Source organism: Poromitra crassiceps (assembly GCF_964638095.1).
Source record: "Poromitra crassiceps genome assembly, chromosome: 29".
Classification (NCBI taxonomy): domain Eukaryota; kingdom Metazoa; phylum Chordata; class Actinopteri; order Beryciformes; family Melamphaidae; genus Poromitra; species Poromitra crassiceps.
Window position 1 is genome coordinate 4,267,199 of NC_139641.1, and position 139,183 is coordinate 4,406,381.

Genomic DNA, 139,183 nt, shown 5'->3' on the forward strand with positions numbered 1-139,183 from the left:
GCAGATCCAGAGGAGAGGGGGAGAGGAGAGGAGAGGAGGAGAGAGGGGGAGAAGAGGGGGGGAGAGGAGGAGAGGGGGAGAGAAGAGGAGGGGAGGAGAGAGGGGGGGAGGAGAGGAGGGGAGAGGAGAGGGGGGGAGGAGAGGAGGGGAGAGAGGAGAGAGGGGAGAGAGGAGGGGAGAACCAGAGGAGAGGGGGAGAGAAGGGGAGAGGGGGAGAAGAGGAGGGGAGAGGGGGAGAAGAGGAGGGGAGAGGGGGAGAGGAGAGGAGAAGAGGAGAGGGAGAGGGGAGGAGAGGAGAGGGAGAGGAGGGAAGAGGAGGGAAGAGGGGGAGAGGAGAGGGGAGAGGGGGAGAAGAGGAGAGGGAGAGGGGAGGAGAGGGGAGAGGGGAGAAGAGGAGAGGGGAGAAGAGGAGAGGGGGAGAGGAGAGGAGAGAGGAGAGGGGAGAAGAGGAGAGGGGAGAGGGGGAGAAGAGGAGAGGGAGAGGGGAGAGGAGAGGAGAGAGGAGAGGGGAGAAGAGGAGAGGGAGAGGGGAGGAGAGGGGAGAGGGGAGAAGAGGAGAGGGGAGAGGGGGAGAAGAGGAGAGGGAGAGGGAGGAGAGGGGAGAGGGGAGAAGAGGAGAGGGGAGAAGAGGAGAGGGGAGAAGAGGAGAGGGGGAGAGAAGAGGAGAGGGGAGAAGAGGAGAGGGGGAGAGGAGAGGAGGGGAGAAGAGGAGAGGGGGAGAGAAGAGGAGAGGGGAGAAGAGGAGAGGGGGAGAGGAGAGGAGGGGAGAAGAGGAGAGGGGGAGAGAAGAGGAGAGGGGAGAAGAGGAGAGGGGGAGAGGAGAGGAGGGGAGAGGACAGGGTTGGTATTGCAAAGGGATCTGACGGATAGTGCAGTAACAGTCAGCAGCTATGATAGCAGAGCCACTGGGGGGAGGAAGTCCATATATGGTCCATCCGGTCATGGGGCACAGCGATTGGCTGGCTCAGATTCAAATCTGAGTCAGCCAATCACGTTGTCCGGCGCTGTTTGGGACCGTGTATAAAAGGCCACCGCTGACCGGGGTGGGTGGGGGGAACCAGAGGAGAGGGGAGGAGAGAGGAGGGCAGAACCAGAGGAGAGGAGAGGAGGAGAGAGGGGGAGAAGAGGGGGAGAGGGGGAGAGGGGAGAGGAGGGCAGAACCAGAGGAGAGGGGGAGAGGAGAGGAGAGGAGGAGAGAGGGGGAGAAGAGGGGGGGAGAGGAGGAGAGGGGGAGAGAAGAGGAGGGGAGAGAGGGGGGGAGGAGAGGAGGGGAGAACCAGAGGAGAGGGGGAGAGAAGGGGAGAGGGGGAGAAGAGGAGGGGAGAGGGGGAGAAGAGGAGGGGAGAGGGGGAGAGGAGAGAGGGGGAGAAGAGGAGGGGAGAGGGGGAGAGGAGAGGAGAAGAGGAGAGGGAGAGGGGAGGAGAGCGGAGAGGGGGGGAGAAGAGGAGGGAAGAGGGGGAGAGGAGAGGAGAGAGGGGGAGAAGAGGAGGGGAGAGGGGGAGAGAAGAGGAGAGGGGAGGAGAGGAGAGGGGAGAGGGGGGGAGAAGAGGAGGGCAGAACCAGAGGAGAGGAGAGGAGGAGAGAGGGGGAGAAGAGGGGGAGAGGGGGAGAGAAGAGGAGAGGGGAGAGGGGGGGAGAAGAGGAGGGAAGTGGGGGAGAGGAGAGGAGAGAGGGGGAGAAGAGGAGGGGAGAAGAGGAGAGGGGGAGAGAAGAGGAGAGAGGAGAAGAGGAGAGGGGGAGAGGAGAGGGGGGGAGGGGACAGGGTTGGTATTGCAAAGGGATCTGACGGATAGTGCAGTAACAGTCAGCAGCTATGATAGCAGAGCCACTGGGGGGAGGAAGTCGGGGGGAGGAAGTCCATATATGGTCCATCCGGTCATGGGGCACAGCGATTGGCTGGCTCAGATTCAAATCTGAGTCAGCCAATCACGTTGTCCGGCGCTGTTTGGGACCGTGTATAAAAGGCCACCGCTGACCGGGGTGGGTGGGGGGAACCAGAGGAGAGGGGAGGAGAGGGGGAGAGGGGAGAGGAGGGCAGAACCAGAGGAGAGGGGGAGCGGAGAGGAGAGGAGTAACACACAACTTGAGCCGTTTTCCCACATGCGTACCGGAAAATTACCTGTAAGTCAATATCGGACATTTCCCTTCACACCTCTCCTCTGGCATGTGGGAATCTATCAGCGAAATTGCCTGTATGTGGGGGGGGGGGGCGGCACTGCAGAGCGGGTGGGGAGTGACGTGTCGGCAAAACTCCGAATGGTGAAATAAGTTTGCTTGTTTATCCGTTCACCTGCGTTGCGTTGAAGCACTTTTTACAGACTGGCTTCATTTGATGTGTCCGGGCTTGCCTTGGCTGTCGGCAACGTTGCTTAGTCCCTGTCGGGCTGTGACTGAAGGAGGAGGACGGACTGTGGCCAGAGAGCGAGCAGAGAGGAGAGGGGAAAATCAGCACACACACACATGAAGCTGACATAGGCTACTGCTCTTATTATCACAAGATCATTTCGCCAGTTTGCTTTAATGTGCGCTAATGATTAGATTATGCCCGCTGGAACATTAAGCAACGTGTGTACACCTCGCCCATGAGAGTGTCGCGCAGAATATGAAGATAGACTAAACCGGGGACAGATCATGACAGTGTTATGTACCTCTGCGCTGCTGCGTGAGACTAGAGCCGTCTGGAAGCGAGAGAGACCAGGAGGGAATTTATTTTGGGAAGATGCTCTGAACAATTTTGACGACGTGGAATGGAAGCGTCATTTTCGCATGTCCCGGTATTACGTGCTGAGTCTGGTCCGACCCGCACGCAAGATCACCCGGTGGCGAAAACCACTGGAAGCGCGTTTGCGACTGGCAATAGTCCTTTGGTGGTACGCAACACCAGGGGAATATCGAACAATCAGCTGTGTATTTGGTGTTGGACTGTCTACTGTGTGCAACCTGGTCCACGAAGTCACAGCCCACTGATAGCGGAAAATGACTGGACCCCTTTCTCACCTGTCTGTCTATCGCGGCATACCGCTCTTCTGACTAGCTCAAAACTGGTGAAATGGCCGCGACGACGGGGTCGCGCTTATACCGGCACGGCGCCTTTCCCACATGCAGCCATTTGACCACGTTCCGGTCATTTTGCGGTACAAAGCGCATGTGGGAAAAGGGCTACAGACAGGTGATAGCAAACAAAACAAGACCGGTGATGGCAAAATGCCAGGAGCAAAACAAAAGTCAGGATGCCAAAATCACAAGGCAAAACAAAAAGCGGGAGCAGGCAAAGGCTTTAGACCCAAATAATAATCTGTTAACAAACTTTTTTCAGTCAGCTCTGAAAGCTGCAGCGTTGATATGAGTAAAGCGCGTGCGGGGGAGGGTGGGGGGGGGGCATAGTGGCTGGACCCTTCCAGGGGCACTGCCATCTCTCTGGGCGGCCCTGGTAGTGGAAGCGATCATCTTGCTCTATAATGACCAGAATGGGTGTTGTTCAAACTGAACATTTATTTCTTCAACATGCTGCAGCAGAAAGGGAGATAAACAGCGGACACTATTTTCATAGTTAAGCTATGAAGTAGCCTACTTCCCCCTGCAGCATCGTGACATTGAATGAAAGTATAGGCTATAATGGCTCGTTTGAGATGACTTCTGGCTCGCCTGGGAAGCAGGCGAGAGCAGCCGAGTGCAGTCAGCCAATTAGAGGCAGAGAGGGGCGGGTCATGCCTTCGCCTAGCCTTCACCATCACGGGAAAAAAAAGATTGCTTCCCGGAGCTAGCCTGAGAGGCTAATAAAAGCTACATGTTACAGAGTAAGCTGACTATCAGTACGTTATTGCTCGCATAGGCCTATCTTTACATTTAAACGTTTACATAGCAAAAATAAAAAATAGAAATAGAAGTATCTATGTCAGTGTTTTCCCCTGAATAGCTGAGAAAGTGGACACTGTCAATAGTTAGCACTGTGAAGCGGATACAATTCAGGTGGCGGTAATGCAACATTTAAGGATGCCAACCGCCATAAAACACAGAAGAAGAAGCTGAGAAAAAGGAAGTGCTGTGGGGTTGCAGCTGGTGAAAACCGTCTATAGGCTCATTTCACAGCAACCTGTTGAGGTGGTAAAGCAGGAAATAACGCAGGTGTAATCATTAGCATTAATGAGGGCACCTGGCACTGGAACACCTAAACCAGAGCCGTATAATAGAAGAGCTCCGACATCTCCATTCACTCCAATGGACAGGTTTTTTTCCAGGAAGTAGAAAATGGAACTCTTGAGTAAAAAAAAGCAGCACTGTCGAGTTGCAGCAAAATAGACAGTTTGTGTTGTACTTTGAAAGGGTTTTTCATCCCTTGAATCAAGTTGTACATTATCAGCTTTATTTTAGCATGCAAAAGTAGCGCGAGACCCATTCCTGGCTGTTCATTGGCTAGTAATGAGTCTCGCATTTTGGTCCTCCGCTGACGCCACTCTCTTACTAGAGGACACTAACCTAAACGGAATGGAAGCATAATTACAGCTGCTTTACTTCCTGCTTTTGACACCTCAAAAGGGTTGCTGTGAAATGGGTTCATTAAGCACAGAGCAGCTGGCAACGGGAGCTTGTTGAATCCAAAAACGTGTGGTGCACATTGCATTTGGGTCGGATCACTCGGATCACTTTCACACACCACAAGCGAACCATACTAGAGTTTGTTTGGAACCGCTTTTGGGGCTCACTAGAGTTCCATTTCTGCTTTTACACCTGCCCTAGTCTCGCTTCCTGGCTGCATGGAAACAGGCTGCTGGTATCAGCTCTGCCATTGGTGGCGTCCATTTCAGTCGGCAGCGGAAGAAAATCCCTTTCCGCTCCCTGCAAGCTCTGACATCGGCTGCGACACGCTCTGACTGACCAGCTGCGACATAAGGATTTCCGCTGACAAATCTGTCTATCTCAAATGCCTCTGTCGCCGTGAAACAATATCAACAATGCTAGCTCATTGTTACACACCGAAAACGATTGGATCCCCCGTTGAGGGCTGCACAATTAATCGTATTTTCATCGTCATCGCAATATGAACATGCGCAATAAACACATCGCAAAGACTGCCTGAAACGCAATGAATCACAAAAGTGGTTTTATTTACATGCATCATGCATTCCCACTCAGCATCTGATCATTTTGTCTTGTGTTGTAAATCCAGCGTACACCTTTCCCTTGCAACAGTGCGCTCCGCCCCTCCGCCAAAGCCCAAACACGCTGTGTGTAGTTTCAGCTAGAGTCAGTGTGTATTTCATTTCTTTATTCAGTGGGCATAGGCTATGTTTGGGGTCTATGTTAGCATTATTAAAGCAGAAAGACATAGGAACTGTATTAGGAACTGTATAGCTAATATGCATACTTTAATATTTGTTTATTTATCGCAAGTCGTATCGCCATCGCTATATTGAACAATGTTATCGCACATCGCAGATTTTCCTCATAACGTGCAGGCCTACCCCCGTTGTAGGGAGAGCGTCTGGTAAGCGAGACTAGGTTAAACCAAACAGAGCGTTTTCTTGTGTTAGTCTGGGGCTGAACACCCATCATGGCATGCTCTTAACCCAGGGTGAAGATAGCCCTGGGCTAAGAGTGTGAAAAGTTATCTGGTATGACAATGGCACGCCAAACTCTGTTTAAATATCTAGCTATTTAATCACCCGAAGTAAATGTACAAACACTTGAGTAATACTGAGTCAAGACCTTGTAAATCGTGGAGAAACACAGTTCAATTCGGCATGAATATAATCCACCAAGCAGCACCTTTTTTTTTTTTACTTGATTTTTTTCAAGTCAACTGTTTGAATGTCATTCCCACAGTTGAAACGCACACTGTGGTGGCAGGTAACCAGGTCAATTAGCCATATCTAACAAAACTAGAAGTTTACATTGTATTATTCAGAGTAGTAACTAAATAAGAACGCAAGTTATATTTGCAAACTGTTTATTGCGAGACAGAAGCAATAATCACAGACACGTCGTCAACACGGCTAGACAGGAAGCGTAACCATATAAACAGTCCGTGGTGCAACTGATTGGTGTATTTTTGCATGTGTGCGTAGATTCAGTCATTCTACATTAACGTCATCATGGCTAACGTTAAGCAAGCCAAACAACAACAACAGTTGCTAATTTAGCATTAGACGGTTGGCAGATAATAAAAAAGATTATGCTCACCTCTCCACTCTCCAAGCTAACGTTAGCTCAGGCGGTTGCTTTTCACAGCCATGTAGCTCTGTTTAGCCAGGTGAGCTAACGTAGCTAACGCTAGTTAACTCTATGGATGAGCAACTTTCTAGCGGCTCAACAGCGTCCTAAGCCAAAGACTGGGCTGACTTTCCGCTCCAGAGCCCTTCAACTTAAATGAGCTGATCAGTGTCACTTCACTGCCATGCCTTCTAGTCTGATGTTTGATTCGTTTTCATGTTTGTCACCAGCGTTGTCAGCGTTGTCACCCCAGATTGTTTTTTCTTCTTCTCCTTCTTTAGATTTCCGGCAGGCTAGGCACGGGTTGGTGCCTTGCTGCCCCACACTGTTCAAACTACGTCACTGCACATTGACCTATATTCTGATACAGATCTGTAGCATTTCTTTGGGAGTTTAATGATTACATTAGGACTCTTAAACGTATAGATAGTAATAAAAGTAATACAACTGTCAAATTATATTGTGAACTATTTAAAGAGGAATAATTTGTTTTTGTTTTCACTCTTGTCATTGCTACTTGATTCTCGACTGTAATTTGTACCATCATACTTGTCAATTTTGGTTTATTTTCTGTTATGAGCACATGTCTGTTCTAATATTCAATGTTCACTTATCTGTTTGAATAAAAACATAATAATAAAACAAAATAAACAGATCTGTAGCTACTAGGAAGCGAACTACTTCCCTAACACTATTTATTTGTGCCATCCCATCACCCAACAGTGTTTTAAGGGAAAAGCTTTTAACTCCCAGTTTGCCCAGCTCAATAAATAATTCCCTCCTTTCCTCTGCATAGTGTGAACATTGCAACAGTACATGCTGCACAGTTTCCAATACTCCACAATGCTCACACTTGCCATCTTTATGTTTCCAAATAATCATCAGCCCACAATGCCCTAATCTAAGCCTGGTCAATTTAATGTCATCTGATGTAGGCATGCTCACCCTCTTCTTCTTCTTCTTCATCTTCTGTTTGCTTTTATGGTGGTTGGCATCCAGAATGTTGCATTACCGCCATCTACTGAACTCAACCTGAACTGTTCTTCTTCTTTTTCTACTAGTGTTTTATGGCGGTTGGCAAACAACTTATGGTGCATTACCGCCACCTTCTGAAATGGAGTGTGGATCAGAATGGACTTCTAAAACGCTACACTAAAAATGAAAATATATCCCCATACCCCACATTCCCTGAATTCAACTGCAATATTTATTTTAACTCCAGCTTGATACGATTGCTCTCCAATCTGTTGTTGAGGATCTGTCTTAATGAACCAACGTGAGTCTGTGCTACTTCTAAAACTTTAATTGATCTTATTCTTGTGTCCGATATACATTCTATATCTCAAAGTGGTATAATTAATTGTGGAATTAGCGATCATTTAATGATCTTTTGTTCAAGAAAGGTATGTAGGAAGCTCTTTTATGATCATAACTCAGTTAATTCTAGATCTCTTAAAAACTCCTCTATTGACATTTTAAAGGAAGAGCTTAAAGTGTAACTTACCCCCAAAACACTTTTTTTCAGCTTTTAACCAATGGAATAAGGTAATTAAACAATACAGGAGAACCAGTGATCCAGATCTTTATACAAAGCCCTTAGAAATAAAGCGCAAAGACTAGAAACGGCAAAAAAGGTTTCTTTAAGACAAAAATTTAGGAACATAAAAATGATTAAGAAAAACTATGGGCCACCCTCAAATTATTAGGGACGAAGGAAAGGCCCAGAAATAAACAAGGTATAATAGGTCTGAATGTCAATGTCTCTCTAAGCTTTGATAAGGCGACAGTCGCTGATAGTTTTAATCAGTTTTTCACAACTATTGCAAATGACCTATAGTGCAAAAGCTTGCTGCTAGCATGGAGGACTTTGACAAACATTCAATGAAAGTAGTACTAGAGTATTACTAGTCTAATGGCCCATTTCCACCGCAGGTAGTAGCACAATCCCGCTCCGCTCGACTCAATAAATGGTCTCATTCCACCGGTAAAAACCGTCCCAGCCCGGGTTGTATTGGGGTTGAGTCGTGCTACTTTTCGTCCCTGCCTCGTCGGGGTTCTAGGGCTGCGAACCGGTACCATATGGTGACGTGAAAACATTGTTGACGACTGATTGGTCAGGCAGAATCGTGTTTACTCTGTCTATCTACTGACTGTCAATGCAATGCTGCATACCAGTTTAGTGGGCTTACCTTCTCTTCTGTTGTGTTATTTCCATCAGTCTTTTGTGTTGCTGCCTTCGCCTCTGGTGAAATAAAATCGTGGCGGTGGTTTCAATTGTTTTGAGAGAGAAAAAAGTCAGCTGGTCAGGAAGCCCTTGTAGTCGAGTGCAGCGCTCCGCTAGGCCGCAGGCGGGTCTTTGGTGAAGCCGCGGTCTTGCCTGGTGAGAGGCCACCGGGGTACAGGCTTCACTCTGTTGCGCCTCTCCCGTCCCCGCGCAGCGCATGCATGTGAGTTTGACTAACAACAAAGTGATATCCATTCTCCTGGCCGATTGTCACATTCGCCCATGTACACTGTAGGTCATTTAGAGGCACCAGTATTTCATAAACAGTTTAAAAGTTATGTGGATGGATTTAATTGTAACGTTATGTTATAGCCTACTTCGGCTATATAGGCGGAGGACAGATATGGGGGGTGGGCGGGGGCAGATGATCGGCGGTCGAAGCAGAACATCCATCGGGCCGAAACGAGTAGAGCCGACTGGTGACGAGTTGTGCAGGGCAGTAAAATGTGGTGGAAATTAGCCATAAAAGGATTCCAGAGGAGCAGTTCTCCGTCTCCCAAGTGACAGTCCCAACAGTCACCAAAATGCTCAATGATTTGGACCCTTGTAAAGTAACTGGATTTAGTTACCATCCCAGCCAAATTCCTGAGAGATACTGCAGAGGTCATCGCTCCTTATGACACTCACATCATCCTTTCAATTTCCCAATCAAAAGTCCCACAGGAATATAAAAAAGCAATGTTTACTGCCTTGTACAAAAAAGGCAGTACAATAGAACAAAGCAACTACTAATTAATTTAACCTTTATTTAACCAGGAAGTCACATTGAGGTTGAAACCTCTTTTACAAGTGAGACCTAAGTGAGACCTATTTGTCTATTTTAAGTGTTTTAAGTACAATTTTAGACAGAGGCGTTCATGAGCAGATTTTTTATTATGTCAACCAGTATTTTATATGATTTTCAATCAGGTTTTAGACAGTCTTACTCAACTGATACTTGTCAGATACGGTAGCTACTCTCTCAACCAATCAGTATCCAGTAGACCCTAGTTCAGGGATACTCAACTTGCTTTGCCCGGGGGCCACTTTCGCGAAATGATAGGAGGCCAGGGGCCAGCTAATAAACAAACAATATACATTTTTCTGTAGCGGATTGTAGGTTTTTGGGGTGTCAGCCGGAGTTTAGTCTGACAATGTTGTGCACACCGGATAGTTAGGTTAAGTTAGTTAAGTACATACATAAGTGCCTGGGTAGCAAGCAGACGGCAGTATTTGACAATTAACCAGCTACATTATAGATTATTGAAAGATATTCCATGTTCCAGACTGAAATCTTATAACAGAAATGGAATATTGGCCAGAGTGACATGAACATTTGGACACTTATTCAGTGGGTATCTTGCATGTTGCGTTCAGGTGCACTGTAAAAAAAGAAAAAAGAAAAAAAATGCAATTCCATCGCGGGCCACACAGGGGGCGCGTATCACTGCTGTATAGTATATAGTATAGTAGTATAGTATAGCAGGGGTGGGCAACGGCCCCCGACCTCACTCAGTGTGGCCCCCTGGGTCAATTTCCCTTTTACATAGCGGACGTTTTTGGTTAGGTTAGGTTAGATCACCTAAATCTGTTTTTATTTTACTGTACATCACAGAACATGGCGCTAATGGCGTTAGCATTGTCCATTCACATACTGTTTAACGTTAGCATTTGAGCTAACGCTATTGTAACAAACTATATCCAGGATGCACATTGCACATGCAACATTACTACATCTGATTAATATGACATATTTGGGTGATGTACCCCATCAAATTGCTGTAGCGGGCTGTTTTAAAGCGAGAGCAAAGTTTCTGCATGGTGTCATCTGAATTAAATAATTACTCAATTTGAATATGAAAAAATATAAATGTTGGTATAATAAACTTTGATTACCAGTCCTTTTCATCAAATTAGTAGCTATAATTGGGAGTGATGGTGTTACAGTAGGCTACTGGTGGAAGTGGTCACATTGTAGGTCTCTGGTAGCAAGGACATTTTTTGTGGCCCTCTCTATCATCAAAGTTGTCCATCCCTGTAGTATAGTATAGTAGTGTATAGTACTGTAGGTTGGATCACTACACTATGTTGTATCTATTGGCAATGGAAAGTAACATCATTTTATTGATATGCAAATGACACAGATTATTACTTCAATGTGGAAACCAGGAAGAATAAGTGTCTTCTTGGTACCAGCTAAGTCTCAACATGTCAATCCATCCAGCCAAACTAGTAAGTAACAGAGTTGGACAAGTGGATTAAACTGAATCATTTTGTAGAAATGCTGAATATGAGTGTGAGTATGAATGAATGAATAACTCATATAGTCTTATAAACTTGTCACGCCATGGCCTGAAAGTTGAGACCTGTTGTTCGAGGAAAACTTTCACTCCTGAGGAGCCAATTAGAAGAGAGGTGTCAGTCAGAAGGCTCCCCTGCTCCCTTATTAAGACATATCAATAATTAATGTCATCACTGGAGACATGAGCCTCCAGGTAATCATCAATGCGCTGGGTAAATATTGACATCATTATTATCAGTTGTAATCCTTTCATGATCATCACTGACCACCGTCCACTCCTCACAAAAAGTAAATGTCACAAACGACCCCAGAGGACGAGGCGGTCGTTGGGCTTTGGAGTTGGATCCATATCAGTGGACAATAATACACAAGGAAGCAGGGCCGCTGGAAGTCACTCTAAGCAGGAGGTGCTGGGAGGAAGGGACTCTCAAAATTTGACGTTTTTTTTTTTACATTTTTTTGCCATATTTAGAGGAATATCTCATTTTAAATTAACATTAGGATACTGTTGTGATGTAATTATTCAGTATTTTCTCCTTTTCTCACTCATTCAGAGCAAAGAGGGAGATATATAGCATGATGATAATGCTCTATATCTCCCTATTTGCTCTGAATACACCAGTTAACATGACACAGACTTAACATGATAGAAATATTATCAGCAAACTTAATGACTAGACTAATTATTCTGATCTGAATGGCATATATCAAGAAACATTGACTCCTCTCTTTGCTGTATAGTGGGAGGTGCATTTTTGAGTAGGCTATTAACTCATTGAGTGCCAATGACGACAGTTGTCATCAATTCGAATACTAATGTAGAGTGCCAAAGACGACGATTGTCGTCAATTGCCTTTTTTGACGGTGGGACGTGGATCAAAGCCTTATGTATGTCCTGTACAAATATAGCTATTGAAGCTGTATAACCTATTTTACGGACTCATCAGGTGGCGACAGTGCTCTCCAGATTAGAGAAATGTCCGAAATATAGCCTGAAAAAGCCCCCTGATCAAAGAGAAAGCGCTCATGCTGCAGCCCAGAGCCATGTAGATTGCTCTGGCTGCAACTGACGGTGCCTGGCAACAGCAGTCAATCCGCGCACACAACTGAGCTCCTCTGCCTCTGTCTGTCTGTCTGCATAGTTTCTTCACACGATTAGCCGCCAGAAAGGCAGCACCCGACGCCGAAGTGCCAACCCTTATCCCTGCAGTCCGGCTTGGCATTTCCTTGTCGCGCTGCCTGGGAGGCGGCGCACAAAAAGCACTCCGAAAATAGACGCTGGGTGCGTGAGGCTGTGTGTTACTAGTGTGGGGAGGAGTTTGCAGCTGAGGGAGGGAGAGGGGGGTGGGGCACCCAGGGCAGCACACAACTACACCACGTCACTACATCAGAAAATATTAGCTAGAGTCAGTGAATGTGCTTGAAATGCTGCATTTCACAAAAGGCTGAATATCTCAGCTTCTAGATAGAAATGCCTGTATTTGCTGTTTTTGACCTATCTTCTCCGGCTGATAACTAAAGAACGGAAAATGGTATCAATAAACTTTTTTTTGCTGATGATACAATAGAGTCTCCTTGTTCTTTTTGCGTGTTCGGTGTTTACATAGTATATCACACAATATTCTGTGGGCCTCGAGAAATCACTGAAAACGCTCTGAAACTCTGGCACTGGGAGCGTCCGTTCTCCAAAAGTGGCTGGCACTCAATGAGTTAAAATAGCATGTCAAGTTCACATTTCTTTATTGCCAGATTAAACAATTCATATTGGTTGTTGGTTGGTTCAACACGCGCTTCTTCTTCTTCTCTAGCCTACAAGCAGTGGTGTATAAAGTACTAGAAAACCATACTTAAGTAAAAGTAAAGATATCTTCCCAGAAAAAGACTTTGGTAAAAGTCAAAGTCACTCATTAGAATATTACTTGAGCAAAAGTCTTAAAGTACTTGATATTTTCTGTACTTAAGTATCAAAAGTAATTTTCTGATATTAAATGTACTTAAGTATTGAAAGTAAAAAGTACAATCCCATTTAAAATTGAAACCATGTACTTAGGTGCCCTATCATCAGAAAATGCTTCTTCTCCGGATGGGTACTTATTCAGGATTCTGAGTGCAGCGGGCAGGAAAGCAATTACTAGAAGGTGGCTAAGACCGGACAGACCCACAGTAGATGAATGGATTGATATAATTTACGAAATATATAAAATGGAGAGAATTACTTTTTCAATTAGACTGCAACAGGACAAGTTCATGAAAAGATGGGAAAGCTGGATAATGTACATCATAAATATTAGACCATCATTTGTGTAAACTGTTTGTTTTTTCTGTCTGTATGCTGGATTGTTTTATTTCATCCCCCCGTAAGAAAAGGGGTTAGAGTAGTATGAAGGCACACCCCATTGCTCGGTTTCGAGCACTATAAAAATGTGGATTATTGATGTAAGTTATTGACATAGGATAGAACATTTGGGAGTAATGGTCAGTAACAGTATAAAAATGTAAGACAACATCATTATGTGAATTGACATCGGAATGATTGGGTAGGATGTTTGTACATGGTGGAGCATGATGAAAAGATGGATACAATGAGGAAAATGTGTGAAATGTATAATGGACCTGATAATTCTATAATAAAAAGAGAATTTCAAAAAAAAAAGAAAGTAAAAAGTACAAGTAAATGCTGCAAAAAAAATCAAGCAAAAGACATCCCTGGGCTTAAGTGGAAGTCTATTTCTTCTTCTTGACTTTTATAGCCACTGGCAAACAACGTTATGTTGCATTACAGCCACCAAATGGAATGGCGTGTGGATCGTGATTAACGTAACTTGCAAACTAGGAGCACTGATTTGCCAAACCTGATCGCTTGCAGGCTACGCAATTTCTTTTGATTTTACTTTGTAACTAAGATGCTTGGGGGAAATGTAGTGGAGTAAAAGTATCCATTTTATTTGAGAAATGTAGTGGAGTAAAAGTGAAAGTTGACAGAAATATAAATACTCAAGTAAAGTACAGATACTCAGAAAAAATACTTAAGTACAGTACTTAAGTATTTATACTTAGTTACATTACACCACTGCCTACAAGCATGTAACTTCCTTGATTGTTATTGTTGATCATTCTATTTAAATAGGCTACATTTTCATTTCCCGAAACATTCTTAAACAAGAAAGGAACATAGTGCACTGCAAAATATTTTTTATTCCATTTGTAATGGGGGGACATCCAGGGGGTGCTGCAGCACCTGCAGCACCCCTACTTCCCGCGGCCCTGCAAGGAAGGAAAGAAACACGCAAACGCAGTCGCTATGTCACGGATCCCTCTCTCAAAACAGGAGGACACAACACCTCCCCCACGGGACGACCATGGTGCTCTGGTCGAACTGGAAACTCCTTCTCCAGCACTGCAGGACATGCCAGCCTGCTTCTGTGGCCATGCAGCACAACAGCTCAGAATCAGAACCAGAAACACTTTATTGCCAAATGCATCACAAGGACACACAGGAATTCCTTCTGGTGTAGCAGCACAACTCAACAGGTTAAACAAGGGCAAATTGGGCCCTGGACCACGTGCGGCAACCGCGGGGGCAGGCATCCCACGGATGGAGTGACCTGAAATCGTGGCAATTGTTATTCCATGTAATTTGTGTTACTTCTTGTATAGTGTCATGACGTAGCTAGCGGATTTGAAACTACCTAACCTAATAGTCTAGTAGAAATTTCTTGGACCCAGAAATGTTGTTTCCTATGAACTTTTATGATTGAAATGTCATCTATAGGCTTAGTGGATGAAATTCAACTTGGTTGCTAAAAGTTGCATGTTGGGCAATTAGATTAATTAGCATAATGAGCTAATTAATCGTCCACACTGCAACTTGCTGTTCATTGGTTGAGATGCCTTTCAACCCACCTTGTCCTTTCTCTTGTTTAATGTAGGTCTGCTCCCCAAACTGGTCAGCAGGTACAGCAGTTCCACCGTTAGAGTGGTGGCAGGCGTGAGCCCCAGCTAACAGGTCCTGCTTGGCCTCATGTGGAAGATTCTGCATAAGCCTGAGGTACCAGGTTATGTATCGTGCATAATTATCGTAACCCTAACCCTAAATAGCACAATGAAAAATAAAAAATAAATAATATCTAGCATGTCGCTTTTAAATGGAGATTACGCGGAAAGGTTCCATGACTTAGTTTTGGAAATAAATGAATTTCTGGACATCCAAACATAGACTCTTAAATAACCTTTAAATGGACTAAAATAAAAAAATATAGCTATTTCCTGGTTTCGGACTAATTATTACACAATGTATGCAAATTATACTAATAAAGAAAGGTTGCATGATTTAGTTATGGCAACAGATTGATTTCTGGACATCAAAACATAGACATAGACTGTAAGAGAATCTTTCTAAGTTGACTGAAAGTGAAAAAACCTAGCCATTTCCAGGTTTTGACCACATTTTTACATAATCTATGCAGATTATGCTAATGAGGAAAGGTTGTATTAGCACACCATGGTAACAGATGGATGTCTGGACATCACAAACATGGACCTAGACTCTTAGATCACCTTTATAAGTTAACTACAAGCAGAATTATAGACATATCCTGTTTTTGGTGATTAATTAGCTCATTATGCTAATTACGCAAATTGCCCAACATGCAACTTTTAGCAACCAAGTTGAATTTCATCCACTAGGCCTATAGATGACATTTCAATCATAAAAGTTCATAGGAAACAACATTTCTGGGTTCACTATTAGGCCATATAGGGGTTTCTACTAGAGTATAAAAAGCAAGGTGGGGAGAAGTACATTCTTCTGGAATGGAACAAGATCCCTTATGAAGTTAAGGCTGCAAGTTCTCTGAGTGGTTTTAAAAACCTTCTGAAGAAATTCCTGCTGAGTAAGCTAGAGTAGTGGGCGGAGTCTTTTGTTTAATGTCTCTGAACTTTTATTGCTGGTTTCTACCATTTTCCTTTATTCTTGATTGATCTGTAATGTTAATTTGTATGTAAAGTGTACTGTATGTCCTGTTTAAGACCAGGGACCATGTTAATAAGTGTTCACACTTTCACATGTACATGAAAGATTGGCAGCGATTCGGCCGTTCTGACCGAAGGGGGGAGCTCATTCCACCATTGTGGCGCCAGGAACGAGAAGAGTCACGATCGGGACGAGCGACTTTTGAGCCCACCTTGCGGTGGAGGAGCGAGGCCATCTGGACGGGTGGAGGACCGGAGGGAGCGATGCGAAGTTTGGAACCTGACCATATTGCGGATACGGAGGGGCTGTCAGCTGCTTTCCTCGCTATCGGAGTACATCACATCTTTCTACTAGATCAGCTGATAATATTCATATAAAGCTTTCGTGAAGTGGATATACTCTATAGTATATATTATAGTAGTATAGTATAGCAGGGGTGGGCAGCGGCCCCCGACCTCACTCAGTGTGGCCCCTGGGTCAATTTCCCTTTTACATAGCGGACGTTTTTGGTTAGATTAGGTTAGACCACCTAAATCTGTTTTTATTTTACTGTACATCACAGAACATGGCGCTAATGGCGTTAGCATTGTCCATTTACATACTGTTTAATGTTAGCATTTGAGCTAACGCTATTGTAACAAACTATATACAGGATGCACATTGCACATGCAACATTACTATATCTGATTAATATGACATATTTGGGTGATGTACCCCATCAGCGGGCTGTTTTAAAGCTAGATAGATAGATAGATAGATAGATAGATAGATAAATACTTTATTAATCCCGAGGGAAATTCAGTTGTACAGCAGCTTCCAGTTGCACATACAAATAACAAAGTACATATGAAGGATCAAAATCATGTTAAAATACTAAAAACGAAGAGATAAAAAAGATAAACAAGATAAAAAAGTTAGTAGAGCCAGTCCTAAACTAAGAGCTAAGACATGGAAATAAGAGAGAAGACAAGTGCCTGTGCCTGTGCAGTGTGCAAACATATGCATAGAGAAAGTGCCTGCAGTACATACACAAATAAATACTAAAGTCTCAAGTCTAAAGTCACAAGTCTCAGTGGCCCAGGTTGCTGGGTCCACGCCCCCTGCAGGTTGCTGGGGTCACGCCTCCACGCCCCCTGCACAATGGGGAGGCATTGTACAGCCTGATGGCCCGTGGAACAAAAGTGTTCTTGGTGCGCTCTTTCTTGCAGCCAAGAGAGATCAGTCTGTGGCTAAAGGTGCTTCTCTGGCTGTCCAGAGTGCTGTAGAGAGGGTGAGAGGGGTTGTCCATAATGGCGAGCAGCTTGGCCAAAGACCTTCTCTCCACTAGAGCTGTGAGAGAGTCCAGCTCCATACCGACCACGGAGCCAGCCTTCCTAACCAGCTTGTCCAGCCGCCTTGCATCCCTCTGTTTAATGCTGCCTCCCCAGCACACCACAGCATAGAAAAAGACGCTGGCCACCACGGACTGGTAAAACATCTGCAGCATTTTACTGCAGACATTGAAGGACCTCAGCCTCCGTAAGAAGTAGAGCCGGCTCTGGCCCTTCTTATAAAGTGCGTCAGTGTTCAGTGACCAGCTAGAGCAAAGTTTCTGCATGGTGTCATCTGAATTAAATAATTACTCAATTTGAATATGAAAAAATATAAATGTTGGTATAATAAACTTTGATTACCAGTCCTTTTCATCAAATTAGTAGCTATAATTGGGAGTGATGGTGTTACAGTAGGCTACTGGTGGAAGTGGTCACAATGTAGGTCTCTGGTAGCAAGGACATTTTTTGTGGCCCTCTCTATCATCAAAGTTGTCCATCCCTGTATATAGTATAGTAGTGTATAGTACTGTAGGTTGGATCACTACACTATGTTGTATCTATTGGCAATGGAAAGTAACATCATTTTATTGATATGCAAATGACACAGATTATTACTTCAATGTGGAAACCAGGAAGAATAAGTGTCTTCTTGGTACCAGCTAAGTCTCAACATGTCAATCCATCCAGCCAAACTAGTAAGTAACAGAGTTGGACAAGTGGATTAAACTGAATCATTTTGTAGAAATGCTGAATATGAGTGTGAGTATGAATGAATGAATAACTCATATACTCTTATAAACTTGTCACGCCATGGCCTGAAAGTTGAGACCTGTTGTTCGAGGAAAACTTTCACTCCTGAGGAGCCAATTAGAAGAGAGGTGTCAGTCAGAAGGCTCCCCTGCTCCCTTATTAAGACATATCAATAATTAATGTCATCACTGGAGACATGAGCCTCCAGGTAATCACCAATGCGCTGCGTAAATATTGACATCATTATCATCAGTTGTAATCCTTTCACGATCATCACTGACCACCGTCCACTCCTCAGAAAAAGTAAATGTCACAAACGACCCCAGAGGACGAGGCGGTCGTTGGGCTTTGGAGTAAAAAAAAAAAAAAAAAAAAAACTCTCGTAACGGACAAGCCCCGTCTTTTATTGTCACACGAACACCACAACACATGCATGCGGCCACAACACACTCATGCTGACGGTGGCCGGTGAAAAGTGTCCTCTGCATTTAACCCACCCAGGCATGTCCTTTCCTCCGGGGGGCAGGCCAGGAGCAGTGGTCGCTTTCTCGTACAGCGCCCGGGGACCAACTTCGGATGTTGTCGTCACTGGTCGGATGACGATGACGATCTGATCTTCTGCATGTTTTTAGTGGGGGGGTTATATATGGAGGAACCCCCTGGGGGAGCACGGGGAGAACATGCAAACTCCACACAGAGAGAAAGGCCCTTACGACGAGATACCCCACCTGGGCAGTAGGCACTGAAGATATGGGGGGGAACACAACCACAGCGCCCACAGTGTCCCAGGCGAGAATCGAACTCAGGACCTTCTGACTGTGAGGCGACAGCTCTACCACTGAGCCACCGTGCCCCCGCCTGTGGAGTTGGATCCATATCAGTGGGCAATAATACACAAGGAAGGAAAGAAACATGCAAACGCAGTCGCTATGTCACGGATCCCTCTCTCACAACAGGAGGACACAACATCTCCCCCACGGGACGACCATGGTGCTCTGGTCGAACTGGAAACTCCTTCTCCAGCACTGCAGGACATGCCAGCCTGCTTCTGTGGCCATGCAGCACAACAGCTCAGAATCAGAACCAGAAACACTTTATTGCCAAATGCCTCACAAGGACACACAGGAATTCCTTCTGGTGTAGCAGCACAACTCAACAGGTTAAACAAGGGCAAATTGGGCCCTGGACCACGTGCTGCAACCGCGGGGGCAGGCATCCCACGGACAGAGTGACGTGAAATCGTTGTTATTCCATGTAATTTGTGTTACTTCTTGTATAGTGTCATGACGAAAGCAAAGATACAAGAGGGTGAGATAAAGGATACATCGCCCCAATAGAGACACTGCGGAGCGCGTCATCATTCAGAAACCACGCCCAAAACGGGGGGAAACAGAAACCCCCCCTCCAATCCCTGCGTTCTCCTATGTCGCGTGCATGGTTGCGTGCAGCGTTGGGCAGTAGCTTGCTACAAGTAGCGAAGCTACATAGCTTAATTACATTTCTCAGTAGCTTGGTGGTAGCTTCACTACTTTTGAACCAAGTAGCTTTTTCAGTAGCTAAGCTATTTATAGACCCAAGTAGCAATTCCGAATGCACGGTAAGTTATAAATCAGAAAAACGAATACACTGTCACCTAGGTGACGTCACTTTCTCTACCGGCAAAGCTGAAGACCGTCGACATGCCACGAGCTATGTAATAGTTTTTATACGAAACCCTAAGTTTCAGTTTGATGACAAACTGCGCCTTTCTTTACATGCAAAGTTATTGTAACGGCACAGGCGAGGCTGGTTTTGAACCCCAGGTCTCCAAGGCCAAGGACCAAGGACCAATGTGCTTGCTTTATCCACCCAGACCCAGGATTATGTTTTTAAATTGACAAAATTAACGTTGGCACCCCGTGGCACAATTCAAACGGGATAAAAAAGTAACGTTATTCTCCGTTCACTGCCATCCATATATTTTTTTAGCGCTGGTACAGGGAGAAAGCAGGAAGTGACGTTTCACTTTGGCTCTCTATTCTACATACTCTGCTACATTAGGTGGCGGTATGCACCTTAAAAGTTGGATTGCAATCCATCATAAAACACGCAGAAGGAGAAGAAGAGGAGAAGGCATTCATCGCCATGGTGTTAAACTGTGCTGCTAGTATGACTGGGAAGACGGAGAGGACTGAAATGGTGGTTGATGCTGCAAAGAGATTTCTGGATGTGGTTGATGTATCTGGAGCAGAGATAGATAAAATACCGAGAGATGCATTTGTGCAAACTCAGGCATCTGCCTCTGAGTGATATGGACAGTAATTATGAATCGGAGCACTTTAGGTGGATATGGTGTTACTTTTTTGTTTTGTTTATTTTAGTTCAATTCAGAACAGTTCAGGTTGTTTAATCAGTTGTGAGAGACCAAACAATTGACAGAAGTTTAAATACGCTGTACATTTGTCCGGTTTTAACACATCCGTATTCAGATCTCCCATTAAAATACATTCACCATTTTTATCTGTATAACAATTAAAATGTGAAGTGTTTCCTAATAATATTACCTAAAGGAAGCATATAAGATGAATGAACTTTTGAACACATGGGCTCCTATCGTCCCAATGGCCTTAAATTAGCGCTTAGCACCACGCCTATAATAGTGGGCGTGGACCAGCGCAGTGCCTATTTTCGTGCTACACGCGGCCTCAAGCATTATAACCACGCCTTTTAAGCGTATAATTATTCACATCGTGCTCATTGGAGAAGTGCAGTAAACGAATCACAATGTCCCTTTCATGTTCCATTCCACGGAGCGATCCAATCCGGTCAGAAAAGCCCGACCAAAGGGCTCTGAGCTCCCCCCCCTCCCTCTTTCATCCCCGTCTGTCTCCATATATATTATTCCATATTATTATGCTTCTCAAACCAATCTCACTGCAGTTTAAATACAGCAAGCATGTAAATACGCTACACTATAGCAAGATCAAAGTGAAAAGAATGTTCTAAACGCATCGGCTAGAAAAATATAGCCTATCCCTGGATGTCGTGATGAGATTAGATTGGTGAAAGTTTGGGCAGAATGATATAGTTTTCTCTCGCTACCTTTTCTTCTCCCCCACTGCACAGGTAGGATGATGCAACAGCCTCTGAATGACAGGGGCTCAAAACTACGGTATAACAACTTTTTTTTCCATCGGTCATTGTGCCTGTCTGACGTGCGAGAGAGAGGCAGTGAGAGAGAGAGAGAGAGTGAGATGGCAGAGGAGAGCTGCGCGTAATTACGCACAAATCCCCGGCGCAAATAAGGCCTGGTTTTGAAAAGCGCTAAACGCTAAATTAACGCCAGGGGGGAAGATATCGTTAGGCCGGTATTTAAGGCCGAAACGCCCATTCTGGCCTATTTACGCCTCTTCGGCGTAAAGCGCATTTCGGGGCCTAAAAACATGATGCTATCTTCCCGAGGCAGGCGCAAAGCGTGTTTTTTTTGCGTTTTAACGCCAGTTTAGCGCCTAAGTGGGAAGATAGAGCCCATGGAGTATACATGGTTAATGTGCATAGACTGAAATCCATCTGATAAATAGGACTTAAACCAGCTTAATGCGGTTCCTTTAATGCCAATTGTATGTTCTAGTCAGATTTGTAATAGGATATGATGGTCAATGGTATCAAAGGCAGCACTAAGGTCTAGCAAAACAAGTGGAGAGAGAAGTCCTTTGTCTGATGCAATCTCTGTAAAGCACTTTGGTACAAACTTGTTTTGTTTTTTAAAGTGCTATATAAATAAACCTGAAATAAAGTTGAAGTAAACTTGAACTATAATGTTTGTTTACTTGTTACTGATTGGCCCAAAGGGTACATGCATCATTCATAGGGGATGGCTTGTTTACTGAGGTGAGACTCAGCTCGGTTATAAGAGTCAGCCGTTTCCTCCGCGCAAAAACCTCAAGCAAAACCTGGCATCAACCTTCAACCATGAAGCAGCACAGGTGACTTCAGCAAAAACAAAAGGTAAATATTTTTGCACAGATGCAGGGGAGGGATTTTGATTTGTTTTTTTTTATTATGAACATTCTTGGTGGTTTTTACATTACAAGTTATTTGGTTATGATAATAATAACATAGTCGTCGTACTATTTCAGTTTGTTTAATTGGCCTTAAAAGAGACAAGCATTATAATTATTCTCTGTTATATTTGCTTGATTAAAGGTTTTATACACACACACACACGCACACACGCACACGCACACACACACACACACACACACACACACACACACACACACACACACACACACACACACACACACACACACACACACACACACACACACACAATCCTTGTTAGATATAAAGAGGCTAATCTCTTGTGTATCCAAGCATCAATACAACATCATAGGGCTCAGTGGTTAGCGCTGCTGCCTCACAGCAAGAAGGTCCTGGTTTTGAACCCCAGTCTGTCCCAGGTCCTTTTTGTGTGGAGTTTGCATGTTCTCCCCGTGTTCATGTGGGTTTCCTCCAGGTGCTTCTTTCAGGGAATATACAGTTAAGGGTAGGGATAATCCGTGGTTTTCTCATGAGTTATCTAATCTAATACGCGAAAGAAACATACTCTGGGCCAAGGCAAGGAAGACAAATTCTGAGGCTCTTTGGGCCAGTTTGAGATACTTAAGAAATAAATGTACTACCTTAGTAAAAAAGGCCAAATGAAGTTTTTATCTTGCTCTCACAACGGAAAACTTAAATAATCCACGGAAATTCTGGCAGACTATTAAATCTCTAACGCCTAATAACTCATGTGGTCTTCCTCCTTGCATTGTCTCTGGTTTATCCACTGTGTGTGAGAAAGCCGAGATGCTCAATTGTTTTAACAAACACTTTATCATTTCTTCTGGGTTTTTTTGATCATACAAACACGTCTATTGTAACACAGGTTTCACCTGATTCTGAACCCCGTCTTATACGGAATTTAATTTTCAGCCCTTTTCTATTGATGAAGTGCAGGAACTTCAGGAAGCCCTTAAGAAATTAAATCCTAAAAAAACGGCGGGCCTGATAAAATGGATCCCTATGATTTAAAACTGTCTGCTGATTTTATTGCTGAACCTCTTACCCATATTTTTAATTTGACCTTGACTTGCAGAAAAATCCCCAAGATCTGGAAAATGGCACATGTTGTTCCCCTGTTAAAAGGTGGTGAACCCTCAAACCTCAACAAGACCAATATCTAACCCAGTGCTGACCAATTTGGGGCCCGCGGGCCAAACTTGGCCCGCTCTGTTTGTTTTGGCCCGCCACGGATTTGGGGGGGGGAGGGAAATTCCCCCGATTTTTTATCCAGAATGCAACTCGGGCAAGTTATCAGATATCTGCACTGATTGCAAAGGGTGGACGAGCTTTTTCATGTGGTGACTTTGTGAAACAGTGTCTGAATGTGGCTGCGGATATACTGTGTTCACTCGAGTCCTGAGATTGCATCCCTGCAAATTGTCATGGCAAATTGTTTACAAAAGATGGACTATAAAGCTGATTTTCAAAGTACCTTGAGGATTTTTGAAGTTGTGAATTAAGTCAAATTTCTCTCTTGATTACAAAGGTGGAAAATACAACTGTTTTTAACTGGGTGTTTACTGATTAAATGTTTAAGCTCCCCACAAATGCAGATGTTTTTCTAAATATATATAACCAATTGCAAATTATTACAATTACCAAACAGATAAAAAGTAGATTATTATATTGAAATGTTATTTTAGATTTAGAATGTTCATTTTCTATAAAACACAATACATTTTAATGTAATTCCACAACGTTTATTTTTGGCCCTCTGCCCTCCACCCAGATTGAGTTTTGGCCCTTCATGGGAAAGAGTTTGGGCACCCCTGATCTAACCTTTCAGCTCTAGCCAAGACACTGAACACTGGTAAGTAACCAGTTGAAGGCTTTTTTGTTGACAAATAGTATGTTATCCTGTAATCAGTCTGGGTTTAGAAAATGCCACAGTAGGCTACAGTTACAGCTGCTACGAAGGTAGTAAATTATATAATTGGGGCCTTAGATAGAAGAGAACACTGTGCTTCACTTTTTATTGATTTTTCCAAAGCTTTTGTGGACCATAATGTTTTGGAGCAAAGGTTATGTAATATTGGACTGTCTGATTCTGCTGTTGGCTGGTTCTGCAATTATCTCTCTGATAGGACTCAGAATGTGTTCAGGCTGATGGTTTGTATTTTATCTGTCCACAAGGAGGTGCCGCAAGGCTCTGTTTTACTGTAAGTCCTTTTATTGTTTACTATGTATATTAATAACCTTAAGATGTTTCTATTGCTAACTTTCATTTTTACGCCGACGGCACCGTCATTTACTGTTGTGCTGCCACTCTATCTAAGGCGCTGGAACTTCTACAAACTGCTTTCAATGTAATAGAAACTCAACTCCAGCAACTAAAACTAGTTCTGAACCCAGAAAAAAACAAAATTGATGATTTTTAGCAAATCAAATACAAAAACACCCGGTCCTCCTTCCTCTTTTCAGACCTCGCAAGGTGTCCAAATTCAGAAAGTTTCGACTTTTAAATATCTTTGGATTTTTACGTGATGATAGATTGTCTTTTAAACCGCATGTCGATAGTCTGTCCAATAAACTAAAAGTGAGGTTGGGTTTTTACTTTAGAAACAAATCATGTTTCTCTTTTTTGGCAAGAAAGAGACTCGGCGCTGCTACTTTTTTACCGGTTCTTGATTATGGTGATGTATTATATATGAATGCCTGTTGCACCTCATTACACATGCTGGACACTGCCTACCACAGTGTTTTAAGATTCATTACTGGCTATAGATCATTAACTCATCACTGCCTTCTGTTCTGTATACAAAGGTAAGCTGGCCATCCCTGTCCGCCCGCAGGCTGCTTCATTGGCTGCTTCATGTCTTCATTTACAAAGCAATCACTGGTAAGCTCCCCCTCTACATGTATCTCTCCTCACATATCTCACTCACAACAACCACATCTTACAGCCTATTCTCTGAAATTACAGGTTTTAATCACCATATCTGAGTGTAAAGCTCAAATCACGGACATTTTAAAGAACGAGATGGGTCAATGTAAATGTTTTATTGTATCTTTTTTTTTTTTTTTTTCCCCCAATTTTTTTATCCCATTTTATCCCCCATTAGTGCTCATTTGATTTCTCAATCCTGGTTGCTACTCCATCCTCTGCCGATCTGGGGAGAGCCGAGACTGGCTCCATGCTTCCTCCGAGACATGGGCAGTCAGTCAGCCGCTTCTTTTCACCTGACAGGGGAAGCTTCACCGGTAGGACATAGCACGTGGGAGGTTCACGCTATTCCAACCAGTTCCGTTCCCTCTGAACAGGCGCCCTTAACGACCAGAGGAGGCACCACACTAGCAACCAGGATATTGCATGTTTTTGTGAAGGGGGTTCCTATATGAAGGAAACCCCCGGGAGGCACGGGGAGAACATGCAAACTCCACACAGAAAGGCCCTTTTGCCGACACCACCCGGGCGGTGGGCACTCGAGGACATGCGGACGGGCACGCATTCCTTCAGCGTTCACCTCGTCCCCAGGTGGGAATCGAACCCACGACCTTCGAGCTGTGAGGCGATAGTGCTTACCACTGCACCACCGTACCTCAGTGGCGCCGGAACGAGTTTGCAATTAGGGGGACATTTTTATTTTTTTTGTCAAAAATCTTTTTTTTCATTTTTTTTTTTTTTTTTTCAATTTTTTTTTTTTTTCAATGTTTTTTTGCCGGCTCCCGTCAGGGCGCCGGCAAGAAAAATGTATGTTTTTTTTAACGTCTGGATGATTTTTAGCCATATTTAGAGGAATATCTAATTTTAAATTAACATTAGGATTATACTGTAGTGATGTAATTATTCAGTATTTTCTCCTTTTCTCACTCACTTGGTGACCTGCTCTCCCTTTAGGTCATTTTACAATTACACTACAACAGACAGCAACACAGGCAGAAACACTAAAATAAAATAACAATAACCGTATACGATTATAGCAGCAGCCAATGACAGTGAGTGCAAACAGAGTCCAGGTCTGTCTGTCTCTCAGGTGTAATAATCCCACAATGATCACGGCTTTAACAAGTGTCACAGGCTGTGTAAACAGTGTAAAGTGGGCTCTCTGTAATTTGATCCCTGGGTCTGTCTGTCTCAGGTGTAATAATCCCACAACGATCATGGCTTTAACAAGCATCACAGGCTGTGTAAACAGTGTAAAGTGGGCTCTAAGCGTCAGGGGCAGTTGCCCCCTCAGATTAAAAAAAAAAAAAAAAAAAAATTTTTTTTTTTTTTAGGGGGACCAAATTTTAAGGGGGACAAAATGTCCCCATGTCCCCCTTGTTCCGGCGCCAGTGCCGTACCTCCTGTTTTATTGCATCTTAATCTATCTGACCTTCTCTTCTCAGCGACCTCACCTCCCCCATCTTTCTTACTTTACCTTTTATCCGACTCTCCTATCCCTCATCTCTTTTAATCTTGTCTCTTTAATCTATCTTGTACCACGTTGCCTTTAATGTTCCTGTCTGTATTTGTGCTTTGCTTATCTGTTGTTTTGTTGTTGTTGTTGTTGGTGCTGTTGTTGTTTTAGATGCTGCCCACTCATATTCTGGTTTATTTCAAGAAAAACATTTCGGCTAGTGGAAATTCTAATTGGCTGGTAACATTAAAATCTAGCAGCCATATTGGCAGGTGGTCAAAAAAGTTAATTTCAAGCCCTGCAGGGAGAGCAGGTGGTGACATAGGAGTGAGTGAGAAAAGGATCAAATATTGGTGGTTAAGACTGAATAATGACATCACAACTGTTCATTTAAAATGAGTTATTCCTCTAAACCTGGCTTCAAATGCCCCAAATCTTTTGCGCTGGCGCCGTTCGGCCCTCAGCAAAATCTGGTAGGGAGGACATTTTTTTGTGGCCCTCTCTATCATCAAAGTTGCCCATCCATGGGTTACGGCATGACAATATTTGTTTGGCCCCCAGCAACAATCTGGGTTTCTCATGTAGCCCCCCATGAAAAATAGTTACCCACCCCTGGGTTAGGGTGTCCGACCCCCCGAAGGGGGTCTCCGACCGGTCGGGGATGCCCAAAGGGACCCCGACCCCCTGACCCCACCACCTCAGACCCCCTAACCCTAATCCAGACCCTAACCCTAAACCGAACCAAAAACCCACCCCAAAAAAACTTTACCATCTAACAATTTTAGAGCCAAAATTGTTCAACTGTAACATTTTTGGCTGTGGACAAATCTTTCTATTTCACAATTTTTCTGGAGACTGGGTTGCCAATACAGGGACTGTATGGCTCACAGCAGTTACCCCAGCACCCCATGAGCAATTGAGCAGAAATCTTTGTGTTGCCTTGGTTCTGTTCTGCTACTTGAATTTTTCTTTAATTTCTTAACCTAATTAAGATAACCAACCAGATAAGATAACCAATCAGATAAGCATGTTTTGATGACAGTATCTATAGTTTGAGCATTGCCTTAATCGGATTAAAACTGATTATTAGTCTGCATGTAATGATACTCATTGTTGTCTATTTGCTGAATATCCAACATGTTCTCACGGGCGCACGCGGCTGGGTTGAGGGTTGAGGCACCCTGAGGCACTGGGGTTGGGTTCAGGCAAAGGTCAGTGATGCCTTGGGGTTGAGGTTAGGCCCTGGTAGTCACTTGGTTGGGGTTAGGTGCAGGTGCAGCCATGTGCGTCCTAAGCCAACACGCCCGGGTACCATGGATGCAAACACATCCGTGCACGTCCAAACATGACGCACACGGGTACGGTGCACATCAACATTAGACGCACATGGGTATGGTGCACGTCCAAACATGACCAACCAATGTTAATTCCTCGCGCACCTTTCTCAAAACAATTTTCTTTTTATTGCGGTCCATTGATATGTCTGGTAGCCAGCACAGCCAACCCATGAGCCACCCCGACCTCCAGGCCTGCACTACCCAGGCTAAGAGCCCACCTCCCGGCCCCACACACCCAGCAGAGCCACCCCGACCTCCAGGCAGCGTTAGATAACGATGAAGCCGTGTGTCTTGTCTATGACGATAGATCTATACTGTGAAGAGCCTGTCCAGCCAATGACGGCTTGAGACTGGCTGCCACAGCTGTCAATCATCCATTTTTATCCCTTTTTATATGTCAAATAACTACTTAAAAACAAACTGATCAGAAAAATGACCACTTGCACAGGCATTAGCATGATAATGACTATCTAAAATGATACAAACCACCTTTGGAAAAAAATTATCTGACGTATACTGTGATTATTTCGGTTGTGATTTTCCCATCCACTAACATGGGGAGGCGGGCCTTGTGACCTAATACTGGATTCAACCACCAGAGCGGCGATCTAACATGCAACGGCTTCACTGAACGGGACCAGTAGCCTGTACTACGAAGCTAGTTTAATGCCTTATCCGAGTAAGTTTGAGTTTAAACCTGGTTTAGCCGTACTACAAAGCAAGTTAACTTTCAATCACCATGGCAACTGACGCTGCAAAGCTGGTCGCGACCAGGTTAGCTTCAGAGGATAAGATCAAAATCCATGACAGACCCATATAATCGGCTCTCTGGAGTCACTCACCGTTCATATAAGATCGCCATATGAAAAATAGATTGCAGTCAACTGAGAATATAACAAGAAAAACATTTGTGGCTCTGTAGGCTACATAATTAAATTAAGCCTACTTACCACTTTATGTCTTAACAGCTCAACTATGCGTGGAGAAATATGATCACTATTAATCACCGCAGCGCATATCATAGGCTAAACGGAGCCTCAAATGGAGTGAGGGTGATATTCTCCTACATGCCAGAAAAGCCTATACATATAATATAGATGGGATAAATATGGGATAGCCCCAATACTAAATATGCAGGCTTCTTGCATGTTTCAGCTGGAACTGTGTCCTGTAGGCTGTATGCCAATATATGAGCAAAAATAGGCTAGTTTTTATCAATGAAAAGTATGCCCGCATCGTCTCAATTCAGTCCAGCAGTTTTCTCTTTTATATTAGGATATCATTATTATAGCCTATATATGAATTATTCGATCAGTGCAACCACACACACATAATGAGTGATAGAGATCATTATTCATTGAGCATGCTTTCTAAATCTATGGTCTAAATAGGCTTACAGATTGTGGAAATTTATAGACTGAGATTACACATTTAATGTACATTTACACTCGCACAAAGCTGTAGGGGACAGAAATCGCTGATCAAAGTAAATCAAATGACTGATGTGAATACAAGCGGCAGCTTTAGACAGTCCTTCCCCCAACTATATCCAACGCGGATTTTCATTCTGCCATAGGTTACATTAAATATCCGCTAAAATCTCTGATCCCACTGTGGCTGCGCTTTTTCATTCAATGAGGAAATGGGTGTGGAAATGGGTGTGGGGGCGTGGATCAACTCAGCTGTTCATAATGTGATTGGCTAGCGCACCTCTTTCGCGTGGACGCGCGCCTGTGCACGAGCGAAAAACGTGCGCGTGCACAGGCAGATCCCAGGTCCACTTACCTAGTAGAAAACCAGCGTCGTAGTATCAGTTAACTAGATAGCTTTGATCCTGTTCAGTCAAACCAGATCAAAGGGACTTATCGCGGATCTGTTAAACTAGCTTCGTAGTACAGGCTCCAGGGCTGCAGCCTTGGTCCAAACATAACGCACACGGGTATGGTGCACGTCCAAACATAACGCACACAGGTACGGTGCACATCAACATTAGACGCACACGGGTATGGTGCGTGTCCAAACATAACGCACACGGGTACGGTGCACATCAACATTAGACGCACACGGGTATGGTTCGTGTCCAAACATAACGCACACGGGTACGGTGCACATCAACATTAGACGCACACGGGTATGGTGCGCGTCCAAACATGACGCACACAGGTACGGTGCACATCAACCAGAACCTGACATTGAGACCCTATACACAGCAGCCATTTTGTATCTCAAAGGCAGGGTAAACACAGGTGTAACCAAAACATTAATGATGGTTTCTAACTTCCATTCCATTTTGCCGGGGCCCTCATTAATGTTTTGGTTGCATCTGTGTTTACCTTGCCTTTGAGAAACAAAATGGCTGCAGTGAAATGGGTTATTGTGAGTCGCCCACAACTCGGTAGACATTTAGTCACATTATATTAAGTTGAGTATCAGCAGGCGCAGACTGCATAATCGGGCACGTCGGGCAAATGCCCGGTGGCCTGGCCTGCAAAAAAAAAGAAAAAAAGATTATTTTTTGTGTGTGCCCCCAGTCAGGCCACTCACTGAACAGCAGGCCAGGCGCCGCCTACTGGTTTACTAGTGGTTTTATTACTTTATTCAGGGTTAAAGTGGGTGCATCTCATTGTAAAATTGGACTCGGCCCAAATTGGGCTTCAAACGGCCCAAATCTGGCTTCAAACGGCCCAAATTGGGCTTCAAACGGCCCAAATCTGGCTTCGAACGGCCCAAATTGGGCTTCAAACGGCCCAAATCTGGCTTCAAACAGCCCAAATTGGGCTTTAAATGGCCCAATTTTTTCACTGCCGCTCTTCGGACGCCGGCACGCGCCTCGGCCCGTATCGGCCTGGCCTGCTTGGTATCTAATGCCCGGCCTGAATTATGATCCCAGTCCGCCCCTGAGTATCAGCATTGGAGTATCGAAAATAAAATAGGTTTCTCTTTGTCTCTTTCAGATGCAGTCTGTACAATGTCCAGCCAGTCACGGGAAAACTCTTCAAACAGTCAGCAGTATGATGATGTGGGCCAGGTGAAGGGGCTCTATGCCTTCCTCTCCATCTCGCCCTGCTTAGTCTTCCTCTACATCAACGCCGTCATGCTGTTCACCTTGAGGAGCAAGCCGGTCTTCACCGAAACGCCACGCTACCTTCTGCTGTACAACCTCCTCTTTGCAGACACCGTCCAGCTGGCGCTGGGCCAGCTACTTTACATTCTGGGAGTGACCAGGGTGTACGTGGCGCGCTACGTCTGTCTCATCGTCACCTTGGTGGCGATACTCACCACTGACATCTCCTTCTTCAACCTGGCTGTCATGTCCCTGGAGCGCTATGTGGCCGTCTGCTTCCCGCTGAGGCACGCCAGCATCGTCACCGCCAGGAGCGCCGTCGTCGCGGTCGCCGTCGTCTGGGCCGGTTGCTCGGCGGACGCGCTCATCCGCCTGCTCATGCTGGTCTCCCTGGACACCGCGCCTTTGAACCGCGTCATGCAGGATTACTGTTCCAAGGAAGCCATCTTCCACCTGAGGATTTTTCTCGACCTCGAGAAGGGCTTCATGGGCCTGGTGTTTGTGTCTGTGGGTGCGGTCGTCGTGTGTTCGTACGTCGGCGTGATCGCCGCGGCCAGGTCGGCCTCGACGGACAAAGCCTCGGCCGGCAAGGCTCGCAACACGGTCCTGCTGCACCTGATCCAGCTGGGCCTGACTCTCGCGTCCACGCTGCATACCACCATCTTGACGGCGTTCTATGGAAGAGTCGACCGGGCCACCATCATACGCATCCACTACGTCCTCTTCTTCCTCCTCATCAATTTACCCAGATGCCTCAGCTGCCTCATTTATGGCCTGAGAGACCAAACCATCAGACCTGTCCTCATGTATCGCCTCGGCTTTGGTCTCAGATGCCCAGTGATGCCGGTTGGACCTTTGGAAAAGCACTGACCAAACTTTCAAACGAATGGCCTTCTTGTCTTACCTGTCGTATTGTTGTTTGATCTCATTTTGAGTTCTAAAACCTGGAAGTGAATGTTGTTGGGGTTTTCTTAGCCAAGGGTTCCCTCGGCTGTAAAGAGGTTATGATTTGAATGCGTCTTTGATTCAAAACCTGAGTGGGGGGTACCTCTGACCTCTGCAACTACCGTATCATCACAGTCTAGTATCTGTGCCAGATCCCATTCTGCACGTGGGCCAACAGAGGTCCATACTGGCTATTGTCCACCTGGTCACCAGAGGTCCCCTGTGCTCCTTCCCTCCACACCTGCCATGCATTAACCCCTGTTAGCCATGATCTGAGTTTCCCCAACCAATGTCCCTCATGTTGTTCATTTGTACTTGTCATTGTAGTCTTGCTCAGCCTCTGTATTTAGTAGTCTAGCCATGCTAGGCTAGCTTCATGATCTGCTTCATGTTCTGTTCTAGCTTTATGTTCTGCTCTCCTTTGCCTGCTGAAGACTAAAGCCTTATTTATTATAGGCCGTTTATTCTGAAGCCTGTCTACTGGCTCATCATTCAGCACTTGGGTCCTACCTTGAACCTCCCCAAGACAGGATAGAAACATGGCTCGTGAAGCAAGATGAAGCAAGCCTTATTGGGTGAGGAGCTCTATATGCCTGAGTGGGCTAAGAGCTTCCTCGGCATCATTGATTTGAGCCTAGCTACCCAGTCAAGCCCCGGGCAGTAGCCTAACTACCAGGCCAAGCTACAGCAGCCTAACTACCAAGGCAAGCCCCCGGCACTAGCCTAACTACCAGGCCAAGCTACAGCAGCCTAGCTACCAAGTCAAGCCCTGGGCAGTAGCCTAACTACCAGGCCAAGCTACAGCAACCTAACTACCAAGGCAAGCCCCGGGCAGTAGCCTAACTACCAGGCCAAGCTACAGCAGCCTAACTACCAAGTCAAGCCCCGGGCAGTAGCCTAACTACCAGGCCAAGCTACAGCAGCCTAGCTACCAAGTCAAGCCCCGGGCAGTAGCCTAACTACCAGGCCAAGCTACAGCAGCCTAGCTACCAAGTCAAGCCCCGGGCAGTAGCCTAACTACCAGGCCAAGCTACAGCAGCCTAACTACCAAGTCAAGCCCCGGGCAGTAGCCTAACTACCAGGCCAAGCTACAGCAGCCTAGCTACCAAGGCAAGCCCCGGGCACTAGCCTAACTACCAGGCCAAGCTACAGCAGCCTAGCTACCCAGTCAAGCCCCGGGCAGTAGCCTAACTACCAGGCCAAGCTACAGCAGCCTAACTACCAAGGCAAGCCCTGGCACTAGCCTAACTACCAGGCCAAGCTACAGCAGCCTAACTACCAAGTCAAGCCCTAGCAGCCGCAACCTGTCCCGGTCCTGCTTCTCCTGATCCACATTTGAGGGGACTTGCCTCGTCATGGGACACAATGGAGTCTCCAAAAGAAGGTGTGATCGCGAAGGCGACCTACTTCTGTTCCTGTTGGGCCACCATTCTCCAGTTCCTGCACCGCATAAGCCCACTGTTTCCGAAATGCAGCAGTTCCTAGTTCCTTCGCCGTGAATGCTTGCTGTCCCCAAGCTGCGGTGTCCACCTGGTTCCCGCACCACGATGGCTCCTCACCCCCGAGCTGTGGTAGCCACCTGCTTCTGTGCCATGCAAGCTCTCTGTCCTTGGGCTGCAGCTGACTCCAGTCCCTAAGCTGCAAAAGCTTTCTTCCTCTGAGCTATTAAAGCATTCTGTTCCTTTGGCTCCTCCAGCTGTACCTGCAGCAGCCACCCAGCCAGAACCCCAGCCATCAGCCGCATCTGCCGATGCCCTCCCGATTCCCCGTTGGGCGTCTCTGCCAGTCAAGCTGGTGGACTCCACTCCTGCACTCCAGCCGGTGCATGGAATCCAGTCCTTCACTCTAGCTAGCCGGTGGAAAAATAAATCTATATTTGTAGCCTAGTAGGGTTTTTGGAATGAATTTGGGGAATTTGAATTTGAATATAATTCTGTATGTATGTATATACAGTATATATATATATATATATATATATATATATATATAGCCCTTGGCTGTATGTATGTATATACACTATATATATATATATATATATATATATATATATATATATATATATATATATATATATATATATATATATATATATATATATATATATATATATATATGATGATAAACTGACTTTCTTGACATGCAAAGTTATGTTTTAAATTGACAAAATAAGCGTTGGCACCCCGTGGCACAATTCAAACGGGATCAAAAAAGTAACCGTATTCTTCGTCCACCGCCATTCATATTTTTCGCAGAGCTGGTCCAGGGAGAAAGCAGGAAGTGACGTTTCACTTTGGCTCTCTATTAACTCATTAACAGTGTGTAACAGAAGACATTCAGTGGGAAACAGAATAGCTAACATTCTGACTGTGTGTTATGGAACGCATCTACCAGCGGCCACAACGCCACAACGCCAACTGGGCCAAGTTAGAGAAAGCGTGTTAAACCAGAATACGGGACTATCCAGAGAAAGCTGTTGTAGAAAATTTAAGCTAATTTCATAATCAATAAGCAATAATTGCATACACAATAGTTATTGGTATGAGTTATAAATGCATATCACATAGACAAAGGCAATACAGACTCATACTTATAACTTATAAGGCACAATAGCAGCTCTTTCTATCTCACACTGTGCCCTGTCATGGTGGCCTTGCAGGGCTCAGAGTTGCCTTCAAAACCCTGCGTCAAGACAGATGCAGACGCAGGTTGACATAGTTACATATTTCATTCCATTCTTAAATTCCATTCCACATAAACAGACAGCTTATGTCATTTTGGCCGTGAGCGGAGCACAGTGACAAGATCACTCAGAGATGTGGCCTTGCTGGACTTCTGTCTTGGCTTCTCTCAACTCCTGTCCTTGGTTCTGTGAGCTGCTCAAAGCAGCTTGTGAAGAGATGTGTGATATGTGAGAATACTATTTGAAATATGTGCGAATACAGTATAAAACCTTTGACTTGCAAAGATGCATGTTTGGCTGAATACAATTCTGTGAGACAACTTTCCTCCTGACTCCTGGCTTCATTATTTTAATGTCTGGTCAGTGGTCACCGGTCTCATCATTTTGGCTTGAGACACTGTCTGATCATGCGGATGAAGAATAGTGTAGGCCCGGTTTTACAGGGGTGCAAAAGCACGCATTGCACCCTTATTTTAATTGTCTGCATGCTCAGTTGAAAATAGTTTTTTTTTTTGTTTTTTTGTTTTTTTAAATAAATGCTGCAGCTGCACACTTACAGTTTAAACTTGAATTATAATTGTTGTTTTTCTTTGTTCTTTGATGTGAATTTATGGCTTTTTGGCACCTATATGTAACCTTTTAAGGTTGAGATAATTGTATTATCATTATATGGTCCAAATATTTCAGTAAAGCACTTGAAACACTTGAAATATTCTTGCTTGGCTGGTATCATTCTACTTGAAATGATGGTAAAATGCATTATTTTTAGTCAAATAACATGTCAAATTTTGCATGTGCACCTATCTAGGATGCATCCCTAGTCATCTTGTTCTGGAACCGGCCCTGGTTATTGATACAAATACCATTTCTACAACAAAGCAAAATAAATTAAAAAGCTGAACGGGCAATGTTTTGTTGTGGAATGCGCAGTGCATGGAGACCTGCACGGCTGCCTTGAGCGAATAGAGCATTGCTTCTTTGTGAAGAAGGATTGGAAAATGTGCTCTATCTCAATTTGGCCATTCCAGCGATAATTATAATAATTTTGAGCATATTAAATGCATCATCATTTAATATTTTATTTCATGGCCAGATGTTTATTTGTTTATTTAAAAGGATCCCCATTAGCTGCCGCCAAGACGACTGCTAGTCTTCCTGGGGTCCAAACAATTAGGCTACACAAACATAGGCTACAAAAGATAGTAAAGTGCAAACAAGAGTAAAATGCAATAGTAAAAAGACAATGGAGAAATGACAGACAAGCAATACTAAAGTTCAATAGTACAAAAGAAAATCACAGAATACAGAATAAAACGTTCTACAAGGCAGGACAGACATTGGCTGCGTTTCCCAAAAGCTTCTTAAGGAGTTAAGAAGCTTCTTAACTCCTTAAGAAGCTTCTTTGTTGGAAAACTCAGCCAATAACAGTTGTAGCCCTAATGGGCTGCAACTCTGTGTACTAATGTGGCCTTTCTTATCTCATATAGGCTAGTGCAAGTCGAGCTGTTTATGTGCTTTTGTCCCATGCGTGATGCCCTCCCACTGCCTATATGATTTATATTGACTAGTGCAGTGAAGCAAGAAGAAGAAGAAGAAGAAGAAGAAGAAGAACCACCACCACCCAGAGGGTGGCAGTATAGTGCACCATTATGGCTGCAAACAGCCGTTAAGCACCAAAGAAGAAGAAGAAGAAGAAGAAGAAGAAGAAGAAGAAGAAGAAGAAGAAGAAGAAGAAGAAGAAGAAGAAGAAGAAGAACCACCACCACCACCACCCAGAGGGTGGCAGTATAGTGCACCATTATGGCTGCAAACAGCCGTTAAGCACCAAAGAAGAAGAAGAAGAAGAAGAAGAAGAAGAAGAAGAAGAAGAAGAAGAAGAAGAAGAAGAAGAAGAAGAAGAAGAAGAAGAAGAAGAACCACCACCACCACCACCCAGAGGGTGGCAGTATAGTGCACCATTATGGCTGCAAACAGCCGTTAAGCACCAAAGAAGAAGAAGGCAGGCACTGTGCGTCATAAGTGGTCATAACTGGTTCCTTTGGTTTTCCCTCCTCGTTGGAAGCTATCGGCTAAAGCTGATATTCAGTTAAAGAAACTTGAACCTGAACATTTGCTGCTTAACTTCACCACACTGATACGAGCAACAGCGCCAAAGGTAACGTGACATCTGCGAGAACTACGAACGCTAACAATTGTTTTGCTCACTCCTGATCTTGTTTCGCTAACGGTTCACACAAGCTAATCAGTTAGCCGATAGTTATCTGTTAGCTAATGTAACGTTAGCTTGGCAACGCAGTTTTTCCAGCAGCGTCCGTATGTGTGTGACCCTAAACCGGTGAAATATCCAACAACAATGTAAGCGGATGGTTATTTGCACAGTCTCATATCGGATAGAGTGGACTTGTTGACATGTGGATGACGCAGTAAGTTCAGTTAGCCACCGTGTTTAGTTGAAGCTAGCGTAGCAGCGCTGGTGCTAATGGAAGCTAACGTCACTGTAGCTGTCGGCAGCTCTGTTGACTTGTGCTTTACAGACTTGCTCGTATCTGCTTCAAATCCAGCCAGCTAACAGCAGCTGGTCTCAGTGTAGGAAATAAAAACATATATATTATGCATATTTGGGGGACAACTTTCGCCCCGCTGTCTAAAAAAACGGGACATTTACAAAATGTTGCGGGCACTTAAAAAATAGTATTACTGCAAGTTGCTAAAGCATAGTGTGAACAACAGCGCTGTTTGTGTGAGTGAGTGGGTTATTCGTCGTCTTCTGGCAAACACCAGGTACTGGGTGTGTGATAGAGATGGAAATATAGAGGCCATTTACACCTGGCGTTAACATGTGGTTTCTGCCATCAGATTGCAATCAGATTGTATTTTATCACTTTAGCCTGATTCCATTTACACCTGGTACATGCATTTTCTGCAATCTGGTTGCAATCAGATTGCAGAAATGGTTGTCCTGTGTGTTAGTGATTTGTTGTTTTGCTTTGTTTTCTGTTGTTTTGTTTTGATTTGTTGTTTTGTTAGTGATAATGTCTCCGCATTATCCTGTGTGATAGAGATGGAAATAGAAATTAAATGAATTGAATGACAATAAAATGATCAAAATCTATGGTGGCATTTTTTGCCCATTGATAATGGTTTTTAGGGGCATTCTGAGATTGCTTGAACACGCCTTGAGCAAGGCACGCGCGTGGCTGGTGTCATGCCGAGTTTTGCACCCCCGCCGATAATTGCATCCCCACCACATTTTGGGGCTGTTTTAACTTAAAAACAGGGATGCAAATCTCGGCAAGTACAAACCGCCGAGACTTGCCTCCCCCTCCATAAAGCCAGGAGAGACCCCAGGCCTCAAGGTCATCTGTACCCGGATTTTAAGCACCAAAGTCGGCCTCCATGAGCCAGAAGAGAGCCCCAAGCATGGAAGTCACCTCGATGCGGATTTTATGCATCAAAGTCGGTCTCCATGAGCCAGGACAGACCCCCTGGCCTGGAGATCACGTCTACCCAGACAATTATATCATTTGTAAACAGTTAAGTTTCCGTATAATTCATTACAATAGGCTCCCGTGAGGTGGGGATGCATTTGGCAGCGGGGGTGCAAAACTCGGCATGACACTAGGGATGGGCATTTTAAGCAATTTAAATACTCGAGTACCGGTACTCTCCTTCTATTATGAACGAGTGCTCGAGTACTCGCGCGGGCTGTGTGATTACTATGATGGTAATGACTGAGCAGGGGTAATCTGCTGTGTATCGGGCTGTTCACACATAACGTTTGCATTTTTGCATGGAAAAAGCGCTACCTGGAGCATTTTTGTCAGGAGAGGGACTGACTGTGATATTAGGTGATGCTAAGCTAACATCTAAAGCCTACCTTTAGACAGTATCTCCGATGGTTGGATTAGCGCTTTGGAGCAGACAACTTGTGAAACAAGCGAAGGCATTTGATTTCCAATACATGTCCATTGTTGCTGAATAGTGATCACCATGATGCGATTGTCTCCCAAAAAGTGATTCTTTCTCCACATTTCTTGTGACTAACATTATGGGAAACGACAGTGTAGTCAGTAAACTAGTGCAACGTTTTGAATGAGTTTTATCGGGCATACGCTATGAAGAAGCGTGCTTCCCATTCGGGAGAATATCTCCAGCAACCATTTTCGGGAAGAGCTGGAAAACTTCCGGTTAAAACTTTCAAAATAATGTTACTTAAACAAAAGTAAATAGCTTATTGATGCACGTTGGAGGAGAAAAGGTATTTCAATGAATGAAGCAGCATCCTTGTATCAAAATACTCGTTGTGATGTTATATGGCGTGAAACTGTGGCTGTAACGCATTACTCAAAATAAATAAGGTTACAATAAGCGTTTTATTTTGAAAGCAACAAAGCGGATGACGTACTTGTACATTCTGGCTGACTTGACGCCCGGCCGTGCAGTTGCTGCTGGTTGCTGCCAGATCCACATGACGATGCGTGCGTAGATCTTCTACCATTTTTAAAGGGGTGGGGAGTGGGGCGAGTACCCGAACAGCAGAAACGTTACTCGAATACTGACGTTATGAACGAGTGCTCGAGTACCCGAGTACTCGCGCCCATCCCTACATGACACCGGGCGAAATTGGCTCCTTGGTGATTAGCTCATGTCTTTGTAGCATTGTGATTATGATTGAATTCATTATGGAAGATAAATGTTGCTTTAACAGATGAAAATAATTCCCTGCTGTACATGTAAAGTGACGCTTGATTTGGGGAGATTGAGACTGCCTCTTTTGAGCTCTATAATGTTATTTGACGTGACAATAAATGACAACGACCACAAAAACCACTGGGTGACGTCGCGCTCAGTTGGTCCACATGATTTAGGTCAGTGGTTCAAAGTACCCAGCCAGCTAACAGCAGCTAGCCTAGCTTTCTGGCTTAAAATATGGCATAATGTAAGGCTTTGTTCACACCATAGGCAGAACTGACGCTTGACTCACGCTGAACGTGAGCTCACACCTACGCGTTCACACCAGACACTCTCCTTTTCCTCACAGCGCCGGGCTTGGAGCTGCTTCATCGGCCCCCTCCATTCACTTCATGCATGGCAGCTTCAAGCTTCACGCGTCACGCTTGGAAAATAGGACTGAATCCTGAACGATCGCTTGAGCAAGGCGTGAGCGTGGCTTCAGCGTGACACGTGCAGGGTGGTGTGACCGGCCTCGCCTGTTAACAAGGAGGCCTAAATGAAACTTGTGAGTTCAGCGTAGGTTGAGCGTAGGTTGAGCGTTGCGTCGGCGTATGGTGTGAACGGCCACTAACCGCCCGTGGACCCGGAAGGCAGCGAGGCCTGACGTCTGTTTACCAGCTTTATCTTTGGCACGTTGAGCTCCAAGAATTTCACATTCTCACAATAATGTAAAAAACACTGGATTGTGCTGCTGCTGTGTCAGTGACTGTCTTAACGGTACGTTAGTCCAGTGATTCCAAAACCCCCGTTTGATGGGATTTTGTCTCTCGGATCCAAATCTGAGATTTTTTTTTTGTCAAGATATGATTTAGTCCAGAACTCCATGACTGTCTGTATTGTAGGTCGAGATAACCGAGAAACTATGATCACAATGGTGATTTTCTCAGTGTGCTGGAGCGTTCTTATAGCAGAATGAATACATAAGCAATGTTTCCATAGCAGGTCAGGCATCAACAAAAAAATAATAATTAAAGTTTGATGTTTTATGTCTTAGTGAGCACTCTTTCTCTGTTTGATGTTTCACAAGTGATCTTTCTTCTGTCTTCCACACAGCAGACTTATGCGGTCCTGCTAGCAGGCCAGGATGTTCAACAAGTCGTTTGGCACTCCATTCGGAGTAGGAGGAGGCACCGCCGGGGGGTTCGGCGCCTCGTCCACCTTCGGACAGCAAAGTAAGTCTGGTGGAGGAGGCACCTCGTCCACCTTCGGACAGCAAAGTAAGTCTGGTCCAATCAGCAGAGCCAGGCAGGCACATTCTACTCTCTAAGTAAGGCCATGTTTAGACGACAACCGAATTAAACGAGCAAACTCACGGTTTCCTCAAGTGCTGCAAACGGCTTGAGTGGATTCTTTTCCTCCCGACCTGTCTGTCTTGTAGGCTATGTAAAATGCAAGAGTTGCAGCAGCCTATATCGAGACATATAGCCTAACTTTTGTGGGGAGAAATACATTGAAAACTAGTCAGATATGACTTGAATGCCACAGTGATTGACGACGGTGCGACCACTATTTTGACTGGGCGGCTTTTGGGTGATGTAACAAAGGCAAGCGCTCATTTTTGGCACATTGCCACCCCTCGTTATTGCCCGAATGGTCGGAATGGATCCTCCGTTTAAAACGGCATGTTTTTGAATGGAGTTTGGTTACAGATTCGCTAAAGCTGTTTCCATATCACATTTCTTTTTATCGATACACGCTACCGCACCCCCCTCCCCCCGCCCACTCTACTCGCTATCGGCAGAGAGAATACGGACCATTTCCAGCTGTTTCTAAACACAGACTCCTCATGTCTAGAAAGGTAAAACCGGAAAATAAAACCTGCTCTGGCTAGCCGGACATGATCCAGACTTCATGTTTAGAAGAGGCTTAAGTAAGTCTGGTCCACTGAGCTATATAAATATGGAGACAGGGTGGCTATCTCCGCCCAGTAGTTGAGTTAGAACCTCTGTGAGGTCGCCGCCCCTCTGAACTTTCTTATCGCCGCTGTCGTTCCAGGACCTCGAATTTCCAAAACAGAAACTTTTCAGGAAGTAAAAAAAACCTGTTTGCTCTTAAACTACTGAACCAAATGTCGTCAAAGTTGGCACATGTCTTAATTATAGTTAGTTTCCCGCTGAATGTGTCATTACTTTATAAATATCTGACCTGGATAAGCTCAAATGATGTTGTTTATATTATCAGTCCGACTTGGAAGCGCTTTCTCATGGCCAGTCAAGCGGGAGGCAGCCGCATCCTCATGCACGAGCCCCCAAGCTCCAGGCCGCGGGGGCGCGCGCAGGAGCAGCAGGATTGCCCCTCGCCTCTCATGGCTGAATGGGGGCTTTCGCATGGGGTGAGAAATAGTCTGACATAACGTAACGTTAACGTTACTTTATTCTCGTCAGAAAGCACTCCGATTTGCATGTTAAAACAAGTTTGCAGCCTAGGAATAACTGGAAAACATTTGATTGATATATTAACGACAGAGGAAGCCAGGATGAGTCAAAACGATATGAGAAATACACAGCGCGTCTGCCGTGTGTCTTTTCCGGGTTTATTGTCCTGCGTGGGGGGGTACACACGGAGGTAGGGGGGGGATTTCGAGGTTTGACTGACAGATTGAGGGCGAATGGCGTTACGAGATTTACTCACAAGCTCGTTTTAATGCTTTTCCATTGGTTGCATTTGTTAAAAACCACACAGAGACGTGAAGGGTGACCAATGGCATTGATTCATGACAAAAAGTAAGAAAGTGAAAAAAGTGACATTCGAGGTCCTGGCCCGACACCGACGTTATGTAGAGCTGCTGTTTCTAGATTTGCGCACAGTGCTAGCTCTGTAAATATGACACTTTAAGTTGTAATCGTTTTTTGTCTCGCCAAAAGTAACCAGGAAGATTCCCACTATGAGATCAGTTGATCAAAATGACGCCTGTACGAAAATCAGGTTTTTCGTTGTCGGAGATTGAGCTCGTCAGCCCTCTGGGCTAAACATACACAGTAGGCTGCTGTAAGCACCGGTTGTGATGTGACTGTGTTTTCAGACACTGCCTTCGGGACGACCGGAGCCTTCGGGACGTCTGCGTTTGGGACGACCACCAACACCGGAGGGCTGTTTGGTGCCACACAGAGTAAACCTGGTGTGTTAACTCTCTCTCTCTCTCTCTCTAAGCAGTCCCTTGTGAATTGGGGCGGACGTGTCTAGGCCTTGAAAGTTTTTGAAATTAGACAAAAAAAATAGACATGGGTCATTGAAAGTGCTTGAATTTATAGATTATGAGCAAGAATAAAACTTTAGAGATGCACCCGATTGCCGTTTTCTTGGCCGGTTCCGATTTCCGATTTTTTAATAGTCTGACTTGCCGATACCGATTTTGGCCGATTCCGATTTTCTTTCTAAGAACAATAATTGACTTGATTTTTTGATTTTTTGATTTTTTTTTTTTACTTTGCTTTAATAGAAAATTAAGATTCATGTAACATTTCTTATCATTTGCATGAGGTAGGACGATCTCACTCAAAAAACATCTCAAAATAAAAGTGTTCCAGGTTACTGGACAGAGCTTTTCTTTTTTGTGTAAATACAATGAATATAAAACAATTAATTCCACTATATCCCACAGCTATCATGCATTTACTTTTCCAAAAGAAAAAAGGTGCAACAGAACAGGGGCTTCAGATGGAAAGTAGCCTATGGCTAAATCTGTTACAAAGCATCTCTTCCCCTATGGGGTTTAATGTTTTTTTTTTTTTACATGTCCCTACCAAATAAACAAATAAAACAAAATAAATAAACATCAAAATGTTATCCATGGACAAGGAGTTTATAGCCTATAGGTCTGGAGCCCAGACCTTCGAAGCCATGCCCACTCTACAGTTGTGGGTTTGGCTGTTCTTGAGTAGATGAGGAAATGAGTTTGAGTTGACTCAGTTTGAATATCAGAGTTTACACACAGAGTCCGTTTTTTTTAATCCGCCATCTGAAAAAAAAATCATCACGCACAGAAAACTTTGCACACTGGTCCGATGCGTTTTATTATTATGTTCGTCGTTCTATTGGCAATACGAAACAAATAGTCCTCTCCTGTATCCACGTTACAACGTGACTGACAGATAGCAGCAGCAGCTGATCTGCAGCAGGCAGCGGTGATGTGGACTGCAGCTGGTTGGGGAATGTAACCATATACTGGACACAAGGCTCCATAGTAGCCTATCTTCACTTCGCCAGGCCGGCTGTGTTGCGCTGTGGCCGGGGAGAGAGAGGGGCCGGTGAGGTGAAGCGAGCCGCTCAGACTGGAGTGGACTCCAGCTGAGCGGGACTCGGCAACGTACCCTGCCCCTCCGCGGCTTATTTTCAACTTGCATGTGTGACAAACTGTACAATTTCCACAATGAGGACGACATGCTGGCGTATGTTTCCTTTTGGCTGCTTGGGGTGCGCGCACGTCACGTGAACGCGTGCATCGTGCAGCTGCAGGTAATTGACCAAACTAAAAAAGGGGAAAGCCGACCGGCGCACAGAATCGGCTATGTGGACTGACCGGCGCCGGTCACCGGTCGAGGGCGATCAGCTGAAAATTGGCAATTTATAAAATTTAACAATATTTTTGTGTTCTACTTAACTTTAGTAAATGGGTTTAAGACAGCACAGTTGGGAAGTGCTCACACATTCAAGCCTCTCTTTAACCCATTGATACCTGATGCAGCATTTGCGTGTATATCCCTCATTTGTGTGCGTATCCCTTTAAGAACGCGGTGCGCGCCGCACCGCTGGGTGCGTTTGTGTATAGTGAATTCCCCATGTTTAAAACAGTTTTGTTGGGCACAAAGGCCCGTGCCCAGCCAGAAAACTAGAGACTATATGAAGCTCCACCTCACGTTAGTCGGCTGTGCAATGGAGTGGGGCGAGGAGGAACGAATTCCACCCAAACCTAGTCCGCAAAAAATAAATAAAAATAAAAATATTTAAATAATAACAATAATCGATCCAAATTCCACATAATCCATTCAATTCCTTAACGATCAATTATCGATTTTCGATAATTGATGAACATCCCTAGTCTGAAGGCATTTATTTGTTTCTGACTCGGGGCAAGTGGGACAAACTATCTATCTCCATGATCCCCCACCCCCACTCTCTGGATATGATGAAACAATGATCTGATCCATAATGATGCATTTGTATCAAATGTTCTGATCCAGATCCTGCAGACCTCACCTTGTGTGCGACTGACAAATGACATTACAGAGTGCTGCAAACAACACACCTGTATGTTAAAATAGCTAGCTAGCTGTTATGCTAGCTGGCTAAATGATGTGAAGTGAGGAAGTCAAACAAACGAACTGGAGGATTTCTTCATTGATGTGTTGTTGTTGTCCCCCTCCCCCCCACCAGGTGGGCTGTTTGGCTCCAGTACGTTCAGCCAGCCGGTGCCTTCCTCCACCAGCGCAGGCTTTGGGTTTGGAGCGGCCGGCGGCACGTCCACCAGCCTGTTCGGCACCACCAACACGGGAACCACCGGAGGCCTCTTCTCCCAGCAGAGCAATGCCTTCACCGCCAACAAACCAGCCTCCTTTACCAGTGAGTCGCTTCCTTATTTTTTTATCCCAAATTGCCCTTTATTTTTTCCCCAAATTCCCTTTTATTCCCCCCCCCCAAATTCTGTTTCCCCCAAATATTTTTCTTCTCCATTTTAATTTAATTCAGAGTAAAACATTTTTTTTAAAGTCCCTGGAAACCAGATTTTTTTTTTTTTTTTATTATTTAGCATTTTGAGTTCATCACATCACAGGAACCTATGTTAATAAGCCACCAGCCAAATTTGAACGATGATGAACGTCGCAAAGTATATAAATTTAGGTTTGGAGGAAGCATGGAGCCAGTTTCGGCTCTCCCCAGATCGGCAGAGGGTGGAGCAGCAACCAGGATAAATACATTGAAATTAGCACTAATGGGGGATAAAAATGGGATAAAAAAATCTGGGGAAAAAAAATTATTAGTAATTCGGCACTCCAGTCCAGTTTCATACCATAACACCTTTTAGTTGTTTTGATTGATTGATGTAATGAAACATGTGAATCTTGTAGAGAAAAGGCTTTGGCTGTGTGTTAAACTGTAATGGTCGTTGTGTCCTCCAGGCTTCGGCACCAGCACCGGCACCGGCGGGCTGTTTGGGGCGACCAGCACCGCCTCCAACCCGTTTGGCGGCACGACCGCCTCCCTGTTCGGAGGCGCTACCTTCTCAGCCGCCCAGCAGCCGGGAACCACGCTCAAATTCAACGTGAGTAATACTTCTCACAGGTTTCCTACGCACGACTGGAAAAGTATTAAAAAAGAATTTTTATCATTTCCAGGCCTTGAATAGTTTAAACATTTGGAAGAGAAAAGAAAAGTCTGGAAAATGTTGTGGTTCAGGTCCACTACACATAATTGTATCTTTGGTGTTGTTGTAGAGCCACTTTGAGTCCACAGTTTTGTTGATGATCAGTGTAATGTTCAGATAGAGGGATGCTCTTGTGACCCAGCTGCTGTCAGCATGCATCTTATAAAATACCCTGCACCAAAATCACATCCAGTCAACAACATAGGGTCTGCACCAAAATCACATCCAGTCAACAACATAGGGTCTGCACCAAAATCACATCCAGTCAAGAGCATAGGGTCTGCACCAAAATCACATCCAGTCAAGAGCATAGGGTCTGCACCAAAATCACATCCAGTCAAGAACATAGGGTCTGCACCAAAATCACATCCAGTCAATAACATAGGGTCTGCACCAAAATCACATCCAGTCAAGAATATAGGGTCTGCACCAAAATCACATCCAGTCAACAACATAGGGTCTGCACCAAAATCACATCCAGTCAACAACATAGGGTCTGCACCAAAATCACATCCAGTCAATAGGGTCTGCACCAAAATCACATCCAGTCAAGAACATAGGGTCTGCACTCTCAAGTGTTTAGGAACCCTGCTAATCATCTCATATATTCTGATATTTGTGGCTGTGAAGAACAATCTTCATCTACACAGTGATATGACCTAGTTAGCAGGGCCAACACGTCTATCTGGAAAAATCATATTGAACACCAGACATCTTCAAAACAAAGGATGGAATTCAGCAGAAAGTTGTATCGCTCAGAATAATTGGAACAACTTGTTATTCTATATTCATACAGTAGTTTAATATTTTAGTGATTATATCATAGAGACACTGCATAACGCGTCATCATTCAGAAACCACGCCCAAGATGGGGGAAAACAGAAAGCCCCCCTCCAATCCTGGCATTCTCCTATGTCACGTGCATGGTTGCGTGTTGCACCAAAAGATCGTATATAGGGAAGATGGACACTCAAACTTACTTCTTGACAGCTAGATCCACATTTTTCTTCTCGCCAATTCCCAATGGCTTCCTTGTTTTGCTCAGGAGTACAACAAAACTTTAACTGGCGATTTTTTACATTTGTTGTCTACGCAGCCCCACCACACAACAGCTTTTAGCTATGTTTAATTCAAGGAAAATTACACTGGTGTGTGGAAATGAACGGAGCCTTTCCCCCGTGATGGGCGTGGCCTATTTCATGCAGTGTCTCTATCCAATTTGTAACTTTTGTATGCAGAAGGTTTAAGTTAGTTGACGTATTCAGTAATATTGTACAAGGGGTTTTTACCTGAACACTTGCAGTAGCAGAGTGGAGCTTTGAATCACGAGATGTCTCACTCTGTCACTCTTAACGCATTTCCCTTTAGCCTCCGACAGGAACTGACACCATGGTGAAAGGGGGCGTGACCACGAGCATCAACACCAAGCACCAGTGCATCACGGCCATGAAGGAGTACGAGAACAAATCCCTGGAGGTGAGTTCCCCAGCGTGATAACAGCTGTAGTTCCTCAAATGGCCACCACCCCCATGTTAAAATGCCCGAGTTGACAACAGGATTAAGTAGGGGTGGGAATCGCAGAGTGACTCACGATCCGACACTGTCACGATTAGAGCTGTCGAAAATAATCGATTCAGAGATGCATCGCGATGCTTAATAGGACGATTCTGAATCGATTAACAAATATCAAAAATCGATTATTAAAAAAAAAAAAAAAAAATTTTTTTTTTTTAATAATCAAATAAAATAGAATGTAAGTACATGCAGTTGTTTATTTTAATTATGAATCATAATACAATGCAATTCCAAATGCACTTTTATTTTAAAAGTAGCCACACAGTGAGAAAAAAGAAAGTGAGAAAAAATAAATCATGTATTGCGGAAAAAGTGATGCCTCAATTTAAGATGCATCGTGATGCATCGAGATGCATCGGAGATGCATCGAGATGCATCGTATCGTCGAATCGAATCGAATCGTTGACTTGTATAATCGAATCGTATCGAATCGTGAGATCAGTGAAGATGCACAGCTCTAGTCACGATACGTACTTGGCTCTCAATAACGATGGTATCACGATACAGCGATTCTGCGATAATCAATACATTGCAATTTTTTTTTATCTACGATACATCACGATATCTGTGTAACTGAAGAGGAAAAAATACCCCTAAAAGGCAAAAAGCAGGAATTATTTATTTATTCACAAAATGCACAAAATTGACATGAAACAATACAACAAAGTGCAGACTGCATACTGTCTCTTTAACAGACACTGACTGCCACTTGTCCACATTTCCACGTGTGAAGTTAAAATGATGAATGTGACAAAATAGGTAGTGATGGGACCGATCGGGTGCCGATTAGGGATGTTCATTTTGAAAATTTTCCAAAATCGATAATTGGTGAAAATTAACGATCAATTATCGATTATCGATCATATTAATACTTAGACATTTTTCAATATTTTCAATATATATATATATATATATATATATATTTTTTTTTACAAAATTAATGCCTATGGCAGAAAATACGAAAGACAACGTGTTCTCCTCAATGAACTCTTTATTTCAATGTGTCTCCTCTCCAACACTGCTGTCCCCGACGCATGCCGGTGTGAATTCCCCATGTTTAAAACAGTTTTGTTGGCACAAAGGCCCGTGCCCAGCCAGAAAACTAGAGACTATATGAAGCTCCACCTCACGTTAGTCGGCTGTGCAATGGAGTGGGGCGAGGAGGAACGAATTCCACCCAAACCTAGTCCAATTTTTTTTTTTTTTTTTTTTTAAATAATTAAAAAATCGATCCAAATGCCACAGGATCGATTCCAATCCTTAACGATCAATTATCGATTTTCGATAATTGATGAACATCCCTAGTGCCGATACTGAAGTAATTCACGGATCCGATATTGCCGATCCAGCATGGCTCGCGCTGAGCCCCCAACGTAACATGAGACACGCCCCCGCTCCAGAAATTCCATTCCACAGTTTGCAGCGCGCCAAGCCTACAGCACTGCAGGCTGCTGTAACTCAACATGTCCGTGGAGTGGAGATACTTACTCTTGAAACACCAAAAAGCAAGACAGCAACTTGTAATGACACGAAGGCTAAAGTGATTACTGAGAAGTTGTCCGTGTTGCCGTTTCATTATCGCTGCATCTCTCTCTCTCCCTCTCTGATGTTGCATCAGATGATAGGAGTAACGTTATGGAGTTAATCATACATAGTGACAGTCAGGGTTGTACTCATTTACCGGTACACAAAACATTTCAGTGAAAATAAAAAGACAAGAGACATATTCGCCAATTAAATGTATATTTATTACTTTTCACAACTGAATTGTTTGTCACCTGTCTGCTGCATGTGAAATGGTACATCCTTGTCCCTCTGTAATGCGGTGCGCTCTAGATAGAGGGGCTGTTCCAAAACCGGAAGTCCCCAGATGCGGAGCGTACTGTACCACCTGGTAGTTTCTGGAGGCGGTTTCCGGGGGGTCAGACCAAGTGTTCATATATCCTCAACATAAATGGGAGCTCGGGCTCTGTCTGTCCCACTGTGATTGTCCCACTGTGACATCATCCGTGATGTCATAAATCCCACTGTGACTTCATCAGTGACGTCATAAAGCCCACTGTGACATCAGTGATGTCATAAATCCCACTGTGACATCATCAGTGATGTCATAAATCCCACTGTGACATCATCCGTGATGTCATAAATCCCACTGTGACATCATCAGTGATGTCATAAATCCCACTGTGACATCATCAGTGATGTCATAAATCCCCGATCCCACTGTGACATCATCAGTTGTGTGTGTGTGTGTGGGGGGGGGTATTCTTGTATTGTCTTATATTGTCAACTAGGAATCTTGCGCGCTCACTTCCTACGCCCGTCCTGCAGCTCGCCAAGCTGGCCCTGCAGCTCGCATTCTCCCGCTGCACGCGGCCTTGCCCGCAACTCGGCTGCTGTGTGGCCAATGAGACCAGCATCACTGATGTCAGATTTATCACAAACTAAGGTTTAGTAGCACACACAGGTGGCGGGTTAAACACGTTTTATTGTTCAAAATTCATTAGATATTGGTCATATAGATTTTTTTTATTTCTAATAGCATACGCTAGCAAAATAGCAGCACTGTCCAGCCCTGCCTAGCGTCGGCCATGTTGGATGTCATCCCTCCCCGTGTCCGTCTCCCTGCAGGAGCTGAGGCTGGAGGACTACCAGGCGGGCAGGAAAGGGCCGTCCAACACGCTGGCAGGCGGGCCTGCCGGCATGTTCGGCCAGGCGGCCGCCCCGGCCAGCACCGCCCCGGGTCTGTTCCCCAGCAGCACCAACAACAACTTCTCCTTTGGACAGGCCAAGACCGGCTTCGGCGCAGGTAAGCCAACCAGGCCTTAAAGGAACACTCCGCCCATTTTCAACCCGCTTTGTATCATTAGAACATCAGTAGTATATCAGAAAACTGCAAACGGTTTTGAAGTCTGTCATTTAATTTGACAGTTATTGAGGGTTAAAGTGTGGACCAGTGACATCACTGGTCCACACTAACTCAAATTAATAACTCGTTAACTCAAATCAACTCTCAATAACTGTCAAACTATTCATCATTCATCTAGTTTGACAGTTATTGAGAGTTGATTTGAGTTAATGAGTTATTAATTTGAGTTAGTGTGGACCAGTGATGTCACTGGTCCACACATTAACACTCAATAACTCTGTTGTACCGTATTCGTACCGAACCATGACCCCGAAACCGAGGTACGTACCGAACCGTGACTTTTGAGTACAGTGGCACCCCTAATGGGTAAAGGTTCAAGGTTTTATTAGTCACATACACATTACATATAATATAAGAATATTGGCAGATATATCGATATCGGAATTTTCTTACTCCCTAATATCGGTATCGGCATTGGCCTAAAAAATCCAGTATCGGATATTGCATATCATGATGCCAGACCATTGGAAGGTCTGGAACTAAGCAACGTCGGCCTCTTTCTCTGTCTCTCTCAGCTCCGGGTGGGTTTGGAGCGGCCACAGGCAGCCTGTTTGGCCAGCAGGTGGCGCAGCAGCAACAGCAGCAGCAGCAGCAACAACAGCAGGCTGCGGCCGGCAGCCTGTTCAAGCCGTTCGGTCAGACCACCGGCACCACCCAGAGCTCCGGCTTCAGCTTCGGCAACACCAACACCATGGGCCAGGCTAACACCAGCAGCATGGTGAGACCACACCACATAAACACCACGGGCCAGGCTAACACCAGCAGCATGGTGAGACCACACCACATAAACACCATGGACCAGACTAACACCAGCAGCATGGTGAGACCACACCACATAAACACCACGGGCCAGGCTAACACCAGCAGCATGGTGAGACCACACCACATAAACACCATGGGGCCAGACTAACACCAGCAGCATGGTGAGACCACACCACATAAACACCATGGGGCCAGACTAACACCAGCAGCATGGTGAGACCACACCACATAAACACCATGGGGCCAGACTAACACCAGCAGCATGGTGAGACCACACCACATAAACACCATGGGGCCAGACTAACACCAGCAGCATGGTGAGACCACACCACATAAACACCATGGGGCCAGACTAACACCAGCAGCATGGTGAGACCACACCACATAAACACCATGGACCAGGCTAACACCAGCAGCATGGTGAGACCACACCACATAAACACCATGGGGCCAGACTAACACCAGCAGCATGGTGAGACCACACCACATAAACACCATGGACCAGGCTAACACCAGCAGCATGGTGAGACCACACCACATAAACACCATGGACCAGACTAACACCAGCAGCATGGTGAGACCACACCACATAAACACCATGGACCAGACTAACACCAGCAGCATGGTGAGACCACACCACATAAACACCATGGACCAGACTAACACCAGCAGCATGGTGAGACCACACCACATAAACACCATGGACCAGACTAACACCAGCAGCATGGTGAGACCACACCACATAAACACCATGGACCAGACTAACACCAGCAGCATGGTGAGACCACACCACATAAACACCATGGACCAGGCTAACACTAGCAGCATGGTGAGACCACACCACATAAACACCATGGACCAGGCTAACACCAACAGCATGGTGAGACCACACCACATAAACACCATGGACCAGGCTAACACTAGCAGCATGGTGAGACCACACCCAGGGCTCGACGCTTACCATTTTCCCAAGGAGCACATGTGCTACTGATTTGAAAAAGTTAGGAGCACATAAAGAATTTTAGGAGCACAATTAAAATTTGATACAGAACAATATATAGCATGTACCGTAAATTCCGGACTATAAGACGCACCGGTCTATAAGCCGCACCTTCAAAGGTGACTATTTTTTTCTTCTATAAGCCGCACCGGTCTATAAGCCGCGGGTGTTTTGATGTTTAATTACCATATGTAAGGCTTCGTGCACAGAGGGGATTGTCGGGAACAGATGGCTGTTTGGGGAAGCTCCCATTTATTAACATTTCAACAAAACAAAAGTCAGGTCACTAATCCCCAGACAAAATCACACATTGTGGTATTTTTTGTTTTTTTTACAGTGCACACAGTGTCCGCGGTGTGGTGAAAAGAGGGCAAGAGAGGAAATTAAAACAGAAGTGGATTTATAGTTAGAAAGAGTGCTAAAGAAGAGAGAATTCCGTTTTTTATTTTTTTATTTTAGTTACTCACAGTACTATTGACCAGTCCAACTCAAAAGATATTCGGCAGTTTCACTTTGAGCTCTTGTTCCGCCGCTGGGCACACAGTGTCCGCGGTGTGGTGAAAAGAGGGCAAGAGAGGAAATTAAAACAGAAGTGGATTTATAGTTAGAAAGAGTGCTAAAGATAGTCCGGTCTGGTTATGACGAGTCTCGCTGGGTACAGTACGCCAAAGCGATATCCATTGACTCGATGATGCTGTTGTATGTTGCGCGTTTCTGTTGCACCAACGCGGAGAGGTCCTGCAGGACGAAAAAGCGCGTACCCTCCCAGGTGAGGGGCTTCTTCCCCGCAGCCTGGAGGATGAGTTGACGGTCGGGCCAGCGGAGTAGGCAGATGAAGATGGCCCTCGGTGGCAGGCCGGGGTCTGGACGTGGCCGAGGCGCCCGGTGTGCGGGAGAAAGGAGGAGGAGGAGAAACCGCCACCTCCACAGCCAGCCACCTCACACACCCCAACTGTTTAATAGTGCCCGGCTCGCATGCCTCTCGGTCGGCTGGCCGGACAATATGCACCCCGCTGCAGCAGCAGCTTCGGGAGGTTTTCTCACTGTGTTCGGGACTTCGGCTCTAACTCGGCCAGATGGCTGGACACGAGTGAAACTCTTCACGGTTGCATTATTTTCTTTAGTGAGTGAGTGGATGGACTTCTGCACGTTTTCAAACTTGTTTTCAAGCTGCTCAAAACCTCTGAGCGATGTCGGACTTAATCGATAGTGTTTCACGGAGTAAAAGTTTAGCCCAAGCGGTGTATCTCCAGCCTCCAGCAGGTGAGTCATTTCCTCATTCATGGCGTGATTGCTTCGTCTTTTTCTTTCTGCTTACCTGTGTTGTGTTATGTTATGTTATGTTATGTTGTTAAAAGAGGGCAAGAGAGGAAATTAAAACAGAAGTGGATTTATAGTTAGAAAGAGTGCTAAAAAAGAGAGATTTTTTTTTTTTTTGGGGAAAAAATCCATAGATAAGACGCACCGTTATATAAGCCGCAGGGGGCAAAAAAGGCCAAAAAACGGGAAAAAAGCCGCGGCTTATAGTCCGGAATTTACGGTATTCGATAGGATTCTATTAATCTCTGATAGGTTACAATTAAGTTTAATTAAATTCAAAGTATGATGCAACATGCATAGCCAGAAGGGCTCAATACAGCTCATTGGCTATTGTTCTAATTTAATTTTAACTAAACCTTTACGTAGTCATGTTTGCCTAACAATATGTCCATACTATCCACTTTTAAAAGCGATTTTTTTTTAAATAAAAATGGCTTTCCATTTGTATTTACAGCTTATTATTATACAGCCTTATTATTCCATTGGTCCTCAGTGTGTTGCCCTGCATGATGCAGACTGCATCCAGTGAAAATCACTGACCAGTCTAGTCTCGTTAGATTGTTGAAAACCATAGCTGTGTAACGTTATCATGGTAAATCGTCTGCATTTATATAGCGCTTTTATCCAAAGCGCTTTACAGTCAGTAGGTACATTCACCCATTCACACACCGATGGCGGCAGGTTACCACGCAGGGTGCTGACACACCAACGGGAGAAATTTGGGGTTCAGTGTCTTGCCCAAGGACACTTCGGTATACAGAGTGGAGGAGGCGGGAATCGAACCGCCGACCTCTTTTATCCAAAGCGATTGGTGGACGACCCGCTCTACCTCCTGAGCTACAGCCGCCCCCGTTATCAGATAGCATTAGATGGTCTATCTAATAACAGACAGCATAACGATAATAATAATAATAATTAAAAAAAAAATCTATCTCTGGACATATGAATCGATATCAAAGGATTCAAATAAAAATCGATTCATAATCGGAGAATCTATTTCTTTTTAACCCAGCCCTACTCACACCTGTCCTCTCTGTGCTGCAGTGAGACAGGTTGTCTCACACCTGTCCTCTCTCTGCTGCAGTGAGACAGGTTGTCTCACACCTGTCCTCTCTGTGCTGCAGTGAGACAGGTTGTCTCACACCTGTCCTCTCTGTGCTGCAGTGAGACAGGTTGTCTCACACCTGTCCTCTCTCTGCTGCAGTGAGACAGGTTGTCTCACACCTGTCCTCTCTGTGCTGCAGAGAGACAGGTTGTCTCACACCTGTCCTCTCTGTGCTGCAGTGAGACAGGTTGTCTCACACCTGTCCTCTCTGTGCTGCAGTGAGACAGGTTGTCTCACACCTGTCCTCTCTGTGCTGCAGTGAGACAGGTTGTCTCACACCTGTCCTCTCTGTGCTGCAGTGAGACAGGTTGTCTCACACCTGTCCTCTGCTGCAGTGTGGACAGGTTGTCTCACACCTGTCCTCTCTGTGCCTCAGGGTCTGTTTGGGAACACAGCAGCCTCTCAGGCGGGCGGGATGTTCGGGGCCGCAGCTCCGACCAGCGTCGCCGCCGGCTTCGGGACCGGTACCAGCCTGTTCGGTCAGACCAACACCGGCTTCGGCAACGTGGGCACACAGGTACAACCCGCAGAGGAGGGAGGGGGGCACACAGGTACAACCCACAGAGGAGGGAGGGGGGCACACAGGTACAACCTGCAGAGGGAGGGGGGGCACACAGGTACAACCTGCAAAGGAGGGAGGGGGGGCACACAGGTACAACCTGCAGAGGAGGGAGGGGGGGCACACAGGTACAACCTGCAGAGGAGGGAGGGGGGCACACAGGTACAACCTGCAGAGGAGGGAGGGGGGGCACACAGGTACAACCTGCAGAGGAGGGAGGGGGGGCACACAGGTACAACCTGCAGAGGAGGGAGGGGGGGCACACAGGTACAACCTGCAGAGGAGGGAGGGGGGGCACACAGGTACAACCTGCAGAGGAGGGAGGGGGGGCACACAGGTACAACCTGCAGAGGAGGGAGGGGGGCACACAGGTACAACCTGCAGAGGAGGGAGGGGGGGCACACAGGTACAACCTGCAGAGGAGGGAGGGGGGGCACACAGGTACAACCTGCAGAGGAGGGAGGGGGGGCACACAGGTACAACCCGCAGAGGAGGGAGGGGGGCACACAGGTACAACCCGCAGAGGAGGGAGGGGGGGCACACAGGTACAACCCGCAGAGGGAGGGGGGCACACAGGTACAACCTGCAGAGGGAGGGAGGGGGGCACACAGGTACAACCCGCAGAGGGAGGGGGGGCACACAGGTACAACCCGCAGAGGGAGGGGGGCACACAGGTACAACCTGCAGAGGGAGGGAGGGGGGCACACAGGTACAACCCGCAGAGGGAGGGGGGGCACACAGGTACAACCCGCAGAGGAGGGGGGCACACAGGTACAACCTGCAGAGGAGGGAGGGGGGCACACAGGTACAACCTGCAGAGGGAGGGGGGCACACAGGTACAACCCGCAGAGGAGGCAGGGGGGCACACAGGTACAACCCTCAGAGGGAGGGGGGCACACAGGTACAACCCGCAGAGGGAGGGGGGGCACACAGGTACAACCTGCAGAGGGAGGGGGGCACACAGGTACAACCTGCAGAGGGAGGGGGGCACACAGGTACAACCCGCAGAGGAGGCAGGGGGGCACACAGGTACAACCTGCAGAGGGAGGGGGGCACACAGGTACAACCCGCAGAGGGAGGGGGGGCACACAGGTACAACCTGCAGAGGAGGGAGGGGGGCACACAGGTACAACCTGCAGAGGAGGGAGGGGGGCACACAGGTACAACCTGCAGAGGAGGCAGGGGGGCACACAGGTACAACCCTCAGAGGGAGGGGGGCACACAGGTACAACCTGCAGAGGAGGCAGGGGGGCACACAGGTACAACCCTCAGAGGGAGGGGGGCACACAGGTACAACCTGCAGAGGAGGGAGGGGGGCACACAGGTACAACCTGCAGAGGAGGGAGGGGGGCACACAGGTACAACCTGCAGAGGAGGGAGGGGGGCACACAGGTACAACCTGCAGAGGAGGGAGGGGGGCACACAGGTACAACCTGCAGAGGGAGGGGGGCACACAGGTACAACCTGCAGAGGAGGGAGGGGGGCACACAGGTACAACCCGCAGAGGGAGGGGGGCACACAGGTACAACCTGCAGAGGAGGGAGGGGGGCACACAGGTACAACCTGCAGAGGGAGGGGGGCACACAGGTACAACCTGCAGAGGGAGGGGGGCACACAGGTACAACCCGCAGAGGGAGGGGGGCACACAGGTACAACCTGCAGAGGGAGGGGGGCACACAGGTACCAACTGCAGAGGGAGGGGGGCACACAGGTACCACCTGCAGAGGAGGGAGGGGGGGCACACAGGTACAACCTGCAGAGGAGGGAGGGGGGCACACAGGTACAACCCGCAGAGGGAGGGGGGCACACAGGTACCAACTGCAGAGGGAGGGGGGCACACAGGTACCACCTGCAGAGGAGGGAGGGGGGGCACACAGGTACAACCTGCAGAGGAGGGAGGGGGGCACACAGGTACAACCTGCAGAGGAGGGAGGGGGGGCACACAGGTACAACCTGCAGAGGGAGGGGGGCACACAGGTACAACCTGCAGAGGGAGGGGGGCACACAGGTACAACCCGCAGAGGGAGGGGGGTACACAGGTACAACCCGCAGAGGGAGGGGGGCACACAGGTACCAACTGCAGAGGGAGGGGGGCACACAGGTACCACCTGCAGAGGAGGGAGGGGGGGCACACAGGTACAACCTGCAGAGGAGGGAGGGGGGCACACAGGTACAACCTGCAGAGGAGGGAGGGGGGGCACACAGGTACAACCTGCAGAGGAGGGAGGGGGGCACACAGGTACAACCCTCAGAGGAGGGAGGGGGGCACACAGGTACAACCCGCAGAGGAGGGGGGCACACAGGTACAACCCTCAGAGGAGGGAGGGGGGCACACAGGTACAACCCGCAGAGGAGGGGGGCACACAGGTACAACCCGCAGAGGAGGGAGGGGGGCACACAGGTACAACCCGCAGAGGGAGGGGGGCACACAGGTACAACCCGCAGAGGGAGGGGGGCACACAGGTACAACCCGCAGAGGGAGGGGGGCACACAGGTACAACCCGCAGAGGGAGGGGGGCACACAGGTACAACCCGCAGAGGGAGGGGGGCACACAGGTACAACCCGCAGAGGGAGGGGGGCACACAGGTACAACCTGCAGAGGAGGGAGGGGGGCACACAGGTACAACCTGCAGAGGGAGGGGGGCACACAGGTACAACCTGCAGAGGGAGGGGGGCACACAGGTACAACCTGCAGAGGGAGGGGGGCACACAGGTACAACCCGCAGAGGGAGGGGGGCACACAGGTACAACCTGCAGAGGAGGGAGGGGGGGCACACAGGTACAACCTGCAGAGGGAGGGGGGCACACAGGTACAACCCGCAGAGGGAGGGGGGGCACACAGGTACAACCTGCAGAGGAGGGAGGGGGGCACACAGGTACCACCTGCAGAGGGAGGGGGGCACACAGGTTCCAATGGGGGGCGGGGGGTTTGGCTAGGGATGCACCGATTGCGGTTTTCTTGGCCGGTTCCAATTTCCGATTTTTGAATAGTCTGACTTGCCGATACTGATTTTGGCCGATTCTGATTTTCTTTCTAAGAACAATAATTATATTACATATAATAATTATATTCATTCATAATTTTTTGGGGTAACTTTGCTTTAATAGAAAATGTAAGATTCATGTGACAATTTTTTATCATTTGGTTAGGTAGGTTAGGTATCATTGGGTAGGACCATCTCACTCAAACACATGTCACAATAAAAGTGTTCCAGGTTACTGGACAGAGCTTTTCTTTTTTTTTTGCAAATACAATGAATATAAAACAATTAATTCCAGTATATCCCACAGCTATCATGCATTTACTTTTCCAAAAGAAAACAGGTGCAACAGAACACAAAACTTTATCCATGGACAAGGAGTTTATAGCCTATAGGTCTGGAGCCCAGACCTTCGAAGCCACGCCCACTCTACTGTTGTGGATTTGGCTGTTCTTGAGTAGATGAGGAAATGAGTTTGAGTTGACGATTCAGTCTGAATATCAGAGTTTACACACAGAGTCCAACATTTCATATGCATTTTTTTAATCTGCCATCTGGGAATAAATCACGCACAGGAAACCTTGCACACTGAGTCCGATGCATTTTATTATGTTCGTCATTCTATTCGCAAATACGAAACAAATAGTCCTCTCCTGTATCCACATTACATGACTGACAGGCAGCAGCAGCAGCTGATCTGCAGCAGCGGTGACGTGGGACTGCAGCTGCAGCAGGTCGGGGAAGGGTAACCATATCATACTAGTGATGTCACGGTACCAATAATTCAGTAGTCGGTACCGGTACTAGTGAATTTCCACGGTACTCTGTACCAATTTCGGTACCACGGTAAAAAAAAACAGACTGATATTTCTTCAACATATCCTCCTTTATTAAAGTATGCAACCATTTCCAATGAACAAATGGCATGTAGCCTTCAACTTTAAAACAAAACAATGTGCTTCTGCTTACTTCTTACATTCAACTCTGTATGGCAGTGAGTGCAGACAGTGCAACACCAGTGGCATGTAGCCCTCAAGTATTGTTTATTGAAAAAAAAACAAAAAAAAAACGATACCCTCGGTACCATGCAAAAACAGGTATCGAAAACAATGTAGTACCAACTAAGTACCGAAGTACCGAAAACGGTGACAACACTATATCATACTGGACACAGGGCTCCATTTCACCTTCACTTCGCCAAGTCGGCTGTGGTGCGCAGCACTCGAGGAGAGGGAGCAGGGAGAGAGAGAGAGGGGCCAGTGAGGTGAAGCAAGCTGCTCAGACTGGAGTGGAGTCCAGCTTCGGTTTTTAGCCCGGATATTGTCAATGACCCCACTGATTCATAACAGGCCTAAAGTCATGTTATAGCAGCCGGGCGCACTTGAGCCGTTTTCACACATGCGTACAGGAAAATTGCCTGTAAATCAATATCGGCCATTTCCCGGAATTTCCCTTCACACCTGAGGGCTCACATGTGTGAATATAGCAGCTAAATAACCTGTATTTGAGGGGGGAAGGGGGGGGGGGGGGCACTGCAGAGTGGGTGGGGAGTGACGTGTGCACTTGGATGGGGGATCCTCCTTATTTTGGGGGCCGGCAAAACTCCGATGGTGAAATAAGTTTGCTTGTCACACAATACATCACACTCGTTTGACTTAAGAGGGCATGTATGTTGTATCCTTCACATTCGCTAACCAGTCTTTGAACTGAAATATTTGAAGAAGTAGGGATCCCTGTCGGAGAGAAATAGCCTGGCTGGTTCGATGTTTATCCGTTCACCTGCGTCGCGTTGAAGCACTTTTTACAGACTGGCTTCGTTTGATGTGTCCAGGGGGCTTGCCTTCGCTGTCGGCAACGTAAGCAAAATACTTCCACATTTCGCTTCGTGCATTTGCTTTCTCAACAAGCGTTGGAAGGAAGTGAAATGAAACGGTTTGCGGCAGCCACTTCGGCCATAACCACAAAATAACTTCCAAACAAACTGTTAGAATATAACGAGAGCTGTTCGCGAGAGTAGCAAGCCCCTGCCTGGCGTTCTCCGTGTTTATGGTCTGTTGCTAGGCAGAGCGAAACACGGTTGAAGGCAGGCAGCTGCTGTAAACCGTTTCGTTTCACTTCCTGGTCTATTCGCCCGCCGGAAGACAGACACAGACTCTATAATCATCAAGAGAGCAATCTCCAATTCACACGGCTTCGGTCCCAGCTACTATTATAGGTAAGATGTGATGCATCAATATTATAATTATACTGTTTAATAACAATCGAAAATCTTGCTCGTAGCTGCTTTAAGGAATGGTGAAAAAGATTGTTTTTGCCGCTCCAATTTACTGCTTTCCCAGCAGTTCTCCGCAAGAAACGCGATCTAAAAACAACAGAATACAGCTGAGCGATGTTGCTGTTTCCATTACAAACACACAGCACCATTTTTCTCTCGGATATGTATTTTTTCCTGGGAGAAGAATGGAAAGGAAATGTCCTTTTCAGTCGCGTGTGTCTTTGTAAAGGAGTTGTCAATCTCACTGTGTGTGTGTGTGTGTGTGTGTGTGTGTGTTCACTGTGTTGTGTTTTCCAGCAGAGTTTATTTGGGAACAAGGCGGCAGGAGGTTTTGGCACCACCACTGCCAGCGCTCCGTCGTTTGGCACGGGCACCGGGCTGTTCGGCAACAAGCCTGCCCTCACCCTGGGCACCGGAACAAACACCTCCACCTTCGGTAAGTCCCCCCCCCCCCCACCCCCCGTTAGGCAAACTACAGATGTCTAATACAGTATATAATAATAGATTCTAGGCTTTGAGCTATTATGACATCACAATTGCTTGAGTGACTGATGACATCACAAATACAACCTAATTGTAGGTAATTAAGGCAGTTCTCTCCCAGGCTGGGATGCGAACAGTTGTATTATGGGATGTGCGTTTCCCAGGCAACGACACACATTGACACGTTTTGGAACAGCGCTGCACGCTGGCACGATGCTCCTAAAAGCAAAATGCTTATTGTTTTGAATGATTTGGCACCTTCTATTACTGTCAACACCAGTATTGTTGTATTGTAATAATATGCCATAAAGTTTTGGGGGGAAATCTACATTTTATTTTTTATTTTTTATTATTTTTTTCCGCCTGGCGGGGGCGCCGTTGGCCTGGTGGGCCCGCCTGGATGTGAGTCGCCTGTTATCCTGCTCTCTTCCTCTTGTTAAAACTGCATGTTTCTGAATGGAGTTTGGTTAAAGATTCGCTGCTCGGCTCGTCTCTGCTCCCCCAGGCGTTTGGTGAGCGGCGCCAACAGCGCCGGTCGCACGTTAACGTGGTATAGTACCCTTTTTAACAGCAGAGTATCGCGGTACCATTGTAGTACCGGTATACCGGGCGTGCACCCCTACTTTAAACCCCGGCCTGCCCTCTGGTAGGAGACTCGTGTCTCTTTAAGTGCAGGACATTTAGCTTCAGGAACAGCACATATCCTGAGGCTGTTCGTTTCCTCCGACGCACTTTTTTCACCAGCACTTTGAATGCAGACAGCAGCTGCACAAAGCAACACGCACCTTAATGTTTGCTGTAGCAGAATGCACTTTATAACGCATCTCTCACCATATTGATATGTTTGATGAACTGTTTTTGCTGTTTTTTGTTTATTACCCATGTCTTATGTTATGTTATGTATGCCTGTTTTTTAGAGCTGCACTGAAACAAATTCCTATCACCTCTGTTGACATGGCAATAAATGATTGAATCTTGAATAGGGGTGCACCGATCACGTTTTTTGCCACCGATGGCCTATGGGAAATATCTGCCCAACCGATCATCGACCGATCACCGATTACGGATCACCGATCACAGATATATAAACTCCTCAAAGAAAGTTTGGAAACATTATTTTAGGTTGATTATTTCTCCCCTTTAATAATACCAATTGGCATTGTATTTTATATCGTTGGAAAGCCTGATTAGTGATAGGGCTTTTTTTTAACACGTTGAGTGCCATAGCCGAGATATCTCGTCTTACATAATCCAACGGTTGAGTGCCAGAGACGAGCTATCTCGTCTTACATAAACATTTTTTTTTTTTGACGGTGGGACATCAATCAACCCCTTTTACGTCTTCTATATCAATATTGGAGGAAGAGAATGTGTATAATCTATTTTACCGACCACTAAGTGGCGACAGTTCTCTCCCAAGACAGAGAGAAAGCCACAGCCACGGCGGGTCCGCTGCAGAAAGCCAGTCTAATTACAAGGAAATAGCTGGGCGAAAACTCTTTCGATTTCACACACACACACACACACACACACACACACACACACACACACACACGCGCGCGCACACTCGAGTACCTTTGCGCATAAATAAGACCAGAATCGCAAAAGCTTATTCAAAGCTCTCAGCCGACACGAACGAGCCAGTTTTTTTACAGTCCAGACCAACATCATGTATCTCGTCCAGACTGCCCGAAAGCGGCCGCGGAGCCTCCACCCCCTCCGCAGCACAGACGGAGGGAGGAGTTTGGAGACACACACACACTCTCTCTCTCTCTAGTCCCGAGAGAGAGAGAGAGAGAGAGAGAGAGAGAGAGAGAGAGAGAGAGAGAGAGAGAGAGAGAGAGAGAGAGAGAGAGAGAGAGAGAGAGAGAGAGAGAGAGAGAGAGAGAGAGAGAGAGAGAGAGAACACACACACAGAGTGGGAGACAGACACGCTGTGGGGGCAAAGAACGGACAGAGAACACACACAGAGTGGGAGACAGACACGCTGTGGGGGCAAAGAACGGACAGAGATCTCTTCCTCTCAGAGCCGCGGAGCAACGCGCGAACACACACACACACACACACACACAATACAGTATACAGACTTGCCCAAGGGCACCCATAATCACAGGCAGGTGACTGTTCTTCCTGTTTGATTGAATTTCACAAAACTGCGATTATCTCAGCTTCCTGTCTCAGACGCTAAAACCATGCTGTACTCAACGGCTAATATCTACATAACTACTAACTCTGCAAACTAACTCTTTTAGACAGAGAAAGCACACATTCTATTAGTTATTTTTAGATGATTGGTGTTCACGAAGTCTTAACAGAAAAGAATCCTCGGCTCTTGTAAAATGAGCCAGAATCCTCAAAAAAAAACCTGGCACAACTTACCTACAGGATTGAAAAAACGGCTGGCACTCAATGTGTTAACAAAAAATATATAATAATATATATATATTTTTTAATTGCCGATCGCATATTTGAGGTCAAAATCGGCCGATACAGATTGCTTACCGATCGATCGGTGCACCCCTAATCTTGAATCTCGTATTCATTTAGCCCTTTATCATAGGTCTGTCTCAAACAGACTTCACAGAGAACTGTGATTGAAGATTCTACTCAACCCTCAACTTTGACAAGTCGCCAACCATATTTTCAGTCTTTTCCTATTCTCAAAATGTAGGTTGGTTGGTAAAAGTGAAAATGTGGTAAGGAGCTGGTCGATTGGGTGTTTTGTCCGCGTCCTTCTCAAACTGTCGACCTCTTGGACGGCGAGGTGGATTCATTGCTGCTGTCACTGAAATGATAACCAATAGTTTTGTGTTTTGTTTTGTCCTGTCCTGTCCTGTCCTGTCCTGGCTGTAGGCTTCGGAGCCAACCCTGCCGGCGCGAGCCTGTTTGGGAACAAGCCAGCCGGAGGAGGCCTGGGGAGCGGACTGGGAACCGGCTTTGGAGCAGGTGCTACATGATTACACAGCATCAGACTAGGGGAGGCTCAGAGGGTGGCTGAGGGTTGGTGGTAGGTTAGGAATAGGGTAGGTTAGCGTACAGTAGATTAGGCTGTAGATGAGCTAAAGGCCCATTATGTAAGATTTTTGTCACGCTGGAGCGTCCAAATGTAACGTCCAAATGTAAACACAAACGGTCTATAAAACACATAGGCACTGCTGATATAGCGTCTGCCATCTACTAGGGTTGTCAAAAGTATCGATAGTATCGAAAAGTATCAATACTGAAAATTTGAATCGGATACAATACTCATTTGCAACAGGTATCGATAGTATCGATAGTATCAATACAAAAGATTTGAAATGGATACAATAGTCATTTGCAACACTTTTGATACCATCAGTGCTTTATTTGAATGAAAAATCACAGATTTTCCCCTCTCATTGGGTATCTGTTGCTTCAAAAAGCTAAACGTGTTGTGATGACTAGAGCAGAGGCTAAAATTTGTTCAGGTCTAGATTATGGAGAAGTGTGCGTCTGTCCGTCCATCTGTCTAACTTTATTTTTATGCCTCTTGATGTGCCTTCATCCCCCCCTTCCCGTGGTATCGAAAATGGTATCGAGTATCGATATTTTCCTGGGTATCGGTATCGAAGTAGAAATTCTAGTATCGTGACATCCCTACCATCTACACTATACAACCCCAGACACTCGTTTGCGCATACAGCACTGTAAGCAAAGACCAGGAAACACACAGTTGCAAACTGCGATACAAACGGAGACTAACCTTATTTTCACAGCCATGGCCGATTTAATTTTCCAAATCACAGTCATGGCTTGATCCAGTATATGTTGTCAAGCCTCGCAGGGTCACTCTGTCCATTTATAAACGCAGGCAGCCCAACAAGACACACACGAAAAAGCTTTATCGGAAAAAGGCCATTATCGGAATAATAAATAATAACGCAAAATGGCCATATCGGCCGATCATTTATCGGTCCGATAATTCTCGTGCATCCCTACTTGTGGTGAGTGAGAGAGCAGAGCAGGGGAGGAGGGGCGGGGCTGTGCTTCAGCGGTGCAGAGCAGACAGTGGGGAGGAGGAGGCGCAGAAAGCGCTGTTGGTAACAATGGTATCGAGGTCAGTGGTCGGTAACGATAAACTCGATACTGTAGCAGATTAGTATTGTATCCATTTCAAATGTTTGGTATCGAGCAGAGCCGTATAATAGAAGAGTTCCGACATCTCCATTCACTCCAATGGACCAGTTTTTTCCAGGAAGTAGAAACTGGAACTCTTGAGTAAAAAAAGCAGCACTGTCGAGTTGCAGCAAAATAGACAGTTTGTGATGTACTTTGAAAGGGTTTTTCATCCATTGAATCAAATTGTATTATCAGCTTTATTTTACCATGCAAAAGTAGCGCGAGACCCATTCCTGGCTGTTCATTGGCTAATGAGTCTCGCATTTTGGTCCTCCACTGACGCCACTCTCTTACTAAAGGACACTAGTATCGAGTAAGTACCGAAGTAGTAATATTTTTGACAACCCTAGTATCAGCAGTGGAAAACGTTGTGATCGTTAGATCTGTGAAGTATGAGAGAATTACATTTGTGGTTTATGTTTTACCGCACTTTCAGTTTAGTTTATGGTTTCGGGTTAAGGTCGAGGTTGTGTGGGAATGAAGTTAGTGTTGATGTTGAATGAATGTCCTCACAAGTCTATTAATACACGTGTGTGTCCAGCAGTGGGCGCAGGGCAGACGTCTCTGTTTGGGAACAGCCAGAACAAAATGGGAACCACGCTGGGAACCATGGGAGCGTTCGGAGCCACTGGGTTCAGCAGTGGAACCGGCCTGGGCTTCGGAGCACCGCAGCAGCCTGTCGGTGAGCTGGCTGGAAGCTTCTTTAGGCCCAGTTCACACCGATGATTCACAACCAAACTGTTCTAGAAAAAGTGAAACCGGTCTGAACAGACCCGTCTCATCTGTTACCCCAGCCTATTTTAACGGTAGCCAGAGCATCGCAAGCAGTTGCAACTTTCAACTTGTTGCGTTGCCAACAATCATTGATCCGAACTGGGCTTTTACTTTCCTGTTTGTCCTTGCATCATTGTATTTTTTTTTCTTTGTATTTCTTTGTGTTTGTCTAGGGCTGGGCAATATATCAATATTTTATTATTAATATCATGATGCGAGACTAGATCTCGTCTCACATTTTGGATATATAATATGGTGCTATTGCATGAGTGTTCTATTTTCCTGCTTTTAAAGGCTGCATCACAGTCAACTAAAGTGCTCTTTTATTTTCTTTTTTACTCACCAGACTGTTGTAGCTGTAGCACTTAGGCCATGTTCAGACTAGGAGGCCAAATCTGATTTGTGAACTTTAGTGACCTATTAATGATTATATCCAGATCGGTTTTACGCTCCAAGTCTGATTTGTGTCACTTGTCCCAAACCACATATGGAGGTCTGGACACAGATCCAACTTGAAAATCAGATTTGTGGCAGTGCGGACACACTCCCAAATCAGATTTGGGAAACCAATCAAGATAATGATGATTAATGACTTTATCAGCAAATGAGATTTGCCTGTAATGTGAACATGGCCTTAGTCATTATAGCCACATTCCTGCAAGCACCAATGGTCAGGGAAGGAAACCCTGTCTTAGCATTTTATTTGGATCAGTTGTTTTAATAAAAGTGCTTGCTACATCTCACATGTGGCTTTGACTTCCAACTGAACATTTACCCCACTGTTAGAAAATACCAATATGCTTTTTAGCCCATATCGCCCAGCCCATTGTGTCCCTATATTCCCTATATGTCTGTGGGGGGAAGGTGTTTATTATTCTGCGCTCTTAATTTATTATTCAAACATGACATCTCAGACTTTACTGGTCCGGGTTAGACTGAACCTTGAGGTGACCCCAATCACCCTGAGGCAGGGTGATCACCAGTGTTGGGGGTAGTAACTCATTACAAAAGTAACATATTACATGTAATATATTACTTTTAGCAGTAACTCAGTAATATAACTTATTACTTATAGGATTTCAGTAATATTATACCAGTTAATTTGTCAAGTAACTCAAGTTACAAATTGAGTTACATTTTATTAAATTAAAGCACATATTTAAAAAAGATACAAGCATTTCCTAATCAAACTGTGTGTTTTTATGCAAATAACCACTATAGATGACCATAACAAAGGAAAAGAATAACATAGAATTTTGGATTGTTTACACTGACTTCAAGGTGGTTGAAATTATTTTTCGGGATGTTCCGGGGCGGCGATGTCATTCTGCTGCTGCTGTTGTTTTGGTAAAAGTAATGCAAAAGTAGTGTAATAAGTAACGAGTTACTCTACACCGAAAGTAATATTGTAAAGTAACTTATTACTTTCAAATGAAAGTAACTAGTAATATGTAGTATATTACATTTTGAAAGTAACTTGCCCAACACTGGTGATCACATGGGAAGTAGCTCAGGGTGCGTTTGTTTTGTCCTCCAGCACTCAGCGACCCGAACGCGGCGGCCGCCCAGCAGGCCATCCTGCAGCAGCAGCTCAACGCTCTGGCCTACTCGCCGTTTGGAGACTCTCCACTCTTCAGAAACCCTCTGTCTGACCCCAAGAAGAAAGAGGAGGTGACTTTCTAATGCAATCTTCTAACAAACAATTTTTCGGACAAGTTAGGGGCCATGAAATGTACATCGAATTGCCAATTTTCCTGTATATTGCGCAGAATCTAGTGCAAATATTGTAATATTTATTAAAAAAAATTATTTTTTATTTTATTTAATGCAATATTTTATAAATATTGCAAATATCCTCAGCAGAATGAAATGGTGAGAGGAAACTGAAGTGAGAGGCCAGTTCTTTACAATGACCAATCACAACACGCCCTGTGTTCTCGCAATAACCAATCGCCACTCCGCCCTGTGTTCCGGCAGCGCCTCAAGCCGACCAATCCGGCGGCACAGAAGGCTCTGACCACGCCCACCCACTACAAGCTGACCCCGCGGCCGGCCACTCGGGTTCGACCCAAGGCGCTGACGTCGTCGGGCTCCTCCAAGTCACAGCTGTTTGACGGCCTGGACGACGACGAGCCCTCACTCACCAACGGAGCCTTCGTACCCAGGTAACCTCACCTTCGTACCCAGGTAACCTCACCTTCATACCCAGGTAACCTCACCTTCGTACCCAGGTAACCTCACCTTCGTACCCAGGTAACCTCACCTTCGTACCCAGGTAACCTCACCTTCGTACCCAGGTAACCTCACCTTCGTACCCAGGTAACCTCACCTTCGTACCCAGGTAACCTCACCTTCGTACCCAGGTAACCTCACCTTCGTACCCAGGTAACCTCACCTTCGTACCCAGGTAACCTCACCTTCGTACCCAGGTAACCTCACCTTCGTACCCAGGTAACCTCACCTTCGTACCCAGGTAACCTCACCTTCGTACCCAGGTAACCTCACCTTCGTACCCAGGTAACTTCACCTTCGTACCCAGGTAACCTCACCTTCGTACCCAGGTAACCTCACCTTCGTACCCAGGTAACCTCACCTTCGTACCCAGGTAACCTCACCTTCGTACCCAGGTAACCTCACCTTCGTACCCAGGTAACCTCACCTTCGTACCCAGGTAACCTCACCTTCGTACCCAGGTAACTTCACCTTCGTACCCAGGTAACCTCACCTTCGTACCCAGGTAACCTCACCTTCGTACCCAGGTAACCTCACCTTCGTACCCAGGTAACCTCACCTTCGTACCCAGGTAACCTCACCTTCGTACCCAGGTAACCTCACCTTCGTACCCAGGTAACCTCACCTTCGTACCCAGGTAACCTCACCGGTGCCACTGGACCCAACTCCAGAGTTTGTTTGTTTGTCATGTTTATTTCGAATATGTATGTAAACAAAACAGAGACAATATACAGGGCCTTCAAAATTACACATGTTAACAAGTCGATTGAAATAGTATTATGAAATAAAGATGAAGGGGTAACAAATATAGACATATTCAAAAAGGAGTGAGAAGAAGTATAACTTATTAACTCCCACCCCTTTTCCACAATACTAAATTATTATATTTATACTTGTATAACAACACATACTATAGAAATATCCACATATATACATATATATATATATACATGTATATGTACATACATACACACATACACATACATATACATACATAAAACACTAGTCATATAGTAATACATAACAATTATGTATATATATATGAAAATAATTGTTGTCATATATACACTATCCCATACATAGTATTCAATAATGTAACTATACTATCAAAAGATTTTTTTTTTTTTTTTTAATGTACCGTAGTTATTCATACATACAAACAAAGAGTTATTTTTAGTTTAGTTTTTATTTACACATTTTTAAATGAAAGCTCAAACAGAGAAAAATGTATACAGAAAATAAAACGTGCAGCTAAGTTAGAAACCTACTACGGGCTTATCTGAAAACCTCACCTAAAACAATAAACGATGCAAAGTGAAATATCAATCAACACGTATTTTAATTGTAAACAAAAAAACAAAGAATAAAACTAAAATCAATTCAAAAACAAAACATCACTATGTTGAAAACAAAGTTATTCTAGATTTCTAAATTCAGGATATAGGTTTTGAACATGGATAATCACATCATGTACTTAGCATTATTCTTTTGAAGTAAACTGCTAATAGCTGCAAAAAAAGGGCTGCTGAAAACCTCGCCATTTTTAACTGCAGTTTATAGTAATGGAGTTGTTTTGTAGTGCTTAAAAGTGTGTGTGTGTGTGTGTGTGTGTGTGTGTGTGTGTGTGTGTGTGTGTGTGTGTGTGTGTGTGTGTGTGTGTGTGTCACGTGTGTGTCACGTGTGTGTGGCAGAAAGAGCATCAAGAAGCTGGTGTTGAAGAACCTGAACAGCAGTCAATACAGCAGTCCAGTCAGCAAGGAGCCTGACGACCTGGCCGAGCCACCTGAGTACCCACACAACGGACACAGGTCAGAACCAGAGTACCGTAAATTCCGGACTATAAGACGCACCGGTGTATAAGCCGCGGGACCAAAATTGACTATTTTTTTCTTCTATAAGCCGCACCGGACTATAAGCCGCGGGTGTTTTGATGTTTAATTACCATATGAAAGGGTTCGTGCACAGAGAGGAATGTCGGGAAAGAGATCGCTGTTTGGGGAAGCTCCCATTTATTAACATTTCAACAAAACAAAACAAAAGTCAGGTCACTAATCCCCAGACAAAATCACACAACAATAGGCTACCGTATATGTGCAGCAAACCTGTAACCAGAGAAGTCAAGTCACTAATCCTCGTCTTCCTCTTCTTCCTGCGTACTGAAACCACCAAAGTCCTCATCTTCAGTGTCGGAAACGAACAGGTTCAGGGTGGCTTCGTCAACCACTCTCCTCTCTCCTTCAGGTGCCATGGCACGAGTCCGATACCTCACGAGTCCGACACCTCACGAGTCCGAAAAAAGAGGCTAACTTCCCCCAGACCCTAACCCAAAACCTAACCTCTCCCACCCCCACGCCTAAACCTAACATCCCCCAGACCCTAACCCAAAACCTAACCTCTCCCACCCCCACGCCTAAACCTAACCTCCCCCAGACCCTAACCCAAAACCATGAGGTGTCGGACTCGTGAGGTATCGGACTCGTGAGGTATCGGACTAGGGGGCAGTCCCCGTGGCGTCATCCTCTTCATCCCGCAGCAGTCCAGCGTTTTGGAACCCGTTGGTAATTGTGGATGTTTTCACACTCCTATAATATTCCGTGATCTTCCTTTGTGTGAATTCGCCGAAGTTTGTGATTTTCTCCTGATAGTCGGGAGGGAGTTGTTCAGTAGTTCTCCCCCGGACGGACAGTCCCTTTTGCCCAGGTTACGCGCGGCTGCTCTGTTTGATCGGCGGCTGCTCTCTTTTAATGCGAGATTGACTGCTTTCAACTTGAAAGCTGCCTCGTGTGAATTTCTGCGTACCTTCCCCATGGTAAGTGAGAGTGTTGCTTCTACTGCTCGTCTTGTTGTGAATATTCCTTGATCTTCCTTTGTGTGAATTCGCCGAAGTTTGTGATTTTCTCCTGGTAGTCGGGGGAGGGAGTTGTTGCCCGAGTGGCCGTTTGCTTACCGTAATTACCATATGTAAGTGGTCACGCACAGAGGGGATTGTCGGGAAGAGATGGCTGTTTGAGGAAGCTCCCATTTACCGTATTACAACATTTCAACAAAACAACATAACACAACACCACCGTTGTTTATTTTTACAGTGCACACAGTGTCCGCGGTGTGGTGAAAAGAGGGCAAGAGAGGAAATTAAAACAGAAGTGGATTTATAGTTAGAAAGAGTGCTAAAAAAGAGAGATTTTTTTTTTTTTTTTTTTTTTTTTTCTGAAAAAATCCATAGATAAGACGCACCGTTATATAAGCCGCAGGGGCCAAAAAACGGGAAAAAAGCCGCGGCTTATAGTCCGGAATTTACGGTACCCACACAACGGACACAGGTCAGAACCAGAGTACCCACACAACGGACACAGGTCAGAACCAGAGTACCCACACAACGGACACAGGTCAGAACCAGAGTACCCACACAACGGACACAGGTCAGAACCAGAGTACCCACACAAGGTTCGAGGTCAGAGTACCCACACAACAGACACAGGTCAGAGTACCCCCACAACAGACACAGGTCAGAGTACCCACACAACAGTAGAGCTGTGCATCTTCACTGATCTCACGATTCGATACGATTCGATTATACAAGTCAACGATTCGATTCGATTCGATTATACGATGCATCTTAAATCGAGGCATCACTTTTTCCGCAATACATGATTTATTTTTTCTCACTTTCTTTTTTCTCACTGTGTGGCTACTTTTAAAATAAAAGTGCATTTGGAATTGCATTGTATTATGATCCATAATTAAAATAAACAACTGCATGTACTTACATTCTATTTTATTTGATTATTAAATTTTTTTTTTTTTTTTTTTTTTTTTTTAAATAATCGATTTTTGATATTTGTTAATCGATTCAGAATCGTCCTATTAAGCATCGCGATGCATCTCTGAATCGATTATTTTCGACAGCTCTACACAACAGACACAGGTCAGAGTACCCCCACAACAGACACAGGTCAGAGTACCCACACAACAGACACAGGTCAGAGTACCCACACAACAGACACAGATCAGAGTACCCACACAACAGACACAGGTCAGAGTACCCACACAACAGACACAGGTCAGAGTACCCACACAACACACACAGATCAGAGTACCCACACAACAGACACAGGTAGAGTACCCACACAACACACACAGATCAGAGTACCCACACAACACACACAGATCAGAGTACCCACACAACAGACAGGTCAGAGTACCCACACAACAGACACAGGTCAGAGTACCCACACATCAGACACAGATCAGAGTACCCACACAACAGACACAGGTCAGAGTACCCACACAACAGACACAGGTCAGAGTACCCACACAACACAGACAGGTCAGAGTACCCACACATCAGACACAGGTCAGAGTACTCACACAACAGACACAGGTCAGAGTACCCACACAACACACACAGGTCAGAGTACCCACACAACAGACACAGGTCAGAGTACCCACACAACAGACACAGGTAGAGTACCCACACAACAGACACAGGTCAGAGTACCCACACAACACACACAGGTCAGAGTACCCACACAACAGACACAGGTCAGAGTACCCACACAACAGACACAGGTCAGAGTACCCACACAACAGACACAGATCAGAGTACCCACACAACAGACACAGATCAGAGTACCCACACAACGGACACAGGTCAGAGTACCCACACAACGGACACAGGTCAGAACCAGAGTACCCACACAAGGGTCGAGGTCAGAGTACCCAGACACAGGTCAGAGTACCCACACAACAGACACAGGTCAGAGTACCCACACAACAGACACAGATCAGAGTACCCACACAACAGACACAGGTCAGAGTACCCACACAACAGACACAGGTCAGAGTACCCACACAACTGACACAGGTCAGAGTACCCACACAACAGACACAGGTCAGAGTACCCACACAACAGACACAGGTAGAGTACCCACACAACAGACACAGGTAGAGTACCCACACAACAGACACAGATCAGAGTACCCACACAACAGACACAGATCAGAGTAACCACACAACAGACACAGATCAGAGTACCCACACAACAGACACAGATCAGAGTAACCACACAACAGACACAGGTAGAGTACCCACACAACACACACAGGTCAGAGTACCCACACAACAGACACAGGTCAGAGTACCCACACAACACACACAGGTCAGAGTACCCACACAACACACACAGGTCAGAGTACCCACACAACACACACAGGTCAGAGTACCCACACAACAGACACAGGTAGAGTACCCACACAACACACACAGATCAGAGTACTCACACAACAGACACAGATCAGAGTACCCACACAACAGACACAGGTCAGAGTACCCACACAACAGACACAGATCAGAGTACCCACACAACAGACACAGATCAGAGTACCCACACAACAGACACAGGTCAGAGTACCCACACAACACACACAGATCAGAGTACTCACACAACAGACACAGATCAGAGTACCCACACAACAGACACAGGTCAGAGTACCCACACAACAGACACAGATCAGAGTACTCACACAACAGACACAGATCAGAGTAACCACACAACAGACACAGATCAGAGTACCCACACAACAGACACAGGTAGAGTACCCACACATCAGACACAGATCAGAGTACCCACACAACACACACAGGTCAGAGTACCCACACAACAGACACAGGTCAGAGTACCCACACAACACACACAGGTCAGAGTACCCACACAACAGACACAGGTCAGAGTACCCACACAACAGACACAGATCAGAGTACCCACACAACAGACACAGATCAGAGTACCCACACAACACACACAGGTAGAGTACCCACACAACGGACACAGATCAGAGTACCCACACAACAGACACAGGTCAGAGTACCCACACAACAGACACAGATCAGAGTACCCACACAACAGACACAGATCAGAGTACCCACACAACAGACACAGGTCAGAGTACCCACACAACAGACACAGGTAGAGTACCCACACAACAGACACAGGTCAGAGTACCCACACAACAGACACAGGTCAGAGTACCCACACAACAGACACAGATCAGAGTACCCACACAACAGACACAGATCAGAGTACCCACACAACAGACACAGGTCAGAGTACCCACACAACAGACACAGATCAGAGTACCCACACAACAGACACAGATCAGAGTATCCACACAACAGACACAGGTCAGAGTACCCACACAACAGACACAGATCAGAGTACCCACACAACAGACACAGGTAGAGTACCCACACAACAGACACAGGTAGAGTACCCACACAACAGACACAGGTAGAGTACCCACACAACAGACACAGATCAGAGTACTCACACAACAGACACAGATCAGAGTACCCACACAACAGACACAGATCAGAGTACCCACACAACAGACACAGGTAGAGTACCCACACAACAGACACAGGTAGAGTACCCACACATCAGACACAGGTCAGAGTACCCACACAACAGACACAGGTAGAGTACCCACACATCAGACACAGGTAGAGTACCCACTAGAGATGCAGCGGTATGATTTTTTGACGGTATGATAACCTTGGAGAAAATTACCACGGTTTCACGGTATCACGGTATCGCGGACCTTTATGTATTCTTGTCAAATATGGCACAAAAAAAACATTTTTTTTTTACCATGAACAAAATGATAGTTGAATGGGGACCATGATGACAAAAATATATTTGGCAATGAAGTATGCCACAGCATAATTTAATTATTTGGCATGTTTGGATTTGGGTGCATAGGCAAATGCATGTTGAATTGTTGGCTGGTCTCTGCAGCTGTTGATGTGGATACCCCTCCGCTGGTGCCAGTACTACTGCTAGCCTAAAAAAAGAAAAAATACATGTTAATGTAACCTACATCTGTAATGACAGTTAACTGTTGCGAATGTGTGTGTGCTTGGATATATAACAGTACTATTCTTACTTATCATAAATGACGATTTATTTAATCTAATTTTATGTAAAACTAAAACACATAATATCAAATAGATGCTAATCTTTTGTAAAAATCGGATGGACACTGACTGCACTGGACACAAATGATTGTTTCACGTTGATGGCGCACACCCCCACTCACACACACCCCTCTCACACATTAGCCTCTGCCCCTGTGCTGAGCGCTTGTCTTCTTTTCCCCTTCTCTCTCACACACACACACACACTGTTTGTGCCTCAATTCACTGGCAGGTTGGAGGAGTCTTAGTTTCTACATTATTGAACGTTACTTCTCTTCAGTTCAATATGTTTTTGATAACGAGGCGCTGGCCAGCCTGGCCTACACAAGACGTGATCACTCAGTCAAGAAGTAACGTTACGTTAACGTTAGTCAGCTGATGCTAATTAGCCATGTTAACGATAGCCTATGATGAGTCATGAGTGTTTATCTTACGTTAATGTTAGCTACTCCTCAAACCTGCCGGTGGAAATGGTTTAGCGTTATGTCCGATGTGATGTATGATGAAGCAAGACAACGTTAAGTACCTTGAATTTTGCAAATGAGGACGGCTGGTGTTGATGGGCTATCATGTTTGAGGTAGGCTATTGCCTCCTAGTGCAGCCACTCTTCGCCTGCATGTCTTGCATGTTGGCTGTCCTTCCTCCTGTAAGCCCTGGCCATCCGTTTTTCTGATAACCAAAATAGTCCCACACTACCGATTTTGTCCTTTTTTGACTGGGGAAAAAGTTCGGGGGGTTCTTCACCTCTCTGGCAACCATTGTCACGCGGCACGCCACTCAAAACAATGATGACTCCTTGATGATGATAGCTGCGGTCTGCCAGCTACTGATTGCTCTCTACACACACAGGCAGCAGGGGGGAGGGGCCGCGTAACTGCACTCTGTCTCTGCAAGGGACCTGGGCACTTTCTCTCAGGGAAACAGCTGATACCGTGGAGAAGGTATGACGGCAAAATTTAGTGGTTTTGATACCGTGGCTTTTTCAAACCACGGTATACCTTCAAACCGGAAACCGCTGCATCCCTAGTACCCACACAACAGACACAGATCAGAGTACCCACACAACAGACACAGGTAGAGTACCCACACAACAGACACAGATCAGAGTACCCACACAACAGACACAGGTAGAGTACCCACACATCAGACACAGGTCAGAGTACCCACACATCAGACACAGGTCAGAGTACCCACACAACAGACACAGGTCAGAGTACCCACACATCAGACACAGGTCAGAGTACCCACACAACAGACACAGGTCAGAGTACCCACACATCAGACACAGGTCAGAGTACCCACACATCAGACACAGGTCAGAGTACCCACACAACAGACACAGGTCAGAGTACCCACACATCAGACACAGGTCAGAGTATCCACACAACAGACAGATCAGAGTACCCACACAACAGACACAGGTAGAGTACCCACACAACAGACACAGGTCAGAGTACCCACACAACAGACACAGATCAGAGTACCCACACAACAGACACAGGTAGAGTACCCACACAACACACACAGGTAGAGTACCCACACAACAGACACAGGTCAGAGTACCCACACAACAGACACAGATCAGAGTACCCACACAACAGACACAGGTCAGAGTACCCACACAACAGACACAGGTCAGAGTACCCACACAACAGACACAGATCAGAGTACCCACACAACAGACACAGGTCAGAGTACCCACACAACAGACAGGTCAGAGTACCCACACAACAGACACAGGTCAGAGTACCCACACAACAGACAGGTCAGAGTACCCACACAACAGACACAGGTCAGAGTACCCACACAACAGACAGGTCAGAGTACCCACACAACAGACAGGTCAGAGTACCCACACAACAGACACAGGTCAGAGTACCCACACAACAGACACAGCCCTGCACTACAGTAGCAGTAATAACATGAGTTGTTACATAGAGTACTGCAGGAATGAGTTAGGAAAACATGGCTGCTAACACTTCTGGCTTATAGGTGTAAAAGACAATGGAAGTTTGTATGGGAATTTCGGCTCTGTGTTTAACAAAAGTTTATGAAATAGCAAAGTTTGCGTTCAGCAAGATAATCTTCACAAATGAGGACCACTTTTATGAATTTTGAAGCGTTTTCTGAAGATCACGTTTAAAAAAAACCTAGAGCCATATGAAATCCGCTTTATTTTTTCCAAATTCCATTTGATTTTTTCCCAAATTTATTTTTTTCCGTTACATTTTTTTCTGAATTCTGTGTTTTGCTTTTTATGCTCATTTTACAAGTGGGGATGAATAAATGTCCACAATTTTTAATAAGATATAACAGTCTTTTTACTAGTGTTGCACTATTAATCGCAGTCGCGATGTCAGCACGTGCAATTACATAACCGCAAAAGGGTGCGATTATTTTTTATTTTTTTAACGTCTGTGTGTGTGTGTGTGTGCCTCCTCTAACTAACATTACACTAACATTATATTAGTAATCCAATTATATTATCATACTCTTATGACCTGTGTTGTCCTGCCTGCAGCCACATGGAGGAGGAGGAGGTGCGTGAGGAGGCGGGGCCCGACCCGGAGGTGACTCAGTTCTACGTCAACCCCATCGCCAAGCCCCTCCCCCAGGGCCAGGGCCGCGCCCCTGCCAGCCTGCAGGACACCATCACTGACCTCAACATGCACAAAGGAGCCAGGAACGCCCTGGAGGTGAGGAGGCTTGGGCCCATTTTCAATAACAAAGAAATATCGCAAATCTATTTATTTTTTGGTAGAAACTAACGTTATATTACTTGGCACTGCAGGTGCTTTGTATCTAGCTGAATTCATACACCTGTGAGTAAAGTATAGAAACTCACTTTACACTGGCCTGATAAGGGGACATTGTAGTAGTACTATAAGAGAATATTATATATATTATATATTATATACCATTCTACCTCCCCCCCTCCCTCCCCAGGATTTATTTTCCTGCTCACCCCAAAGTTTCAATAAACCTTTATGGCATATTATTACAATACAACAATACTAGTGTTGACAGTAATAGAATATGCCAAATCATTCAAAACAATAAGCATTTTGCTTTTAGGAGCATCGTGCCAGCGTGCAGCGCTGTTCCAAAACGTGTCAACGTGTGTCATTGCCTGGGAAACGCACATCCCATAATACAACTGTTCGCATCGCATCCCATAATAGTATGATGATACTTGGGATGCCATTGTGATCACGTAGGTTCCGACTGGTAATTAGTAACATCGTTCCGATTGTAACAACAATAATATGTCACTCACAAGTATTTAAAGGAACACTCCGCCCATTTTCAACCAGCTTTGTATCATTAGAACATCAGTAGTATATCAGAAAACTGTAAACGGTTTTGAAGTCTGTTTAATTTGACAGTTATTGAGTGTTAAAGTGTGGACCACACTAACTCAAATTAATAACTCATTAACTCAAATCAACTCTCAATAACTGTCAAACTAGATGAATGATGAATAGTTTGACAGTTATTGAGAGTTGATTTGAGTTAATGAGTTATTCATTTGAGTTAGTGTGGACCAGTGATGTCACTGGTCCACACTTTAACACTCAATAACTGTCAAATTAAATGAGACTTCAAAACCGTTTACAGTTTTCTGATATACTACTGATGTTCGAATGATACAAAGCTGGTTGAAAATGGGCAGAGTGTTCCTTTAAACTTGTGAGTGTATTTATTTTGTGTATATTTTGATGTTTGCTGCTGTACATATTTTTTGGCATGTTAAAACGAGGTTGCCACTGTGGCAACCAAAGGCCAAGAAATGGTTGCCCTTTTTTTTTGGTTGCCCGGGGCCACCGGGCATCCGTTAATGTTGAGCCCTGAGGTGTCCTCTTTTTCACAGCTTAATGTTGGCAGGTGTGTGTGTGTGTGTGTGTGTGTGTGTGTGTGTGTGTGTCCGTTTTGAACCAGCTAGTAGCCTTATATTGTCATTTCATTAAAAAAAATATGCAATTTTTTTGTCCGCACTACTGTGCTTCACCACCGCTGCTACAACTCCATCCTAGGCGGAACAAACACCGTTAAGATTATTCCTGTCTATTTGACTGTGTGTGTCCAGCTGAGCAGCGAGGAGGTGTCGGCCTCTCTGGGCGAGGAGGAGTCACTGCAGGAGGAGAGAGAGGAGGAGGAGCAGCCTGACGGCCAGCAGTCTCCACACCCTGCAGGTCAGACACACACACTGCAGACGCGCAATGCTATGACAACTGCTGCAACTAACCATTCTTTTCTCCATTGGATCGATTCGTTTGGTCTATAAAATGCCATAAAATGTCATAGCTGTTGGAACTGAAAGTTTATGCTATATCAGCAGTTTCCAACCTTTTCCCACTCATGGCCCACTTGAAAATTTCAGTACGGAGGCCAAATAATGTGTTCTCAGAGCAAAGTAAAGTAGCTACATGTTGTGTAAAGTAGCTACATGTTGTGTAAAGTAGCTACATGTTGTGAAACATTCTCTCTGTCAGGTATCGTGCTGAGCCGTGTGGGCTACTACACCATCCCCTCCATGGAGGAGCTGGCAGAGATGGTGGATGAGAGTGGGGAGTGTGTGGTGGAGAACTTCACCGTGGGCAGGAAAGGTAACGCGCTCTCTCTCGCCACACGGTGGTGGTTGTGTGTCGGTGGCCGATAGAGCCGACAAACGAACCATCCACAAAATCAGATCAAATGCATCAGAATCTTCTTGTAGGAGTGGTAATTTCCCACCTCGTTATGCATACGAGGCCTGATTGGACGGCCGGCTCATCGCTGTGCTCTGATTGGCCCTCACAGGCTATGGCTCGATCTTCTTACCTGGCGAGGTGAAGCTGAGCGGACTGAACCTGGATGACATCGTCCACTTCAGACGCAAGGAGGTCATCGTCTACCCAGATGACAAGAAGAAGCCCGCCCAGGGGGAGGGGCTTAACAGGTGAGTGACAGGTCATCATCTACCTTACCTAGAGCCATATTAACACATTCACTGCCAGCCATTTTTTTTTTACTGTAGGTAGCTTCTGCCAAGCCGTTTTTTGAGGATTCTGGCTCATTTTACAAGAGCCGAGGATAATTTTCTGCTTGGACTTTGTGAACACGAAGTTCACAAAAGTACTAATAGAATGTGTGCTTTCTCTGTCTAAAAGAGTTAGTTTGTAGAGTTAGTAGTTATGTAGATATTAGCCGTTGAGTACAGCATGGTTTCAGCGTGTGAGACAGGAAGCTGAGATAATCGCAGTTTTGTGAAATTCAATCAAACAGGCAGAACAGTCACTTTAACCATTTATTTTTGGCATCAGTGAGAGATCAGACATCTGAACAATATAGTTCTGAACACCCTCTCCTTTAAACTCCTCCCTCCGTGGGCGTGTCTGGTGGCGTTTGTCACAAGCCAGTTTCTCCTGCCTGTCTGAGCAGTGAGCAGCCTCCCTCTCTGGCGGCCCCTCGTCGGCGAGTGTGGCGAGTGTGGACTGTGGATGGGACTCAATCGTTTCTTGGATTTTCGGTTGAGAGCTTTGATGAAGCTTTGTGCGATTCTAGGCTTTATGCTGCCCACCCAGTCTATTTTTGGAACCCCACACCGTTGTGCGCCGGTGTGCAGCAGCGTGAAAGCGTTTTCGCCTACAGTATTAGAATGAGGCTCGTTCGTTTCTGGGTTTTCGGAATGCGTGCGATTCTGGCCTTTCTGCGGGTGTTTCAAAGTGTGTTTCACCCATAATCTATTATGCAAATTTGCAATCCCCCACGCCAGCACCGCTCTCCGCTCTCTGTGTGCTGCTGCTGGCGCGGCCGCTCTCAGGCGAGTCTGGTGACTGATGACTGTAAAATCGCCAAGCCATTTCCTTGAGAATGGCTTGCTCCCGCGGCTCTTTTTGGTTGGCTTTCTCTCTGTCGGGAGAGCACTGTCGCCACTTAGTTGGTCGGTAAAATAGATTATACACATTCAATACTTCCAATATTTTTATAGGAGACGTGGGGGACATTGATCCACGTAGCACCGTCAAAAAAAAAAACATTTTTTTTTTTGACGAGTCAACTCGTCATTGGCAGTGAACGGTTGGATTGTGTTTGACGAGTCAACTCGTCATTGGCAGTGAACGTGTTAAATCGGTTTTATTTTTTCCAAATTCCATACATTTTTTTCCTAAATTAATTTTTCCCCCGTTTAAATTTGTTTAAATTCTGTTTTGCTTTATACACTTGTTTTTACCATCAGAAATAGTGTATAATGAGTGGGGGGGGGGGGGGGGACAATAACAACAAAGCGTAGATTGCTGATTTGAGCGTTGATTATGAGATGTGTCGCTAACGTTAGTTCCTTTTGAGAAAGATTGTCTCCACGGGCGTCTGAAAAGTTGTCTCGAGTCAGATGTAGCCATGAGTTGTGAGGCAGCCAGTGTTGTGACTGAGCGTCCAAGCTAACGTCAGTACGTCTGTGAGGACAGTGGAGGAGTTTGTTTCATTCTGCCCCCTCTTGTCTCTATGACCCTACGGTTAAAGCATAGACTCCTGCTTACTTTAAAACTTTTATTATCAACATACAGTACATAATAACGTAACATTCGCTCTAGTCTAGTGATCATGATGAGAATATCCGACTGGTGTCTCACTGTTATTGTCCCCCGGAACAACATGCATTAGTAGGAACTAACAATCCTATTGTTGTGGAGCTTTTTTTTCTTCTTCTTTTTTACGGTGTCACCGGCAACACCGGTGTTGTCACGTGTTTATTACCCGGTGGGAAAATGTCCGCACCGTGGCATGCCTAGTCGTCGGTTCGATCCCCGGGACCGGCAGGATAAATCTGGGTGGGGAAAGTGAAAAGGCAGCGCTTGCCCCTCCCTCATTACCACCACTGAGGTGCCCTTGAGCAAGGCTCTTAACCCCAACCGCTCCAGTGGAGCTGCTCAGTGGCCAGCAGATCAGACTGTGGTTGTACTGGTCAGCTTCCAGGTATGAATGTGTGTGTGAATGTGAACAGGGCACTCCTGAAAAAGAGAGCATTGCTCTCAGTGAGACTCCCCCTGTATAAATAAAGGTTAGTCGAACTGAACCCGTTGGTCACGTTGTGCGTCGCAGTCCGTTTCAGACTGAAAACACAATTTGTCTGAGATGACAAGTTGAGAGGCGGGTCATAGTATCATGTCGATGATTTGATTTGACAATTCTGTCGACTGGCTTTGGCATTGGTCAATCATGGCGTGTTCCACCCCCAAATTGAGTGGGATTCAGCGTGTTGTCGTGCTACGCGAGTGGGATCCGCGGAGTACCAGGCAGCCAGCTGCTTCGAGCGGAGCGAGCGGACAATCCGATGAATGGGTGCTGCCCGCCCGCCTGGAATCTCCGAGGGCAGACCCCTGACTACCACGCTCTCAAGCGCGCGCCTTTTACGCTATTTCTGTAAATACGATATCCCTGGAATGCGCGTTTTAACGAGCCAGTTACATTTCTTTGCATTCTTAGAGATTATAGTTTTTGTTTTTTGTTCATGTTTCTAACAATTGGCCAAGTTAGTACCGTAGTTAGTTTATGGGATAGGAATTCTGCCAGATGACAGGCACTAGGCGCCATTTTCTACTTCATTTGGAAGAGAAAATTATCCTGAAATGAAGATTTGATTGACAGCTGCATGTCGTGATAGGATTGGTTGAAATGGGGATAGTACTAGGTGACGTCAGCAAACTGTACATTACTGTTATCAATGAAATCTTGAAAAATGAACTTTTGATGTGAAAAAGTGTGAAAAACTAAAGAAATTAGATTGCTGTGATTTGTTTTGCATACATGATTAAATAGGTGCACTGCATACCCAGGTATTTGAACTAAAAGAAAAGAAAAGTCATTCTTGGGTTCAGCTCGACTCGAAAGTACTCCACGCCCGGGGGGGAGGGGCTCAACAGGTGACTGACAGCAGCAGGAGGAAGAAGTCTCATGGTCCTTGTGACTCAGGGAATGGATTATTAGTAGTAGTACTGCAGCTACATGACATGACATAGTCTCTTAAAACAGACGGTTGGCTCTCGCTATTTTCTAATGCTTCCGCCTACACGTCTGTAATTCGGGCCCGGAAGGGGATAGGGCGATGATCCGCTCGTATTTCTCCAATTACCGACATCGGTTCAAACTTACTCTGGTCTGAAGCGTTTTTTCCCCCTAACTTCCTTTGTCCATCATGTTCTGTGGGCGTGAATTACAGACTGTTTATGGTGCGTTCACAGAATGTTGAAGAGACAGTCTGGCTTGAGGGACATGACATGAGGTCATTTACTGTAGCAGACACTTTTGTCCAGGTGACCAAAACCGTAGTCGAACCTGTATCAGACTAAGGGATACTCAATTTTCTTTGCCCCGGGGGCCACTTTTGTCAAATGATAGGAGTTAATAAACAAACATTAATATATATAAATGTTTCTGTAGCGGTGTCAGCCGGAGTTTAGTCTGACAATTTTGTGTAGATCGTAAGTTAGGTTAACTTAAGTTAGTTAAGTAAATATAAGTGCCTGGGTGGCGAGCAGACAACGATATTTGACAATTTAGCTGGAGCTCAGTCAAATGTTATTTCACGTTATTTTTCATTGTGAATTAGAAAATAGTTGTGTGTGGGGGGGGGGGGGGGTATCACTAAGCTAAACCTTCAGTTGGAATAAGCAGCTATACAGAAGACCTGGATGTTAGCACTTCCGTTTCCCTCATCTAAAAGTCAATGGGATTTTGGTACGGGGATTTGGGTTAAATGCTGTCCATGTAACTAATCAAATGTAACCCCCTCCCCCCTCCTCCTCCCAGGCGGGCAGAGGTGACCCTGGACGGCGTGTGGCCCAACGACAAGACGACCTGCAGTCAGATCAAGAGCCCCGAGCGTCTGGCCGACATGAACTACGAGGGCCGTCTGGAGAACGCCTCACGCAGACAGGGCGCACGCTTCAAGGAGTACCGCCCCGAGAGCGGCTCCTGGGTGTTCGAGGTGGGCCAGAGTCATCTGCAGCTCGGCTTATTTTATTCTTAATTTTTTTTATATATATTTTTATTCAAGAAAAGGTATTGTTTTCTCACAAATATTGACGAGCATCCCCCCCCAGCCCACCCCCACCCCTATACTGCCAACACAAAAATAGTTTCCGAAAGACTTATCTAATACAACTGCCAAGATAAACTATCAGAATACAAAACAAGAACAAACAGTGCAATACAATAAAATCAGCACACATGAGGAAACAATATATACTGTATATATATATATATATATATATATATATATATATATATATATATTAGGGGTGTCACAATATATCGTCCCACGAAATTTCGCGATAGTAAAACGTCACGATATGTATCGTTGAGATGAAATCTCATATCGTGAAAAAAAAAAAAAAATTTTTTTTTTTTTCAAAAGTAGACAAAGAAACGTCTTTGTTTGTTGAAGTTCAATGTGTGGAAAGTAGTTCAGTTGAACAAGTCTCTGAAGAGACACATGAGAAGTTATACAGGAGAGAAACCATTCAATTGAGTTTCTGGCAAAACTGTTTACTTGACAGGAAAAACTGAAGATGCATAAAAAATAGACTAAGAAAAGTCTTGTTGTTTGAGTTTGAAGAAAAACTGAAGATGCATAATGAGAATTTATACTGCTGAGAAACCTTTTAGTTCAAAGCAAATCTAAGTGACGGTGTAACTCATTCTATTTCAAGATAAGCCTTATCTCCAATCTCATGTTTTTTCTAGTTGTTATTGTAATAACAATTTCCCACAACAGCATGTTTTGTATTTGTGCATTTCAAATAAAATACTACTTTTCCAGTCATATATTGTCATTATTCAAGTTTAAAAAAATATTGTTAAAATCGTATCGTATCGTATCGTTATCGTGAACCCAGTATCGTGATACGTATCGTATCGTGAACTGAGTGTATCGTGACACCCCTAATATATATATATATATATATATGTATATGTGTATATATATATACTATATATATATATATATATATATATATATTAGCGGTGTCACGGTACACAAAAGTCACGGTTCGGTACGTACCTCGGTTTTGGGGTCACGGTTCGGTACGAATACGGCACGGTACAATGGCGGAAAAGCAAAAAAAAACAATTCTTTTCATTTTTTATTGAACCTTGGGCATTCCTTTTGAACAGGCAGTAGTACTAGTTCACTAGTATGAGTTTCCACTCTGCTACTGCCTCTTGTAGCTTCTCAGCTAGGTGTGCTGTTCATGCACAGGTCTCGTTAGAAGAACAGGATTCTTCATTTCCCACTCACTGTCGATGTAGTGTGCGGTGACGGTGAGGTAGCTTTCAGTAGCACGGGATTACACCCCCTACAGTTCAACTAATGCAACATCTGGAGACACATAACCATTTACACCCCCTACAGTTCAACTCTCCCACACCAACTGAGAAAACACCCTCTTAAAGTCAACTAAAATATGTAGTCCAAAAAATAAAAGCTGACAGTCCTGTACAAATAAACATGGCAAACAAATAAAAAGACAAAACAAATGACTGACTCCTTCCCTTTTCTACTCAGGTCGCCCATTTCTCCAAATATGGCCTGCAGGACTCTGACGAAGACGAGGAAGTCCCGCTCAAAGCGGACCCCAAGAAGCTGAAGACCATGACATCACTTCCTCCCGCCTTCCCCCCCTCCCAGCAGCAGGTGGCGCCACAGGCTCAGGTAGAGCAGCCCGTTCACTGACACAGCCTGGGCTAAAGGGGCAGTTCACTCATTAACGCATCAGAAATGCCATCAGTGCTTAATGCTGCAGACTAGCTCTGGGTGTGAAACAGTTAAACGTCCCACAGCTACAAAACACGCTAATTCATAATCTGACTTAATCCCACACGCACAATATTTAAAGGTCCATTCCGTAGATTTGGGGAAGAAATAAATGTGCACAGTGTTCTTTTATTACCAATGAGTGAATGCTCCGTTACGCAACTTAAAACATTTATTATTGAAAGATATTCCATATTCCAGACTGAAATGTTATAACAGAAGTGGAGTATTGGCCAGAATGACATGAACATTTAGACACTTATTCAGCGGGTATCTTGCATGTGTTGTTCAGGTGCACTGTAAAAACTTTTTTTTTTAAGTAACCGGTAGGCCAGTAGGCGGAGAAATAGCCGGCTGCTGGGGTTTGGGGAACTCCCTGTATACTCAGTTATCTAAATCAAATCTAGGGGAGACTTGTGGCCCTGCTTGGGTAGCGATAGAGAAAGAGCTGGTAGAGCCCTTCTCGATGCAAGCTTTCCTCACTCAGGAGGGGAAATACCCTATTCATAGCTTTCAAGGGGCGTTACGTGCTGCCGGGAACGCCCACCTGGCGGTCAAAAAAAAACTTGTTCATTCCGTTGCCTGCGAGTCGCCCACCTGGCGTTACAATAATGATTAATACCCCATTAACGTTACTTGAGCTTACCTTTGATGAAATGTTGGCTGCAAAAACGTGTGTACTTTGATGGTAGAAAAAAAAGCCAGTTTTTTTTGCCCTCCCCAGCGACTGAACCACGTCGCACAAATCCACAACCACCTCCTTTCTTTCTCCGACGGGATTCTGTAAAACACAAGCCAGGCGTGTCTCCTCGTCGGTTTAGTGCAACCGATAGCACAACAGGTAGGCTATCCGGCACTTTGGCTGAACAAACAGCGTGAGTCGACTCGCAGGCAACGGAATCAACAAGTTTTTTTTTTACCGCCAGGTGGGCGTTCCCGGCAGCACGTAACGCCCCTTGAAAGCTATGAATAGCCTAGTTCCTCATTGCGTGGCTCGCAAGACGCTGGCGGCTCTCGAAGCTTTAGTTGGCAGCTCTAAGAAATTGCAAAAAAAAAAAAAAAATTTGATTCCCCCCCCCTGCTCTCCCCAAAATTTCAATTAACCTTTATGGCATATTATTACAATACAACAATACTGGTGTTGACAGTAATAGAAGGTGCCAAATCATTCAAAACAATAAGCATTTTGCTTTTAGGAGTATTGTGCCAGCGTGCAGCACTGTTCCAAAACGTGTCAACGTGTCGTTGCCTGGGAAACGCACATCCCATAATACAACTGTTTGCATCGCATCCCATAACAGTATGATGATACTTGGGATGCCATTGCGAACATAGATGTGAACAGGTTAGCTAAAAGTTTAGCGTCACCAGCGACGGCCCCCACCGATGCGGTCGTGGTACGTTTCGAAATCCCTCCAGGCCCGAAAGATTTTCTAGGGGAAACGTGTGTGTGTGTGTGTGTGTGTGTGTGCGCGTGTGTGTGTGTGCGCGTGTGCGTGCGTGTGCATGTGTGTGTGTGTGTGGAAAACAATAAAACACAAAAAAATGGTAGGCAGATGTGCTTGGTTGGGGTGGCTTTTGGTGTTTTGTGGTAAAAGTGGCTCTCCTATTGACTTTGTCCTGCCAGTGCGGCTCTCATCGAAGAAATAGTGAGGATCACTGGTCTATAGAAACCTGGTATTGGCATTTTCTAGAGACAGCTGGAGAAGAGCTCATCAGACCTGTAATATGAATTATTACCATACTAAGGGCTCATCAATATAACATAACAAGTCCCTAAAAATCAATAAGAAATATATTATGTGGGAAAACTGGGTGAGAGCAGGTATAATGCTAATAGAAGAGCGGTTGTGGCTCAGGAGGTAGAGCGGGTCGTCCACTAATCAGAAGATCGGTGGTTCGATCCCCGGCTCCTCCGAGTCCACATGTCGAAGTGTCCTTGGGCAAGACACTGAACCCCAAATTGCTCCCGGTGGCTGTGCCACTGGCAACCTGCCGCCTTCGGTGTGTGAATGGGTGAATGTAGCCACGTTGTAGAGCGCTTTGGATAAACGCGCTATATAAATGCAGTCCATTTAGAAGACCTGTTTGATGGGATTACTCTCCATGAACAGCTAGTCTCTAAATACAACATACCCAGGAGAGATCTCTGGAAGTCCATCCAAATAAGAAGTTGTATCACAACAGCAGATAGAAAGAAAAACATTGCCCCTGTCACTTGTATTCAAGAGTCATGGTGAGTAAGCTGGAGACTCAGAGGAGGATCATCCAGGTTTTATAACATGTTGAGAAAACACCAATCTCCAAACTATAAGGGTGTTAAGATCACATGGGAAAAATACTTTGGAATTTCAATTCTACAGCTCTGCAATAATACAGAAACTTACTTCCTGGAATGACTGTTTTGTCATATTTTCATAGTTGTGGAAATCTGGACGATCACTAGACTAGACCAATGTTATCCTATTCCACTTACATGCAGGTCTGTGTTTGTGTGTGCGTGTGTGTGCCTGTGTGTGTGTGCCTGTGTGTGTGTGTGTGTGTGTGTTTGTGTGTGCCTGTGTGTGTGTGCCTGTGTGTTTGTGTGTGCGTGTGGGTGTGTGTTCTTGTGCGCTCGTCAGTCGGCCGTGCCCTCGGAGCAGCCAGTGGGCGTGGTGGAGCTGGACAGCGACATGGCTGACATCACACAGAGCTTCCCGGCAGAGAGCATGCTGGGAGGGGAGGAGGAGGCCGAGCTCGGCGGTTCGATCCCCGCGGAGCTCGAGCCCGTGTCGGCCTCCGGACACATCGCCTCCTCACTGGGCATCAACCCACACCGCCTGCAGGTAGGCACCCACACCACCTTTTCATTTTTCCTGATATTTCTCCCCAATTGTACTTGGCCAATCCCCCCTACTGTCCCAATCATACATGCTTCCTCCGATACATGTGCAGTAGGGCTGTGAATCTTCACTGGCCTCACGATTCGATTCGATTACGATTCAGAGGGCTACGATTCGATAACGATTATCGATGCATCTCGATCCATCGATAATCGATGCATCACTTTTTTCCGCAATACATGATTTATTTTTTCTCACTTTCTTTTTTCTCACTGTGTGGCTACTTTTAAAATAAAAGTGCATTTGGAATTGCATTGTATTATGATCCATAATTAAAATAAACAACTGCATGTACTTCAATTATATTTTATTTGATTATAAAAAAATAATAATAATTAAATAATCGATTTTTGACATTTGTGAATCGATGCAGAATCGTGCACGTCCGCATCGCGATGCATCTTATAATCGATTATTTTTGACACCCCTAATGTGCAGTTGCTAGCCGCTTCTTTTCACCTGACAGCGAGCGGCTTCACCGACACGTGGCATGTTGAGAGGATGAGGATCACGCTATTCGCCCCCGGTTCCCCTCCTCCCGAACAGGTGCGCTGATTGACCAGAGGAGGCACCAGTGCAGCGAACATTACTCGCATCCCACCGGCTTCCCACCCGCAGACACGGCCGATTTGTGTCTGTAGGAACGTCCGACCAAGACGGCAGTACCGCTGCCGGGAATTGAACCCGGGTCTCCAGCAGTGTTGGAAAGTAACAAGTTACTAGTAACGCGTTACTGTAATAATATTACTTTTCCAAGTAACGAGTAGTGTAACGAATTACTATCGAATATAAGTAATAATATTACCGTTACTTCAAGATAAAACAACTCGTTACATCTTTTGTAGAGTCCATTCTGTGATGCCGCTGCGCTGCAAAACGACACGCAGTCGGCATTCACTGATCACAAGCAGCATGGCTTTAACGCTCCCAAAACAAGGTGACGTCACCGCAGAGCACATTCAGAGCACCCTCTCTGCCCTGCTGAGCCAAGGAGGAAAATCCGTGGCTGGATATATTCCCATGACTTTGTTTTTGTCGGGAAGAAAGGTGACACGAACATCAAAGTCAAATGTAAACGGTGTCCAGGACAGGTAGGCTACTAACACTCTTTCCACTGTGAAAAACACGAGCTCAAACTTCCTAACGTTAACGTTACGAGACGAGAGGACAGCACAACAGAAACCAGAAAACTGTTCAAATACAGAGATAACGTAAAAACTCACAAGCTGGTGGACCTCAAACATTGCTGTTATTATTGTCAGGTTAATGTTAATGTTGCAGAGCTAACGTTATTTGTGACACAAACTTGTTACGCAAAGATGTAGCCTATACGTATTGAGTTTGCATTGGCCGTGCATTATACTGCATTCTATAAAACAGAAGCTGTTTAAAAGATTGCATCTTCTCGTCACTTTGAGCCAGGTGTGCTCTTCATCAAGCATCTCTGTAGGAAGCTGTGCTCTGGCAAAGTCATTAGTTTAAAGGTCCCAATTCGTGCAGCTGTAACCTCTTAAAAACGTGTGTCTCTGGTCCATAAAACATGATTCTGGATTAATCTGTCGAAAATATAGCAAACCCGTTTGTTGTGACGGAGTTCTCACTTCCTCATCTCGTCGCTTTCCAAGAACGGGCTGTTTCCATAATATATTCAGAACTAACAGTTCCCATTGGCCGCTGAGGGAGAGCCCGCCCCAGGCTCCCAGCGGCCAATCAGATTAGCGTCTGTGGACCAGCACGCTAGGTTGCGAGTTATCGTTAACTAAACGGTACTACGCTAAAGAGGACATCTCAAAATGCCTAGACTTACCGAATGCACCTCTGCAGTTGCTGGATCACGTACAGTTGGCGTCGCTCCAGCTAGAAGTGTTAATTTTGTGGCTATAGACTAAATGGTGCAGGTAGCTTGTGTGAGAGAGACCCGCGCAGTATGCGTGAGGAAGCTTGTGACGTCCCAATTCCCCCAGATTCCCCTCTGGGCAAACGAAGCGTTTGGGGGTGTGGCTTGGAGGAGACTGCAGAGGACGCTGGATAGGGACAAATCCAACTGTGGCAGTTCTGAGCGTGTGACCACTCATTACAGGGAGGGCTGACAGCAGTATATATGCATTTACAAGTAAAAACAGCTTTTGCACGGAATGGGACCTTTAAATGGAACGGCACATAATAGACCTAGTTCACACATTTGCACCGCAAAGTCTGCATTTTGATGCCGCTTCGTCATCGTTAGGGAGCGGTAAAATAAAATACCGATAGCAGCACAGAACGTCCAGGGACCTTATTGATAGTCCTGGTACCGACCAATCCGGAACCGGTACCAATTAATACCCGTGCTCGTTACCCGTCCCTATTGTTTTAGCTAGGCAGCTGCTGGGCACATGTGAGTACGGTGCACGCGCGCCAGCTCGAGCACATGCTGCCTGCAGTTACTCTATAACGGCCACCGGTGTCAGTAAGAGTCATAAGTTACGGAATGGGCCTTTTAATGTCATCGTTTTGAGAAAAGTCAGAATTCGGAGATTAAAGGAAAAAAGTCAGCATACATGTGACATCATTGATGATGTCACTGATGATATTACCACTGTACCTAAATTTTAATGTCTGGGGTCCCTCGATTTTGTGATGTCAAAATGGGGTCACAAGCCAAATCTGTCGTAACGGCTTAGGAAGAGACCACGGTGTGGTCCACCGTGGGTGGACCACAATGCAGCCTCGGTGTTGTATCACCAGGGCTGTGGCAAATGGGGAATCCAACATGGCCGCCGCCTGAGCAGAATGAGTCACTGCTTTCCTCTGATTGTCAGATCATGAAGGCGTCGCTGTTCGCCGAGGATGAGGAGGAGAGCGACATGCTGCTAGATCATGGAGGGACGAAGGCCGAGGTCTCCTCACCTCGCATCGTCCAGCAGGGGGCGCACAGCCGACCGTCTGGTAAGAGACACTTCTGGTACCTCGTAGACTCTCTCTCTCTCTATCCAGTTTCGGTCACTCACATAATGTATGCTGTTTACCGGCATTCTTTATACAGAATTCCCAACCAAAAGCCAAGTGACGTAAATTCATTCACACTTCGGAAGCTAGGTATCACATTTCATCAATATCTATACACATTTACATTACATCACGTCATTTGGCAGACGCTTTTATCCAAAGTGACTTACAATAACACATTTTTGTCAGCAATAGAGCGATCAACTATGCTAACTAACTTCTGAAGGAATAGTGGTAAAGTTAAGTTCGTATTTTTTTTTTTTTTTTTTTTTAAGAGAGAGAAATAAGTTAGTTCAAGAAGGGCCCAGATGGAGCATTTAAACATTTAAAGGAGAATTCCGTTTTTTTTATAGATGGGATCGTTAACGCCATTAACGGCTGCGTTAACGCGAGACTCTTAACGCGCGATAAAAAAATTATCGCCGTTAATCTATTCTCAGAGTTGTCTGGTAGCAGGGTCCACTTATATTGAGCAGGCCATGATGATTATCACTTTAGAATGGAACAGGTATGTAAGCGCGGACATTTATGTCTGCCGCTCTCATGAGGTGGTTTTTCAGACGTGTCGATATAGCAGTTTATCGCAAAAGTGTAATGGAAACAGATTTTCCGCATTTGCACGTCATGTGACCCGTCTTCTCCTTTGTAAAAGCACACACCGGTGCGGTGCTCCTGACTGAAGTCACTTCAGTATTCAGTATTCAGTGAAGTGAATACAGTGACTGTGAGTAATACATTACACACGTTTCAGGTGCAATGTTATAATAGCCTACACAACATTCTGAAATGTCTAAATCGGACCAGTTGTATAGGCTACCTTTTTTCCTCTGTCTGTCGCGCTCGCATTCACCGCAGCCAGCAACATTTTGCGACTCATTTTCTTTTGAATTGATAATCAGGCTCGTTTATATGCGTTGTAACTTCATGTTGTGATTTGCATTGACCATTGGTTAGATTTGAGCATGCAGGGGACGGGATATGGGCAGATCCCCGTGCGTAATCACTGTGGCAGCTGCTGGTAATGGGGAATTGCGTTCAGGTGTGCGCGCATCAGACCAAACTCAACTTCAATGGAAACGCCTACAAGTCGCAATTGTACATTGTCGAAGTTGTAGAAATATCGCAATTATTTTGCGAAAAACTGTAATGGAAACACAGCTACTGACAGTTTAATGCCAGTTTAATATTATTGATCCCAGAAATGTGGGTTGTTGTTCTTATACCCTCTGGTGTTCATTCCAGGTAGTTCAGGATAGAACTTTGTCCAGATGAAGACAAACCATGTGTGTAACCTGCTGGTTTCTTACCTTTAAATGCCTACTGGCTATTCAAGTTGAATTGAATAAACAGAAACCTGTTCACAAGGACTTACTTCTAGTCATTATTTATGTTGCACACACATATTTTGAATGGCTTCGACAGACTTCAAATGACCCATTTTAATCTAGATTAATCTAGATTAATGACCAGGATTAATCTAGATTAAAAAAATTAATCTATTCCCATCTCTAGTTTTTTTACACCCTGGACCTTATTTCCAGCTTTTAAATATGATGTTTAAGTCACCCTGACAACTTCTGGTTGATTAGCATCAGCAGAAATTATAATCAGTTTGAACTGCAACCTGAAAACAAGGCATCTGAAATGATTGTATTTATGTCTTGTAAATAGCTTATTTTCCGACACACAGCGGCTCATTATGCTTATTATATAGACGGTTTTCACCAGAGCACAACCCCACAGCACTTCCTTTTTCTCTGCATTCGGCAAACTGCAGAAATATTCACTCGACATCGTTACTTTTGTTTTCGCTGCTCAGCTGTATAGACGGTTTTCACAGAATGGTCAGTCCTGCACTTGAATGTTTTTTTTTCTTTTATGTCCATAGCAAACACTGCAACAGGAAGTGAGCGGGGGTTCAATTTAGAATGTTTTTGTTGTCAAGTTAAAACCGTCTATAGAGAGAACATGAATAGAGTATTTTTGTAGGCTTTATCCAGAAATCGCCGCCATTTGTTTCTTCAGGGGTAAAGTCTATTGGGTTTTAGAATGGGGATTTCACTTACCGTAAATTCCGGACTATAAGCCGCGGCTTTTTTCCCGTTTTTTGGCCCCTGCGGCTTATATAACGGTGCGTCTTATCTATGGATTTTTTCAGAAAAAAAAAAAAAAAAAAAAAAAATCTCTCTTTTTTAGCACTCTTTCTAACTATAAATCCACTTCTGTTTTAATTTCCTCTCTTGCCCTCTTTTCACCACACCGCGGACACTGTGTGCACTGTAAAAATAAACAACGGTGGTGTTGTGTTATGTTGTTTTGTTGAAATGTTACGGTAATACGGTAAATGGGGGCTTCCTCAAACAGCCATCTCTTTCCCGACAATCCCCTCTGTGCGTGACCACTTACATATGGTAATTACGGTAAGCAAACGGCCACAAGCCCATCAACTCCCTCCCCCGACTACCAGGAGAAAATCACAAACTTCGGCGAATTCACACAAAGGAAGATCAAGGAATATTCCATCGAACCGGAGCAGATCATAAATATGGATGAAGTGCCTTTGACGTTCGACCTGCCACTCACTCGGACTGTTAACAAGAAGCGCCCTGGAGGATTCTTTCACCAAAAAAAAGCTTTGCTCGTTCTCGACAGCATGAGAACGAGCAGTAGATGATCATGAGGTGGTTTTTCAGACGTGTCGATATAGCAGTTTATCGCAAAAGTGTAATGGAAACACATTTTTCGCATTTGCACGTCATGTGACCCATATTATCCCTTGGAAAAGGAGCGGAAAATAAGTTTGGTAAGTAAGGTTCGATAGCCGTGTCAAAACCTCCGCAGCAAGTGGAAAACTTTGAAGCAACGCTACCTAGCAGAAAGACGAGTGTTGTGCAAAAGCGTAGCCGGGCAAATTAGATAATGTTTAATGGCAGAAATCGGTCCATGGTGACAGCAGGCTGCCTGTGTGCGCGCATTTGGCACAGCGGCGAGATGAGAGGATGAAAAGCACACACTGGTGCGGTGGTGCTGTCTGAAGTGAATACAGTGACTGTGAGTAGGCTAATACATTGCACACGTTTCAGGTGCAATTATAGAACCAAATCAGCCTTTTCCCCCCTCCATCTCTAAATCGGACCAGTTGTAGGCTATTAGGCTACCTTTTTTCCTCTGCCTGTCGCGCTGACTGCATTCACGCAGCCAGCAACATTTTGCGACTCATTTTCTTTTGAATTGATAATCAGGCTCGTTTATATGCATTGTAACTTCATGTTGGGATTTCCATTGACCATTGGTTGGATTTGAGCATGCAGGGGACGGGATATGGGGCAGATCCCCGTGCGTAATCACTGTGGCAGCTGCTGCAACGGGGAATCACTCAAACGCAACTTCAATGGAAACGCCTACAAGTCGCAATTGTACATTGTCGAAGTTGTAGAAATATCGCAATTCTTTTGCGAAAAACTGTAATGGAAACACAGCTATAGATGAAGAGGAGTTCGTTGGTTTTGAGTGACAATGAAGGAGAGAGGAGAGTGGTTGACGAAGCCACCCTGAACCTGTTCGTTTCCGACACTGAAGATGAGGACTTTGGTGGTTTCAGTACGCAGGAAGAAGAGGAAGACGAGCATTAGTGACTTGACTTCTCTGGTTACAGGTTTGCTGCACATATAGCCTATTGTTGTGTGATTTTGTCTGGGGATTAGTGACCTGACTTTTGTTTTGTTTTGTTGAAATGTTAATAAATGGGAGCTTCCCCAAACAGCCATCGCTTTCCCGACATTCCTCTCTGTGCACGAACCCTTTCATATGGTAATTAAACATCAAAACACCCGCGGCTTATAGACCGGTGCGGCTTATAGAAGAAAAAAATAGTCAATTTTGGTCCCGCGGCTTATACACCGGTGCGTCTTATAGTCCGGAATTTACGGTAAATGCCATAGACCCCATAGACTTTTTCACTGAAGACCCCGGAAAATACTTCCGGACTCATTCGTGCGGCTCTCTATTAGCGATGGAACATACCTCCTGCTCTGTTTGCTGTCCGTCACATAGATAACACCTCCTCTTTATCTCCCGCTGCTCTTTGTAATCCATAAGATGTTATTCCATACAATACGAACGTCAATTGAATTCAAATGAAACGTCCATAATCTTGAAATCAGACAATACCTATTCACCTTATGTAGCCACGCCCATTTGACCCGGGCGTGTGGTCGTGTGACGACTTCCGGCTAAAAAAAAAAATGGCTGGCTGGCTGCTCCAATATCATCTAACTCTGAATTAACTAGTAATTTAGCCAATTGTATGTAACATACCAAATAAAAGCAAACGGCAATGTCTAAGAATGCAACGGCATGTAACTGGCTCGTTAAGTCTCGCTTTCCAGGGAATTACGCTAACGTTATTGACGTAAGTGGCTCGAGCGCTCTGAGGAGAGAAAACTATCTGAAGCTTTCTTTGTTGGAGTCCAGGTATGTTTTACAAGAAAGTGCTCGTCATTGTCGACGATAACGTTATCTGACCTGGCTAACAGTGGATACTCGCTTGCTTGCTGTGTACCGAGCTCAAAGTAGTAGGCTACGTTCTTTATTTTACCCCCTGCACTGTCCGCTCCAAAAACAACTCTTATTTTGCGGCAGCGCACTCCCCAAGGTGCACTGCTAATTTTACACGACAACCAGTAGTTGTTGTTTTGTTTTTTTCAATTTCTCTCTCTCTCTCTCTGTGTCTCTGTCCCTCTCTCCCCCCCTTGCTTTCTCCAGTGGGTGGTCTCCTACAGGCTCGTTTCTCCTCAGCTCTGCTGTCTCAGCTCCCTGACTCGGTCAGAGCTCTGTCCCGGGCGTCCCCAGAGCGCCGCTCCGTCCCTGGCCCCGCCTCCTTCCTGCTGCCCCCCCGTGCCCCGGAGCCCGCCATCAGGACGGTGGGCGCGCGGCGGCTCGGCGGCCCGATCGCCATCAAGGACTCAGTCACGCTGGGGAAGGTCGGTATCGCCAGCTGCCTTAAAGGGATACACCACTTTTTTGGGGAGTTTAGCTCATTTGCCACATCCCCCCCCCCCACATAACAAAGATACACCATGCCTTACCGGCACTGTCCGCTCAGTTCACAGTGAGCTACAGTCGTGAAGTTAGTAATTATCACCATAGAATGGAGGATAATGGTACAGCTGTTAAAAATCTGCCAAAACACACATCTCACGGCGCCAAAATACATGTTGTGCTTCGGGTACTCACCACACGATTAAATGTTAATCCAAAATGCACGTAATCTGTCCATGTTTAGAAAGTAGTGCCGGCTACCTCTTTTCCTTCCAAAAAGACAGATTATGTGCATTTTGGATTAACATTTCATCGTGTGGTGAGTACCAGAAGCACAACATGTATTTTGGCGCCGTGAGATGTGTGTTTTGGCAGATTTTTAACAGCTGTACCATTAGCCTCCATTCTATGGCGATAATGACTAACTTCACGACTGTAGCTCACTGTGAACTGCTGTCATTACTATCGCTATTTTGTAATGGAACAGAAACGACAATAAGGCCGTTACTATAGTTGTCAGCTGCAGGACGGTATGTCAACAATATGGCGCTGTCCGGGGTTAGCGAATAAGTTCTATATGTCCTGTCTCACCTCGTGTGACCTGTCTCTGCCCTGTGTGACCTGTCTCTGTCCTCTCTCACCTCATGTGACTCGTGTCTCTGTCCCGTCTCACCTGGTGTGACCCGTCTCTCTCTCTGCAGGGCGGTCTGTTGATGGACGCGGGGCTGTTTGCGGGCCGGTCGTTCAGAGTGGGCTGGGGTCCTGGCTGGACGCTGGCGCACTGTGGCGAGCGGCTGAGCGCGCCGCCGGGCAAAACGCTCGACTACGACGAGCCCAACACCACCAACTTCAGCTTCCTGCCAAAACCATCGAGGAGCAAACCGTGAGCCAACACACACGCACGCACGCGCACGCACACACACACACACACACACACACACACACACACCTGCAGTTTTGCATAGGGACGGGACCAATCCGATCCAATATCGGTATCGGGTGCCGATTTGGCACAAATTCAGGCATCGGATCGGAATTGTTTTTTTGTTTTTTTGTTTTTGCAATTCCAGCGCTGGTCGTAATTTGCCCATGTATAATAGTATCCTTCTTTGGCTTATATATTTTCTTAATTTTGTCTGCTTTTTGCAAGGTATATAAAAAAAATAATCTTTAATTGGCCAAATCTTTGCCTATACTGTGTATTCAAGAAAAATATTGGTATCGGCAGATATCCAAATTCAGGTATCGGAATCGGATCGGAAGTGAAAAAAGTAGATCGGTGCATCCCTAGTTTTGCATGCACTGTGTGTTGTCCTGGCTGTTAGAACGGAGCTTTGGGGGTATCGGCCGAAGAGATTTCTGTTTTCTCTCCAAGACAATGGAACTGGATGGCGTTCAGCTTGGTTTGATTGACTCTTTCCTCTGCAGGCTGACAGAAAGCCCCTTCAAGGTGGTTCTGGAGCAGCTGTCGGGTCTGGAGCCGGCCGCCGGCTTCCAGGAGGACGAGGAGGAGAGGCGGGCGGAGCTGCACCGGCGCCCCCTGGAGATCTGCCTGCAGCACTGCAGCATCAGCAGCACCGAGGGCTCAGGCTGCCCGCTGGTCCGCCCGCAGCTCGGCGTGGACGCACTGCACGAGTACGCCCACTGGATCAGTACGCTGCACGTCCAGCAGGGGGAGACAGACGGTGAGACGAGACAGCAGGGGCTGCAACTATAACCAACATTTTCATAATCTGTCGGTTATTTTCCCAATTCATCGATTTAGTTGTTTGGTCTAGAAAATGTGGAAAAATGTCATAGTGTTTCCCAAAGCCCAATATGACGTCCTGAAATGTCTTAATTTGTCCCCAACACAAATCTATTTTGTTTGCTGTCATAAAGGAACAAATAAACCAGAAAATATTCACATTTTAGAAGCTGGAATCAGAGAATTAAATTATTATTGATTAAATTAAATGCTTGATTGATTGATTTGAATCAATCAATTGTTTAATCAATAATTATTTCCCCGGATTCCTGCATTCTACCAGCCACACACATTTTAGCAGCCACTTTTATATTTTTAAATTAAAGTTAAAGGCTAAATCAAAGAATTAATTTAATTAAATTCAATAATTAATTAATTCAATAATTCACTAAATCTCTCTTTCCCCGCTTCTCTTTCTATCTCTCCCTCTCTCTCCCCCCTCCTCCCAGAGGTCCTGGGTACCTGGGCGGAGGTGTGGACCCTGGCTGAGGCCCTGTGGGGCCGGTTGGGCCCGGTAGCGGACCCGGACTCGGAGGCGGCGGCGCCCGGGCCGTACGAGCAGCAGCTGGAAAGGAGACGCTCCTTCTCGGCCTGGTTGGCCCGCGGCGCTGCCCGCCGCGTGGAGGACGAGGTGGCGCTGGCCGGGAAGGGCGGCCATGTTGAAGCCATTTTCAGCTGCCTGACGGGAAACCGCATCAGCGAGGCCTGCCGCCTGGCCCAGAAGGAAGGTGAGGAGGATGACGAGAGGGACTTCAGCTTAAAGCTGTAGTGCGCGACTAAGGCCCAATCCCAATTATTTTCTTAACCCCCAATCTTAACCCTCAAGCTCAACCCTCAATCTTAGTAGCCCTCAAAACTAAGTGTTAAGTTCCAGGACTGTTCCAGGACTAAGTTCCCAAACTGTGGGCCACGGCCCACAGTTTGGGAATCACTGTGCTAAAGGATTAGTATGGATTTAACCGCTAAACCATTGGATAACAAAATGCCTGGTTCCGCCCTCCTCAGGAGACCATCGGCTCTCACTGCTGCTGTCCCAGGCCACGGGCTCCCAGCTGAGCCGCGAGCTGCTCGCCCTGCAGCTGGCCGACTGGAGCCGCATGCAGACGGACTGCTACCTGCCCGAGGAGAGGCTCCGCATCTTCAGCCTGTTGGCAGGGAAGCCGGTAAGACAACGCTCCAGCTAATGCTGTGTGTGCTCAGCAGTGCTGTAGTACTCAATTTCACGACTCGTGACTCGACTTGGACTTGAGCGCTGTTAGCGCTGTTTTTTTTATTTATTATTTTCCTATTTTTTATCCCATTTTTATCCCCCCTTAGTGCTAATTTTAATTTATTTATCCTGGTTGCTGCTCCACCCTCTGCCGATCTGGGGAGAGCCCGAAACTGGCTCCATGCTTCCTCCGAGACATGGGCAGTTAGCCAGCCGCTTCTTTTCACCCGACAGGGGAAGCTTCACCGGTAGGACATAGCACGTGGGAGGATCACGCTATTCCAACGAGTTCCCCTCCCTCTGAACAGGCGCCCTTAACGACCAGAGGAGGAACCACATTAGCTACCAGGATATTGCATGTTTTGGTGAAGGGGGTTCCTATATGAAGGAAACCCCCGGGAGGCACGGGGAGAACATGCAAACTCCACACAGAAAGGCCCTTTTTGACGACCCCACCCGGGCGGTGGGCACTCGAGGACATGCGGACGGGCACGCAGTCCTTAAGCGTTCACAGCGTCCCAGGTGGGAATCGAACCCAGGACCTTCGAGCTGTGAGGCGACAGCGCTTACCACTGCACCACCGTACCCCCTATTGAGCGCTGTTAGCTCGATCTTGGACTTGGACTCGAGCATTCATGCATTTGGACTCGGTAGTTGGAGACGAGGACTCGGACTTGTTAATTGATAAAGACCTAGTGCCCCTTTTGCCTATCCAAAAAAAGGCCACAACGGTTGCTGGTTGAGTATGTTTAGACGTGTGCAAAAATGACAAAATGTCCAATGTTTTCAAAACAAAGTAATTTATTACTTACAGTAATAAACACAATAAACAGTATGTTTCCAATAACAAACAAAATGCAGGCACTTCCTTCTAATAAGTCTAAGTCCAATCATAGACCAAAATAAACCGCAGGTTATTCATTCATTTATATCAGACGCACGGTCCAAAACTTGTTACTTCTCCCAAATAGCAACACCTGTGCCAGGTAAGGGCTTGATTATATTACCTCTGCAGCACTGCCCAAATTGACAGCGGCACAGCTCCCCCAAGTGGTGGGAAGATAACTAACATAAAAGAATAGCAGAAATGCCTCTTACACAGTATATTTTGTAGTTAATAAAGTCCCTGACTGGTTGTTAGGCGGACTTATGCAGTAGTGGCACGTCCACGCGCACACCTACCAATAAGCATCAGACAGGAGCGAGTGCTGGTGTGTGCCACCGCTGCAACATTCAACTCACTTCTACTATGATTATTTCACATGTTTCTCCCCATTTTTACTGTGCGCATGAATGTCCAACCAGTAAGTTATGTTCTTATCCTTAATATATTGAGACTGAGAATGGACTTGATCCGACTACAGACTTAAAGTCGAGCTGAACCCAAAAATGACTTTTCAAATACCTGGGTATGCAGTGCACCTATTTAATAATGTATGGAAACAAAATCACAACAATCTAATTTCTTTCGTTTTTCACACTTTTGATGTGTCAAAAGTTCATTTTTCAAGATTTCATTGATAACAGTAATGTACAGTTTGCTGACGTCACCTAGTACTATCAAATCTCTACCCCATTTCAACCAATCATATCACGACATGCAGCTGTCAATCAAATGTTCATTTCAGGATAATTGTCTCTTCCAAAAGAAAGAGAAAATGGCGCCTAGTGCCTGTCATCTGGCAGAATTCCTATCCCATAAACTAACTACTAACTTGGCCAATTGTTAGAAACATGAACAAAAAACAAAAACTATAATCTCTAAGAATGCAAAGAAATGTAACTGGCTCGTTAAAACACGCATTCCAGGAATATTATTTACATTTATAACGATAATGGCGCGCACCTCTGAGCCTGACAGCCTCCCTGGCTGTCAGGGGTCGTCTCTCAGAGTTTCCAGGCGGGCGGGCAGCACCCATGCATCGGATTGTCCGCTCGCTCCGCACGAAGCAGCCTGGCTGCCTGGTACTCGCACCTAGCACGACAACACGCTGAATCCCACCCGATTTGCGGGTGGAACACGCCAGGATTGGCTGATGCCAAAGCCAGTCGACAGAATTGTCAAATCAAATAATCGACACCATATATGGTCCGCCTCTCAATTTGTTTTCAGTCTGAAACGGACTCAGATGCACGTGACGAACGGGTTCACCTCGACTTTAACAGTTATTGTGTGTACATTTGATGATGATTGATTTCAGTGAGTGTATCAATACTTTTGGAACATTTTCAGCACATTTTAACAATACGCCGATAATACTGATAACCTTGATCATTTTGGTCACTCTAATCGTGATATGAAATGTGTCCATGCCGTTTCATCTCTATTCTGTGCAGGTGTGGCAGTCGTCCGAGTATGTGGTGAACGTGTGTTCGGAGCTGGACTGGAAGCGCTGTGTAGCGGTCCACCTGTGGTACATGCTGCCACCCACCGCCTCCGTCGCAGATGCCCTCACCAAGTACGAGGCCGCCTTCCAGGTGAGCTAACACCTAGCCTCTTCCCCTACCCACTCCTCACCAAGAACGAGGCCGCCTTCCAGGTGAGCTAACACCTAGCCTCTCCCCCTACCCACTCCTCACCAAGAACGAGGCCGCCTTCCAGGTGAGCTAACACCTAGCCTCTCCCCCTACCCACTCCTCACCAAGAACGAGGCCGCCTTCCAGGTGAGCTAACACCTAGCCTCTCCCCCTACCCACTCCTCACCAAGAACGAGGCCGCCTTCCAGGTGAGCTAACACCTAGCCTCTCCCCCTACCCACTCCTCACCAAGAACGAGGCCGCCTTCCAGGTGAGCTAACACCTAGCCTCTTGCCCTACCCACTCCTCACCAAGAACGAGCCCGCCTTCCAGGTGAGCTAACACCTAGCCTCTCCCCCTATCCACTCCTCACCAAGAACGAGGCCGCCTTCCAGGTGAGCTAACACCTAGCCTCTCCCCCTACCCACTCCTCACCAAGAACGAGGCCGCCTTCCAGGTGAGCTAACACCTAGCCTCTTGCCCTACCCACTCCTCACCAAGAACGAGCCCGCCTTCCAGGTGAGCTAACACCTAGCCTCTCCCCCTATCCACTCCTCACCAAGAACGAGGCCGCCTTCCAGGTGAGCTAACACCTAGCCTCTCCCCCTACCCACTCCTCACCAAGAACGAGGCCGCCTTCCAGGTGAGCTAACACCTAGCCTCTCCCCCTAACCACTCCTCACCAAGTACGAGGCCGCCTTCCAGGTGAGCTAACACCTAGCCTCTCCCCCTAACCACTCCTCACTAGGGATGGGTACCGAGACCCGGTACCAAACTGGCCCCGGGGCCGGATTTCGGGATACCGGAGGATCAATAAGCTTTCACGTTAACGGTTCTCTTATCGGTACTGTCTGGAGTGGAGAAATTAAGAAAATAGATTTACTATAGGCTATATAATTGCTAAATAAACGTTACGTTATCTTGCACATTTTATCTCACCAACTCCGTAAGACAGGCCTATGATGTGTTTTTTGCGATTTCCGAACAAGAAAAGGGATAATCTTTAACGCGTTGCTCTCCGAGACACAGCTGCTGCACTGCCAGCCAAGACGAGAGGAGTAGGACTGAGAGGAGAGGGGAGGGGCTGGGGGCGTGCCTGAGAGCACCACCACACACATGCACAGCACAGGGAACAGGGAACCGGCGGAGGAGCAGGCAGATAGACTAGACATGCAACTGAGCAGAGCACACGTTAAGAATGGCTGAAAGAACGAAGCGATCAGATTCTAAAGTGTGGTTGTACTTCACTCGAGTCGATGGTGACAATTCACGTTGTCACAAGCGCAATAAAACCTTCGCTAGTAAAAGGTGGAAACACGAGCAATTTGTCTAAACACTTACCAAAGTGCATCACATTCAAACGGAGAAATGCACAGTTTTTGACAAGCTAGCTGGCCCTCCATCATCTCCTGTCAATGATGCCACGGTTGCGTTACCCAGTCTACCTCATCAGGTAACTATGTGAACGTGGTAATGATTAAGACGAGAGTAGTAAACATTTCCCCGCTGTTTGGGTGTGTTCATCATCATAAATACAGTCTGCTATAAATCATCAGGTGACGGTCATCATCTCAGTTGTCGTTCAGAAATGTTACTTTCAGAGCAGGGGGTGATTTTTATTTAGTGATTTGGGAGGAAGTACAGCAGGCAGATACTGTCTTGCTTTATTTTTATTATGCTTTCAGTTTCCCTAGCTGAATGTTGCTATTGGCACAGTGTGGTAGAAGGATATTTTAGGATATTTAAATTAATAATAAAAACGCACCCATTAAGATTTTGCTACTTTTTTTTGTTAAAGCTAGTGCTAGTGGGAGAATGACTGAGGAAAGGATAAATGAGTGCCACCTAACTGTGACCAGGTTAATTTGTCTCTTTTTTCCCCCCTTTTTCCTCTTAAAAATAACAAAAAGAACCGACAACAACCAGTCCCATTTGTTTCTGGATTTTTTTCTCGTAAAAATAACAAAAAGTACCGATAAGAGTACCGTTAAAGTACCGGATCGATAAGCAGTATCGATAAGAGTACTAGTATCGTTAATTCCTTAACGATACCCATCCCTACTCCTCACCAAGTACGAGGCCGCCTTCCAGGTGAGCTAACACCGAGCCTCTTCCCCTACCCACTCCTCACCAAGAACGAGCCCGCCTTCCAGGTGAGCTAACACCTAGCCTCTCCCCCTACCCACTCCTCACCAAGTACGAGGCCGCCTTCCAGGTGAGCTAACACCTAGCCTCTCCCCCTAACCACTCCTCACCAAGAACCAGGCCGCCTTCCAGGTGAGCTAACACCTAGCCTCTCCCCCTACCCACTCCTCACCAAGTACGAGGCCGCCTTCCAGGTGAGCTAACACCTAGCCTCTCCCCCTACCCACTCCTCACCAAGAACCAGGCCGCCTTCCAGGTGAGCTAACACCTAGCCTCTCCCCCTACCCACTCCTCACCAAGAACGAGGCCGCCTTCCAGGTGAGCTAACACCTAGCCTCTCCCCCTACCCACTCCTTACCAAGAACGAGCCCGCCTTCCAGGTGAGCTAACACCTAGCCTCTTCCCCTATCCACTCCTCACCAAGAACCAGGCCGCCTTCCAGGTGAGCTAACACCTAGCCTCTCCCCCTACCCACTCCTTACCAAGAACGAGGCCGCCTTCCAGGTAGTGCTGCACGATTTGGGGAAAAGGTGCGATTAGCGATTAGGGTGGACAATATTGCGATTGTGATTGCGATATAATAAACAAGAGTTTTTTTTATTTTTATTTTTTTACCTTTATTTATACAGGGGGAGTCTCACTGAGAGCAATGCTCTCTTTTTCAGGAGTGCCCTGTTCACATTCACACACACATTCATACCTGGAAGCTGTCCAGTACAAGCACAGTCTGATCTGCTGGCCACTGATCAGCTCCACTGGAGCAGTTGGGGTTAAGGGCCTTGCTCAAGGGCACCTCAGTGGTGGTAATGAGGGAGGGGCAAGCGCTGCCTTTTCACTTTCCCCACCCAGATTTATCCTGCCGGTCCCGGGGATTGAAGCTCGCTTCTCTAACGGTTGGGCCACCACTGCCACTAGGTATCTAGGGATGTGCCGGCATGAGTTTTTGACGGTATGATAACCTTGGACAAAAATACCACGGTTTCACATATCACAGACTAAAATAGCCTACATGAAATATGTTACAATTTAAAATATATTAAAACTAAAAAAATAAAACAATTTGAAATTAAATTATCTTTACAAAAAAATAAAACATTTTGAGACATTTGCCTGTCCCAAACATGTAAAAAAGAAACACCAGTCAAATAGAAACTGCACTGTGTTACAGCACATAGAAGATGGCTCAGCAAAGTTGCAAAGTTAGTTACATGTCTGTCCAGCAATACTAATGAATGATACACCCCGTTTATTTATTTTGTAGCGACAGATGGCCTTAAACGCCACACTCACGTGACGCTTCTTGAGAGAGAGAGGTGAGAACGTGCAGCAGACTTTTAACGAGGGGACCATGAAGGCGTCATGTGACAGGCTAGTTAGCTAGCCTGGAGGTGATGCTGCCAATGCTGGCAGCTGCGACAGTGTTTTGCTATCAACCTTGTTAATCTCGTTATATTCTTCATCACAGCGGGTCATCCCCACTGTGTACTTAATCGCGCACTAGTTCTGCATAAGCACCTGCAGCTCTCTCCTTATTTTACTGACGTTCTCACTGATCACACGGCTGTTTACATGCGTTTCTGAACGAACGGCTAGCTAGTTATTAGCATAGCTTGCTGTTAGCGATCATGGATGTTCTCTCTCGCCCTCTCTGTAGATAATATGTACCTTGCTGCACATAACATTACTTATTTGCGGGAGTGCATGGGAGAAGTCTCCCGCTAGTATTGATGCCCAGTGTGATGGCTATGCGTCGCGTGTAACGTTAGTTTAAAGGAGGCTCTCACACACACACACACACACACTCAAAAAGACGTGAAAAAAATAAAATAATCGCACACTTTTGCGGTTATGCAATCGCACGTGCTGACATCGCGATTGCGATTGCGATTCGATTAATCGTGCAGCACTACTTCCAGGTGAGCTAACACCTAGCCTCTCCCCCTAGCAATTTCTTTTTTCCCATGATGGCGAAGGCATGACCCGCCCCTCTCTGCCTCTGACTGAACTCTGCTGCTCCCACCTTTTCCAGGCGAGCCAGAAGTATCTCAAACGAGCCTAAATATACTTTCATTCAATGTCACGATGCAGCAGGGGAGAAAGTAGGCTACTTCCAAGCATGATTCCTATAGATATTAGTGTCTGCTGGACAGCTAACATTCATACATGACTGCAGTTAGTTGTTGCTGAGGCTATGGTCATCAAAAAGCAGTAAATGTTTTTCTTTCTCTTTTGCTCATTATCCCCTGACACTATGTGAAGCGCTTTGAGTGTCTTGAAAGGCGCTATATAAATCCAAACTATTATTATTATTATCAATATGATATACTGTATTCTCACTTGCTTGTTCTCATTACACTCACTGCCTCTCTGTTTCTCCGTCATTCTCAAAATGATCTTTCTCAAATTATTTTAATGCATTTTTGGTAATAACAATGTTCTACTCGGAATTACTGAAATTAAATGTTGCAAATATTCCATTTGTAATTGTGGAAGCTAAAAGTTGGAGATGATCCAGGGTTGATTGTGCAGCACTGACCCCCTGGTGGCTGTCCCTCCTCCCTCTGCAGGGTGAAGGCGAGGTGGGGAGGTACGCCTGCGCCCCCCTGCCGGCCTATCTGGAGCAGGAGCAGCCCGACCTGGATGAGGAGGAGGAGAGAAAGTGCCCTCTGCATGACATCTGCTTCCACCTGCTCAAACTGTACAGTGACAGGTAACCAGCCAGCTAGGCTTCACACTAGGGATGTTCATCAATTATCGAAAACCGATAATTGATCGTTAAGGAATTGATTCGATCATGTGGAATTTTGATCGATTATTATTATTATTATTATTAGTGGCCGGGCCAGCGAAGCGGGGCGGGTGGTTCTGGTCTTGGCAGAACTCAGTCTCTTGCCGATCTCCGATTGAATTGTTTGCATCCCTAGTACCCATGCTTCTGGCTCTCCACCCCCCCACAGACACTACAGCCTGCAGCAGCTGCTGGACCCTCTGACGATGACGTGGGAGCGCTTGGATTACCGTCTGAGCTGGCACCTGTGGGCGGTGCTGCAGGCGCTGCACTACAGCCACCTGAGTGCCTCGCGGCAGGGCCTGCTCCACACCAGCTACGCCGCCCAGCTGGAGAGCCAAGGACTCTGGCACCTGGCCGTGTTCGTGCTGCTGCACATCCCCGAACACACGTAGGTCCCACACACACTAGTAACACCAAAACAGTAGTAATACTCTGTAGTAGTAAAATTAATAAATTTAAGCCTGTTTTTTTTTTTTTTTTTTTTTTTTTTTTAACCGACCTCCAGACTGCCTACTATTTCCTGTTACTACTATTTATTTACTGTTTACTATTATTTCCTCCTAAATTTACTATTACTACCACACACACTACCAAAACAAATCCCCGATATACAGTAGATTATACACTTTGCATGGGGAAAAAGCATTTTCAAAGGGGTCCTCTTTTTTTTCTCAGCATTCGGCAAACTGCAGAAATATTCACTTGACATCGTTACTTTTGTTTTCGCCGCTCAGCTGTATAGACGGTTTGCATGGAATGGTCAGTCCTGCACTTGAATGTTTTTTCTTTTCTTTTATGTCCATAGCAAACACTGCAACAGGAAGTGAGCGGGGGTTCAATTTAGAATGTTTTTGTTGTCAAGTTAAAACCGTCTATACGCAGTGGAAGTGGTCCCTGGGAAATGTGGTTTGGTACATAGTGGTACTTGGAGGTAAAAGTCTGGGAACCCCTGATCTAAACAATAGACTTAACCTCATGGTGTGCAACCCCCCCCCTCCCCCCCCCTACAGGCTGCGGGAGCGAGCGGTGAGGGAGATACTGCACCTGCACTGCCCCCTGCTGGAGACGGAGGAGTCTGCGCAGATGGAGCGCTTCCTGACGGGCCGGCTGCTGATCCCGGAACAGTGGATCCACGAGGCCAAGGCTACCCGCGCCCGTCGTGACAACGACCGCCACCAGGAGGCGCTGCACCTGTACCGCGCCGGCTACTGGAGCCAGTGCCACCGGCTGCTCATTCAGCACCTGGCCTCAGGTACGCACAACGCATCATTAACATAGAGGTAGCAGTCTCTTATGGAGCATGTTATAAATGAATAACTCTTTAAGATAAGAGAAAGGAATGAGTCGAGCCAATCAGCAGAGGAGGGTGGGTCATGACTTCAACCTTCAACTCCTTGCCATAGTGGGCGTGTAGGGGTGTCACAATATATCGTCCCACGAAATTTCGCGATAGTAAAACGTCACGATATGTATCGTTGAGATGAAATCTCATATCGCGATTTTTTTTTTTTTTTTTTTTTTTAATAGACAAAGAAACGTCTTTGTTTGTTGAAGTTCAATGTGTGGAAAGTAGTTCAGTTGAACAAGTCTCTGAAGAGACACATGAGAAGTTATACAGGAGAGAAACCATTCAATTGAGTTTCTGGCAAAACTGTTTACTTGACAGGAAAAACTGAAGATGCATAAAAAATAGACTAAGAACATTCTTGTTGTTTGAGTTTGAAGAAAAACTGAAGATGCATAATGAGAATTTATACTGCTGAGAAACCTTTTAGTTCAAAGTAAATCTAAGTGACGGTGTAACTCATTCTATTTCAAGATAAGCCTTATCTCCAATCTCATGTTTTTTCTAGTTATTGTAATAACAATTTCCCACAACAGCATGTTTTGTATTTGTGCATTTCAAATAAAATACTACTTTTCCAGTCATATATTGTCATTATTCAAGTTTAAAAAAATATTGTTAAAATCGTATCGTATCGTATCGTTATCGTGAACCCAGTATCGTGATACGTATCGTATCGTGAACTGAGTGTATTGTGACACCCCTATGGGCGTGTAAACAGTTTGTTTTCTCTCCTCTGGAACATGGCTACTGTGGTCTTCTCGCCAAGTGTCCACAGCTTGTGAAGGAAGCTGATGCACAGAGAGAAATAAGGAATTACGTTTGTTAGTTGCTGACAGTCGGGGCATCAAGCCCACGGACACAAAATAGCCCACCTGTAAAACGATGTGGGGAAGGGAGCCAACACATTCAACTTGGCCAAACATCACCGCAATAGACTTGTCCAAAGAGCGACCGGTTAGAGAATGTGATGGTAACGTAATTCCATGACCTCACGTCCAAACGAGTGAGTTATTTTGTGACAAGCAAACGTTATCCTCCCTCGGAGTTCGACGAGGCAATAATTCCGTTTTTTTACAACCTTGACCTTATTTCCAGCTTTAATTTGGATTTTTAACTCACCCTGATAAGTGTGGTTTGATATCCGTGCACTGAAACGATCATATGCTTTAAGCTGCGACCTGGAAACAAGGAATATGGCGCATGTGTAATGTGTGTATTTACATCCTGTAAATAGCTTAGACACACAGTGGCTCATATCTTTATTATATCATAGAGACAATGAGAAAATCATCAATTATATGATACTGACGTGAATGTGACACGCTGTGTTTACCTCTGCCATCCATTGCTCTGCATTCCATTCCAGGGACTGACGGGAACTCTGAGCTCAGAATTATTTATTTATTTATTCCCCCCCCCCCATTTTCTCCCCAATTGTACTTGGCAAATTTTCCCCTCTGCCGATCTGGGGAGAGCCGTAGACTAGCACCATGCTTCCTCCCAGACATGCGCAATTGCCAGCCGCTTCTTTTCACCTGACATTGGGGAGCTTCACCGGCAGGACGTAGCATGTGGGAGGATCACACTATTCCCACCAGTTACCTTCCCCCCCTGACCATGCGCCTTGGCCGACCAGAGAAGGTGCTAATGTAGCCACCAGGACACATACCCCCAATCCAGCTTCCCACCCACAGACAGCCAATCGTGCCTGACACTCGACCAAGCAGGAGGTAGTCTCAACGCCAGACCCATGAGAGTTCTTAGGCTGATACACTACGTTACTGCATGCTGCAGATCTCTCTCTGGGTCTGATACACTACGTTACTGCATGCTGCAGATCTCTCTCTCTGGGTCTGATACACTACGTTACTGCATGCTGCAGAGCTCTCTCTGGGTCTGATACACTATGTTACTGCATGCTGCAGATCTCTCTCTGGGTCTGATACACTATGTTACTGCATGCTGCAGAGCTCTCTCTGGGTCTGATACACTATGTTACTGCATGCTGCAGATCTCTCTCTCTGGGTCTGATACACTACGTTACTGCATGCTGCAGATCTCTCTCTGGGTCTGATACACTACATTACTGCATGCTGCAGATCTCTCTCTGGGTCTGATACACTACATTACTGCATGCTGCAGATCTCTCTCTCTGGGTCTGATACACTACGTTACTGCATGCTGCAGATCTCTCTCTCTGGGTCTGATACACTACGTTACTCTGCATGCTGCAGATCTCTCTCTGGGTCTGGGACACTTTCCCTCAGCCGGCTGGTTATGGGAGGGAACCGTTCACTTGGCCAGTCATATGCCAGTGATGGCTGCAGTCCTCTCCAATCAGTAACGACTTTGCGATCAGACGACACGGGAGGCGCAGCCCATTTTTCGAACCGCTCTCTCATCGGTGCTACGACCTGTCACTCATTCACTTTCAACCCGCCTTCAAAAACCAGCAGTGGCTGTTAACTGGCACAGACTCACAATATGTAGTATGCGGAGCGCAGCGATTCAACGTAATATTTGAGTTTGGGGAGAGACTAAGCAGGAGGTAACATGGGGATGTGAACCTGAGACCCTCGTGTTGGTAGGCAGGGAATCTACCGACACACCAGCCTGGTAAACCAGCCACTCACGTGAACTCACATTTCATTTCGTTAGGGGTGGGAATCGCGGAGTAACTCACGATACGATACGGTCGCAATACTTGGCCCTCGATAACGATATTATCACAATACAGCGATTCTGCGAGAATCGATATATTGGAAGAAAATTTAACCCCACAGACATTTTTCTGTCCCTTCCCGTAGACTGCATCATCAACGACAACCATGACTACCTGCTGGAGTTCCTGGAGGGCCTGGCTGTGCCGGAGCGCAGTGCCGCCATCCAGGACTGGGACACGGCTGGCAGGGTCTACCTGGACTATATCAGGGTTATCCAGACTCTGCAGGACATACAGCAGGTACGGGGCATAAGGATTGGGCTGATCTTCCATAATATTGAATATCGCAATATTTCGCGAATATTGGGATATATCCCTCGTTAATTGCCACATTACTCTGCTCTCCACCGTGATAGCTGTGTGGTGAGCGTTCTCGTGCAAACTGGCTGCCGTGCATCACCCGGGTAGGTGCTGCACATCAGTGGTTGGATGAGTTGAATCCCCTCCCCCCCAATATATGAAGCACTTTGAGTATCTAGAAAGGCGCTAGGGCTGCACGATTAATCGTATTTTCATCGTCATCGCGATATGAAAATGCGCGATGAACACATCGCAGAAGTCACGTGTTATCGCAAAAAAAAAACCAAAAAAACATGGAATATCTTTCAATAATCATTATGACTAAAAAGCTAAAAGTAATCTTGTGTAAGAAATGACTGTTCTACATTGAAGTAAAAATGTAAATAATTAACTTGTTGGTTTTGGATTTTTTTTAGCTTCAAGAGTGCATTTTTGTTCGTATGACCCTCAACACAGGCTTTGAGAATCCCGTGCCACTTACTGATACGTTACGTATGCTTAAATTAACACACTCGTATTGCAAAATGAATTTAGGCCCTCACTGTAATACTTCAGAAGTTGAATTTGAAGTTCAGCATTAATACATTTGTCATTTTTTGTCTTAGATTTACCTCTGTGTGTTATTGCAATATAAAACTACATAATTGAGAATCGATTCTAGATTCTGGAATAGTTGGAATCGAGAATCGATTCTGGAATCGGATCGTGACCCCAGGAATCGGAATCGGATCGGATCGTGGCTTAGCCGGATCGGAGCACCCCCCCTACCCATTAATATTTTTGTTTATAGAATTTTTTTTATTTATCGCAGGTCATATCGTCATCGCAATATTGAACAGTGTTATCGCACATCGCAGCTTTTCCTCATATCGTGCAATCAGATTCCCGTTTCGCAATGGCTGTTTGCGCGAGGCTGCCTCGACGAGGCATGCAATATGCTGTCATTCTCTCCATGCGTAATAGAGTGGACTCACTCATGCCGAGGACAGAGAGAGATGGAGAGAGCTTATTGACAGATCGTCTGTGGTGCCAACGACCCTCCGGGTTATGGGATAGGTGAAGGTGAATAGCCTATGTCCATTGTCCAACAAGTTTTCTCAATTAATTTCCCTCTTTGCGATGTGATAAAAGTTTCTCAGTGAGTTATAGTTGATTGTCTCACTGAATTATCTGCCAATACCCAATTTTAGCAGCAGAATTTGATGTCCTGGCGTGGCACGTCTGTGCGTAATGACATATCCAAAAGGAATTTTACTCTGCACTGCGCTGCGCAGCACGGAGATTATGGTGCGCTCAAGTGCAGCGGGGTATTTAGTGCATAAGAGGTGCTTTTAAAAGCTCTTAACGCAAAGTAATTGCGCGCTGCTGATGATGGCATAATGCCATCTATCCCCACATTTTAGCGCTGAAATGCCTGGTTTGGCATATTGCACGCCTATGCCCAGTACAATTATAACAGGCATGTGCACGCACCCAATTTGCATTGTGCGCTGCGTTAAACGAGCGCAAACGCTAAATTACCGCTTTTGCGAATATACTGTAGGGCACATGGACCCATGCCAGAGAGGATGCTGGGAAATCTACAGTGCTGCACTGTTGTTAACCTTGTAAGTGGTAAAGTCAGAGCTCTGAGATAACTCCAGAAATACAGTAGAGATATCTACCATATGAAAATGGGTTAGTTGACTCCATACTGGACAATATCAGTTTTACTGACTGAATTCTCTTTAATTTCCATAATGAATAGGGCCAATGTTCTTGCTAATCCGTTAATCTAGTAGTCTGGCGCTCATGATATGCGCGTCGGTGATGTTTGATGTGTGTGTGTATGTGATGTGTGATGTGTGTGTATGTGATGTTTGATGTGTGTGTGATGTGTGATGTGTGTGTATGTGATGTTTGATGTGTGTGTATGTGATGTTTGATGTGTGTGTTGGTGATGTGTGTGTATGTGATGTTTGATGTGTGTGTATGTGATGTGTGTGTATGTGATGTTTGATGTGTGTGTATGTGATGTGTGATGTGTGTGTATGTGATGTTTGATGTGTGTGTATGTGATGTGTGATGTGTGTGTATGTGATGTTTGATGTGTGTGTATGTGATGTTTGATGTGTGTGTTGGTGATGTGTATGTGATGTGTGATGTGTGTGTATGTGATGTGTGTGTATGTGATGTTTGATGTGTGTGATGTGTGTGTATGTGATGTTTGATGTGTGTGTATGTGATGTTTGATGTGTGTGTGTGTGATGTGTGATGTGTGTGTATGTGATGTGTGTGTATGTGATGTGTGTGTATGTGATGTTTGATGTGTGTGTATGTGATGTTTGATGTGTGTGTATGTGATGTTTGATGTGTGTGTATGTGATGTGTGATGTGTGTGTTGGTGATGTTTGATGTGTGTGTATTTGATGTGTGTGTATGTGATGTTTGATGTGTGTGTATGTGATGTTTGATGTGTGTGTTGGTGATGTGTGTGTGCAGATGGAGAGCCCGGGTTACGAGCTGGAGCGTCTCCACACCGACGTGACATCTCTGTGCAGCAGGATCGAGCTGCTGCCCTGCACCACCGCCAAAGACCGCCTCGCTCAATCAGGTGAGAGACCTCCTTTGCCCAAACAGGTGAGAGACCGCCTCACCCAATCAGGTGATAGACCGCCTCACCCAATCAGCTGAGAGACCGCCTCACCCAATCAGGTGATAGACCGCCTCACCCAATCAGGTGAGAGACCGCCTCACCCAATCATGTGAGATTGGGTGAGGATTTGGTCTCACTCAGCTGATTCATGAGCCAACGAGAGTGTGCGATTTATCTAGTACCACCATTGATTTAGTCTTAGTCTCAGACCCAGAGTCTATCTCTCAGAGTGGTGTCTTAACATATGGAATCAGTGACCACTTTTTGACCTTTTGTTCTAGAAGGGTTCCTAGGTCCCATTTTAACTCGCACAAATTTATTAAGGCCACGTCCTTTAAACGATACACTGCAGCTATGCTAAACGAGGCTATTCGTAAACTGAACTGGTCATCCGTCACTGACACGGTCGACATCAACCTCGCCTGGATGAATTTTAAATTGCTGTTCATCTCAGCTATTGATCTAGTAGCACCCGCTAGATCTGTCAGAGTCAAGCAGAGATCCCACCCATGGTTTAACCAGGAGATCTTTGATGCCATCTGCGCTAGAGATAAAGCTTTATCTGTTTTTAAACATTCTAGAGACCAAGCAGACTTCCAAATTTATAAAAATCTCAGGAACATGGTTCAGCTCAATGTTAGAGAGGCTAAATCTAACTTTTTCTTGGACCAGATTAAGGAGAATAAAGACAATCCTAAATCCTTGTGGTTAGCCCTAAAAAGTCTGGGCTGTACAGTCAAATCCAATCCTAACTCCAGTCCCTGTATATCCCTAAAGGTTGATGGGAAAATTGTCAGCGAAAAGAAAGAAATTGCTAATCATTTTAACCGTTTCTTCACTTCTATTGCTTGTAAACTTGTTGATTGCCTGCCCTCTGGCCCAGTAACTTTTGGCCGGGACCGTCTATTTGAGTTTTATTCACGTCTGGGTGTTAAACCTAACAATTTCTCATTTAAGCCTGCTTTGATTGAAAGCATCGCCAAGCTTCTGAAAAGCCTTAAGTGTGCCAAAGCCACGGGTCTTGACAACATTGCAGCCAGGTTTCTTAGGGATGCAGCCGATCTTATAGCCCCACTGGTTGCTTATATTGTCAATCTTTCCATGGCGCAAGGCACTGTCCCGGACGACATGAAACATGCCAAAACAATCCCCCTTTTTAAGAAAGGATGCAGGACCGACCCAGGCAACTACAGGCCAATATCAATCCTTAGTGTCACCTCCAAGGTCCTTGAAAAAGTCATTCATCAACAGCTTTATGAGTATTTAACTGTCTCTAAACTGTTATTTAAATTCCAGTCTGGCTTTAGGAAGTCCCACTCTACAGATTCATGCTTGCTCTTCCTTACTGATTTTATTAGAACAGAAATGGATGCTGGCAAGCTTTGTGGCATGATCCTGATAGACCTCCAAAAAGCATTTGATACCGTTGACCATAATTTGCTTTTTTCTAAACTGACTGCCTTAGGCGTTAGTTCCTCATGTTTGCGTTGGTTTATCTCCTACCTTTCAGGCAGAGACCAAATAATAGACCTTTATGGTCAATTCTCTACTGCGTTACCTGTGACATGCGGGTGCCTCAAGGTAGTGTCTTAGGCCCTTTACTGTTCTTAATATACATAAATGACCTACATTCTGCTTGTAATGTCAACCTGTTTCTGTATGCAGATGATTCTGCCATCCTGTCCTCCGACAAGGACGTGGAGAGGCTTCAATCCACTTTAAGTGATGAATTTAAAAGAATTAAATCATGGCTAACAGATAACAAACTCTCGCTTCACATGGCCAAAACAGAATATGTTCTTTTTGGCTCCAAACCCAGGTTATGCAAATTGGTCTCGCCCACAATTGTCCTCGAGGCTCAGTCATTTGTAGCTAAAGCTTCGGTCAGCTACCTAGGTTGCCACCTAGATAGTAGCCTAGGAGGCGAAACTATGGCCCTGAAAACTATTCAAAAGGTGACTGGCAGAACTAAATTTCTAGCCAGGAAAGCTCCCTTTCTAGACCAGTCAAGTCTTTTTTTGTTAGCCAACTCTCTCGTATCCTCCTGTTTTGATTATGCCATCTCTTCCTGGTATGGAGGTCTGACCAAGGTTCTAAAAGAAAAACTGCAGATTTCCCAGAATAGACTAATAAGGCTTACCCTGGGTTTAGCCCCTAGAGTCCATGTGGGCAAAAGTTTATTCTTGAAGCTGGGATGGCTCCCTGTGCATGCTAGGTTTGTCCAGTTGCAACTTAACATGGTCCACAACATCTTAAACAACAGGGCCCCAGATTATCTTAGCAGTCACTTCCAGAGATGTGGAGATACACACTCCCACAACACTAGAGCCAGCACTGCAGATCTGCGGCTACCTGGTTTTAGAATAAACATGGGGAAATGCTCCTTTAAATTCGCTGGGGCTTCAAACTGGAACATGTTGCCCCTCCAGATAAAAGATATAAACAGTCGTGGTGTTTTCAAGAAAAAGGTCAAATCATGGCTTTCAGATAAAATCCAAGATTAGGTTTTAAAATATGTTTTTGATACTGTTGTATTAACTGTTTGTTTTTATCTTATTGTTTTATTTCTTTTATGATTGTATTGCTGCTTTTGTGTTTAAGACCAAGAACCACAATGGAAATAAGTTCTTGACTTTATTGTGCTCATCCTTGATGTTTATTTTATTTCAATGTCTCATGTCTGTACTCTGTCCAGCACATGTAATAAATTCAATATAAATTCAAATCAAATCAAATCAAATCAGACTGCCTCACCCAATCATGTGAGAGACCGCCTCACCCAATCAGGTGAGAGACCGCCTCACCCAATCATGTGAGAGACTGCCTCACCCAATCATGTGAGAGACTGCCTCACCCAATCAGGTGAGAGACCGCCTCACCCAATCAGGTGATAGACCGCCTCACTCAATCAGGTGAGAGCATGGTGCTTTTCTAAGGGTGTTTTCACACTGGGAACGATTGTTTCTGTTCCATGCCAGAGTACGATTGCTCCCCGTCCCGTCCCCCTGCTGGTCAGCTTTCTCATTACAAATGCTGTTCCGTTCCCGGGCACACTTATATCTACAAACTCCCATACAATAGGTGGCGATATGCACCTAGTTGGCTTGCGATCCGCCAATAAACACAACAAAGAAGAAAAGTAGGCTAACATTTATTATGTTACATTTCAACATTGGCCAAGTGGATTATGTGGATAGTATTGGATTGGCTGACCAGTTTATCCTCTGGTTTGGACTTTTGTTTCTGTGATCTACAAGAGGTACGTTTGTGTATTGTTTGTTTTCTATAGAGTGACGAACTAGCCTGGCATCACCAAACCAATTCACATTGCACTGCATTGCATAAATGCAAATGAGCTAGCTGGTAGCTAGCATCAGGTTCCCAGGCTAACAAAAGTCCAAACCATAGGATAACTGGTTGTCCACCTCAGTGTTTGGGTACACTTATGTTCACAAGTGTTCCGTGCACGGGCACACTTCAAGTGGACCCGAAACCACCTTTTCAAGTGGACCCAGGCTGGCACGGTTCGCTGTTCCTTTCTTGGGCAATGGAACACTGATCAATCGAACCGGACCTGGGGTCAGTTTGTCGACACGTGTGCCCCGGTGCCCAGTGAGAAAGCACCCTAACAGTAAATGCTGTGTGTTGTGCAGGATAATATCCTCCTGAATCTGGTTGAATTTAATTTTATTAATTTGACCTCCACCACGGAGCCCAGGGTGGAAACAGCAGCAATATGTTGATGGCACTTTTAAGAAAAGGAACATTGTAATTTATTTATTTTAAAATGTTCAAATGTTATTAGATAAACAGCTGTGTTGAGGCTGAAAACCTGTGTAGACCTACTTTTTTAAACCACACAGAAGTATAATAGTATTAAAAAATCAAATCGAAAATCTAATTTTGAGAGAACAAATCTGATATACCGTATACCGTAAATTCCGGACTATAAGCCGCGGCTTTTTCCCCGTTTTTTGGCCCCTGCGGCTTATATAACGGTGCGTCTTATCTATGGATTTTTTCAGAAAAAAAAAATACAAATAAAATCTCTCTTTTTTAGCACTCTTTCTAACTATAAATCCACTTCTGTTTTAATTTCCTCTCTTGCCCTCTTTTCACCACACCGCGGACACTGTGTGCACTGTAAAAATAAACAACGGTGGTGTTGTGTTATGTTGTTTTGTTGAAATGTTACGGTAATACGGTAAATGGGAGCTTCCTCAAACAGCCATCTCTTTCCCGACAATCCCCTCTGTGCGTGACCACTTACATATGGTAATTACGGTAAGCAAACGGCCACTCGGGCAACAACTCCCTCCCCCGACTACCAGGAGAAAATCACAAACGAATTCACACAAAGGAAGATCAAGGAATATTCACAACAAGACGAGCAGTAGAAGCAACACTCTCACTTACCATGGGGAAGGTACGCAGAAATTCACACGACGCAGCTTTCAAGTTGAAAGCAGTCAATCTCGCATTAAAAGAGGGAAACAGAGCAGCCGCGCGTAACCTGGGCAAAAGGGACTGTCCGTCCGGGGGAGAACTACTGAACAACTCCCTCCCGACTACCAGGAGAAAATCACAAACTTCGGCGAATTCACACAAAGGAAGATCACGGAATATTATAGGAGTGTGAAAACATCCACAATCACCAACGGGTTCCAAAACGCTGGACTGCTGCGGGATGAAGAGGATGACGCCGCCACAGCTGGCGCTGAGGGCCGTCAGAGGCTTCAGAGGCTGTTCGATGCCGACAGTGATGAAGAGGAGTTCGTTGGTTTTGAGTGACAATGAAGGAGAGAGGAGAGTGGTTGACGAAGCCACCCTGAACCTGTTCGTTTCCGACACTGAAGATGAGGACTTTGGTGGTTTCAGTACGCAGGAAGAAGAGGAAGACGAGGATTAGTGACTTGACTTCTCTGGTTACAGGTTTGCTGCACATATAGCCTATTGTTGTGTGATTTTGTCTGGGGATTAGTGACCTGACTTTTGTTTTGTTTTGTTGAAATGTTAATAAATGGGAGCTTCCCCAAACAGCCATCTCTTTCCCGACATTCCTCTCTGTGCACGAACCCTTTCATATGGTAATTAAACATCAAAACACCCGCGGCTTATAGACCGGTGCGGCTTATAGAAGAAAAAAATAGTCAATTTTGGTCCCGCGGCTTATAGACCGGTGCGTCTTATAGTCCGGAATTTACGGTATATATTTTTTGCTGATCCGAAAAATCCGTGATCCGTGGCTCAAAATCCGCCACGCGATCCGATCCGGGGGTTTTCTGATCCGTGCCAGCCCTATACCGAATAAATACCACACATATAAACGCATGCATAACTTCCTTGTTAACTCAATCTTGTTGTAACTAAGATCTCTGGCGATTTTTTTCTCTCTTCCATCCGCAGATTTAGCTAGTACGTGGGGGAACTTTGCATATATTTGTAAGATAACGTTAGTCTGACTTGACTGACTGTGAGTGTGACTGACTCACCACACAGCTGATGGAGCAGGGGTGGGCAACTATTTTTCATGGTGGGGCCACATGAAAAACCCAGATTGTTGCCGGGGGCCAAACAAATATTGTCATGCCGTAACCCATGGATGGGCAACTTTGATGATAGAGAGGGCCACAAAAAAATGTCCTCGCTACCAGATTTTGCTGAGGGCTGAACGGCGCCAGCGTGAAAAATTTGGGGCATTTGAAGCCAGGTTTAGAGGAATAACTCATTTTAAATTAACAGTTGTGATGTCATTATTCAATATTTGATCCTTTTCTCACTCACTCCTATGTCACCACCTGCTCTCCCTGCAGGGCTTGAAATTAACTTTTTTCACCACCTGCCAATATGCCTGCTAGATTTTAAAGTTACCAGCCAATTAGAATTTCCACTAGCCAAAATGTTTTTCTTGAAATAAACCAGAATATGAGTGGGTTAATTTAAGCATAAGTATCAGTAAGTGGCCCGGGACGATCAAAGCCTGTGTTGAGGGTCACACAAACAAAAATGCACTCTTGAAGCTAAATAAATCCAAAACCAACAAGTTAATTATTTAAATTTCTACTTCAATGTAGAACAGTCATTTCTTACACATGAGATTACTTTTAGCCTTTTAGTCATAAATATTATTGAAAGATATTACTGAAATGCTATAACAGAAGAGTATTGGCCAGAATGACATGAACATTTGGACACTTATTCAGCGGGTATCTTGCATGTTGCGTTCAAGTGCACTGTAAAAAATGTTTTTTTTTTTTTTTTTGGCAATTCCATCGCGGGCCACACATACGGCCCGCGGGCCGTATGTTGCCCATGTGTGTGATGGAGGATGCCAAAGCATCTAGTCACATCCAGGCTGAACAGAGCTGTAAATCCACAGCTTGCCGAGTGTATTTCAGATATCGTCCTGGAAACATTTGACGGCACCTGGATGAACTGACTTCACTTCTAGATTTCTCACCCTCCAAAATTAACAATGAAACCATTCATTTAGTTTTTAGCGATGAGGCACAGCAAACACACATAACCTTACAAAATCTCACGCAGATACAGGAACAATAGAGACACGCACACAAAACAAAAGAAAACAAAAGACAAAAAAGACAAAACACATAGCCAATATGTCCACATTCAGATTATGTTCTTAAAAGTTCAGTATTAGATCCTTTGATTTCAGTGAAGAATAGGCCCCAGACCTCTTAAAATAAATCCTCTCTACCCGCCACTCTCTATGTATATATGTATCTATATTCATATGATGCCATTTGCACACGTGTGCTGTTATGTTGATTTTAGCACATTTTAAATGTCTAGTTGACCAATCGGATCGTTTGGTCGGAACTACCCGTTGTATAATGCCTAACCATGCCCCGCCCCTCTCCCTCTGTGCAGAGATGGCGAAGCGTGTGGCCAACATCCTGCGCGTGGTGCTGAGCCTGCAGCAGGGCGGGGACGAGGGGGGCATCCCCCTGTCCCGCCTGGCACTCCACATCACCCGTCTGCCCATGCCCGAAGACTACACGCTGGAAGAGCTGCGCGGGCTCACCCAATCATACCTCAGGCAGCTCATCGTCAGCCAATGACAAGGCGGAAGATCGTCGTCAGCCAATGACAATGCAGAAGCTCCTGAAAAGGGGCGGGGACTGTGGGTGGGGATTATGGCGTATGTTGACTTGAATTCAACTTTGAATTAAAATTTTAATTCGAAAAAGAAGAAGAAAATCAAAACACACAGGCGTGTTGAATTCCACACGTCGGATTTTTCTCTGCTTTCAGTTTATCCAGTAGGAAAATGGCACAAGGCTTATTATATCATTCCTCTGTGTGTGTGTGTGTGTGTGTGTGTGTGTGTGTGTGTGTGTGTGTGTGTGTGTGTGTGTGTGTGTGTGTGTGTGTGTGTGTGTGTGTGTGTGTGTGTGTGTGTGTGTGTGTGTGTGTTTCTGCGGAGCGTTTCAAGAGCTAAGAATAAACGCCATGCCAGGACGTAACTTAATTTGACTAACAAATATAATAAGGTGAGGGGTTTGTGCGGTGCCGCTCGACAGGTGAGCAGGTAATACTGGCCAGGTGAGCAGGTAATACTGGACAGGTGAGCAGGTAATACTGGCCAGCACATGAAGCGTGCAAGCTACAGGCGAACGCTAGAAATGAGCATGCGAAGCGCGCAATATTTCTAGTTATATTTATGACTGCCTCGCTATATGATCTACGGTATACATATTCCTAAGGAGTAATATATAAGGCTTGGAGTCGGCATTTCGTTTTGAATAGTTTAACCCGCTTTCAAAATGCATTTTCAAAAGTTTCCTAGCTGATGAGTTATTTTTGTTTTTGAAGCGTTCCCGGAGGAGACTTTCATGGTGATTGGGTTTCCCCCCCCCAAAAAAAATTCTATAGTTATTTTTCTTATCTTTTTTTTTTGCACCATGGCATGTGTGTAAATGTTATTGGCTGACGTGGATAAATCGTCCTGTCTCTTCTTTGGCAACAGGAAGCAGCTGTTGATTTTACTCAGTTTTGTCATGGCAGAAAAATGTAGTTAGCTGACCGCGGTGTCGGGCTCAGATTACAGAAAGTCACAATTTATCTGTCAATATGTGAATAAGGACGATCTGTCTTGATATTGAAATCTGTATTCTTAATGTGTACAAGTCTTTTTTGGATACCAGAGACGACTCGGATGCAGAGTGTAAAATGCAGAACGGTCTATTTTTGTAGTTTTTTCTATTTGGTTTGGGTGTAAATCTGAAGCGGCCGCGGTTTGGAAGCCGATTTAAAGATTTCTATCGTTTGCAGATCCGACGTTGCTGCCACGAGAGTTTCTTTCCAAAATGACTCGTCCCCCCCCCCTCCTCATCGACTATTCAGATGGCAATGACATCAACGTTACTTAAGACTTTTTGCTTGCAAAGTGGCACCGTTTCAGAGGAGATGGCCGTATATATTTTTGGATTATCAAACGTCAACGTCAGGTAAATTATTACCGCCTGCTTTTAATTTCCCAAAATGGACGCCGAGTGTTTTGGATTGAAACTCTTGGCTTGTCGATACAGAGCGATCGGTCGTTTGTCCTGTTGTAGATAACTGCCAGCTTGCCAATGTTTTTTTTCTTTTTTCTTTATTATTTTCTCAGTCAGTCAGATCATTTTCTGTAACCTACTTTTCAGCAAATACTCCGACCTTATTCTCCCGTCTACTTTTTCCTCCAAACATCAGTTTTTCTGTATTTTACTTTTACAGTTTGATAATAAAAAAAATAGTGTGTGTAGTTTATGTGGCTGGCTGTGTGTGTGTGTGTGTGTGTCGTTGCGGAGTATGTGTGCATGTTTCCTGATGATATTGTTGATTGTGATTCTTTTTTAATAAAATGTGAACTGAAATAAAAGTATTGGCGTCTGTCTTGATTTGATTGTTTTATCTGCCAGTAGTAATATTACTACTATTGCTACCACTAGTAACTACTACTACGGTACTTACTTTGGTTCTATTATTTTCCTTTACCCACTTATATCCACATTACTGATGGTTCATCACCTGTATTTGCTTTTGTGATGTAGTATTTATGTTTAGCCTGAGGGGCGCTGTTGAGTTACCTACTTGTGAAGTGACCTGTAACAACGTAGAATAAGTCATTCAGTAAACTGAGACAAGCTAACGACACAAGACGCTCTCTGTCTGTTCCTTAACTACACGCATCTATATTCCAAACGTTATACATTACATGGTGTCAGAATTAAACTATGGAGCAACTAAAACCGCCCAACAGTTTGTGCCTGGAGGGAAACTTGGCAGAAAACTGGCGTTCGTGGATCAAGAAGTTTGAGTTGTACCTGGTGGCTGGCGGCATCTCAGAGAAAACGGAGAAGGTGAAGTGCGCAACCTTTCTACATGTAGCTGGAGACGAAGCTATAAAGGTATTTAATAACATGGAACCATTAGCTCAGTGGTCTGACCGCAGACTGTTTGACGCTAGGCCAATCACAGGCAGAGAGGGTGCCTCCAGCCTTCGCCATCATCCGGTGGGGGGATCGAGAGACGCTGCAGGGAGAGGAGGGGACCAGAGAGGCCGCCTGGAGAGGAGAGGGCGGGGAGGGGACCAGAGAGGGCACCTGGAGAGGAGGGAGAGGGAGGAGAAAAGAGGTTGGGGAGGGGAGAGGGAGGGGAGAAGAGAGGGTGGGGAGGGGACCAGAGAGGCCGCCTGGAGGGGAGGGGAGTGATCAGGTGAGAGCCAGGCTGCTCAGAGAAGCCCACTTGTCATTGAGTAAAGCTGTTGATATCTGCAGAGCTAATGAAGCTACACAAAGCCACCTGAAAGCTTTACATGAAGAGAGCGAAGTGACGGTGAACAAGCTAATGAAAATGAAGCTAACAAAAAGGGTCAAGGACAGCTGCAGTGTCAATGATTGAATGCAATAAATGTGGATACAAGCATGAGCCTCTCAAATGTCCTGCCTATGGCCAAAAGTGTAAAGAAAAAATCACTTTGGTCGCATGTGCAGAGCAAAGAAACCGAAGCTATCGGAAAATGGAGAGGAGTGTTAATGAAATTGAACAAGAAGAAAGTGAAATGTTCATTGGAGCTCTTGAGTCAAAGAAGAGAGGAAAGAAAAAAATGACTCGCACAGAGACAAAACAGAACAAATGCACTGAAGTAATTAAAGTGAATGGCCAAAAGCTCACATTGATGAGACACCGGTGCAGACTGCAACATGTTGCCTCGAACAACCTTTCAACAAGTGGCTGGGAAGGATGTGCCATTATTGGAGTCCAGCACCAAGTTGGTGGCATATTCCCGCCACAAGGTGGTGCCACTGGGCAAGGCAAAGCTGAAGTGCATGAGTTGAAATTCCAGATAATAAAACTCAACTTCCCAGCTATCTTAGGAGGAGATTCCAGCACACAGATGGGACTAATAAAAAGACTATAAGGTGGACAAGGAAGTGGAAACGGACATCCTGAGGGAATACAAAGACATGTTCACGGGGTTGGGGTGTGTACCTGGACAGCATCACATTCAGGTTGATCCAGAAGTAGCGCCAGTCATACACCCACCCAGAAAGGTACCTCTAGCACTGAAAGATGACATAAAATGTGAACTGGATAGGATGGAGAAACTCTGTGTGGTTGAAAAACAAACCGAACCAACTGACTGGGTTAACAGCATGGTCACTGTCAGGAAGCCAAACAAAAAGTTAAGACTCTGCATTGACCCCAAGGATCTCAGCAACGCCATAAAGAGAGAACACTACCCCCTAATGGAGTTATTGTGATAACTGAAGTTCAGGAACTAGACCATAACAACCAATTTCCCCCGATCACAATCACCTGTGTCTCTCCAACTCAACCACCTGCGCCCAATCACACTGTCCAGCCTACATACGGTAAGCATGCTTACCCCCACTCCTCTCCTGTTTGCCAGTAGCCACGACTGCAACTGCCAAACCCACCCAAAGAAAGAAAGTAAGAAAGAAATAGTCATTATAGTAAGTCACCATGTCGGATAGCGAGCTCCTCCTCCGCGCCTCGGATGATGGCGCGCTCACCGGTTCCACGGAGGCATCCGAGTACTCCCGGACCCCGTCCCGGGCGGGCCCCATGCCGCCACGGCCTCAATTGCGCTCCATCGTCCGCATAGCCGCAGACGATGGGCAGCACCACCCATCAAGCAGCTCCGGGCCAGCGGTGTCCCCCGCACAGCGCTCTTGGGGTCGCAGTCCACATCCCCGCTCCCTACGGGACGAGCGTTCCTCCAGGCGTCACGCGCGCATCAGCTCAGGCCAGCCACGATCTTCCACACCACGCCGCCGGAGGCACCGGGCCCCCCGGCGACCGGCCAGGCTCCCAAACGCGCCGAGCCCACCAGCCCTGCCTCCCAGCTCATCTCGCCACGCACGGCTCCGGCTCCCTCCCACCCCCCCCACCATCACGGGGTGGACCGTCGCCCGTCTACAGCAAGCCCTCCGGGATAGGCGGATCCCCTTCCAGCGGACAGACAACAAGGCCACGCTGTTCCAGCTGTTAACGGCGCCAGTCGTTTCCAGTGGCCCACATCCGGGGGCCCGGCCCAACGTCACGTCCCCGCAGCGTGCCAGTGATGTCACCCCGCAGCCTCCCGCCGCCCTGGACCCAGCCACTGCCACACTCGTCAGTGGACAGGTTGTAACCACTCCCGTTATTACCTCCCCATCTGCCGATGTTCCTGGCATGTTGTTTAACCTGTTTTCCACCCTGCGTAGGCAGATCACACTCGATCCCCATGCACATGCTTCCCCTCGTCCCCCCCTCCCTCTCCATCCTCTTTCTTCCATGTCCGCCGGCGCGGCGCTTCCTCTACAGCAGCCGCCGCTGCTCCGCCCATCTTGGCCCAGGGTATTCCTTTTCCTCCTGTGCTGCTACCCGTCCCCATCCTCCCCCACCCCTTCCCCATCACCCCCATGTGTTCTCCGCCGTTGACTCACCGCTCAAGCGCGCGCATGCACGCACGCACGCACGCACACACACACACACACACACACACACACACACACACACACACACACACACTTTTTGGCCTCTGCACTTTAAAATTAATCCGGCGCCCTTGGTACAGGGATCAAATTAAATTCTATAAAAGATCACTGTGGTGAAATTGGGTTGTTTCAGCACACCAATAGTTACAACGTAGTCTCTTAAAACAGACGGTTGGCTCCTGCAATTTTCAAATGCTTCCTCCTAAACGTCTGTACTTCAAGCTGGGAGAACTTGGCCAAAGCAGAAAGGGAAACTCATGGATAATAATGAGCGATGATAGGCGGGTGTCTGGATGTAAGGTGATTGGAGAAATACGAGCGGATGTCCCGCAGGCGGGACATTGGTTCAAACTTCCTCTGGTCTGAAGCATTTTTTCCCCCCCAACTTCCTTTGACCAGGTTCTGTGGGCGTGGAGTACAGACTGGATATGATATAGAAGAGACAGTATGACTAGTTTCAACACGACAACATAACTAAAAATACATGACTGGAAGTATGAAAAGCATGGATTACAAAATAGTAGTTGTTGATCTAACATACATGAATTACAATGTAATAAATGTAAGTATGTTACATATTATTTACATGAACTAACATGAACAGATAATGAAATATATGCATTATTTTAAGAGTTGTTCCTTTGCAAAAACGTATTTCCATTTGTACATATTATATATTGATGCATGCATATTGTAATCATTTTATTCATTGTATATTTCTGTTATAAATCATAATTAAAACATTGACTTGATCATTTTCACATAAATCACCTCAATGTTTTTTATGTGCACTCCAAGCAAGGGGTATCAAACAAGTGGTTATTCAATTTAAGAATGGCATTTAACTGTTTTGCAATGAGAAGTGAGAGGAAATGTGAATATGAAGGAAAATGCTGTGTGAGATTACAGTATATAATACAGGATAAAGGAAAATGCTGTGTGAGATTACAGTATATATAAAGGATGTGGATTATGTGCAACATAACCATTATTACAAGTAATGGTGAGGAAGTCGAGGGCCAGAAAACATAAAATACTGTATTTATGATTTGTTATTGATAAAGATTAGTTTGATCAAAAGCAGCAACAGTTTAAATGGTTGAAGAGATGGTTTTAGAGACGTGGTGTTGTCAGCTGACAGCATGTGTACAGTTTATACAAAAGTCAAAACGACAACAGTAACATGCTGTCCTCTTACCAGCCAGAAGCAGCACAAAGCTCCAGTGAGTCTTTTCCCTTACTCTCCTCTGTGTCTTTTAACCTGTTCACTCTTCTTCTCCTGCCTTTAATTCTGAAGTCATGGAGGAAATGTCGCCACATTTTTGCTCCTTCCTTCATTTTCACAAGAACAGTTACCATTAGTGTTACTTCCCTTAAATGAACATTATACTAAACACACTGAATATGAATACAAAGGCTGCAACACACTCTGTCAGTTCATTTTCCTCAACCATTTTTTGTCTTTATAAAAAAAATAGGGAGGCGGGGTTACAAAGAACAAAAATCAAAACAGAGAATATAAAATCATCTAACACTGTTCTCTTTTCTGACATTTTTAAGCGGTGCACCTGCTTCTATAAGTGACTTTGTGTGTAGGAGCATGAGATGTTACTCACCTGAGATTTGTGTGTTGTGTGTATGTGTGCGGCGGACTCTGATGTCACTCAGTACGTTTACATGCACAGTTAAGTGGAGCTATGGTTATAGCTTGATTAGGCTATTTACTCTGACTACTGTCCTTGTCCCAGTATACAAGCACGGGTGGGAAATCGTTTTTTTTATAGAATCATGTTGCCTCGGCTACGATAGGTGGCGATACGCACTCTTTCCCCGCAGGCTCCGCCAATTCTAACAACTGAGGCCTATACCACGAAGCAAGATTAGTGGCTTAGCGAGGTAACTTCAGGTTTCACCCGCAGTTTGCCGTGCTACGACGCTATATTAACTTCTTACCGAGATATATTTCGGGAGCGTGTCTATGTTCCCACAGACCTATGTTCCCCCAGCACTATGTTCCCACCAGTGTTGGGCAGTATGGCGTTACTTAGTTATTGTAATCAGATTACAGTAATGCGTTACTTAGTTACTGTAATCTGATTACAGTAACACATTACTTAGTTACCGTAATCAGTTACAGCAACACTTTACTGTAATCTGATTACTTTTTAGCAAATAAGTAATGTAAGGATTACTATTTCAAAAACAGTAATTATATTACAGTTACTAATCCAAGTAACGCTAAGTTACTTCGTTACATCATTGCATGCCAGAATGCAGTGTTTTTTGTCTTTATTTATGCAGAAAAACAATAACCCCCCCCACTAAAAACATGCAGAAGATCAGATCGTCATCGTCATCCGACCAGTGACGACAACATCCGAAGTCGGTCCCCGGGCGCTGTACGAGAAAGCGACCACTGCTCCTGGCCTGCCCCCCGGAGGAAAGGACAAAGCCAGGATGGGTTAAATGCAGAGGACAAATTTCACCGGCCACCATCAGCATGTGTGTGTTGTGGCCCTCCGTGCATGTGTTGTAGTGTGTTGTGTGACAATAAAGACGGGCTGCCGTCTGAAAAAAAAAAAAAAAAAACACACATACACACACACACACACACACATATATATATATATACACACATATATATACAGTATATATATATACAGTATATATTTATATATATAATCACACATCTAACTCACTACATCTGAAACACAAAATTATCTATTGATCTAAACTCACACATCTAACTCAATACATCTGAAACACATCATGATCTATTGATCTAAGATCACACATCTAAATCAATACATCTGAAACGCAAAATGATCTATAGACGGTTTTCACCAGAGCGCAACCCCACAGCACTTCCTTTTTCTCAGCATTTGGCAAACTGCAGAAATATTCACTCAACATCGTTACTTTTGTTTTCACTGCTCAGCTGTATAGACGGTTTTCACAGAATGGTCAGTCCTGCACTTGAATGTTTTTTTTTCTTTTATGTCCATAGCAAACACTGCAACAGGAAGTGAGCGGGGGTTCAATTTAGAATGTTTTTGTTGTCAAGTTAAAACCGTCTATTGTACAGAGATTGACACAGAGAAACAAGCTCTCCAGCCTCAGATCTTCAGGCTGTCTAAAAATCAAAGTTTCTCTGAAGGTCAACCTGTAAAGTTGTTCAGTAAAAATTCTGTTGACCAAATACACAAGTATTTTGTCAATCATGCAAACTCTTTTTTATATATTTTTCAAGTTCCATTTTCTCTTGGTTATTGACTCTCTGTCTTGATGTGGAGAGGGTCACGGGGGGGGGGGGGGGGGGGGGAGGTCTCTGAGCAGAGCAGTCTGCATGATGGCCGAACATCATGAAGTTATTTTTTTGTTTTTTAAGAGATTGCTGAAAATGCTATGCCGATTGCATTGTATAAACAGTCATACATTTGTACACCAATAGATTGCTAGTCCTTGCTTGTTGGTCTCTAGGGCTACTTACAGCTGCTAGATAGATCTGATAAATCTGAGACATGTCTGGCTATTAAAGAGGTTCAGTACATCCAAACCCCACAGTTAACAATGGATGCACAAAAGCAGAATGTTTTGTTTTCTTCAGTTTCTGAATTGGACCCTGATGAATACATGTGTGACTCTTGTGTCACATTCTTCTTCACAATCCCTGAAGGCTTTCTCCACCTCTTCCAAACCTCATATTGTAGATATCACTGTGACAAGAAATGGACCTGAACTAACGGGAAAACTGATAAACCGAATAACAAATGATTAAAGTCTAACTGAAATGACAATTCAATCAAACCAATTCGACTCTCAGTAACTTTGACAGGGAGAGTTGTCATGAATATTAATGTCAAGGAGTCATCTGATTTGCTGTGAACCTTCACTACTGACAACTGATTGGCTGCATTATGATATTTAAGCAATATAGCATGAGAGCAAGTGTGTTGTGGCGAATATATCCCGGTGGGGTATATTAGGCCTGCGGCCTAATATACATATATATATATATATATATATATATATATATATATATACATACATATATATAGGCCTGCGGCCTCGTGGGATAACAGCTTATCAGCGGGATATATGCCACAACACCACGCAGCTCGAGTGCTATATTGCTTTTATAAAACGGTTTCCAAGTATAATAATATAATAATAATAATACTATAAGTCCGACTGGCATGGTATTCTGATAGAGTCAGTTGAAACACTACTGTAAGGCGGGACCGCAAGAACGTGCGGGTGATTTGATTGGATCGTTCTGGAGACTGAAGTTGACATTGGCCAATCCTGGCGCTTGCTGAGAAGCTGAGAGCTTTCTGGAAAGCCGTCAGGCAGCTCGAGCGCAGCGCTGCATTCTCAGCGCTTGCTGAGAAGCTGAGTGCTTTCTGCAAAGCCCGACACCAACTAACGTTACGGGGTTAAATGCGGGGTTAACAGCCTTTTTTTTGCAAAGAAGACATTAGCCCGCATTTATTCTTGTACAAAACATAATTTTCTGCAAAGTATTAGTAAAGTTATAAGCGAAGATCGATTCACAAGGATCTGACAGCTGTCTCCCCCATTTGTTTTTTTTAGGTAACCAAAGGCTTTTAGTAAGAGAGTTGCCATGGCGTGGGTTATTGGATTTATACAATGGCTGTGAACCAATCAGATTGCTTGATTTGAGAGAGCCGTTTTATAATGATGGATATACAACAGCATACCTTGCCCGTATCACCTAATTGAAGATGTACACTGTTTGTTAACTGTGAAGTACGCAGGTACAAATTACTTCTTATTAAATTGATTTACCTTTAAAACTCTAAGCAGCTCATTTTTTGCTTTGATATTATAGTTGCCTGCTGAGTTGCTTTGGTCCACACCTTTTTGTGCGTTCGGATATACAACAGCAACATGTCCTGACTTCCTTTTCAATTATTCTGTTTTTTCCTACTGTGATTTCAGTGGGACTTTAAAGGGAACTCTGTCACTACCTTCACTAAGGTGATGGACAGCTGGCTGTGTGAGAGCTGAGACATCCATCTGGAGTGAGATCAGCTCCTTGGAGATCCTACTATTCCTGGGCTGCTGCTTCTTCACCCAACCCGCCTTCAGCACTAGGACCACCCAGGTCATCATAATCCAGCTCAATGTCCTCTCTTCCTTCAGCACTGGGACCATCCAGGTCATCATAATCCAGCTCAATGTCCTCCTCTCTTCTTTCAGCACTGGGACCATCCAGGTCATCATAATCCAGCTCAATGTCCTCCTCTCTTCTTTCAGCACTGGGACCACCCAGGTCATCATAATCCAGCTCAATGTCCTCCTCTCTTCCTTCAGCACTGGGACCACCCAGGTCATCATAATCCAGCTCAATGTCCTCTCTTCTTTCAGCACTGGGACCATCCAGGTCATCATAATCCAGCTCAATGTCCTCCTCTCTTCTTTCAGCACTGGAACCACCCACATCATCATAATCCAGCTCAATGTCCTCCTCTCTTCTTTCAGCACTGGGACCACCCACATCATCATAATCCAGCTCAATGTTCTCCTCTCTTCTTTCAGCACTGGGACCACCCACGTCATCATAATCCAGCTCAATGTCCTCCTCTCTTCTTTCAGCACTGGAACCACCCACATCATCATAATCCAGCTCAATGTCCTCCTCTCTTCTTTCAGCACTGGGACCACCCACATCATCATAATCCAGCTCAATGTTCTCCTCTCTTCTTTCAGCACTGGGACCACCCACGTCATCATAGTCCAGCTCAATGTTCTCCCCACTTCCTACAATACTGGAACCACCCACGTCATCATAACCCATCTCAATGTCCTCACTCCGTTCAGCACTGGAATCATCAAGGTTATAATAACCTGTCTCGATGTTCTCCTGTCTTCCTTCAGCATCTGAACCACGGAGGTTATAATAAACCAGCTCAATGTTCTCTCTTCCTGGATTGTGCCTCCTTCTGGCCTGGAAAGATGTGACAGCAGCTGTTACTGGATTACACCTCTCTTATAGCTAAAAATGTACAGTATAACTGTTTCATTTAACGAATCCTCTACTGAGTAAAGATGTTCAGTACCTTGCAGTAGAAACAGAGGCCAGTGAGCAGCAACAGCACAGTCAGCAGCGGGACAACATGTCTGAAGGTGAGATCTGCTGGAGAGGCTGAAACAGAAACATCTCATCAGATCAGCTGACATCATGAGAACAGCTCCCATTAAACATAAATCTCGTGTTGCCCTTAGTGATGCACAAATGTATCGGTTAAATATCGGAAATGGACGATTTTTGCATTGTTGACTAACTGTCTCATCGGCCGATAAGATTAAATACACCGATGGCAGTGGCTGATACTCATTGTATATTGTGTCACCATCACTAATCTGTTATCAAAGCTGTTCCAAGTTTGAATGGAAGGACAGCGTACCAGCATGAGGTAAGAAAAATACCTTCCTTAAACCTATTAAACCTATATGTTAATTTGCTTTCTAATTTATTTATTTAGTTTAATTTCAGAAAAGGAATTTTTTGTTACGTGAAAGTTGTTACAATTTAAACTGAATGTCTGTACTCAAGTTACTGAAATATTAAGTAAAACTACTGGTGTTAAAAAATAATGCTGGCTCTGATGACCACGACTTGTTTTCATTTACCATATCAGAGACCAGAGGTAAGTTGGTCGAGTCCAAACTGCTGATGATTGTAATAATGCAAAAATCCCCAAAAGTTTATCTATTCAAACGCTAGTTTCACGAGTCCTTTACACCCCTATAGTGTGTAGGTATGTTCATGCACCCCAACAGCCATCTGGGGGCAGATTGAGATGAGTGAGTGAGTGAATGCATGAATCAGCGTAGCTGTAGGACGTACATTACGTCATGGGAACATTTTATGTTACAGTAATGGGAGTATGCACTGCTGCATGCAAACAGGACTATTTGTGGAATATTGTCTTTTTTGGAATAAGGGCAAAAACTGGAATATTCTCCGTCAGGTTACCTGAGACAGTGAGAGACAGGGGCTGGCTCTCAAAGGAGAAGTTATGAGAGTAAACATAGATGTGATAAACACAGCTGTAGATCCCTTGGTGGGCGTGGCTTGCAGCAGGAAACAGGAAGTGGGCAGTGAGATTGCCAGGTGGCTGGGTGTGGTTGAGGGCAGAGTGATTGACGGCTGGCTGGGTGTGGTTGTCTGCTGTGTTGAGAGCAGAGTGATTGACAGCTGGCTGGGTGTGGTTGTCTGCTGTGTTGAGGGCAGAGTGATTGACAGCTGGCTGGGTGTGGTTGTCTGCTGTGTGGGAGGCAGAGTGATTGACAGCCGGCTGGATGTAGTCCTGTGCTGTGTTGCTGGAGGTGAGGTGGAAGAAGCCTCCTGGGTACTGTGGCTGGATGGAGCAGCTGATGGTGAAGCTGGAGCCCCTGAACAACTGCTGGGCCTTGGAGACCCCGTCCATGGAGGAAGAGAAGTAGATGTTTGGCTGAACCAGCAGGTCTGTAAACAGAGAGGGAGATGATTGGCTGGACCAAAGTGATGAATGCTGATGGTGGAAGATGACGGTTTGTCTGTTAGCAGCCACCGTCCAAGAGAGGCTACATTCATAATACAGAGAACTGCTACATTAAAGTGTAACTTACCCCCAAAACACTTTTTTCAGCTTTTAACCAATAGATGTGACTTTGGGGGTGCAGGTGTGTGAAGAATTCTGGTCAAAAAGTCCACATTTGAGACCAAACTGTTGCCATTCTACCATTTGTATCATTTTTCAGCAGCATAACTGGCATAAGTGCCCTCTATGGGTGGAACACTGCTTTTTTTTGCCCTCAAATGAATGGGAGATTTGATACGTCGTGACGTCACGATGAACCAAAGACTATGGGATTTCAAGATAGTTACTCCCCTACTCCCCCTGTACCCTTTCCCAGCTCCTCACAACTCCAAGCCTATTCCCATGATGTCACAAGCATTTTCCTACCAATATGACGCTACAATACACACAGCTCATTGGCTGTTTGTGTCACTTGACCTGTTAATCACCTGTTAATTGATTACAATCGCCTGTTATTTTCCTACCAACTCCTATGTAACACAATACTATCAATAAACGCCGCTATAATCATAAAAGGAAGGAAATGGCATTGTGTTGCTGTAAATCATTCCCAACCTTTTTCATACTAAGGAGCCCTAATTTAGTTCACATTGTGGCAATGGACCCCCATATGATGAGATTTGGTCTCTCAGATGCAAATCAGATTTTTTTTTTCAAAGTGAGCCTCCCCTCACACAGCGACTTTCATCTCCGCCGTCATTTCCGCAAACAAATCTCATCGCAGTTTAGCACACATGTAAAATATAACGCTATACTACGACGTGACAACGTGACAATGCTGCTCTAAACACATCGGCTACTATAATATATTTCCCTGCATCTCATACTGAGATTAGATCGGTATTAAGTTTGGACAGACTGCAATGGATTGAGCCGAGGAGGAGGAGGGAGCTCTGCTGCTCTGCCCTGCGCTGCGCTCGAGAGGAAAAATCAGAGGTGCAGTACAACTTTTAACAAGAATCGCGAAAAGCCCCCAAACGAAAATTAAAAACGGATTTCATGGCGCGGTATATGGCAAGTTGGACGAGGGAATGACACGGAGAAATCTCACTTTGTGATTACATGAGCGTGAGAGCGGGGCGTTTGTCATGACTATTGTGCTGTGCTGTGCTCTCGCGTCACTAGTCTCTTTTAACGTAAGTTAGACAAGCCACACACACACATGGGAGAAAAATAATTCAATTTCTAGTTCGCCACTGAATGGCCAAATTGATATAACTTTCAACCATTATGAGCAACGCTGTTTCCATACAGGCCACCAGCGTTGGCTAGTTGTTGATATTTATAAAGATATTGCAGCTCTCATATAAATTATTTTCGAGGCGGTGGGCAAACTGTCATGGCGTCGATTTCCGGAAAAAATTCCTGAGCTGAGCACAGCCAAAGAGTATAGTATAGACAAGAGGATACGTCATTTCTTGGTTTTTCCCATAGGTTTTTTCAAATCAAGCAGCATGCCGTTTTGTTACATATCTGGGTGGTAAGTCCCCCTTTAAGTAATAGCCTACAGATAACTGCTACATTGTAATACAGAGGAGTCAGAGAGCAGCCTGGCACTGTGGAAGCAGCTGAGGATGTGATGTCACTGTTCAGTTACCTGAGCAGATCAGCTCCAGGCTGGAAGAGCTTTTATATGATTGTGACTTTCCTGCACACTCCCTCAGTGCAGACTCAGACCCATCACAGAGAGAATGAATCGTCCAGTAATTTTTCATTGCTGTGAAAGATCTTGATGAGTTATAGTTTCTCCATTGTGTTGAAACAGCAGAGCCACATGCCAGCTGTCTGCACACTACAGCTGCTGACTCCAGGTTCCACTTAGGGTGCTCATGCACTGTTTTCCAGTCTCCATTAGATGTTTTAATCTCCAGTCCACCAGCACACCGGCTGGCTCCTCCCACCAACCTGACATCATCAGGCTCTGAACAGAAACAAGAGTCATTAGTAAAAGAAGTAAAGTCACTTTGATTAGAACAGAAATGAAGCCAAATACAAACTGCAGCTCCTCTTCTACCTGAGCAGGTGAGTCCAACAGCTTTGCCAGGTGAGCAGGTGTTTCTAGCTGAGCCTGAGCTTCCACAGTTCAGGAGAACAGACTCATTGCCTTTACACTGGAACTCTTTGGTCCACATTGGAGCCTCCACTTCTCCATAGAGCGCCCCCTGTAGGACTGAGGGAGTCCTACAGCCAAGCTCCCTACAGACCACCTCTGCATCCTGTTGGTCAAAGTCAGCTTCACACACTGAGGACCATGACTGGTTAGACTTCACCTCCAGTCTGCCTGAGCAAAGACTAGTACCATTCACCAGCCTCACAGAGTCTGGAGAGAGAGAGAGAGAGAGAGAGAGAGAAAGATAGAGAGGAAGGGGGGGGGGGGGGCAGAGGGTGAGCAAGAGTTTTGAATTGAGATGGCTACGTTACGTCAAGTTTCCTTCTGCAAAAACAAACCAAATTACTGCATTCCTCTTATTCTCGGTGTAAAATGCAATGATATATTGGCGATTTTAGTAGGGATGGCCATTTTAAGCAATTTAAATACTCGAGTACTATCCTACTATTATGAACAAGTAACCAGGTACTCACGGATGGGGGGGGGTCTGTGTGATTAAAGCGTCTAAAGCCTATCTCAGACAGTATCTCCGATGGTTGGATGGATGGCATTAGCGCTTCGGAGCGGACAATAGTGTTGTGAAACAAGCAAAGCGATTTCCAATACATGTCCATTGTCCAGTATCATCCATTTTACTTTATGATCACTGTTACATTAACGTAAATCCACGGATTACAAGGTCCGGTGTTCTGTCAAAAAGTGAAAACTGACCAGTGTGATTAACGTTACAGCTGCAGCTAAATAGTGATCACCATGAAGCGATTGTCTCCCAAAAAGGGATTCTTTCTCCACATTTCTTGTGATTAACGTTATGGGAAACGACAGTGAAGTCAGTAAACTAGTGCAAAGTTTTGAATGAGTTTTAACGGGCGTGCGCTATGAAGAAGCGTGCATCTGTCTCCTTCGGGGGCATATCTCCAGCCACCATTTTTGGGATGAGGTGGAAAACTTCCGGTTAAAACTTTCAAAATAATGTTACTTAAACAAAAGTAAATAGCTTATTGATGCACGTTGGAGGAGAAAAAGGTATTATTTCAACGAACGAAGCAGCAAACCTTGTATCAAAATACTTGTTGTGATGTTATATGGCGTGAAACTGTGGCTGTAACGCATTACTCAAAATAAATAAGGTTACGTTACAATAAGCGTTTTATTTTGAAAGCAACAAAGCGGATGACTACTTGTACATTCTGGCTGACTTGACGCCCGTGCAGTTCATGCTGCCAGATCCACATAACGATGCGTGCGTAGATCTAGAACATTTTTAAAGGGGTGGAGAGTGGGGCGAGTACCCGAACAGCGTAAACATTACTCGAGTACTGACGTTATGAACGAGTACTCGAGTACCCGAGTACTCCCGCGCATCCCTAGATTTTAGACCCTTCAAGATGGGCTCAAACCCCCTCAAATTCATCTTCAGGTGGTCTTTTAACTGGTGACCTGAAGATCAAGTGGTGATTTTAACTGATTATTTGAAAGTAGGCACCATGTTTCTTATTATGATAGAACTGGGCTGATATATTTAGTATATTTAGTACATTTATGCACAATGAATTGAAGCATTGGCGCAAACACTCATTAGAAATGTCTGTTTTCCTATAGACCTTATTTGATTGACGTCACTCACGTACGGGCACGCCCACCGCCGCCATATTCTTGACATTCCGCAAAGCGCTGTTTAAAAGTGACTGACAGCTGTCATAGCTTAGGACGCTAGCCGACGTTACTTACTAGCCTATTTAATGCCGTTTTTACTGCGTCAGGAGCTATTTCACAACAGCGATAGTGTGCTGTGTAATAATACACGGCTGTAGTAATAGCAGCAATAAAAGCCCAGGTGTTAGCTACTAGCTACTGTCCACAAACATGAAGGGAAAGAGACTAGAGGCTAACGTTAGTAGCAAACATTGGGCTCATGCAAGCAAGCTTCAGATCATATCAAACAAACATTTAACATTAAGGTTATTTAATTTACCTTTGCTGTCACGACAATGTTTGATGATGATGATGATGTCGTTGGTGGCACAAAAGTTAAAATGTCAGACTGCCACAGATGAAATAGTTATAATGCTAGGAATCAAGAGATTTGAAAGCCTTCAGCTCCTGAGACGTGTAGCCTAGCTATGCCAATACTGTATTCACAATGTCCGGTATGTTATACTTGGCAATATGAGTTATATTTACTCTAAATCAGTTTTTTATAGGGGTCCGCACCTCCGACCAAACTTATTTTTTCATCACTTCTCTTTGAAGCCATAACTGTTGCTATACGCTCGGCCAGACTACGTTACGGCTGCGGTTTGTCAACAATATGGTGCCGTCCGGGGTTATCGAATAAGGTCTATAGACGGATAGATTATTTTATTTTTTTAGTTCTTATCCAGATAACATTCAGATAACATATCCGGATACAGGTCACATTTAAAAACAACACACGCACGCACGCACGCACGCACGCACGCACGCACGCACACACACACACACACACACACACACACACACACACACACACACACGAGGGATTTTAATGTGAAAATGTTGATCTGTAACTGTACTCAGTGCTGTAGTGGTAAAAAAAAAGGTGGGTAAACTATACTTTTGACTCGAGGCAGCTTTCTCACGCGGCACCGGCAGTGTTATAACGGCAGATAAATAAGCTTCCGTGACCGATATACAAGACAAAATATGAGAGTACCGTAAATTCCGGACTATAAGCCGCGGCTTTTTTCCCGTTTTTTAGCCTTTTTTGGCCCCTGCGGCTTATATAACGGTGCGGCTTATCTATGGATTTTTTCAAAAAAAAAAAAAAAAAATCTCTCTTTTTTAGCACTCTTTCTAACTATAAATCCACTTCTGTTTTAATTTCCTCTCTTGCCCTCTTTTAACAACATAACATAACATAAAATAACACAACACAGGTAAGCAGAAAGAAAAAGACGAAGCAATCACCGCCATGAATGAGGAAATGACTCACCTGCTGGAGGCTGGAGATACACGGCTTGGGCTAAACTTTTACTCCGTGAAACACTATCGATTAAGTCCGACATCGCTCAGAGGTTTGAGCAGCTTGAAAACAAGTTTGAAAACGTGCAGAAGTCCATCCACTCACTCACTAAAGAAAATAAGGCAGGAGTAAAAGAAATAACATTCGCCTGATCAATGTAAAAGAGGGAGCTGAGATTGGTGACATGGACGCTTTCGTGGCAAAATCCTGTGTTACATCCTGGACCTGAAGGAAGGCGAGAAACCACCAGAGGTGGACAGGGCACACCGGGCGCCTCGGCCACGTCCAGACCCCGGCCTGCCACCGAGGGCCATCTTCATCTGCCTACTCCGCTGGCCCGACCGTCAACTCATCCTCCAGGCTGCGGGGAAGAAGCCCCTCACCTGGGAGGGTACGCGCTTTTTCGTCCGGCAGGACCTCTCCGCGTTGGTGCAACAGAAACGCGCAACATACAACAGCATCATCGAAAAGGTTAAAGTCAATGGATATCGCTTTGGCGTACTGTACCCAGCGAGACTCGTCATAACCATTGATGGACAGCGGCGGAACAAGAGCTCAAAGTGAAACTGCCGAATATCTTTTGAGTTGGACTGGTCAATAGTACTGTGAGTAACTAAAATAAAAAAATAAAAAACGGAATTCTCTCTTCTTTAGCACTCTTTCTAACTATAAATCCACTTCTGTTTTAATTTCCTCTCTTGCCCTCTTTTCACCACACCGCGGACACTGTGTGCACTGTAAAAAAAAAAAAAAAATACAATTAAAACACCCGCGGCTTATAGTCCGGTGCGGCTTATATAAGAAAAAAATAGTCAACTTTGAAGGTGCGGCTTATACACCGGTGCGCCTTATAGTCCGGAATTTA

At 45.3% G+C, this 139,183-nt stretch overlaps 3 protein-coding genes across 7 annotated transcripts in view; 2 read left to right on the top strand and 1 right to left on the bottom strand.

Annotated features, from left to right (window-relative positions):
- Positions 1 to 2,659, bottom strand: part of LOC310800164 (post-GPI attachment to proteins factor 2-like) — a 30,436-nt gene extending 27,777 nt beyond the window's left edge. The window contains exon 1 of the mRNA XM_083662751.1: positions 2,291 to 2,659. The gene's annotated coding sequence lies outside the window, so the exon portion shown is untranslated. The remainder of the gene's footprint in view (positions 1 to 2,290) is intronic.
- Positions 2,660 to 30,541: 27,882 nt separating this feature from the next.
- Positions 30,542 to 31,507, top strand: LOC310800278 (odorant receptor 131-2-like; the record flags this gene model as incomplete). The annotated part of the gene is made up of 1 exon (XM_083662851.1): positions 30,542 to 31,507. One exon carries the CDS (start codon positions 30,542 to 30,544, stop codon positions 31,505 to 31,507), a length of 966 nt encoding a protein of 321 aa, XP_083518977.1.
- A 4,775-nt stretch (positions 31,508 to 36,282) lies between these two features.
- nup98 (nucleoporin 98 and 96 precursor) lies at positions 36,283 to 120,989 on the top strand. Of its 5 annotated transcripts, none has more exons than XM_083662496.1 (35): positions 36,283 to 36,417; positions 40,050 to 40,213; positions 42,019 to 42,114; positions 44,370 to 44,555; positions 45,113 to 45,255; positions 46,726 to 46,833; positions 49,564 to 49,741; positions 50,377 to 50,579; positions 54,425 to 54,565; positions 60,162 to 60,300; positions 63,201 to 63,293; positions 65,032 to 65,169; positions 66,799 to 66,932; positions 67,239 to 67,426; positions 69,185 to 69,301; positions 76,988 to 77,162; positions 78,554 to 78,659; positions 78,960 to 79,073; positions 79,267 to 79,405; positions 83,257 to 83,434; positions 85,013 to 85,159; positions 87,883 to 88,086; positions 90,945 to 91,071; positions 95,896 to 96,113; positions 96,873 to 97,054; positions 97,600 to 97,856; positions 98,368 to 98,646; positions 98,924 to 99,081; positions 101,466 to 101,606; positions 106,358 to 106,500; positions 106,748 to 106,969; positions 107,592 to 107,833; positions 110,737 to 110,891; positions 113,433 to 113,544; positions 120,478 to 120,989. In XM_083662496.1, exons 2-35 carry the CDS (start codon positions 40,081 to 40,083, stop codon positions 120,666 to 120,668), a joined length of 5,487 nt encoding a protein of 1,828 aa, XP_083518622.1. In that variant the 5' UTR covers positions 36,283 to 36,417; positions 40,050 to 40,080; the 3' UTR covers positions 120,669 to 120,989. The 5 variants fall into 5 exon arrangements, with proteins under 5 accessions (XP_083518622.1, XP_083518624.1, XP_083518625.1 ...); XM_083662498.1 differs by having other exon boundaries at positions 60,165 to 60,300; XM_083662499.1 differs by having other exon boundaries at positions 40,050 to 40,168.
- The last annotated feature ends 18,194 nt before the right edge of the window (positions 120,990 to 139,183 follow it).

What these genes read in the sequence shown, in the direction of transcription:
- nup98 (XM_083662496.1), top strand. Translation starts at nt 40,081, where the DNA reads ATGTTCAACAAGTCGTTTGGCACTCCATTCGGAGTAGGAGGAGGCACC. An exon ending in ACTCAGTCACGCTGGGGAAG is followed by an intron (nt 96,114 to 96,872) that starts GTCGGTATCGCC and finishes CTCTCTCTGCAG; the next exon opens with GGCGGTCTGTTGATGGACGC. An exon ending in CTCTGCAGGACATACAGCAG is followed by an intron (nt 110,892 to 113,432) that starts GTACGGGGCATA and finishes GTGTGTGTGCAG; the next exon opens with ATGGAGAGCCCGGGTTACGA.